Below are 117,198 nucleotides of genomic sequence, written 5' to 3'. Positions count from 1 at the left end.
ATGCAGGAATCTTGAGGTTAATTTTAATACCTTTAAAGACTTTTTCAAGACCTTCTCAGTATTTTTTAATACCTCACCGCCACTTCAAGCTGTAACCATTTACATCAGTGATATAGCTCGCTCTGGCGCTCTCAGAGACAATTTACCAACGCACCCACAATAGCCTAGTTTTTTATGTACCTGTTCATCTTTGTTTTTTAATAAAAATGAATAAATTCACACACTTTTACAATGTTTTTGGGACTCAAACTCTTGGACAGCTAATTCAGAAAAAATACTTTCAAAATTCAAGACTTTATAAAGTCGTGATGAGACTTTTTAATACTTCTTAAGGGTCTTAATTTTTTCAAAATTGATTTATCACCTTTTAATACTTTTCAAGACCCCGCGGATACCCTGTAAAAAATATTTTTTATTGCCATAAATCCACACTCAGTCCCCCATCACAGCCAAGTCATAGCAGACATTTATTTTCTTTTTGCAAATTCATAAAAAATAAAAACTTAAATATCACATTGTTCACCTGTAGAAAATTAAACTGATCGGACATGATTTGGAAAAGCGCGTGTCTTATTTGTTTGCACACACAAAGAAAAAGAGATTCATGTCTAGAAGTATGAGGTTGTTTCTGGGATATTTATTATTTATTAATTTATCTGTTTTTAAACTGCCCTAACACACCGTAATAATGAGATGATGAGTGTGTTTCTTGCTTGATTTATTTCCCTGAGAAATAATTTCCAAACTATTTTTTGGTCTTATTCTCTCATTTAGAGCCTTTTTCCAAACAGCAAATGTAAATATGTAACTGCTTTATACCTCTGCCTATTTTTTGCCCTGTCAACCCATTTTTGCTGCTTTTGACTCATTTCCGCCACTATTATGCCCCTTTTTTTTGCCACTTCAGAAACATTTCAGTTACTTTCACCAACTGTTTTTGCCTCTTTTGCTATTTTTCTGCCCATTTCAGCCACTGTGCATCTATTTTTGCCTCTTTTAACCCACTATTTCCTTTAAAGATTAATTTTTGCCATCATTTTTCCATTTTTTAACCACATTTCACTATTTTTATGCACATTTTTAGCTACTTGAGATAAATTTTAGTCACTTGTAACCCCTTTTCACACGTTTTGCCTGTTTTTCCACTTTCTGCCTATTTTTTGCCACTATAAATCATTTTTTGCAATCTGTAACCCATTTTCTACAGTTTTTGCTACTTTAAACCCATCTGTGCTACTATGGACACATGTTAATTCTAGCTACCTGTTACTCCTCTTCACCACATTTTGCCACTATTTTGTGCATTTTTTTGCCACATTTCATTATTTTCATGCCAATTTTGCCACTTTAAATGAATTCTAGCCACTTGTAACCCATTTTCACCACTTTTTTGCCTGTTTTTGCCTTTTTAAACTCATTTTTGCCACTTTTTTGCCTGTTAATCTCATTTTGCTTCTTTTGAGCCTTTTTAGCCATTATATGCCCATTTTTGCTCATTTTAACCTCATTTCACTATTTTCGTTTATCTATTTAGCTCATTTAAACCAAATTTGTATGTTTTATGCCTATTTTTAGCCACCTATAACCCATTTTCACCATTTTTTTTTTTTTGCTTGTTTTTGCCACTGTAAACACATTTTTGACATCTTAAATCCATGTTGGCCACTTATAACCTCTTTACAACACTTTTCAATCAATTTGTGCCACTTTCTGCCCATATCAGTTTCCTCTTTTAACCCATTCATGCCTCTTTGTCCCATTTTTGCCCATTTTAACCTAATTTCACTGTTTTCTTTTGCCCATTTTGCTAATTTCAACCACATTTCTCTATTTTTATGCCAGTTTTGCCGGTATAAACACATTTTTGCCATTATGAATCCATTTTGGCCACATATAACCTCTTTTGTCACATTTTTAAATCCTATTTCATGACGTTTTCTGCCCATTTTTGTCACTTTAAACGAATTCTAGCCACTTGTAACCCATTTTCACCACTTTTTTGCCTGTTTTTGCCTTTTTAAACTCATTTTTGCCACTCTCTGCCTATTTTTTGCCCATTAATCAAATTCTGCTTCTTTTGAGCCATTTTAGTCACTATATGCCCATTTTTACCTCATTTCACTATTTTCGTTTACCTTATTTAGCTCATTTAAACCACATTTTTCAATTTTATGCACATTTTTGGCCACTATAATTCCATTTTGCCATTTTAAATCCATTTTGGCCAATTATAATCTCTTTTGTCCCACTTTTGCCTGGTTTTAATCCTATTTCATGACCTTTATTGCCTGTTTTTGCTACTTCTAACCCCTTTGTGCCAGTTTTCACCCATTTTAATTCTGTTTTAAGAAAAGAGGTTACGGCTTTAAACTACGGCATAAATAGGCTTCTTTGAAGGATTTGCTTTGACACTAGTGGTTACTATTCATGTAACAATATTACAATCACATCTTAACTTTCCATTAAACCATAATTCTCCTGACCTCCATCGGCCCCCAGTTCAGCTGGGCCCCAGAGACCTCTGCCTTTCTCCCCCCTCATGGTCGGCCTTGGCGTTGATGGAAACATTGGACACCAAGCAGAAACAAGACTTTCCACTGAGGTTTGGGGTTAATTGTGAGTTTATTTGTCAAGTTGTGTGGCGGACCATCAGACTCCTGACATCAGTGCTTCATACATAAAGCCTGAACGAATGCATGAACTTGAAACCTTACTGACTCATTCAGATGTTAGTTTTATTGTTTTAAATCTTCTCTACAGACTTCTTAAACACCCCCTCTGTGTATGATTTAGATACTCAGATTTGTTTATCGGGCCAAATGTTAGCTGTCCCATATTTGATGTTGTTTTTGAGGAAAAAAAAATTTATAAATAGACTTAATTTTCCCTGGAAATTAAGTTAAACAAGGCCTTTAACAAAAACGTCTGCAAACATATTTCTTAAAAAACGTTTGAACAGGACAAACAGTGTCCCCAAACAGACTGATTTCATCTATGGTTTGAGTTATCAAAGGTCCTAACATTCAATCCAAATATTTCTAAGAAATTCTGGAACATTTCTGTGGAACGTCCTATAAACGTCCTGATCCTAAATGTCACCATTAAAATAAGTCCAATGTCCCTTGTGTTATATCGACTCTTTCACAAAGACGTATTGATGTAATTATCTTGTGACAGTGGACATTTCCAGCAGCACCAATCTGGTTTCTTTGAAGGCTTAAAATCAGATCAGATACATATTTAATCCTTTAAATACCATGAAAACATTAGTGAAAAACATTACTCTTTTTTAGAAGATGAGGCGGCTGAAGGAAAACAGGGGCGCTCAGATGGCATAGTGGGTAGGTCGTGCCCCATTTACACGCCCCTTTCCAGCATGTCCCACCCCCACTCTCTCATCCATGTTTCTCAGTCTATCCACTGTCCTGCTCTATAAGTAAAGGCATAAAAATCTCCCCCCAGAAAATATTAAAAAAAAACCAATTAGAATAAAGTAGAAGGTTGATGGAGACGGGCCAGGTGGAGATGACTCAGGTAAGCTATCAGATGTGCAACATAAAAAATGGTTTACAACATGCAAACCACAAATCATGAGTATTTATACCAAAAATTACAAGTGACCTTTCATGGTGTTTAAAATTCCTCACTAAAAGAAAACTTTTACAATAGTTATACTAAATCAGTGGTTTTCAAAGTGTGAGACGGGCCTCCTCTGGGGGGCGCCACAGAGCTCCAGGGGAGGCACGGAACCATAAACCAGAAAAAAGGTGATTGCTTTGCGAACCTCTGCTGTGCATGGAGCAAAATGGATAGACTTATAGTTACTATAGGGAGCAGTGTTACTCAACCAAAGAGTCATGTTTTTGAAAAATACCTTTGCAAGAGCCACAATCTAAGAAGTGAAAAGTGGCAAAAACAGCTTGAAATAGCAATAAAAATAAGTTAAAGGTGGCAAAATGGTCAAAAAGCAGCAACAAATGGATGAAAAGGAGCAAAAATGGGGAGGAAAAGTGTAGAAATGGTCAGAAAGTAGCAGAAATGGGTGAAAAGTGACAAAAAAAAGTGAGCAGAAAGTGACTTAAATGAGCAAAAAGCAGTCAAGAGTGGCAAAAATGGTCAAAAAAGAGGAAACAAGTGGTATGTGATGGCAAAGGGTAGTTTAAATGGGCAAAAAGTGGCAAAAAATGGTAAAAAGGGCAAAAAATGGGATAAAATGGCGAAAATTGGGAAACAAGTGGCAAAAAAAATTGGGGAAAAAGGCAAAAATTGGGAAAAAGGGAAACAAGTGGTATGTAATGGCAAAAGGTATGTTTAATGAGCAAGAGGTGGCAAAAAAATTGGAAAAAAGAAACGGGCAAAAAATGAGATAAAAGTGGCAAAAATGGGGAAAAAGTGGCAAAAAGAAGTAGCAAAAATGAACAAAAAAATTTGGGAAAAAGGGGATTTTTAATGATGAAAGGTAGCTTAAATGGGCAAAAAGGTGAAAAAGGGCAAACATTGGATAAAAGTGGAAAAAATGGGGGAAAAGAGGCAAAAAGAAGTTGTAAAATGGCCAAAATATGAAAATATGAAAAGGGGTATTTAATGGCATTACAACTGAATAAGAGAGAAAGGCAGATGTTTAAGGACATTTGCAAACCAAAATATCCAAAATATATTAATGTTAAAAATATTTAAAGATTAGACATAAATGTTTTAAGTGTTGTTGTTTCTTCACCATTTTCAATTTTGCCACTATTTTGTGCATTTCTTCTGCCACATTTCATTATTTTAAATAGCTCCAGTTAAATTTTGCCACCGGTTTAAATGAATCCAGGTCTAGCCCACTTGTAACCATCATTTCACCACTTCCTTTGCCTGTTTTTGCCTAGTTTAAACTCAATGTTGTATAGCCTAATAAGTCAAGTCAATTTTGCCTGTTAAAAAAATCATAAATTTTGCTTCTTTTGACTTTTAGCCATTATATGCCCATTTTTGACTTCATTTTAACTCATTTGTCACTTTTTCATTTATCTATTTAGCTCTTTTAATAACCAAATTTGTACTGTTTATGTATATTTAGTCACCTATAACCCATTTTAACGAATATCTATGTCCTTTTTTTTTGCTTGTTTTTGCCACTGTAAACACATTTTTACAGTTTTACAATCCATGTGGCCACTTATAACCTCTTTACAACATTTTCAATCAATTTGTGCCATTTTGCCCAAATCAGTTTCACGTCTTTAACCCATTCATGCCTCTTTGTCCCATTTTTGCCCATTTTAACTCTAATTTCACTGTTTTCTTTCTGCCCATTTCCGTCCGCTCCCATGGAGGTGGAGGAGCTGAGGCCCGTTTACCCATCAGATTTTTCATGCCATGTTTCCTGGACAACTACATTTTTGCCATTATGACCAGCAACTCCATTTTGGCCACATATAACCTCTTTTGTCACATTTTTAAATCCTATGAAGGCGTACTGCCCATGACATTCCTGGGACAGAAAATGGGTTAGTACTGTACCACAACATGACATTCCTGGGACAGAAAATGGGTAAGTACTGTACCACAACATGACATTCCTGGGACAGAAAATGGGTTAGTACTGTACCACAACATGACATTCCTGGGACAGAAAATGGGTTAGTACTGTACCACAACATGACATTCCTGGGACAGAAAATGGGTTAGTACTGTACCACAACATGACATTCCTGGGACAGAAAATGGGTAAGTACTGTACCACAACATGACATTCCTGGGACAGAAAATGGGTTAGTACTGTACCACAACATGACATTCCTGGGACAGAAAATGGGTTAGTACTGTACCACAACATGACATTCCTGGGACAGAAAATGGGTTAGTACTGTACCACAACATGACATTCCTGGGACAGAAAATGGGTTAGTACTGTACCACAACATGACATTCCTGGGACAGAAAATGGGTTAGTACTGTACCACAACATGACATTCCTGGGACAGAATAGGGGTTAGTACTGTACCACAACATGACATTCCTGGGACAGAAAATGGGTAAGTACTGTACCACAACATGACATTCCTGGGACAGAAAATGGGTTAGTACTGTACCACAACATGACATTCCTGGGACAGAAAATGGGTTAGTACTGTACCACAACATGACATTCCTGGGACAGAAAATGGGTTAGTACTGTACCACAACATGACATTCCTGGGACAGAAAATGGGTTAGTACTGTACCACAACATGACATTCCTGGGACAGAAAATTGGTTAGTACTGTACCACAACATGACATTCCTGGGACAGAAAATGGGTAAGTACTGTACCACAACATGACATTCCTGGGACAGAAAATGGGTAAGTACTGTAACACAACATGACATTCCTGGGACAGAAAATGGGTTAGTACTGTACCACAACATGACATTCCTGGGACAGAAAATGGGTTAGTACTGTACCACAACATGACATTCCTGGGACAGAAAATTGGTTAGTACTGTACCACAACATGACATTCCTGGGACAGAAAATGGGTAAGTACTGTACCACAACATGACATTCCTGGGACAGAAAATGGGTTAGTACTGTACCACAACATGACATTCCTGGGACAGAAAATGGGTTAGTACTGTACCACAACATGACATTCCTGGGACAGAAAATGGGTAAGTACTGTACCACAACATGACATTCCTGGGACAGAAAATGGGTTACTACTGTACCACAACATGACATTCCTGGGACAGAAAATGGGTTAGTACTGTACCACAACATGACATTCCTGGGACAGAAAATGGGTAAGTACTGTACCACAACATGACATTCCTGGGACAGAAAAGGGGTTAGTACTGTACCACAACATGACATTCCTGGGACAGAAAATGGGTTAGTACTGTACCACAACATGACATTCCTGGGACAGAAAATGGGTTAGTACTGTACCACAACATGACATTCCTGGGACAGAAAATGGGTAAGTACTGTACCACAACATGACATTCCTGGGACAGAAAATGGGTTAGTACTGTACCACAACATGACATTCCTGGGACAGAAAATGGGTAAGTACTGTACCACAACATGACATTCCTGGGACAGAAAAGGGGTTAGTACTGTACCACAACATGACATTCCTGGGACAGATAATTTAGTACTGTACCACAACATGACATTCCTGGGACAGAAAATGGGTTAGTACTGTACCACAACATGACATTCCTGGGACAGAAAATGGGTTAGTACTGTACCACAACATGACATTCCTGGGACAGAAAATGGGTTAGTACTGTACCACAACATGACATTCCTGGGACAGAAAATGGGTTAGTACTGTACCACAACATGACATTCCTGGGACAGAAAATGGGTTAGTACTGTACCACAACATGACATTCCTGGGACAGAAAATGGGTTACTACTGTACTACAACATGACATTCCCGGGACAGAAAAGGGGTTAGTACTGTACCACAACATGACATTCCCGGGACAGAAAATGGGTTACTACTGTACCACAACATGACATTCCTGGGACAGAAAAGGGGTTAGTACTGTACCACAACATGACATTCCTGGGACAGAAAAGGGGTTAGTACTGTACCACAACATGACATTCCAGGGACAGAAAATGGGTTAGTACTGTACAACAACATGACATTCCAGGGACAGATAATGGGTTAGTACTGTACCACAACATGACATTCCTGGGACAGAAAATGGGTTAGTACTGTACCACAACATGACATTCCTGAGACAGATAATGGGTTAGTACTGTACCACAACATGACATTCCTGAGACAGATAATGGGTTAGTACTGTACCACAACATGACATTCCTGGGACAGAAAATGGGTTAGTACTGTACCACAACATGACATTCCTGGGACAGAAAATGGGTAAGTACTGTACCACAACATGACATTCCTGGGACAGAAAATGGGTTAGTACTGTACCACAACATGACATTCCTGGGACAGAAAAGGGGTTAGTACTGTACCACAACATGACATTCCTGGGACAGAAAATGGGTTAGTACTGTACCACAACATGACATTCCTGGGACAGAAAATGGGTTAGTACTGTACCACAACATGACATTCCTGGGACAGAAAATGGGTAAGTACTGTACCACAACATGACATTCCTGGGACAGAAAATGGGTTAGTACTGTACCACAACATGACATTCCTGGGAGAGATAAGGGGTTAGTTCTTTTCCACAACATGACAGTCCTGGGACAGAAAATGGGTTAGTACTGTACCACAACATGACATTCCTGGGACAGAAAATGGGTTAGTACTGTACCACAACATGACATTCCTGGGACAGAAAATGGGTTAGTACTGTACCACAACATGACATTCCTGGGACAGAAAATGGGTAAGTACTGTACCACAACATGACATTCCTGGGACAGAAAATGGGTTAGTACTGTACCACAACATGACATTCCTGGGACAGAAAATGGGTTAGTACTGTACCACAACATGACATTCCTGGGACAGAAAATGGGTTAGTACTGTACCACAACATGACATTCCCGGGACAGAAAATGGGTTAGTACTGTACCACAACATGACATTCCTGGGACAGAAAAGGGGTTAGTACTGTACCACAACATGACATTCCTGGGACAGAAAATTGGTTAGTACTGTACCACAACATGACATTCCTGGGACAGAAAATGGGTAAGTACTGTACCACAACATGACATTCCTGGGACAGAAAATGGGTAAGTACTGTAACACAACATGACATTCCTGGGACAGAAAATGGGTTAGTACTGTACCACAACATGACATTCCTGGGACAGAAAATGGGTTAGTACTGTACTACAACATGACATTCCTGGGACAGAAAATTGGTTAGTACTGTACCACAACATGACATTCCTGGGACAGAAAATGGGTAAGTACTGTACCACAACATGACATTCCTGGGACAGAAAATGGGTTAGTACTGTACCACAACATGACATTCCTGGGACAGAAAATGGGTAAGTACTGTACCACAACATGACATTCCTGGGACAGAAAATGGGTTACTACTGTACCACAACATGACATTCCTGGGACAGAAAATGGGTTAGTACTGTACCACAACATGACATTCCTGGGACAGAAAATGGGTAAGTACTGTACCACAACATGACATTCCTGGGACAGAAAATGGGTTAGTACTGTACCACAACATGACATTCCTGGGACAGAAAAGGGGTTAGTACTGTACCACAACATGACATTCCTGGGACAGAAAATGGGTAAGTACTGTACCACAACATGACATTCCTGGGACAGAAAATGGGTTAGTACTGTACCACAACATGACATTCCTGGGACAGAAAATGGGTAAGTACTGTACCACAACATGACATTCCTGGGACAGAAAATGGGTTAGTACTGTACCACAACATGACATTCCTGGGACAGAAAATGGGTAAGTACTGTACCACAACATGACATTCCTGGGACAGAAAAGGGGTTAGTACTGTACCACAACATGACATTCCTGGGACAGAAAATGGGTTAGTACTGTACCACAACATGACATTCCTGGGACAGAAAATGGGTTAGTACTGTACCACAACATGACATTCCTGGGACAGAAAATGGGTTAGTACTGTACCACAACATGACATTCCTGGGACAGAAAATGGGTTAGTACTGTACCACAACATGACATTCCTGGGACAGAATATGGGTATCTTCAGTACCACAACATGACATTCCTGGGACAGAAAATGGGTTAGTACTGTACCACAACATGACATTCCTGGGACAGAAAATGGGTTAGTACTGTACCACAACATGACATTCCTGGGACAGAAAATGGGTTAGTACTGTACCACAACATGACATTCCTGGGACAGAAAAGGGGTTAGTACTGTACCACAACATGACATTCCTGGGACAGAAAAGGGGTTAGTACTGTACCACAACATGACATTCCTGGGACAGAAAATGGGTAAGTACTGTACCACAACATGACATTCCTGGGACAGAAAATGGGTTAGTACTGTACCACAACATGACATTCCTGGGACAGAAAATGGGTTAGTACTGTACCACAACATGACATTCCTGGGACAGAAAATGGGTAAGTACTGTACCACAACATGACATTCCTGGGACAGAAAATGGGTTAGTACTGTACCACAACATGACATTCCTGGGACAGAAAATGGGTTAGTACTGTACCACAACATGACATTCCTGGGACAGAAAATGGGTAAGTACTGTACCACAACATGACATTCCTGGGACAGAAAATGGGTTACTACTGTACCACAACATGACATTCCTGGGACAGAAAATGGGTTAGTACTGTACCACAACATGACATTCCTGGGACAGAAAATGGGTAAGTACTGTACCACAACATGACATTCCTGGGACAGAAAAGGGGTTAGTACTGTACCACAACATGACATTCCTGGGACAGAAAATGGGTTAGTACTGTACCACAACATGACATTCCTGGGACAGAAAATGGGTTAGTACTGTACCACAACATGACATTCCTGGGACAGAAAATGGGTAAGTACTGTACCACAACATGACATTCCTGGGACAGAAAATGGGTTAGTACTGTACCACAACATGACATTCCTGGGACAGAAAATGGGTAAGTACTGTACCACAACATGACATTCCTGGGACAGAAAAGGGGTTAGTACTGTACCACAACATGACATTCCTGGGACAGAAAATGGGTTAGTACTGTACCACAACATGACATTCCTGGGACAGAAAATGGGTTAGTACTGTACCACAACATGACATTCCTGGGACAGAAAATGGGTTAGTACTGTACCACAACATGACATTCCTGGGACAGAAAATGGGTTAGTACTGTACCACAACATGACATTCCTGGGACAGAAAATGGGTTAGTACTGTACCACAACATGACATTCCTGGGACAGAAAATGGGTTAGTACTGTACCACAACATGACATTCCTGGGACAGAAAATGGGTTACTACTGTACCACAACATGACATTCCCGGGACAGAAAAGGGGTTAGTACTGTACCACAACATGACATTCCCGGGACAGAAAAGGGGTTAGTACTGTACCACAACATGACATTCCCGGGACAGAAAATGGGTTACTACTGTACCACAACATGACATTCCTGGGACAGAAAAGGGGTTAGTACTGTACCACAACATGACATTCCTGGGACAGATAATGGGTAAGTACTGTTCCACAACATGACATTCCTGGGACAGAAAATGGGTTAGTACTGTACCACAACATGACATTCCTGGGACAGAAAATGGGTTAGTACTGTACCACAACATGACATTCCTGAGACAGATAATGGGTTAGTACTGTACCACAACATGACATTCCTGGGACAGAAAATGGGTTAGTACTGTACCACAACATGACATTCCTGGGACAGAAAATGGGTTAGTACTGTACCACAACATGACATTCCTGGGACAGAAAATGGGTTAGTACTGTACCACAACATGACATTCCTGGGACAGAAAATGGGTTAGTACTGTACCACAACATGACATTCCTGGGACAGAAAATGGGTTAGTACTGTACCACAACATGACATTCCTGGGACAGAAAATGGGTTAGTACTGTACCACAACATGACATTCCTGGGACAGAAAATGGGTAAGTACTGTACCACAACATGACATTCCTGGGACAGAAAATGGGTTAGTACTGTACCACAACATGACATTCCTGGGACAGAAAAGGGGTTAGTACTGTACCACAACATGACATTCCTGGGACAGAAAATGGGTTAGTACTGTACCACAACATGACATTCCTGGGACAGAAAATGGGTAAGTACTGTACCACAACATGACATTCCTGGGACAGAAAATGGGTTAGTACTGTACCACAACATGACATTCCTGGGACAGAAAATGGGTAAGTACTGTACCACAACATGACATTCCTGGGACAGAAAATGGGTTAGTACTGTACCACAACATGACATTCCTGGGACAGAAAATGGGTTAGTACTGTACCACAACATGACATTCCTGGGACAGAAAATGGGTTAGTACTGTACCACAACATGACATTCCCGGGACAGAAAATGGGTTAGTACTGTACCACAACATGACATTCCTGGGACAGAAAATGGGTTAGTACTGTACCACAACATGACATTCCTGGGACAGAAAATTGGTTAGTACTGTACCACAACATGACATTCCTGGGACAGAAAATGGGTAAGTACTGTACCACAACATGACATTCCTGGGACAGAAAATGGGTAAGTACTGTAACACAACATGACATTCCTGGGACAGAAAATGGGTTAGTACTGTACCACAACATGACATTCCTGGGACAGAAAAATGGGTTAGTACTGTACTACAACATGACATTCCTGGGACAGAAAATTGGTTAGTACTGTACCACAACATGACATTCCTGGGACAGAAAATGGGTAAGTACTGTACCACAACATGACATTCCTGGGACAGAAAATGGGTAAGTACTGTACCACAACATGACATTCCTGGGACAGAAAATGGGTTAGTACTGTACCACAACATGACATTCCTGGGACAGAAAATGGGTAAGTACTGTACCACAACATGACATTCCTGGGACAGAAAATGGGTTAGTACTGTACCACAACATGACATTCCTGGGACAGAAAATGGGTTAGTACTGTACCACAACATGACATTCCTGGGACAGAAAATGGGTAAGTACTGTACCACAACATGACATTCCTGGGACAGAAAATGGGTTAGTACTGTACCACAACATGACATTCCTGGGACAGAAAAGGGGTTAGTACTGTACCACAACATGACATTCCTGGGACAGAAAATGGGTAAGTACTGTACCACAACATGACATTCCTGGGACAGAAAATGGGTTAGTACTGTACCACAACATGACATTCCTGGGACAGAAAATGGGTAAGTACTGTACCACAACATGACATTCCTGGGACAGAAAAGGGGTTAGTACTGTACCACAACATGACATTCCTGGGACAGAAAATGGGTAAGTACTGTACCACAACATGACATTCCTGGGACAGAAAAGGGGTTAGTACTGTACCACAACATGACATTCCTGGGACAGAAAAGGGGTTAGTACTGTACCACAACATGACATTCCTGGGACAGAAAATGGGTTAGTACTGTACCACAACATGACATTCCTGGGACAGAAAATGGGTTAGTACTGTACCACAACATGACATTCCTGGGACAGAAAATGGGTTAGTACTGTACCACAACATGACATTCCTGGGACAGAAAATGGGTTACTACTGTACTACAACATGACATTCCCGGGACAGAAAATGGGTTAGTACTGTACCACAACATGACATTCCCGGGACAGAAAATGGGTTACTACTGTACCACAACATGACATTCCTGGGACAGAAAAGGGGTTAGTACTGTACCACAACATGACATTCCTGGGACAGAAAAGGGGTTAGTACTGTACCACAACATGACATTCCCGGGACAGAAAAGGGGTTAGTACTGTACCACAACATGACATTCCTGAGACAGATAATGGGTAAGTACTGTTCCACAACATGACATTCCTGGGACAGAAAATGGGTTAGTACTGTACCACAACATGACATTCCTGAGACAGATAATGGGTAAGTACTGTACCACAACATGACATTCCTGAGACAGATAATGGGTTAGTACTGTACCACAACATGACATTCCTGGGACAGAAAATGGGTTAGTACTGTACCACAACATGACATTCCTGGGACAGAAAATGGGTAAGTACTGTACCACAACATGACATTCCTGGGACAGAAAATGGGTTAGTACTGTACCACAACATGACATTCCTGGGACAGAAAAGGGGTTAGTACTGTACCACAACATGACATTCCTGGGACAGAAAATGGGTTAGTACTGTACCACAACATGACATTCCTGGGACAGAAAATGGGTTAGTACTGTACCACAACATGACATTCCTGGGACAGAAAATGGGTAAGTACTGTACCACAACATGACATTCCTGGGACAGAAAATGGGTTAGTACTGTACCACAACATGACATTCCTGGGACAGAAAATGGGTTAGTACTGTACCACAACATGACATTCCTGGGACAGAAAATGGGTTAGTACTGTACCACAACATGACATTCCTGGGACAGAAAATGGGTTAGTACTGTACCACAACATGACATTCCCGGGACAGAAAATGGGTTACTACTGTACCACAACATGACATTCCCGGGACAGAAAATGGGTTACTACTGTACCACAACATGACATTCCCGGGACAGAAAAGGGGTTAGTACTGTACCACAACATGACATTCCCGGGACAGAAAATGGGTTACTCCTGTACCACAACATGACATTCCCGGGACAGAAAAGGGGTTAGTACTGTACCACAACATGACATTCCTGGGACAGAAAAGGGGTTAGTACTGTACCACAACATGACATTCCCGGGACAGAAAAGGGATTAGTACTGTACCACAACATGACATTCCTGAGACAGATAATGGGTAAGTACTGTTCCACAACATGACATTCCTGGGACAGAAAATGGGTTAGTACTGTACCACAACATGACATTCCTGAGACAGATAATGGGTAAGTACTGTACCACAACATGACATTCCTGAGACAGATAATGGGTTAGTACTGTACCACAACATGACATTCCTGGGACAGAAAATGGGTTAGTACTGTACCACAACATGACATTCCTGGTAGTGCTGCAACTAATAATTTTTATTATGTCGACTAATCTATTGATACATTTTCCCATTAGTTTAATTAATCACGGTTATTTGGCATACTATTTTTGATCCCCATTTTACATAAATAGTATCCATTTAAAAGTAGCAGTTCACCTGCCTTGCAGGTTACAAATAACTAAAGGAGGGCTTTCTTTAAAGTGACTGGTATGTCCATAAAAATAAATAAAGCAAATAGCCCATCCAAAGTCCAAAAGTACAAATAAAGCTTAATGTCAACAAATCAAACTTCCAGCCCAAGTGACTGAACAATAGATTATAATTTCACGTCAACATGTTCTGGTGTGAGGCTGGCTCTCTTCTTTGAGTAGTGAACTGCAAGTACAGATGAGTTTTTACTGGCTGGTTTTTGATTTTACCAATATTAAAGCAACAATACGATGCGTTGACATTTGAGTTTCTGTGTTGACTAATTTTTATAGTCAACACAAACGATTATGGTGACTAATTGTTGCAGCCCTAATACCTGGGACAGAAAATGGGTAACTACTAAATGGGTAACTACTGTACCACCAACCTTTGCCACTTTTTATGCCCGTTTTCCCATTTTAACCACAATTTACTGTTTGTTTTGCCCATTTTTGTCAGTTTAACCAATTTCTGCCTATTTTTCTGCTTCAGTTAGGCCATTTTTACCAGTTTAACCTGCTTTTCCCAACTTTCAAATCCCATTTCACCAAATTTTTCACACATTTTGCCACTTCTAACCCATTTCTGATACCTTCAAACTGCAAATTCACCACCTTTTTATTGACATTTTTAACAAATTTAAATTCGGTTTTTAGAAAAAGGATTCACATTTTTAAAATGGCTATATACTATGGCAGAAATAACTAAAAAGAATGTTTATTGCGTTGATAATAGTGTTTATTATTCAGATTATATATTAAATATTGATATCACAGCTAAACTTTACAATGGACCAGGATTTTGCTGACTCCATGGGCCCCCAGAAAGATCTCCCTTTTATCCCCCCTTATGGACAGCTTTGCCTGCACATGACTATTCTTGATATGCATGGCTGTGTTCAACCACCTTCAGGTACAGTGGGGGATCCTGGTCTCTGGCACCTTTATTTTGGGGGGCTGAAAAGGTTAAGAACCACTGCTTTAGAGGACCCCCGAAAACAAAATCTGCCTTATGTGTCTCTTCCAGGGAGTCAACACTAACTCACAAAAACATGAAAAAAACATCAATATAAATGTGGAACATTTACATCGGTTTGATGAAAATAAACACTGCAGTACACTTGTGTGTCCAGAAATGTCAATTTTTTTCGATCATATCGTATGTTTTTGATTATATTTTTCAATAAGCAAATAAACCACTACGTTCCAGTTACAAATTAAGATAATATTAATAATAAACTTTATTTGTTTAACACCTTTAAAAACAGGTTTATAAAGTGCTTTAACAATAGAAAGAAGATTTTCCTTTATTAGTCCCACAAGGGGAAATTCCAAATTTATTGCAGCAAGAGTGGAGTAAACAAAGCATGCTAGAGAGTAAATAGAACCTTAAATTAGTACAATGAATAAATACAAAATAAGAAATATAAAAACTGTAACGCACTATTTAAAAAACCATACATGGTATTGAGAGGTGTTATGTCTGCTGCAGGATGTTACAGTGAAGGTTCAATCATCAATGAGGAACAAAGACAGTCATTACGAGTACCCAACACCAGATGGTGCTGTAGCACAGGAAGCTTTTACAAAAGTCAGCCATTTGATACCAAGCCACACTGATTTCTCTTTCATTTCCTCTTTCTGCAGGCGGTCAGTCCTTCTTCAGCCGCAAAGACTCCATCCGCACCATCTACACCTCTCTATACAATGAGCTGAGGAAGGTGGTGTCGATGGGGCGTCACAGCCAGCCGGGCTCCGCCTCCTACCTGGAGGACCTGCTGTCCCACCTGTCCGAGCAGCTCTGTCATTTCACGCAGGCTCGCATGGAGATGGCCGACCTGTATGAGAAGATGCACTCGCTGGGCAGCCAGAAGAGCATCAACTCGGAGGAGCTGGTCACCACGCTGGAGGCCGTCCTGCACAAGTACAGCACCAAGTACGTATATGTTTCACAGTGATGCATCTTTCCAAAGCAAAATATTGGTGTTATTTTACTTCACATGAGTGATGTTTCCTGCATCTTTTTATTTGCACCTTCAGGAAGAAAAATAATGAACTTTTAACATCATAATTTATGTAATTCCTGAAGTTCAGATCAAGGTATAAGGGCAATACTTTTCAGAGTGTTTCCATTGCACAGTCTTATTTACTGAGTCATTTCAGCCCTAAATTGATTCCTTGAAGTCTTTTTTAATCTTTCCACATTATTTTTGGGGATTCTGTTGCATCAACCTGCATCTGTGTCATGTTTTAACAACAGATGCTCATTATAAGGATGTTTTAAACTGCTGGATTTAAAGAAAACCATACAGAAAAAACTTTAAATGTACCCTTTTTCTGCACCAGAATACAAAAGGACTCAAAACGTCCCCTCCCCCTCTTCTACCTGCTTTGGCCTGGTTTCTAGAAAACAAAAATAAATTAGTGAGTAAAAAGCGTGATGCTTGTTAAATAGAGAATGACACATTAGGGCTGGAGGAAGAAAACTTTCTGCTTAAAATGGCAAATGCAGGATTCAGCCTCCTCCCCTGGGACATGTCAGCAGAATCAGTCCTGCAGCAGTAGCAGGAACATGGACGCATGGGTGAGCTGTTGACAGAGCTGCAGCAGGCTGTGGTGTGACACAGCACACATCACAGACTTAACTGTGCACTGAAGGGTGAAGGTGATGTTCTCATCCACAGACCTGGACAGAGAGATTGACCCAAAATAGAAGAAAATAAGAGTGTTTTTAGCTGAGGATACAGGAGGGGAAATCAGGCCTGCCTTCATTTTTCAGTATATTTGCTAACTCACCTCCTCTCTCGCTCCTCCAGGTTCCACCATCCGATCCTGGGCCGTGTGGAGGAGGGCTTCCAGACGGAGGTAGACGTGGTGACCCAGCTGCTGCGCTGCCAGGCTCAGATCTCAGAGTGGCATTTCCTTCCCGCCCTGCTCAGCCTACACGGTGCCAACTCCAAACTCACTGCCTGGGGTCAGCTGTTCCAGCGGCAGAAGGAAACCCGTAAGAATCTCTTTGGAGGTCAGTCCCAGAGGGCCGTGCAGCCTCCGCACCTCTACACATGGCTGCAGCGCTTCCAGGCGGCGCTTCTTGCCAAGTTTAGCTTCTACTTCCATGAAGCCTTGAGCCGGCAGACGGCGCCGGCTGATATGAGAGCTCTGACCGCCCGCACCACGCCCGACTACCACGGGAAGATCTGCTCCTTCATCCGCAAACATGACGCCAGCAATGTGTCGCTGGTGTTCGACAACCGCGGGCTGGAAAGCTTCCAGGGGCACGGCTACCACCACCCGCACTCCTACAGAGAGGCACCCAAGGGCGTGGAGCAGTTCCCCGCCGTGGTGTCGCTGCCTTTAGGCGAGCGCCCGCTCACCCACTGGCCGAATGTCATCATGATGATGGGAGACCGAGCTGCAGAGCTGAACACTCTGGACAAGGTGGTGCACTTCTACGACGATAAAGTCCAGAGCACGTACTACCTGACCAGACCTGAGCCGCACTTCACTCTGGTGGTGATCTTTGACGGCAGGAAGTCCGAGAAGGATCTGCCCATCGCCGCATTCCTGCAGGAGATCTCCAGCTCCCTAAGGAACTCTAAACCCTTTAGCACCCTCAAACCGGGCTCAAAGGGCTGAGGCACAAAAACCCGCTGCTCTGACGGTCAAAGATGATGATTCTTGGATTATTTCTTCTTGCAGTTCTATAATTCTACTGTGATTTCTTTCTGTGGACCAACCTTGTGTTGCTTTGAATCTTAATTTGCCAAAAATGTTCCAGACCAAAGATGCACACAGTTTAATTTCCTCTGAGCCTTCAGCCATCAGTCGACTGAAAGAATGCTGCTAACAAAATTTAAGCCTTGTGTTTATTTAAATTTCAAGATGATTTTAATTATTTTGCATCAGTTAAAGTTTTAACATTTGTTTCCTTTTTATTTTTAATCAGTAGCTTCTATTACTGTGATTTAAATAAAGCTTTGAGATGATAATATACTACACGTGTCTGTATTTCCTGCAGAATAAATGTCATTGCTGTGGAAAGATCAGCGCTTTAATGGATCCAAAGCAGGGATGTCAAACTCAAGGCCCAGGGGCTGAATCCGGCCCGTGGCACAGTATACCTGGTCCGCAAGGTCATATCATATTCTTATTTTAACTGGCCCTAAAGTATGAGGCCTGCAGATTTTCTTCAGTGTAAAAATGTAAACTTAACCTTGATGATATGAAATATCTTCAAGTCATAAAAATGTAAAATAATCTTAGAGTAAAAAATAACTAGATAAAAAGAAATGTGGGACATTCATTTGTGTTTTCATTTCAAATTTTCAATTCTGCATAGCACAAGTATGACATCTATCTATTATTTGGACTTTTATCTTATGTTTTTTCAACTCCTACATTTATTAATTTTACTTTTTATACCAAATTTGATCTTTTACATTCATTATTTTTACTTTTTATACCATATTTGACCTTCTACATTTATTATTTGGACTTTTACCTGATATTTAGGCTTTTTCATGTATTATTTTGATTTTATCATCTCAAATTTTGACTTTTTTCTAATATTTTGGCTATTTCTATTTATAATTGACTATAGCACGTATTATGACCTTTTCAATTTATAAATGTGACTTTTTAGCTCATATTTTGACCTTTTAGGTTCACAATTTTAAGTTTCAAGTCATATTTTGGCCTTAAAAACATGACTCTGGCTTTCTTTTTATATATTTGCCTTTTAAAAGCATTATCTTAAAATCTTATTTTGTTTTTTGACCTTTTGCACTAATAAGTTTGACTTTATATCTTGGATTTTGAGCCTTTTAACTCATCATTTTGACTTTTTAAATCTCAAAATCATTTATCATCAGTGCTATTTTCCCCCCATAATTTATTACTGGTGAAAATGAGGTTAACAGTTTAGTTAAATGTGGACCCTGTTAGGCCCTCAGGTTAGAGCTAAATTGAGAATCTGGCCTCTTCTGTGATTTTGACAACCCTGATCTAAAGTTTGGATTTGGACTTCTTATCTTCTTTAAATAGCACTTCCTGATGTGTAAGCAGGGTTGCTTCCCTCTTCCTTAAATCAAACAGACTTTTACCACCCAATCAAAGAAACATTTCTTTGTTTTCATTTTTGCAGTGTGTGGTGTCAGTGGTTTCTAATGTCAGCTTTGATTTCCATTATCCAAAGTTTGACATATATTTTTGTTTTTTGTGCAAGTTGCTTCTTTGTCGTTGCAACCATTCCACAATTTTCTATCTTCAAATTTCCGTAAAATTGAAATTCCTATATTCTAAATGTAAGGCAGCTACCTTTGCATTCTCAAACACCTGCGATCCTAACCAGGTCGCTCTGAAGAGCTCAGAGACTCAAAGCGTGGCACTGTGATGGATGCCACCTCTGCAATAAGACGGTTCTTACCGGATATTCCACAGTCAGCTCGAAGTGATATTATTAGGGAGTGGAAGAGTTTAGGAACAACAGACACGAAGCAGAAGACCAGGTAAAAATCACAGGCTTATTCCATAGCTTGTCCTGTCTGTGCCTCGTCTTTATTCTTTCAAGTTAAACTAAATCCAATCAGAGGGAGTTTCCAGTTGTTTTCTATGCTAAAGAGCTCAGTGGGTGGAGAGCAGCAGTAAATAAAGAGGGTGGTGCTTGGCAAACATTCCTGTAGGAGGGTTCTCTGACTGGTGGGTCAGTGGACCAATCAGTCTGCATAGAGTCGATTAAAGAGCCTTTATTTTCTCCGCACGGTTGTGTGGACCTTAAAATGCCTCTCAGCATTAAGCTTCCACCAGGAAGTCAAAGCAGCAGATGCTAAGAAAACAGCAGGACCTTTTAAAGTGGTGCCAAGGACCGAGGGTTACCCCGATGAAGGCTCGATGCCAAAACACGTCAAAGTGTGTTTTTAAGGTCTGCACAGCCATACTGTGAAAATAAAGAGGTTTTTATTGTTTAAAGGGAATGTGTGGGAGATTTTATGTTTTCACATTCACTCACTGACCCAGCTTGTGCTTAAACAAAGATGCCTGCCCTTTGTTACATACACATACACAAGGCACTGAATGGCGATGGGTTCATGTAGGCCTGCCAACAGATTTGACTGACAAACCCAGAGAGTGAGCCCTCCCCAGTTCTGGTTTAATGGTAGCATGTATGTGTGTAGGCCACTTCATACACTTTTACACTTGTACACTCCTTTTAATCCTATTTTCCCACCTTTTCTGCCAATTTTGCCATTTAAAATCCATTTTCGTCACTTTTAGCCCATTTTCACACTTTATAAAAACATTTTTGCCACTTTAAATGATTTTTTTCACTTTCTGTGCATTTTTTTGCCTATGTTCACATTTTTCATCACTTCACTTTTCTATGCTTATTCTTGCCACTTTCAAACTCATTTTTGCCACATTTAACTTGTCTTCACTATTTTTTTATGCCCATTTTTGCCACTCTTCCCTAATTTTTAGCCTTTTTTGACCCATTTTCACCCTTTCAATAATATCTGTGCCTTTTTCTGCCCATATTTTTCCCTGCAAGCACATTTTTTAACCTTGCAAAGCAGATAGATACGCCTGTTTCCTTGTTTCTCACTGGTGAATCCATCTTGCAAAGCTCCTGTCTGAACCGTTTGGGCCTGGTTAGAAAGGGACAGGACCAATCAGCAACGAGGGGCAGTACTTTCAGGTGCAGCAGACTTGTGATGTAAACAAGCAGCAGCAGGAGCTGGTGCAGTTATGGAGGAAGAGATTAGCGTGGTTGCTGCTAAAGCGCCAGTTTTATCAGAACTTGACGACATTTCTTCGTTAAAAGAAAAACAAAGAACAGCAGTGAGTTGTTTTCTTTTCAACAACAACAAAAGTCGAGTACTGACATGTCTGTAGTCACCATATTTCATGTTATTCCTCGTTAGCCGTGCACACGCAGCTCGATAGCGGCTACGTCACGCGTTTTGTTGCTCTGATTGGCCTGTAGAGATGTGACAGACAGAACGTTCATCCAATCACACTTAAGAGTTTTTTTTTTTAAATCCTCTGCCTTTTCTCAAACATTTCCTGTTGAAGCTTTCCCAGATGAATGTGTGAAACAAATCCATCTGGCATGTCAGGTTACATTTTTTGTCACCTTTAATCCTATTTCACCAGCTTTTTTTCATTTTGTCATAATCAACCCATGTGCACACTTTAAAACATTTTTTTGCCACTTTTAACTGCTTTTCACTATTTTCATGTCCATTTTTGCCCCTCAAAACCCAGTTTTTACTGCATTTTTTTTGCATCTATTAACACATTTTTTGGAAGTTTTAATCCCATTTCAACACCTATTTTGCCCATTTATGCAACTTTAAACCCATTTTTTACACCTTTTGCCCATTTTTCCCCTTTTAATCCTGTTTCACTGTTATGCCAGTTTTTTCCTACTTTAAATTCATTTTTCAATTTCCCCATTTTTGCCTGTTAACACTTTTTTGAGAGAGACCCTGATGCATCGAAGGACCTCCACTTCACACTGGAAGTCGGATGAGCGCCGTTGTAGGTACCAGATGAGTCCGGGCTGCCAGATCTATCTGGGGGCTGCGCCTGCCGTTGACATCGCACATTGTGATTGGCTGGAAACTCACACTCTCTGATAGTGAACCCGTTAGCATTCTACGACGCTACCGTTGAAAGCTAACTAAAGTGTCGTAATGTTATTCATACCTAGAAATTCTCTTTACCAACAAATTACCTGCTTTAAACCCTCTGTGTGTTTGGCCATGATGCCGAGGGTGTGAGAAACATAATTTTGAATGTTTGCAGCCCCACTACCCCCCATGGATGGACGGCCTTGGGTTGACGTGCTGACATGCAGTAAAAAGCTAGAGTTTATCAGCCCGAGTCCTGATGGAATTAAAGACATAAAGAACTTGGAGAAAGCAGATTTTTACAGAACACACCTGGAGGTTTATTGAGTGTTCAAACCAAACATTTAGCCACATTTCATTTAGAGAAAGGTTCCATCAGTTAATGACTTGATTTCTAATTTATTCCGATTTATTTATAATATAAATACAACACATTGATACAATCCATTTGGCTATACGAGCTCGTCTCCACGAGGCTCAGTTTTCAAATACGGCAACACTAACGGACAAAAACCATTTCCTTTATTATGAAACACATTCAAAGAAACCTCCCTTTTTGAGTTAAAATGCACCAACATGTTATGATGCTACATGCCAAGTACACGATCCTATACATCAAAGTGCAATGTCACAATGGGTTAATGCTAGAATTCATAATTCAGTAGATCTACTAAACACTTTATGATTATTTCATTCAGAGTGCTGCTGCTCTTTCGTTTCAGGACATGCGTGAGTGGATTCACAACTCCCCCCAAAAAAGACAAGGATTAAAAAAAAGGCACTTTCACATTCACGCACACGCCAGTCACACAGAAGTGCACCCGTCTCCGCACGCCAAACACTCAGGTCAGTTACCAGCCCGTCTGGAGGCCACATTCAGTGTGCTGTTCAAGTGTTTTACTATTTTTTTTTTAGGGCGTTTACACACAAAGCCCCACCCTGTTAGCTTATTGTGATTTAAGGTTAACTAGTGACTTCAGTGACTTCACAAGCAGGTAAACTATGAGCCCAACACAATCACACATAGAAAGTGGCATGCTGTTTGCACTCGAATCTCCCACTTGCATGTTAGAGCCGGGCGGTGCGGACCAAAAATCACGTTTTCAGCTGAATGGACACACTCTATATGAAAACCAGATATTAAATAAACAGAAGTCAAATTACCAGAATGATTGGTACGGAGACAGCAGTATTGCCCAGCCCTAACACACACACACACACACCCACACCCACACACACACACACACACACAAACACATAGTGGCATGCTTCTTGCACTCATTCGTCCCCCCAAAACTTCCACTTGCATGTTCTTGCACTCAAGCAGGCATGAATAATCTATCGTCTATCACTATTCTAGTACTTCTGCACTTACAAGAGAGCAGAACAAGGGCAGGCAAGGAGGACACACTCGCACAAGCACTCTAGGGCTGGGCAAGATGTGGAGATTTTAGGATATGTGGGTGCGTTTTCATCCGAGATACAGCGTCGGAGATCAGTGTGGAAAAAGATTGCTTACATGAAGAACCACTGACACCATGGCCCAACAGCATGCATGCATTTGATGTCACTTTGCATTAAAAAGTCAGAGTGTGGTGCTTTGCATGGACGTCAGATAGCCGGGTTCACATCTCCATGGCGTGGCGTGCATTTCACATCCTTCCAGGCGACATCCCATAGACAGGGCTGGTTCTTCATGAGGCTAAATAAAGAAATGCGCACCATTTTGCACTGCTAGCAAAGCAAACATCATGAGCTGACTTCCAGGTAAAGGCAGGACTTACTAGGAATCTACAGCAGACATCACAACTGAGAAAGACTAGTAAAGTTTGAAAATCATACCTCACCCTTAGTACCCATGGATCACACAATGCATTGTGATTCCAAAATTAAAGTTTAACCTCCTAGTTTTGATAGAACTACCACTTTTGGTCCCTTTAACTAAATCACGCCGGTAGCTACCGCCTCTTTCTCCTCAAGTGATGCTGATTGGTGAGGTCATGGACCAGCCTGATGACAGACGTTGAATCTGGACAATCCATAGACATTTCAAGGTAAAAGAATATTAATGCACTTTGCAAAACAAGCTGACAAACTCTGATTTGGGGAAAGTGAAGAAAATCAAGATTTTTGTCGTCGTTCCTTGTCCACGCCAACTTGAGCAACAAAAAGGAAATCAGAAGAGGGTAGAAACAGCCTTTGTTGTCGTTCTGCATCACTCTTTGGCTGTTAATACACTCCACCAGGAAACAGCGGATGTTTTTGCTGGTGTTGCATGCTGTTAGGACATGCTATAAGTGCAACATGCTAACTGACCACAAGATGATCTATTGACTGGCTATGTCCAAAAATATCCTTATTTAAAGCATGTATCACCATTCAGCTAAGAGAGACTGATGTATGATTTTTGGTCCATATTGCCCAGCCCTGTCAGACACTCACAGGAACAAAATCACACACCTACCATCGCAGAAAAAGTTCTGTCCAAGCCCTCTCCCCACCTCCCAACTCACCCTGTTTGAAGCTCTGTCTGGGCGCAGGATTATTCTCCAATAAAACACAAGAAAAGGCTGTTAAAAAAGTTTAGTGAGCCACTGAGTCGGCAGCTCGCTGAACATTCAATAAGATGGCTGAACAGTCGTTTAAATACTGGAAACATTCAGGTTTAAATAATGTGAGTTTGGTGTCACCGACGACCTCAGGAGGCGTTTTCGTGGTTTGAGGTGTACAAGTGAGCTTAGCAGCTGAAACAGAATAAAAAAATAAATTATAATCAGTCACACAGATATTGTTTGAGACGTTGTTTACGTGTCCTCTCTTCCACATCGAGTCTCTCGTCACAGATACAGCAGCCGATCGCGATAGTCTCTTAAAAAAACAGCTCGACAGGCTCTTCTTCTTCTTCTTCTTCTACCGTCATGACAGTACAGCCAACATTCACGTCACTTTAAACTACATTTTTACCGCAGCTTAACTACACTTCCCATTTTTCTTTCTTCATTTACAAGACAGGAAGCTCCGTCCACGCTCCTTCCTGTGTCTTTATCAGCAGTTCTTTAAGCTAACCTTTTGATAAATGCTTCGATACATGGAGAAATTAAACTCCTACACACCAAGAGAGTACACACCAACCTGACGACACATAAATATCATGGCATATCATATCATAGGTCATGTCATATATTATAGTTATTACTACAGTAAAACCAGTGCTGGGTGGCGTTTCGGTAACGTATGTTACTGCGTTACATACTGAGAGAAGTAACCCGTTAGAGTGCTTTTAACCAAACATAAAATCCCTTCTGTCACTCGGTGCATGTTGGCACGCAGCCAGACAAGGAACTAGGTAGAGGCCAGCGCCGTTTCCATGAACTGGACTCTTAAACTCATGTGTCCCTTCCTTCCAAAAGCTGATCATTATGGGGATACTTCCAGAACTGGGCACACGTCCGTTGGCTAGTAATTATGGGGCAAACCCACGTGGTTTCATTTGGTCTTTTGCAATAGCACCATGCTACAAAAGTAATTGTTGAGTAGCCCGACATGGTTGTTGGTCAAAGGTTCCTGGGTAGGCAAGCCATGGAGTGTCAATAATGCCTTCAAAACATGCTAGCAGTCTTGGAGAGGGGTTTGACAGAAGATCTCTAATCTCAGGCACTCTTCCAGGAGACAGTCTTGACTCTAACCCTCTTTTACGCCATGTTTCCTTGGATAAAACTTACCCTCACCCTTTCCTGGACCCTAAGGTTGGGGTTAGGATTAGGCAGTAAAGAAAGTTTCACTTCCAGTGACCTGGCGCCAGAGCCAGATGCAGGCAGCTTCGACAGGGTTGAAGGATCCCACAGTATCTGGAGGAAGGGTGGAGGTCCAGGGAGTGGGCTGATGGGGCTCAAAGGGCCTGGGTGTGCAAGGTGTACCAGGAGTCCCAGGGGTGCTGGAGGTCCCAGGTTCTAGCCCTGACACTCCACCGACACCAACTCCTCATTGGTCATTGTAAGGCAGGTAATCTCCACTGTCAGGCCTTCTTTCATCATTCGATGCATCATTGATTATGCCTCACGATGAAGGTGCTTGTCATTCCTGACATTCAAAGTTGAGCCTGATTCTGCAAGGGCTGCAATGAAGCAATTAGGTCCGAATCAGGCCAAATTTGTGTAGTGTGATCTGGCCTTCACCTTCTTCTTCAACTTCCTGTGCTGGTAGAGAGATTCATAAAGTTTCTAGATTGGATTAGATAATTTCCAGGTTGCTGATGGTGGGGAATCTTTCCATTAAAGCAAGTCTGTTTTGTTGGAATATCATGATCAGGAAAGAGCAGTAGAGATTCTAATGAAAAGTTAAAAATAGCTGATTGTTTGTCGTTGGTCTGGCAGATGTGCTGTCTTTGTTGGATCTTGAAATGGTTGGAATCAAACAATCAAAACCACTGACGGCTAAAGGGGTGACTTTAAGTTTTAAGTCACTTCTGTTAATCCATCGATGCATTTTCTTTACTTATTCAGCATGAGGTCGAAGTGGCAGCAGGTTAAGCAGGACCACCAAGGCATCCTTCTCCCTTGTGACATTTTCCAACTTCTTCTGAAATATCCCAGGGCGTTCCCAGACCAGATGGGATATTTAGTTACTCAAGTGAGTTCTGGGTCAACCCAGAGGTCTCCTCCCAGTTGGATTTGCGTGGAAAACCTCCAAAGTGAGGTTCTCGGATGGACTCAGATGGCTTCCTCTTTAACTTCTGTTAATTTTGAGCAGAATTATTGATGTGAAATCTTAGTAGATAAACGGTAAACAGAGGTAAATTTGGGACCGACTGTGCCCAGCTCTGGATGAGTAAAAGCTGTCGTCTCTGCCTTCTTGCTAGCTGCAAACAGACACAGTTGTATGTTAACAGTCTACCTGCCCAGATGTCAGGGAGAAACAGAAACAGTGCAGCTTCTTCAGGGAATTTCACTTTGTGGCATCAACAAGGAAAAGAAGTTATATTTTTCAGTAATGGATTACTTTTATGTAAATGTAATGACATAATGGAGAACTTGAACTGCAGCCCTGACTCGTGGGGCTACTTGTAACAAGAAAGTAATCTGAGTACTCAAACGGATTACTTTGTAACGCATAACCACCAACACTGATTAAAACCCTTCTTGTCCTTCCTACCCTCATATGTTTTGATTATAAACACTAAGCAGTACCCTGATCTCCTCTTCTGGCCCATTTTTGGCCCGGGTAGGCCTGATTCGGCCTTTTACATTGGCCTGTTTGGCTCACATGGTGCAGGATTTGTCCAGCGGTGGGGGAAGAGGCGGGGTGCTGCTTTTAGGTGGGACCACAGGTTTTGGACGCAGAGCTGGGGGCCTTAAGGGAGCGCCGATGCGGGCGGCTGCGACCGGCTTGAAGGATCCCAGGGCATCAGGGGAAGGGTTGGTCGGCCTCGGAGGTCCAGGTGGTGGTCCAGGGAGCGGGCTGATGGGGCTCAGAGGACTCAGCGGGCTCGGGGTGCCAGGCGTACCAGGAGTGCCGGGGGTCCCGGGAGTGCCGGGGGTTCCAGGTGTGCCTGGGGTGCTGGGAGTGCTGTGGGGGGAAGGAGACTCGGAGGAGCAGGTGGTGATGGGGCCGTTCTTCACCTGTTCCAGGGTGTCCAGCACCACGTCGGGAGCCGGCCGGCAGCCCTGACGCTCCAGCTGTCTGAGCTCCCCGAGCGCCACCGTCACCGTCTCCTCGATGTCCTGAGGGAGGAGTGAGGAAGAGGAGTGAGGAAGAGGAGCAGTGAGGGAAGCAGCCTCAGAGGACAGACTGAGTTAATACCGTCAAAATAAGAGCACTCTGTTCTCAGACAGAAGAGAGTATCATCTAACACATGGATGTCAAACTTAAGGCCCGGGGGCCGAATCCGGCCCATGGTACAGTTATATCTGGCCCACAAGGTCATATCAAATTCTTATTATAACTGGCCCTAAAATATGAGGTCTGCAGATTTCCTTCAGAATAAAACTGTAAACTTAACCTTGATGATATGAAATATCTTTAAGTCATAAAGATGTAAAATAATCTTAGAGTAACCATAACTAGATAAAAAGAAATGTGGGACATTCATTTGTGTTTTCATTTCAAATTTTCAATTTTGCATAGCACAAGTATGACTTCTATCTAATTTATTATTTGGACATTTACCTTATGTTTTCACCTTTTACATGTATTATTTTTACTTTTTATACCAAATTTGACCTTTTACATGCATTATTTTTACTTTTTATACCAAATTTGACCTTTTACATTCATTATTTTAACTTTTCATACCAAATTTGACCTTTAACATTTATTATTTGTACTTTTAATACCATATTTTGAACCTTTATATTTTTTATTTTTATTTTTTAATCTCACATTTTGTCTTTTTTAAATATTTTGCCTTTTTCTATTTATAATTGACTTTCTGACTCATATTTTGATCTTTTTAATTTATAATTTTGACTTTTTAGCTCATATTTTGACCTTTCAGGTACACAATTTTAAGTTTCAAGTCGTATTTTGGCCTTAAATACATGACTCCAACTTTCTGTTTATATATTTGCCTCTTAAAAGCATTATCTTAAAATCTAATTTTGTTTTTTGACCTTTTGCACTAATAAGTTTGACTTTATATCTCAGATTTTGAGCCTTTTAACTCATCATTTTGACTTTTTAAATCTCAAAAATCATTTATCATCAGTGCTAGTTTTTCCCCATAGTTTATTACTGGTGAAAATGAGGTTAACAGTTTGGTTTAATGTGGACCCTGTTAGGCCCTCAGGTTAGAGCTTAACTGAGTATCTGGCCCCTTCTGTGATTGAGTTTGACACCCCTGATCTAATAAATATCTAAATATGTTTCCACATGTATTTCTATTTACTGATTCGACTGTAGAGAGATGTGTGTGCGGTGCTAGAGTCTAAGGAAATGTACACAAAGTGACAATCACCTGTGTTGTGTTATATTTTATCAATCATATCATCTCATGATGTCTCATAAACTGTATCATGTTGTATTATTTTCTACTGCACTGTGTTATGTAATATTCTAATGCACCATCTTGTATCATTTTGGACTGCATCACATTGTATGGTATCATAGTATATCCTGTCATACCATACAGTAGTGTGCATGTTGATTCATCGTACATTATTATGTAATTTCATATTGTATCATATATTATTTTATATCATATTTATATATGATATATATTTTTATCGTTTTATGTGCTGTATGTTTTATGCTGTACTGTACTGTATCATTTCATGTTGTAGTGTATCATATTGTGCTGTCATGCCACCCTGGGCATATTTGGGGCTTCTTCCAGCAAGAGAGGCTCTGAGAGACCTGATAGACTTCCTTTGTTAACAGAACTAACAACATGCTGAGTTTATGCCTGAGAGAGAAGACAGTAGTTAGACCAGTTTCTCATCTAATAAACCAGGAGAACTTGGTGCCATAAACAAGATTCCCCTCTAGCTCAGCTGATCTGTTTGAGTCGTGATGCTGTTTTTAAATAATCGTACATAATCTGAGATCAGGTGTCTACCTGTGCCAGCGTATCAGGATCCAGCGCTCTGGATCGATGGGAGTCACTGAAGCCGTGCTGTCCGCTGCTTGAGCGCCGGATGGGCGTGTCATCAGGCCTCCTCAGCGAATCATGCCGGCTCACCGTCATGGTCACGGCTGCAGCAGAACGGCGCCGACGCTCCGGGCTGTCAAGAGGCGGGGTCATGCCTTGGCCTCGTCCCAGCAGCAGCTCTCTGGGACTGAAGTGGCCCGTCACCGGCGGGGAACTCCGCTCCATCACCCCTCCGTTACCGTGGCAGTGGCTGTCGTTGGAGCGGCCGAGGGGGCGGCGGAATAAACCGTCGGTTCTCTTCCTCCTGTGGCTGCCGGTGTGAAGTACAAACAGTTATCTCAGGTTACCAGACATGAATGGAGGAGTCTGTTTTTGCTTAATTTTCAAGAAAAGAAAGCAGAGGATAATTCTGACAGAAAAATCTGTTTTTGTAAAGGATACTGGGCCTTTTCTTGTCCATGCTCCAACTTTTTTGGAATGTTTTGCAGGCATTGCAATGAAAAGGTGTAAATATTAGAACAGTGTTTTGTCTTTGTGCTGTATTCCATTAAATATAGGATGAAAAGTATTTGCAAGTCACCGTATTCTGTGTAAAATGTGTGTAACAAGGGAGCAGGAGACAGCACTTTAAATCTAGTCAAACAATAGCATACATAAGTTAGACCTCAAACATGGTCGCTCTATTTTTGTCCCTCTCTCTACTTCTCCAGTCAACTCGTATTAAATAAAGAAACTTTCAGAGGGTTTTAAAAATGCAGTGGGGATCCACATACATGATGGCATGCCAGGTCTTTGCTGTGTAATGATGCAAAAAAGGCTGCAGCCAGCCGGGGAGGTTTGTGGCTCACTGAGAGCACAAAGGCTGGCATCAGCACGCGATGGAAGGAAGACGAGGCTTACTGCTCGCTAAGTAGGCTACGGTCTCTTTGGCTGTCACTGGGTAAAGAGGAATCCAGGTTTTACAAGGCAAGGCAAATATCTGGAGTCCTGACAAAAAGAACAAGCCCCAGTTCCAGAAAAGCTGGGATGTTATGCAAAATGTGAAAAAATAAAACAGAAAACAGTGATTCACAAATCTTGAATACAGCACAAAGACAAGAACGCCGTTTTTTAAAATATACACATATTCTGAATTTACTGCATGCAATTTATTCAAAAAAGCTGGGACAGGAGCATGTTTACCACTGTGTCGATCATCTTTTCTTCTAACAACACGATGGAAGAATCTGGGGTCTGAAGACATCATTGAAGTGGAATTCTTTCCATTCTTGTTAATGTGAGTCTTACATATCTTTGGGCTTTTATTCCTCATTTCAGAGATGTGGAAGTGGATAGAGACGGAGGCAGGGGTGAGAGAGTGGGTGAGATAATGTGGGATAGGAGCCGCAGGCTGGACTTGAACCCAGCCCACCTGCACATGACTGAAGCACTAGGCCTTCTGCACCCCATTTTTTAAATTTTTGTTGTAAAAAGATAGAAAAAAAAAAGGCAAAACGGTGAGGCCTATATAGCTTTTACATCCAAACTAATTGCTACATAGGCAGCAGCCATTGCTATCTGCTTCCAGTACAACTAAACCCCGCCCTCACACTCCTTAAATGACAGTTTTCAGACCTGGCACAAACATTATGGACTGGAGTTTGCAAGAAAAATCTGTCTGATTACAGACATGGAAACTGGCCAATTCATCGGCTCTGCAAGGTTTTCTGAAGTGTTTCTCAGCCCACCTTAAAAGATCCATCACAGGATGATGGCTGTTTTTAATGCAGCATTGTCTGTGGAGTTAAAGGTCAGGGGCTTTTAGTGATGTTCTGCAGCCTTTCCCCTTGCAGAAATTTCTTCAGATTCTCCAAATTTTTTGATAATATTTTGGACTATAGAAGGTCAAATCTATAAATTATTTGCACTTGCAGGTTGGGGAACTTTGATTATATACTGTTGGACTATTTGGCCATGCAATCTTTCACAAATTATAGAACCTCGCCCCATTGACTGAATGACTGGGGATTTCAGGAGCTCTCTATCACCTGTTAATTTATCTACTTACTTGTGGAATGTCCCAGCTGTTTTTGGAGCACTCCACACATCGGTCTTTTCTTGCCCCTGTCCCAACTTTTTTGGAATGTGGAATGTCAAATTCATAATGCATATAAATTTCATAAATCAAAACTTTACAACTTTGAACATCACCTTGTCTGTACTTTTTGTAGTTAAATAAAGGTGGTAACCCATTTGCTAATCACTGTTTTAAGTCACATTTTGCACGTTGTCCCAGCTTTTTTGGAATTGTGTTGTATGTCTCATATGGAATACCTTTTTATAGTTGTATTTCCATCTGATTCATTTGTTTATAGGTGTATTTTAAGAGACTGTGGTGTCTGCAGACAGATGAAGTGAGTCACATGAGAAGCAGCTGTGATGACAGCACCGTGATGTTCCCAGGTATTTTTAGAGGTGAGAGAATCAGACAGAAAATGGATTTTACAGCCTCTGCAGCTGAAACAAAGCCTCCCTCCTCCTGTGATAATGGAAATGCTCTTACATGACAGACCTGTTGTAGTTCTCCGGGGGTCTGATGTCGGTCGGGGAGCTCAGCTCGCTCCTGGACCGTTTGTCGTCGGTGCTGCTGCTTCCTCCGTCGCTGTCCGCCTTCGTGCTGAGGGTGTCTGACATGGCGTCGGCCCTGGAGACGGACAGAAGATACTCTCAATCAGAACAAATCAGTGAGAGAGCAGGAGAGCTGAAGCAACACAACATACCAATCATCAATTAAGTGATCAATAGCATGTGGTTAGTGAGAGACTCGGTCCATGAAGTCCGTTAATCAACAAGGTGTGCAGTCCAGTCAGCTGTAAATCCACTCTCATCCATCACTGAGAGCTTGTCAGTTATTGAAACGAGCCAATAAAGTTAACGAGGACTTAAGGAACGACTTTTAAAGATCTCTTTACAGGTAGCCTGGTGGTTATGTCCAGAGACTGTAAGGAGATAGGGTTTTAAATTTTAGAAATATGTATAACTCAATTTTCTTTAGTAGGTTGGCATCCCGTTATAACGAATGATGTACAAGAATTAATAGACTGTTTTTGTGAATTTTCTGCCGATACTTCAAAAACAGCTGATACAGACTGATATTTACAGCTGATATAGACTGATATTTACAGCTGATATAGACTGATATTTACAGCTGATATAGACTGATATTTACAGCTGATACAGACTGATATTTACAGCTGATATAGACTGATATTTACAGCTCATACAGACTGATATTTACAGCTGATATAGACTGATATTTACAGCTCATACAGACTGATATTTACAGCTGATATAGACTGATATTTACAGCTCATACAGACTGATATTTACAGCTGATATAGACTGATATTTACAGCTGATGTAGGCTGATATTTACAGCTGATATAGACTGATATTTACAGCTGATGTAGGCTGATATTTACAGCTGATATAGGCTGATATTTACAGCTGATGTAGGCTGATATTTACAGCTGATATAGACTGATATTTACAGCTGATGTAGGCTGATATTTACAGCTGATGTAGGCTGATATTTACAGCTGATGTAGGCTGATATTTACAGCTGATATAGACTGATATTTACAACTGATGTAGGCTGATATTTACAGCTGATGTAGGCTGATATTTACAGCTGATATATACTGATATTTACAGCTGATGTAGGCTGATATTTACAGCTGATGTAGGCTGATATTTACAGCTGATGTAGGCTGATATTTACAGCTGATATAGACTGATATTTACAGCTGATGTAGGCTGATATTTACAGCTGATGTAGGCTGATATTTACAGCTGATATAGACTGATATTTACAGCTGATATAGACTGATATTTACAGCTGATGTAGGCTGATATTTACAGCTGCTGTAGGCTGATATTTACAGCTGATATAGACTGATATTTACAGCTGATGTAGGCTGATATTTACAGCTGCTGTAGGCTGATATTTACAGCTGATATAGACTGATATTTACAGCTGATGTAGGCTGATATTTACAGCTGCTGTAGGCTGATATTTACAGCTGATATAGACTGATATTTACAGCTGATATAGACTGATATTTACAGCTGATATAGACTGATATTTACAGCTGATGTAGGCTGATATTTACAGCTGATATAGACTGATATTTACAGCTGATATAGACTGATATTTACAGCTGATATAGACTGATATTTACAGCTGATATAGACTGATATTTACAGCTGATATAGGCTGATATTTACAGGTTATGTGTATAATTATTGAGGTTCACAAGAAGCATTTAGCATAAAAAAACAAACATGATGTGATTTGTCTTCATGTGGTGTTCATTTTAGGGGGGGAAGATGAAAAGCGCCGTGCACTCGCCTGTCCTTCACCACGATGTACTGATGAGGAACCAGGCCGTGGTTACCGTTAAGCCGCCCCTCCCACCAGTCATGTGACGCCCGCTGGTAGAGCTGCAGGGACGCTCCCTTCTTGAACGAGAGCTCACGGCCCGACCGGCCCACATAGTCGAACCTCGCCACCGCCTCCACAGCCTCGCCCTCTGCCAGAGAGAGAGAGAGAGAGAAGATGGGAACAGAGGGGGAGTAGGGTGGAGATGGAGATAGAGATAAGAGCCAGACACGGAAATAGAGGTGAACATGAACCTGTCCATCAAACGTCTCTGTGGAGTTCTTCCTTTTAACAGCTCAGCCAATCAGAACGGAGCATTAGAAAATATTAATTCAGATATAAAGAGAAGCAAAGAGGAAGGGTGTGGAGGAAGGAGGAAGGGAGGGAGGGAATGTGAGATGTCTCCATGGCTGCTGTTGCCGTAGCAACCCCTCTCCACCAGGAGACGGAGGGATGGGAGTGTGGGGGCGAATGTGTGAAGGTCAGGGGTCAGGCGTACCCTCGTCGCTGGTCTGGGTCTCGGTGCCGCCGTCGGGCTCGGCCTCCTCCAGCGCCCCCGGCTCGCTGAACGGACTCTCGCTGCAGGGGGGAGAGGAAGAGGAGAAGCGTGAGGCTCCGAACGCTCACTGTCCATTCAACATGGGAACAAAGGGAGGAGGACGCTCGCACAGATGGAGACGAGGCTGCTATTCAGAGTCTGAGGACGTTTATGCAACAATGCATCTACAGCAGGAGTTTGGACAGAGATCGAAGATGGAGGAAATAACACAAACAGAGCACAGACGGTGAAGAAAGGGCGTTGGGATTTATACGGAGAGGCTTGGTGATAAAACTACTAGAAAACTTGATTCTAACATAACCTCTTTAAAAGTAATAAAAGTCTGCTGGTCTTATCTTCATGATGCACTGAGCATGAGCATAGGAGAGATTATTATACTGTATATTATACATGTCACAGGCAACTCAAACCCCAACTCGTGAGCTTAAATTTGACGAGATTTTAAGAAACTGGCCCCATTAAAAACAGGCTTCATGAGGGCTGCAGATGGCCTGGTGGATGCACCTCATGTACGTGGGTGGCCTGGGTTCAAGTCCGGCCTGTGGCCTCTTTCACGTCCAACTCTCTCGGCCCTGTTTCCAGCTCTATCCACTGTCCTTCTCTCTACAAATAAAGGCATAAAAAGGCCAAAAATAAACCTTCAAAAAGGCTTCATTAGATGAGATATTCCTTTTTGCTGTGCACTCTGCAGCCAACTATCATCAAACTATAAAAACACTGAAGAGACCTTCAAATTATGATTTTGCACCTCCTGATATTTATTTCCACCAAAGCTGTTCGTCACTACCCCAACACTTCAGATATCTGTTTCTCATCTCCATGGCGTGGCTAAATCTCACATCCATGTGAGGAACAGCCCATAGATGGTTTTCAGGAAGGTCAGAACCTTTCAAACTAAAACCTGGGGCTTCATTGGACAAATTTTCCGTCACATTCATTAACGGCCAATCAGAGCGACAAAACGTCTCATGTAGTAGATGAGCACGACCCCTGGGTAGAAAACTACATAATGTAAACTTGCTGCAGCCACTCAGGAGAAGAGAAAAAAACAACTTTTCCACTAAAAAATTCCTCCAGTGTGTTTCTCTTCTCCTCTTTTTTCCACTTCTGATCAAACTGCTGCTACAGCTGCATCCATGCTAATCTCTCCGATGACCGCCGTTGTTTCCAGGCTTGCAGTCACTTCAACTAAACCACACCTGTAGCCCCGCCTCTTTCTCCTAGAACAGTGGATTTCAAAGTGTGAGGTGGGCCTCCCCTGGGGGGCGCCACAGAGCTTCAGGGAGGCGTGGAACCATAAACCAGAGAAAGGGGATTTGCTTTGCAAACCTCTGCTGTGCATGGAGCTGAATAGATAGACTTATAGTTACTATAGGGACTATGCTATAGAGCAGTGTTACTCATCCAAAGAGCCACATTAAAAAAAAAAAAAAAAAAAAGAAACCTTTGCAAGAGCCACAATCTAAGAGGTGAAAGGCTGAAAAAACAGCTTGAATTAGCAATAAAAACAGGTTAAAAGTAGCAAAAGGGTCAAAAAGCAGGAAAAAATGGGTGAAAAGGGGTGAAATGGGGAGGAAGAGAAGCAGAAATGGGTGAGAAGTGACCAAAAAAGTTGGTGGAAAGTGACTTAATTGGGCAAAAAGCAGTCAAGAGTGGCAAAAATGGTCAAAAGAAAGAGGAAAGAAGTAATACGTAATGACAAAGGATAGTTTAAATGGACAAAAAGTGGCAAAAAGTGGTAAAGAAAAAGGAAAAAAAATTGGATAAAAGTGGCAAAAATAAATAAATAAATAAAAATTGTGAAAAAGGGCAAAAATTGGGAAAAAGGAAACAAGTGGTATTAAATGGCAATGGGTAGTTTAAATGGACAAAAAGTGGCAAAAAATGGTAAGAAAGGGCAAAAAATTGGATAAAAGTGGCTAAAAAATTGGGAAAAGGGGCAAAAAGACGTAGCAAAAGTGAGCAAAAAAGTGGGAAAAAAGTGAAATTTATGATGAAAGGTAGCTTAAATGGGCAAAAAGTTGAAAAAAGGAAAAAATGGGATAAAAGTGGAAAAAATGAGGAAAAAGAGGCAAAAAGAAGTTGTAAAATGGCCAAAAAAATATGAAAAAGGGGTATTTAATGGCATTATAACTGAATAAGAGGGAAAGGCAGATGTTTAAGGACATCTGCAAACCAAAATATCCAAAATATATTAATGTTAAAAATGTTTAAAGGTTAGACATAAATGTTTGAAATGTTGTTGTTTAATTTTTTTTTGAGTTTGAATCTTTTTTGTGGGTGGGGGTCAACTTAATGAATAATTCCTTCTTGGGGGGGCTCACTCTCCCACACTTTGAAAACCACTGTCCTAGAATGATTCTGATTGGTCTGGTTGATTTTGAACACAAGAATCAGGCTGAAGCTTTGCAAGACGGGTCTGCCTGATGATGATCTATTAGCTTTTCAAGGTTACAACTCTGGTTATAAAAGAAATTTCCAGCAACTGAAGAGGACGCCCAGCACCCTCACGGACCCAGAGTCTTACTAAAGTACATGGACATCATCTGCTGACTACTCATCTTTCACTGTCACTGTGATTGGCAGTGTTTTCATGTCTTTGTGCCTGACCCTAGTGCTTCAGTAAAGCCTTGAGACACTCAACCAGTCTGCTTCTCTCTCTTCCTTGTGTTCAACTCCTACCAACAAGGAGGTAGACAATTCATTTTTTTCCAAGAGTGAAGGGACTATCGATCCAATTCTCTGTTGCAACTCCAACTTAAAGTTTAGCCCACTATTTTTGATAAATATACTGCTATAGCTGCATCCATGCTAATCTCTCCACCAGCTGCCATTGTTTACAGGCTTGCAGTCGCTTCAACTTAACCCCAGCTTCCCCCTTTTTCTCCACAAATGATGCTGACGGTCTGATCAATATCCAACCAGGAGTAAGCGTGTCAGCTTACTGCGTTGCAAAATGGATCAGACCGATGAACTCTGCACCACTATTTCCTTTGCAAAACAAGCTAACAAGCTCTGCAGCGAGGAAAAGGAAATACAATGAAGGAAATATTCCCACAGAACACTCTCAGTGCTTTGTCACTCTCCCTTCTTTCTCATTTATTGTAGCTTGTCAGGATAAACTATTGATAAGCTGTTTTTTATTTTGTTCGCTCAAAAAATATCCTGATATAAATCATGAGGCTTTGCAAGATGGAATGGAATCTGGACAATCCATGGGATTTGCATGCAATGGCTTCATATCTGTGCATAAAGATTTAACAATATGACTCCTAAAAAGGTGCATTTTCTGGTGCAAAATGAGCCAAAATGACTTCATGTGCAAAGTTTGCATTAAATGATGTTTACCACTTATTAATGTTAAGATTCCTCTAAGTCAGAACTCAAAAATCAAGCACAATTTTAGCATAAATTGCAGCGATCCTGGTTGCATTTATCAAAGAGATGATTGCAACAATAACTGAAGCAAAGGCTCAGTTTATTGATGAGTAAAAGGATGAACTATAAAGTTAACTATGACTAAACTTATCCTGCAGATTGCATTTATCACACTGAGCAGCTTTATACAATGCACATCACAGCAGCTGCAGCCGCTGATCTTGTTCTGCATCTATTCTAATGATCAACAATCAGAGAACATGATAGCAGTTATACCTAAACCCTTCTGGATGTTTTTGTCTGAGTTGTGACTGAGGGAAAAGTGCTGCTTCTTATTTAAATTCTCCTCACGCTGCATTGTTGCCTCCTTTTCAACTCTCTGGGCAATTCTCTGTCTCCCTCTTTTGTCTCTGTCCTGCCTAACGTCCGTGTCTATTACAGATCATATCTGCTAATTTCCTGATGGCTAAAATGTCATCCGGAACCAAAAGTTAAATTACAGAGGAATATTTTATCCCTCATCTCCCTGAGTAATCCCGCTCCAGTGGCGGAATCTAAAGTCAAAATTAGAAGTGAAAATCCGGGTTCAGGAGGTGAATCTGGATGGAAGGTGACCCCGTAGAGCAGTAATAACATTAGGTTGTTGTAATCTGATGAATCTGATTATCTTCTAATGAAACATAGAAATCTCAGACTCGCACCAGTACTGGTCCCCGGTCATGCACTTCTCATAGACCGGCCCCGGAAGCTCCTTGGTGTCGGGGAAGATGTTGTCGTGGTTCAGGATGACCGTTTTGATGACCTCGTTCACGTGTGCCTGACAGGCCACCTGGTCCAGGGTCTCAGGTGTGGGCAGGAGGGTGGGGCCGAAGACGATGGCCAGGTTCCCAGCATCCATCATGTTCTCGTCGCTGTACTGGGAGAGGCTGTGGGGAGAGAAGATGATTAGCATGTTAGCATGATCAGCTTCTAGTAATGCTAGCCTGGTATGCAACACAGAGATGTCCTTATTATACTGCTTCTTTAGCTTGGTTTTAATGTTTTTTACTAACCGCTCAGTTCATGTCAAAGCCTCTCAACAGTGCAGGCTGCTTTATTAACATTATTTTTTTATTATTTATATTATGATTTACATTATTTATTTATTATTTATATTATGATTTACATTATTTATTTATTATTTATATTATGATTTACATTATTTATTTATTTTGGCTTACTAGGGTACTGTAAAATTAAATGGATGGCTCTTGTTTTGACATGGAGGCTTTTATTTTGAAAAGCTCACATTTCCCAATTGTCACATGATTTCCTTTTCCTCAAGTATTTAATTAAATGAAGAAAACAAAATAACAGAATTGAAAAAAACAAAAACAAAAATTGAAATCCTTTTTTAAAAATGCTATTTGTTTTCCCGTTTTGGCGACCAAAATGAAAAAAAATTGAAAAACAGCTTGATTTTTATTTTTGGTCAAAAACAAACAAACAAACAAAAAAACAGATAAAGAGAGTTTTGCTGCGTTCGATTGTACTCGGAACTTGGAAAGATTCGGGTCGGAAATTCTGACTCCTGAAGTAAATGCGTTTCATTGCAGAAGCTCAGAAAACGTGACCGGCCGCAGTAAGCTGATGTTTGTTTTGATGTTTTTTGAGGATCGAAAATTACTGTTGGGGAAATATCTTACCTACTCGAGGGAGAGAGAGAAAGAGAAACGTCATATGCTGTAAGTATGACTTGAACGCACCAGTGAGGGGAATCCTGTATGCATCATTGAACTTAGACGGGCATTAAAGCGAGCTGTGCAGAGGCCTGTACTGTAGTAACACTAATGCTAAATTAGACGACACATTAAAGTAAAAGCTGAGGAGAAAGTGACTCTCACGGTGTGCAACACCATTTTGCTACATCATTCCAACTGACTCGGGCTGCTTGGATCCTACCTGAATTCCTGAGTCTGAGCCCCGAGCTCAAGGGCCGTTCTATTGCACTTTTCCGATTCAGAGGTCGGATTTATCCGAGTTCCAAGTACAATCAAACGCAGCATTACTCCTTATTTTTGAGTCCAGTTTCAACCAGGATATGGATCGCCAGAAAATACACTGACCGGTTGGCACATTTCATGTAGCATGTTAGGCCGCCCATTTCAGATTTTCTTTACATCACAATGTTTTTTGCCCTCCTTATATCTACTTTGATATGGCCACTGCAACCAAACTCCTCTTTCAGCAGTTACCTTATGTAGCTTACCCTTCATGAATATGCTTTGAAACAGCACTCTAAACCCAGCTTGTCCTTTCAGCAGTGACCTTCTGAGGCTTACCCTCCTTATATCTGCTTTGATATGGCCTCTGAGAACTGCCTTTTCAGCAGTGACCTTCTGAGGCTCACCCTCCTTATATCTGCTTTGATATGGCCTCTGAGAACAGCCTTTTCAGCAGTGACCTTCTGAGGCTTACCCTCCTTATATCTGCTTTGATATGGCCTCTGAGAACAGCTTTTGCAGGAGTGACCTTCTGAGGCTTACCCTCCTTATATCTGCTTTGATACGGCCTCTGAGAACAGCCTTTTCAGCAGTGACCTTCTGAGGCTTACCCTCCTTATATCTGCTTTGATACGGCCTCTGAGAACAGCCTTTTCAGCAGTGACCCTCTGAGGCTTACCCTCCTTATATCTGCTTTGATACGGCCTCTGAGAACTGCCTTTTCAGCAGTGACCTTCTGTGGCTTACTCCTCATGTCAAGGGTGTGAACAATCGTCTTCTGGACAGTAGTCAAGTCAGCAGTTTATTTTACATTACCGTAATTTCTTCTTCATCATAGCAAGAACTTCAAAAAGATAATCATTTCATCTTTTGTCTTTATTCCCATCCAGTTCATTTATGTTCCATTATTTTGTGCATGTTTAACTTGCTTGTTTCTCGCCTTTATTCTGATTCCTAATTTTGACAGACGTCTGCAGAAACAAAAAGACAAAACTTAGACTCCGTCTCTGAGAAATCAACACTTTTAATCCTCTTTGTCTGCAGAAACAACAGCTTTTCTCTTCCCTGCTGCAGACAATTCAGCTGACTTCCTGCCAATTACAACCTCATAGCTCATTACGTAATGCTCTAATTTGCGTTTGGCAGTCGAATTATTGCTTCAAAACGAGTGTCTGCATAAATCACGGATATTAAAATGCTTCTTGGGACATTGCCACCGGCTTTCACAGGATCTGGAGGTTAAAAAATGATGGAAATAGAAAATAATTTTACTCTCCTTGACAGTGAGAGTCGTGTTTTAATAACACTGAGGCTGAATACACTTTATGAGGAGCTAATAAAGGCAGAGCTTCAGCGGGTACATCACACCTGCACATCACACTCCCCTCCCTCCCTCCCTCTTTCTCTCTTATGCTATATTTATTTGAGAGGCTGCAGAGTCAAAATGAGCTCTGGTTTATCTCTACATGCTCTAAGTGCACACTCCACTACGAGAGAGGTTTATCCTCGGCTTTAAAAGCGTGTGGGATGAGGGGAACAACTCGTGGAAAATGGAAAGAAATGGGTGATTATCATTAACAATGAGGGCTCAGTTTTGTCAGAGAGGATACTCACTGGTTAAGGAAGGCGAACAAGTAACGCATCACCACCAGCGTCGCCCGCGGGACTCCCAGCAGGATCTTACGGATGCACTGCGCTCTCTCGTACATGTTCTCGATTCCTGCAGCAGAAAAAAAACATCATAAAGCATGTGACATATTGCAAAGCGTGCAACAAAACCTTACAAAAACAGAAAAAGGCTTCTGTTTCTGCAGAGGAGGGGACGACTTAAAGACAAAGAGACACTTTAGAGGAACAAAGAAAGAGACACGGAAAAGGAAAACGAGTGTGTAGGCCGCAGGCAGACGGGATCAAGTCTTTACTACTTTAACTTCTTTAATGAAATTCCTGGCAGAAGCTCATGTGCAGATGGAAGCTGCACAAATGTTCAAGTGTCAAGTGTTTCTCAAAGTGATAAGATCAGTTTTAGTGACATTTCTGCTGCAAAAATCCTCAGAAACAAGAATCAAAGACCGTCAGACAACTACAGCGCTCATTATTCAATAATTAATAGGATGCCAAGTTTTGTGTAAGCAGCTAATACTCCATGTTTGAGCTGAACGACTTCAAGGAAAAGTTGACATTTTTGACATCCTTCTCATGCAAGTTCAGAAGTGTTTTGTTCTTTCAGTTTTTTCAGCATGGGCGGTGAAGACGCCAGCATCTCTGCAGAAAAACTGGAGCTGCAGATAATTTCAATAATGCTGATACCACAGGGTTTTTCATGCAAACAGATCAGAGTTTGTCCAACTGGTGACCACTTATTCCCAGTAAAAGATCCCCTCTTTGATCCAGCAGGTAGATTTACCAGACAGGAGCACTGAACTGATTGAAAACCACAGATCTCTATTCATGCTACACTGTTTGTTTTAAGGGCCAGCGATATTAGGCCGATGCATGTGTGCAACCCCAGAAAATACAAACAATGATGTGCAAATGCCAGAGATGGTCAGAAGTTAAGAACAGCTGTAAGGAGTTGGTCTGAATGGAGAAAAGTCTGTCCGTTAAAGCTCTAGGTGGACTTACATGCTGGATCTATCTGCTATGATCTCTACACTTGACTTAAAAAACCTTTTTACCACAGGTGAACTGATTTACCTGGAGAGGAGGTGATCCAGATCACTAATGACTTAGTCCTGCAGACCAGTGTTAACTTTGTCAACTAAAACTAGACTAAAACTAACAAAAAATAGATCTGTGATGACTAAAACTGACAAAAACTAAGTTTAATTTTTGTCAAGATGACTAACACTACACTAAGGGTGTATCCCATTTCCACCCCTTAACCCTTCCCCTTCATCTACCCCTTGCCCCTTGAAACAGAGTGGTAAGGGAAGGGTGAAAACCTTCCCTTTACAAACGAGACGCCACTTGATTGCAAGACTAGGGTCTAGAGGAGTCCAGGACTAAGCGAAGAGGCTAGCTGAGCCTCTTTAACAGCTTTTCTCCCTCCTTAATGCTTTTCATGAAAACGCTGATATACTATTAGGCAAATTTAATAGTTTAAACAGTTTCCTTTCCTCCTTTTTTTGGCATTTAAAAAGCCAAATTGTTTCCAACTAAAGGGCTGCATGGGGGTGCTTTGGCGCAGAGCTTAGCGCTGTTGCAAGAAGGCTGCCGCTTCCTGTCAGAGCATGCTCGTTAGGTTAACTCTAAATTGCCCGTAGGTGTGAGTGTGCCTGGTTTTCATCTCTGTAAGCCAGCTCTGTGATTGGCTGGCCACCATCCAGAGTGTACCCCGCCTCTTGCCCAATGACAGCTGGGATAGGCTCCAGCCCCGAACAGAGTAAGTGGTAGAAAATGGATGGATGGTAGCAAATGAGAGGAAAAGACTCGCTCTTATTACTGAGCTGAGCCAAATTTTCCAAATATATAAAAAGACGTACTTTAAATTGCATCACCAGGTGCATGATGGGAAATAATCCCAAAGGAATTGTATTCTAGTCTTACAGTTAGTGACCCACAGTCTTAAAACTTGGAGACTTGCTTTCAAATTGATGTGAGGGTCTCAGATGTCTTGGAAGAAAGGTCTGGAACTTCTGGGTAAGACAATGAGGTTTTGACTTTTGGTGTAGAACTAACAAATGAGGATTAAGTGCCATAGCCAAGGGAGATGTGGTTAAATTCCCTCCACACTCACGTCAAACAGACAGCAGTACTCACGGACGCAGGAGATGAGGTCGTTGAAGCGGTCCTTAGGAAACAGCGGGTTCTCCAGACCTCTGAAGTAGAGCTTCAACACTCCGGCCACAGAGTTGATATCATGGTTGCTCTCCTCATCAATCAGCGGGTCGTTACCTAAACCACAGACAGAGTCAACCACATCTGTCCACCAACCAATGATGAGACCTTCAGGTGAGCGGCTTACCTCTCTCAAAGGAGTTCTTGATGTCGTTGACCTCCACCTGAGATCCAGAAACCCGGAAAATCCCCTGATGCTGAAGACCTGATGGGAACAGAGGTTGGTGCTTGTTTTAGTTGGTCATGTCTGGTATTAGAGCTGGACGATACAGAACATCTGTGTTTTAGTCCCTGCTGACACCGTGAGGTTTAAACTCACCGTGGAGGTTGATGTAGCGGATGCAGCTCTCCACAAGCAAAGGTATGGCTTTGGTTGAATCCTGTTAATAAAGGTAGAAAGTTAGCTAAGATTGATAGACACTTTGCATGCATCTCCTTTGCTAATAACAAACTCCTCCAGTGTTAGATCTTTTCAGCATCTAAGTACAATTGCATTTGAATAGTGCAGGCTCTCTCTTATGTTGCATTATCCGGTTAGCATCCTGACAGACAAAACCCAGGGCAAAACGAGCATTTGACACCCCTCATAACTGCTACATTAGCTCGTCTCCAGTGCAGCAAATATCCGTGATGAAGATCATTTTTATTATCAGCTGCTTGCCCAGATATTCAAATGAGTATCTGAGAGAACTATGACAGTTTGAGGGTAAAAATAGGACTTCCAAAAGTTGAAATTACATCCTTTGATTTCCTCAAGCCCACAGAGAAACTAGCAGAAGCCTGATGGTTAAAGTGAAACTCTACCTGGTGCTTGCTGTGGGAGTTCTTCCGCCCACGACTGGAATAAGAGAAAGAAGAGAAGATTGTCTGAGACTCACAGAGCTCAATGTAAAGAGTGTAGGAAGGGATGTAACACTTATTATTAACGTGAAGAAATGATATGGAGTGAGATATGAGAGAATAATACCTGGTAGTCAGCAGGTCAGTTTTATATCCTGGAAGAAAGAAAGCACAGAGCAGAGGAGGATATTTAGAGGAAGGAGCATTTATCGTCTATAAGAAGAAATAAAAGTGGAGTATGAAGCGCTCACCCTCGGCTAAAGCTTTCTTCAGTATGTCGTGTTTGGCCTGCAGTTTGGAGATCAGATTACTCCCCTCCAGATACTCGCGGAATTTCTGAAGATGGGAAAACACAAAACCCCAAATATGTAATGTTTAATTATTACACAGTTCTGAAGGTTAATGTAGAGTTGATTTCTTATCTGCAGAAGTGCCTGAAGCATGCATTCAAATGGGGATTAAAATGGCTCCAAAAACCAGTATATCAGTTCAGATCTGTACAGGAAAACAAGCCTACTTCTAACTAGATTTTTTTGCCTTTGTATCTATCTGGCTGCCATCCATGCCTGCTGTGATTATCAGTCTTTTATGTCCGTTTAAGTTGGTTTTATCATCTCATTTCTTTAAAGGACTGCAAACCAGCCATGACTAGAAGTCCTGCATCCACTGCATTAGTTGCACTTTCAGAAAGAATCATCCATCTATCCATCTTCTTCCACTTACCAATCCAAGCATCCATCCATCCATCCATGCATCCATCTGTCTGTCCGTCCATCCATGCATCCATCTGTCCATCCAAAGATGCATTCATCCGTCCATCTGTCCACTCATTCATCCACTCATTCATCCATCCATCCATCCATGCATTTATCCATCCATCCGTCCATCCGTCCAATCATCTGTCCGTCTGTCCGTCCGTCCGTCCATTCATCCACTCATTCAACCATCCATCCATCCATTCATCCACTCATTCATCCATTCATCCATCCATTCATCCATCATGCATCCATCCTTTCATCTATCCATCCATCCTTTCATCCATCCATCCATCCATCCATCCTCTCCTGCTATCCAGTGCTGAGTCATTGTGACAGCAGGCAAAGCAATCCAACCAAGACATCCCTCTCCTCAGCAACATTTTCCAGCTTCTTCTGTGGGATTCCAAGGCGTTCCCTGGTGTGATGGGATATATAATCCCTTCTGTTCTAGGTCTACCCTGATGTCTCCTCCTAGTTCAGTGTGCTTGGAAGACCTCAACAGGGAGGTGACCAGGAGGCATCCTTATCACATAAGTGAACTACCTCAGCTGGCTCCTTTCAGGTTAAAGGTGCGTCCTTTCTCTAAGGCTGATTTCTTTTTGATTGCTTGTATATCTTAATCTTTTGATCACTACCTAAAGCTCTGACCATTGGTGAGGATTTAAAATAATATCGAAAATAAAAGAAAGCTTTGTCTTTTAGCTCAGCTACCTTTCACTATGATGGTCCGGTTCATCACCTGCAAATCCACCTGTCAGTCTCACGCTCTATTCTGCTTTCATTCATGAACGAGACGCTCTTTATTCCCTTTTACCCCTCAGTAACCAAGTTTATGATCTCAATCTCCAGTTTCAAGTCTTCTCAAATGAATCCTGATGCTAATTTAACACTTAATCATCCTATTTGTAGGGCCTAACAAGCTGCCACCCTACTATGTCTCATTCCAAGTTAGTTGTAGTAAAACACACTCGAAGGAGTTGGCTGTTCATTTTTGTAGAAAGTATATTTTATTTAAATCTTGGTTTTAGAGAGCCAAATTTAGCATCCATATTAATATTACAACAGCTGTGAATTATGGATGCACCTGTGGTAACTATGCTACCGGTGGAGTTAGCGAATTATTCAGAGCTTTTTAACTCGGGCTTCCACGGCTCGCTGGTGGAGCAATTTGTCTCATTTTTGAAGATCAGCAGAACGATCTCTGTCTACATGCTTATTTGTTCTTGAGTAAGATGTAAAACTCACTAAGAGATTTAGTGGTTTGAAGTCAGGATAAAGATGCAATCAGCTCACTAAATGTTCCAGATCACGATACTATTAAGTCCTAATTTTCATGATTTCCTCGGTCATGTAAAGGTGAGAGTGCCTGCTCCAACCTAGGGTTTGAAGTGACTTCAGCTGGTGGTTTAACTTTAAGTTTCTTTCTTTGCAGAATTAATCTACTGTGATTCTGGCAGAAGCATCAGGTTTCAGAGCCTAAAGAGAAAATATCAAATAAATACATTTCCTCCTGTTGTCTCACATTGAAGTAGAAGAGCTCTGTCTCCTGCTGGTTGGACCGTCTCTTGGCCAGACTCGGTTTGTTCAAGTAGCCATCCGACACGCTGGACTTGACCGACTCGGAGGATGGGCTGTGGGTGAAGCTCTGGGAGACGTCGTAGTCGTCCAGCACCGTCATGTCCTGCAGAGTGGTCAGAGTCGCACCCCAGGTCTTCTTCACCTGCAGGGGGCAGCAAACATGCGCGTGGGACAAAATATCCATCAAATACTGTAGAAATGACACAGAGAGACTCCAGCAGGGGTGTCAAACTCAATCACAGCAGGGGCCGGACTCTGGATTCAGGACTAACCTGAGGGCCTAACATCTTTTCAAACAAACACTGTCAATCGCATTTCACAAGAAATAAAATATTAAAACAAAAAACTCTGCAATGATGATAAATTATTTTGAGGTTAAAAAAGTGAAATAGATAAGTTTAAAGGCTCACAATCTGAGAAGAGTAAATTCATTAGTTCAAAAAGGTCAAAACATGGAATTGAAAAATAATGTTTTTTAAAGGCAAATATATTAGAAAGAAAGTCAAAATGATGAGTTTAAAAGGTCAAAATATGAAAGAAAATCTGTATTATTGTAATTTGACATTTTTATTTGGCCCCTGGGCCTTGACTTTGACACCCTGGTTTAAAGCATTTTCTTTAAAATTATGAGTAAAAACAAACCGCATAAGAAGGAATTTTTCCTCCTTAAAACAAAAATAGACTCCAGTTTTGTGCTTTACTAATCATGTGTGAATAAAGCCAGAATGTATGGAAGACAAAAGCTGCAAAAACAGGAAAGTAAATGATTAAAAAACAAATATCCTAACATAAAAACCTGCATTATTTCTGTGAAGAGTTGCATTCATTTTTAGCAATCAAACTTTACAAAACAGGACATTTACTACACTATAAAACAGTGCTTTAATTAATTTACCCATTTATTAATTTATCTGTATAATCATCACTTAATTATTACCTATGACTGGTTCTCAACCTTGGGGTCGGGACCCCCTTGGGGGTTGCAAGACACTGAGAAGGGGTCACCAGAAGCCTTAAAAAAATATATATATAGTTTTAAAATTACACAGTTGCCATTTTACACCAATTTTACCAAATGTAAACCCTTTTTCATTACTTTTTAACACCAAGTTTGCCAATTTATTTTTTGCCCCATTTTTGTCCATTTTCAACCCTTTCCATCACTTTTTTCTGCCTTTTTTTTTGGCCACTTCTAAATCATCCTAACCACAGTTGACCCATTTTTGCCGATCTAAATCCATTTTTCATCCCATTCCACCTAATTTCCACCAATTTTTTGCAATTTAATTTCTCTTTGATCCCCTTTAACCACTTTTTCTGCCAATTTTTGCCACTTTAACACATTTTTGGTTATTTCTTGCCACATTTATCTAATTTTACACACTTTTAACCCCTTTATGTTCTTTAAAACTCCAATTTCACCACCTTTTCACATTTTTTTGCCATTATCAACCAATTTCAACAATTTTTAACCCATTTTAATTGTTTTTAACAAAAGTTATTTACATTTTAAGAAGGCTAAATGAATAAATAGAGACATTTGTTTCTTTAATAAGAGTGGTTATTATTCAGGTCAAATATGAAATATGGTTTTAACAGCTTAACTTCACAATGGACACCAGATGCTGACCTCCATGGGCTCCCAGTTTGGCCGGCTCCCATTAACCTTCCCCTTTATCCCTCCTTATAGACAGCCTTGTCTGCACATGACTAATCTTGAATGTTCCTGGCTGTTCAACCACCTTCAGGTCCAGTGGGGGTCCCTGATCTCTGGCTCCTTTATTTTGGGGGTTGCAGGCTGAAAAGGCTGAGAACCTCTGACCTATGATACTGGATTTTTCCTAATTTGTTTGAGTGAATAATGGAAAAATAAATAGATTTATGGGTGTAATAACACAGTTGAAATCATTCTGAATTAAACTTGGTCATTTCAAAATAATTGCATTTATGATTCACAAATAAAAACTACATAAAAATACTTAATAAATGCAGTTTCTTCAGTCTGTCACGTTTTGTTCCATTTCAGACATAAACTGTAATTTCATGCATTTTAATGACTGAACACTTTTGGAAAAATGGGTCAAGATTCTGGGCTCCGTATTAAATGTCTTCATTATTCTCTATAAAGTCACGTTTTTATTTATTGATTGACTTTTTTGGCATCTTTCAGCCTCCGTACGTGTGCACAGTTGACTGGGCACCCTCACACATTCTAGTCCTGCTCCTTTATGGATCAGCGGTTCTGATTCATGAATTTTAAACTGTTTAACGCCTCGGTTTAAATCTTCACATGGATGACGGAGTGTGTGTTGAAGCGCAGCTGCTGTGTGTTTGTGTACCCTTCATATGCAAAGTGTGTTTGTATTTACAGCCGGGATAATAGGTGTGAAAGTGTTTTTTATTTGTAGGTGATAATCAGGGCGTGCTCGTGCCTACGTGACTGTGTATTTGCGGGATGCTGAGACATGCAGATGCAGCTCATTAATCCGCACTCGTTCAGCATTTTTATGCCCTTCAGGGTGAGTCAACAGCTGCCCTCTGTGCTCGCAGCGCTCCAGTCTGCCCCGCGACAACAACAACACCACCGCGACGCCTCAGACGGCTGCACCGGGGTGCTGCAGGATGTTTATTTTTAGAGGCTACATCTGCTACATTATCCTCCCATCAGAGCGGGATAAATTAGCATAACTTTCTACAAAGTTTAGACGCATCATTTAGGCTGCAATCAGGGGGATTTTGGGCTTCTGCAGCCGAGATTTCCTTCTGGTTTTGGAGTAAAATATCTCATCATGTGCAGCTGCTGGCAGAATCGGACAGACTGAGAGCAGCGTTGGTGCAGACACTGAAGGTCTACGAGGGATAAATACTGTAGTGTGGGCCTGCTTCCAGACCAGAATTGACGCCCACGTCTCCAATATTTCAGCTCCTCAGATAGGTCTGAGTAACAGGAACCGCTCCTTATTCATAGCTTCCAGTCATGTGACTGGTAAGGAGAGCTAGAGGGTAAAGGAGTTAAGGGAAGTGGCTGCTACTGTTGACTACTACGTGGAGCTGCAGCACAGGCTTCTTAATCCTCCATCTCTCTAAAATGATGCATGTTTGCAGGGCATCAAACTGCAGAGACATGAAGATACACAGCACATGTTAGGGTACATGTGACAGTTTTGCAGTGTTAAGCTTGATCTTGTGCAGAATCTCTACCCTAACCCTTCCACCAGGATAAGTCTACCAATGTTCAGACATTTTTATGTATTTAGGATGTGTTTGGGTCATTAATGCTGCCGTCTGGGACGTGAAGGGCTGGAGTTTCTTCCACTTAAAGGCCTGGTGAGCTCGTCACTTGATCGTTAGCTAACAATAGTGAAAGGGTCACTGTCAGCTGTCACTTTCGGTCAGTGTTGTTGGGCGGTAATGCTCGTTTAAAGGCAGTCATCCCAGACCTGGATCCGACTATATTTGACCCCAGACGGAGCTTTTCCACCGTGCCGATCCAAACAAGGCGGTGCTTCTATTTTTCCATCACCAGTTTGGCTGACCGGACTACGCAGCACTGGGATAGTCCTGCTCTGGACCTAAGCTACATCGCAGCAGTCCGTCATCATCCAGGGACGCTGCAAAGACGTTTTAAAGAAGGAATCGCTGCACCAAACTCTGAAATATCTGCTGGATTATCAAAAGAAGAAAAGGAAACTTTGAAGTAGAAACTATGACCAACTTCTGAACAAAGCAATGCTCACTGAAGCACAGCTATTGGCTTAAAAATCGACGTGCCATCAGTTACACTCAAATAGGTAGGTCAGTTGCAGAGGAAAAGCAAATATCCAATCATTTTGGGCCGCCGTGCCGAGCCAAACCAAGTAGAGCCAGGCTTATAAATGTCCGAGAAAAGCCCCCAAGAGTCCGGCCCCTTTCAGTCAGTGTTAAACCAAGCACGCCGTCCTCAAGCACCCTGCAAAATGCAGAACACGTGAGCTATGCTCGAGGGCGGAGTGCCTGTCAGTTAATAGAGCAGTTAAGGCAAATCTAAACGTCTGCCATCTCTTCAAAAACAGTCATTTCTTCTCAACATTAGCCCTCTTCATTGTCTGAGCTGCACGGTAGATGTGAAAGTAGGAAGAGGGTAATGTTTTGCCTCTTAACTCCTTGAGTGCCAGCCCTTTTATAAAATGAAAAGTGCCTTGTGCCAGCGTTTTTTGCCATTTTGAGTCATCTTTCAAGACCCACAGAATATTTTGTACTATGATTCTGAAAACACCAAATAGCTCAAATAAAAGAAGAAACTCTCTATTCCATCATGGAAAACCCCGTTTGTTTGTAGCTTGTTCCATTCTTCATTTATCTGAAGTTGAATAGAGGCTAGTTTCACCAAAAAGAACACTTTTTTCTAGAAAGCTGAGAAAAATGCATTTTTGTGAAAGAGAGTCTGTCAAGCAGAACAGTGATTTGAATGTTATAATTTTGCCTTCAATGACATAAAAGACATCTGAAAATTGTATTACAAATGTTAATTTATTGTAAAATAAATAACAATGCTTCCAGTCACTGTCATTCACACTCTGGAAGTGGACGGCCTCCACGGGACCCCCCTATACGCCCACGTCCTCTCCTGCTTGTCGCTGTATGCATCCATCTGGTGAGAGGCTGCCTTATTTCTCTGATGCACGGGGGGGGGGAACCTTGTGGCATTCTTTAGCCTCTCTGCTGGCCAAGGCAGATCAATAAAAGCACCGATCCCTGGATTCGCTGTTGTTAAGTTCAGTGTCCGTTTCAGTGAGTAAGCGATTTCTCAGGCAAAAGTTTAAAGTTTCTTCCAGCATCTAAGTTAGAACTTCTAGCTTAGATTACCTCCGTAACTATCGCTCTGCTCTTTGACCCCTGGGTCTCCACCTCTGATGTTCAATCTACCGTCACTTCCGACTGTAGTGTTCTGACTATGTATCCCAGAAGCCCCAAAATTACTCACAGGGAGCGTGAGAGCGCCCCCTTGTGCCAGCCGCCAAAAAAAACAAAACAAAACACTGATGTATATATACGTCAATGGCACTCAGTGAGTTAAACAATAAAAACATCTATAATAGTCTTCAGGACGGACTAAGAGTATAGACAAATATCAACCAGAGAGGCTGCCATGGCTGCTTCTTCTTCTTTCTTCTTTTTGGTGGATTTTGGAACAAACTTTGAGTCTACTGCCTCCTACTGTATGAGACTGTGAGTTACTAAAGTGAACCTAGCAGGGGAGAGAAGAGGGGGAGCAAACTTCCTCAGGCACTGTGTAAAACAGTGGTTTTCAAAGTGTGGAAGAGTGAGCCTCCCCTAAGAAGAAATTATTCATTTGGTGGACCCCCACCCACAAAAAGGATTCAAACTGAAAAAAAAATTTAACAACATTTCAAACATTTATGTCTAATCTTTAAACATTTTTAAAATTAATATATTTTGGATATTTTGGTTTGTAAATACCCTCAAACATCTGCCTTTCCCTCTTATTCAGTTATAATGCCATTAAATACCCCTTTTTCATATTTTCTGGGTCATTTTACAACTTTTGTGCCTCTTTTATCCCATTTTTTCCACTTTTATCCCATGTTTGCCCTTTTTCACCTTTTTGCCCATTTAAGCTACCTTCAACATTAAATGTCCCTTTTTTCCAAATTTTTTTTTGCTCATTTTTGCGACGTCTTTTTGCCACTTTTTCCAAGTTTTACCACTTTAATCCCATTTTTTGCCCCCCTTTTTTAACCATTTTTTGCCACCTTTTGTCCATTCAAACTACCCTTTGCGTTAAATACCACTTGTTTCCTCTTTTTTGACCATTTTTGCCACTCTTGACTGCTTTTTGCCCATTTAAGTCACTTTAACTCACTTTTTTGTCACTTCTCACCCATTTCTGCTACTTTCTGACCATTTCCCCCCATTTTTTCTCCCCATTTTTGCCCCTTTTCACCCATTTGTTGCTGCTTTTTGACCATTTTGCCCCCTTTAACCTATTCTATTTTTATTGCTATTTCAAGCTGTTTTTGCCTCTTTTCACCTCTTAGATTGTGGCTCTTGCAAAGGTATTTTTCAAAAATGTGGCTCTTTGGTTGAGTAACACTGCTCTGTAGCATAGTCCCTATAGTAACTATAAGTCTATACATTTTGCTCCATGCACAGCAGAGGTTCACAAAGAAAAATCCCCTTTTTTCTGGTTTATGGGTCTGTGCCTACCCTGAAGCTCTGTGGCGCCCCCCAGGGGAGGCCTGCCTCACACTTTGAAAATCACTGATGTAAAACAATCCCACCTGGGTTTTGATTGCATTGTTGTCATCCTATGTATTTATCAGTGTAAATGTATTTGTGTACATCGTTTGCTGTCTTACCTCTTCATTCTCTATCTTCAGCGATGCCAGGCGGGTCTGGAGCTGCGTGAGGCGGAGGGTGAGCTCAGCCTGGACCTGCGGCTGAGACGCAATCTGGTTCACCTGACAGGAGACGGACCAGCACAGCAATTAGTAAATCCCCTTACAGGAAGAAACACTCGTTTGGACCTGATAGTGAAAATTATTGTGTTGACATTGAATTTTAGACTTTGATACAATTATCTTAAGAATGAAACATAAGCCCTAGGCTTCCAATGCTTGGTGATTTACTATTTTTATTTACTAAAAATTGTAAGGCAAACTCTTGAGCACTGTTGAAACTGCACAAAACTTCTGCAGTGTCTAAAAAACATTGGTTTTCATTCATGAAATGATGCAAATGTTTTGAAGCAATTTGCGCGGTGCAGGACTTTGCAAGCAATTTTTATAGGATCATCCCACCACTGTACACCTGTCTCATGAAATAGCTGTGGACTTTTGAAGCTATCTCAACAATCTGAACAAAAACGTGAAGAACAGGGTTCAGTTGAAGTTCTTGGGTGTAAAGATAATGTAGCTTATGTTAAAAACAACTACTGACCTCGTCTCCCATGTGTGCCTGGAATCCGAAGCGTTGCGGGGGGCAGAAGGCAGTGGGGTAGAGGCCCAGCAGACGCTGTCTGTCTCGGGCAGGGTCCAGATTCTCCACGGCCCCCTCCAGCACCTCCAGGCCGGCCCTCCTGGAGGCTTCAAGGCTCAGTTCGGCTGATAGGTAGGTCCTCAGAGCCCGGCTCAGACTGGAGTGGTACCCTAGGTCACAGCACTGAGGCACAGATGGAGGAAACGCGTTTCTTTATCCTTAATTCTGAGGAGAGATGGGAACGTTCGGAAAAACAGCTACGATGAGGAGAAGCGTACTCACGTCTATGATGTCGGGCAGGTCATGGATGTAGTATTTGAACACGGAGGCGTTGGTGGCCTCCAGGGTCAACAGATACTCGTTCCTGGCTTTAAGAGTCTTCAGTTTGTTCTCAGAGTACTTTGCCTTCCTCTGATGGAGGAGGACAGCGAGGTTAAACAGAGAACGATTGTTAAGATTTACATTTAAGTAGATACTTCATCAATATAAAATGTACGGAGCATTCAGACAGTATTCAGATTTTTTTCCAGAGAGGAAAACGTGTACCTTCTCCCTCATCTTCTCCATCTTGCGTGCGGCGTTGCGTCTCTGGTGGCGCTCTTCTATCCTCAGTCCGAACACCGGCTCCACGCCTCCGCCCGTCCCAGACACGCCCTTCACGCGTCCCTCCTGACGTTCCGCCTCCCTCAGTTTGGTTTCCGCGCTGATCGTCTCCACATGGTACATGTGATACGTCTTCATCACCTAGGCAACAGCATCCCATAATAGCACAGCCTCCTAACCAGCTGGAGCACACAAACTAGAAAACAGCGTTTGACTGCAGCCGGCACAGAGCGCTTTTATTCGCCTTCAAGGTTATCTGGTCCGCTCTAATCTGATTTAAAGGAAGCTTTTAAGGCTTCAGACAAACTTTGACATTTGACAGAAGAAATATCAGGATATGTTCTCCTTAAAGGCTTAAAAACATCAGCAGAGAAACACTCTTGATTTCAGGAGCATGGTTAGGAGGAGCAGAAGCACGTTATGGCTCCAGATCCTCCGATAAAAACAAGCATTTCATTTAAAGTATACACTCTGAGTCTATGGGTGAAAAGTGGCAAAAAAATGAGTTACATGTGGAAAAATGGTCCAATAGTGACATAAACTTGGAGAAAAATGAGTGAAAAGTGAATAAAATTGGCAAAAATCAGAAAAATGGGCAAAAGCATCAAAAAAGAGAGGCAAAATGGGAAATCAGTGGCATTTAATTGCAAAAGGCAGCTAAAATGAGCCAAAAATGGCAAAAAAGGTGAAAAAAGGGGCAAAAAATTTGCAAAAAGCAGGATAAGAGTGTCAAAAATGGGTGAGAAGTGGCAAGAAAATGAGTTACATGTAAGAAAAATGGTCTAATAGTGGCATTAAGTTGCAAAAAGCAGCTTAAATGGGTGAAAAGTTGCAAAAAGGGGCAATGAATTGCAAAAAGCAGGATTAAAGTGTCAAAAAAGGGTGAAAAGTGGCAAAAAATGAGTTACATGTGGCAAAAATGGTCGAATAGTGGCATGAACTTGGAGAAAAATGAGTGAAAAGTGACTAAAATGGGCAAAAGTCAGAAAAAAGATGGGAAAAATGGGCAAAAGCATCAAAAAAGAGTGGCAAAATGGGAAATTAGTGGCTTTTAATTGCAAAAGGCAGCAAAAATAGGCAAAAAATTGCAAAAAAAGTGAAAAAAAAAAGCAAAAATCAGGATAAAAGTGTCAAAAAGAAGTGACAAAAAAGGGCTTAAATCCACAAACACTGGGAGAAAAGTGGCAAAAAAGGGCAGGAAATGGCAAAAATGGGTGAAAGTGGCAAAAAAATGAGTTACGGGTGGCAAAAATGGTGAAAAATGAGTGTAAAGTGACCGAATGGGGCAAGAATCAGAAAAAAAGGTGGGAGTAACGGGCAAAAAGCATCAAAGAGTGGCAAAATTGGATATTAGTGGTAATTGCAAAAGGCAGCTTAAATGAGTGAAAAGTGACAAAAAAGGCAAAAAATGGGTCAAAAGTTGCAAAAAGCAGGATAAAAGAGTCAAATAGAAGTGGCAAAATGGGCTTAAAGCAATAAAATTGAATTAAAGTAGCAAAAATTTGCCAATAAGGGCAATGGACATATGCAGTCAAAAAATGGAGGTTGATAATCAAGAGTGACAGTTAAAGCCTACTGTTTAATTGTGGGAAACAAACTGATTAAAGTTACTTGCAATTGATAATTTCTGAAGTTAAATTTTCTTTTCAAGGTTTTCAAGGTGAATAATGTTTCAAATGAAGACATAAAAGAGCCACAAATCATCATAAAAGAGCACACGTTGAGTATCACTGGTTTAAAGCCTTTTACTTCTGCTTATAAAAACCAACACTGCTGCATAGATGTGTACTGTTTGCTGGACTTACGGTGTAAAGCTCATTCAGAAGCTTCATGAGGTCCTCCTGAAGCTGGAAGAGGATTTCTTTACTCTGAAAGATCAGAAAGGAGGAAATGAGGAAACGTGCAAACTGGGAGTACAACAAGTAAGCAATGCATTTGTGCAATTATGGAGAGGTTGGTGCAATTTTTCAAAATAAGAGCATGACTGTTGTGGTTGCCTTGTGCTTAGGTTTTTGTTGCTGTGGTTCTCAAAGAGGTGCTTTTTTATTTTGCATGCATTAAAGTTTGAAATGTTGGTATCGTGGTAACGCTAGTCTGCAGCCTTAATCCTGGTTTAAACCTCTGCATTAAATCTAAACCACAGCTGCACTGTTTGCTGCCATGAGCATGCATGCTTCTGAGCTGGTGTGTCTGCATCACTCTGCAAAACTCCGTCACTGTGCTGGTGAGCAAAGCAAGTTATACCAAAGTTATGCCGCTAGTCCTGTTGTGTTATTTGCTCATTTGTGCACAGATACCTAGGCTGGATGTATTATAATGAAGTCAAAGCTGATAAATATTGATCAACATTTGATGATACTGCTGAAGAAAAGACGTAAGACATCAGAGGAGATGGCCAATAGGGTTCAATGACACGGCCTACACTTCCTATTACAGTATACAGTACAGTACAGATAAGTTTCATTTCTCTCCTGCTGAAGTGTGTCAAGCTGCTACTGACAGCAAAACATTTCCTGATATGAACCTTTACAATAAAAGCACTGAAGAAAAACAAATACAGACTGAACTGTGAAGAACTTGTCACAATTAACGTGTTTATCATTGATTTAGCTCAGCTTTAGCAGCAGTGCTCTCTACTGTGTTTGCAGCTGCTTCTCTGAGTTTGTTAAAAGCCACAGCCTGCTTCTTTGAATCACATGTGACTGAAAAACAAGTGAGTCATGGGTAAAAACACACCTTAACACAGTAGTCTAAGCCAGAGGTTTCAAAGTGTGGAAGAGTGAGCCCCCCCAAGAAGAAATTATTCATTTGGTGGACCCCCACCCACAGAAAGGATTCAAATTGAAAAAAAAAAATTAAACAACATTTCAAACATTTATGTCTAATCTTTAAACATTTTTAACATGAATATATTTTGGATATTTTGGTTTGCAAATGTCCTTAAACATCTGCCTTTCCCTCTTACTCACTTACAATGCCATTAAATACCCCTTTTCATTTTTTTTGGCCATTTTACAACTTCTTTTTGCCTCTTTTATCCAATTTTTGCCCCTTTTTCACCTTTTTGCCCATTCAAGCTACCTTTCATCATTAAATATCCCTTTTTTCCAATTTCTTTGCTCATTTTTGCTACGTCTTTTTGCCACTTTTTCCCAATTTTTGCCACTTTTATCTCATTTTTGCCCCCCCCCATCCCCTCGGTAAGAGCCCTGAAACATTTTATGCACAGCAGCCACTGATCATGGAGCTAAAACGAGAAAAAGCGCTTTGTCAGTGCCTGTTGGCAAAAGATTCAAACAGATAGAGTCTGATCCACTATTCTCCATCACTACCTCATTAGATCCCCAGAACAAGGACTGTTATTTTGCTGAGGATGTTAAATAAAGTGCATGAGTGCAGACTGATGCATAACTGATTGGCATTTGTCACCAGTGCTGGGGACTCTGCTGCTTCTCACATCCTGGATAAGAAGACAATCTGACTGAGCCACAATGATGCAGAGATGCTAATCTATGTAGAGAAAAACATACATCTAAACAAGAAGTAGACCTGGAGGTAGGGTTGGGGAATATATATCACAGTACAGACATTGTTGTTTATATTGAGATTTATTGGGACAAAAGGAAGTTTTAATTTATTCCAGGCTGAAGAGACTAAGCTGCAGCTATAAAATCCAGTCTGACGACTTTTTTTTGGCCACCACTTGTAAGAAGAGGCCGTGGGCGGGGAATCTTCTGCATGTCAGATATTTTTGGATGTCCCTGAGTAGATTTAACCAGTTGTATCTCCTCTGGCAGCCATTTATCTCACAGCAGAGAACACAGACATTACTCAGAGACGTGCAGCCGTCCGATGCTACCTAGCAGACCAATCACAGGGTTTGCATTCTGCATTGTTTTGATGCACCTGTACATTTAAAGCTACGTGCAAAGTCGTCTGCAAAGGTTCAGGGTTATGCAAAGCTATTGCAGATGCTAATGCATGGATCTGATGCTAAATGAAATGAAAGTGCAAACAGAAGAGAAAATGTAAGGGTTTAACAACTAAACAACAAACCTGGAGTTATTTTTACGTATTTAATCTTCATGGATTCATCATAATGTGGGACATTTCTTTACATTATTATGAGAAACTGCAGTATGTGAGCTCTTGTTTGGTGTTGTAAATAAACAATGGTGATCGATCAAACAGAGCACATAAATAAATGGCTCTGACCACACACACAAACAAATGAAATCATAAATGAAACACAGCCTCCTGCCGCTCGGGCTCATGCATTAAACAGACCCTCCAGTTTGGAGCAGGAGTTATGAGGCCGCGCGGCGCTGCATTAATATTACATTAAGCTAAATGACTGAGGAATCCCACGATGGATGGATGCTGCTCCCATGGCGCCCGCTGAGAAAAGATCAGCTGAGCCTGTCACCATGACCACGGGGCTGTCGGCGTTGTCATGGCCACTGAGCCATTGGCCTCTTCCTGTTTCTGAGAGGACTCTGGGACCCGATGGAGGTCGTGCTGTTTATAGCCGGCGGCCGCCGCTGCACTTTAGTTAGCATGAATAAAAGACGAGCCGGAGGACGGATTAATAATGGAGACCGGAGCTAAAGTTAGAGGCGCTGTGGAGCCGGCACGTGAGTGTGTTTGATTTCTTAAACTCCGAGGCAGCCCGGCGAACCTCAGGGGAACTCTGACTTTACTTTTCATTAGAATCAACTCTGCTGCTTAAAGACGCCGCATGAAGAAATAAACGAGGCGAGACGTGAGCACGCCAGGAACGCTGTGAGCACAGGAAAGTACTTTAGTCATGAGCTTAAGAGCATCACAGAGGCATTTGATTCTACTTCTGCTCAGATTACAGAGAAACAGCAAAAGCCTCTTTATTTATCTACAACTAGAGTCCAAAAATGTTGGGACGGCATGAAAAAATGTGACTAAAATAGAATATGATGATCTGCAAATTACTTTCAACCGATATTCTACTGAATACAGCTACAATTTAAGATATTTTGAAATTATTGTTTTAACAGGAAACAGGTCTGGACTACATGCAGGCCAGTGTAGACTCTGCCCTCTTTTTCCGTGAAGCCATGCTGTTGTAACTCCTGCAGAATGTGTGTTACTCAACCAAAGAGCCAAAGTTTTGAAAAATACCTTTGCAAGAGCCACGATCTAAGAGGTGAAAAATGGCAAAAACAGCTTGAAGTAGCAATAGAAATAGGTTAAAGGTAGCAAAATGGTCAAAAAGCAGCAATAAATGGGTGAAAAGGGGCGAAAATGGGGAGAAAAAGGGTAAAAATGGTCAGAAAGTAGCAGAAATGGGTGAGAGGTGACAAAAAAGTGAGTGGAAAGTGACTTAAATGGGCAAAAAGCAGTCAAGAGTGGGAAAAAAAAAATCTGACTTTTTCTGCATAACTTCAGTTCCATTTTTTTGAACCTTTAATTGATTCCTGCATGCTGCTTCTAAATACAGTCTCTACTGGAAATGAAGTCCTGATATTGCATCATGATATGTCTCACAGCTTCACCATTTTCCTCCTCCTTCCCTCCTCTGATCAGGGATGAATCTGTTTCACATGATGATTAATGAAATTACACGTTAAGTCCTGATGACTCGTGTTTTATCAGCACACATTAAACATGTGAAGGGAAGCTGCAGATTTATTGGATTTTCTGCAGACGGCTTTTGTCCCTGACCGGTGACTGCAGAAGATTTTAGAGGCAACACTGAGGGAGACACGAGGACTTGGCGGGGACGTTTTTATAGATTTACAGTAAAAGTTTGGATTTTATGGGCCATAAAGCATCACCTTAAATACAGTTCACGACAGAGGTCGTATGAATCGCTGCGTCAGCGCCTTTTTTAGCCTGAGAGTAAGAGCAGTGACGCCAGACAGGACGGGCAAAAAGTAGATCCAGCATGATGGTCGTAAAGATGGCTGCATTTTAATTCGTCGTTAATCAAGAAGAATCATTGGTCCTTTTACTCTTAGTTCTTTTACTTAAATCCACGCCAGAGAGAAGGATTAGAATAACTCAGAGTTTTCAAAGTGTAGAAGAGTGAGAGAAGAAATGATTCATTCGGTGGACCCCCACCCACAAAAAGGACTCAAACTGAACAAAATTTCAAACATTTATGTCTAATCTTTAAACATTTTTAACATGAATATATTTTGGATATTTTGATTTGCACATGTCCTTAAACATCTGCCTTTCCCTCTTATTCAGTTATAACCATTAAATACCCCTTTCCTTTTTTTTTTTTTTTGGCCATTTTACAACTTCTTTTTGCCTCTTTTTCCCCATTTTTGCACTTTTTCCCCTTTTTGCCCATTCAAGCTACCTTTCATCATCAAATATCCCCTTTTTTTCAATTTCTTTGCTCATTTTTGCTACGTCTTTTTGCCACTTTTATCAATTTTTTGCCCTATTGTTTTTTTACAATTTTTTGCCACTTTTTGTCCATTTAAGCTGCCCATTGCCATTTAATACTTGTTTCCTTTTTTCCCAATTTATGCCCTTTTTCCCATTTTTTTTGCAGCTTTATCCCATTTTTTTGCCTTTTTTTAAACTTTTTTTTTTGCCATTTTCCCCCCATTTTTGCCACTTTTATCCCATTTTATGCCCTTTTTATTTTTATCTTTAGTATTATTTTTTTATTTTTTTCCCATTTTTTTGCCCCCCCCCCCTTTTTTTTTTTTTACCATTTTCGCTCCTTTTCACCCATTTTTTGTTGCTTTTTGACCATTTTGTCATCTTTAACCTATTTTTATTGCTATTTCAAGCTGTTTTTGCCACTTTTCCCCTCTTAGATTGTGGCTCTTGCAAAGGGATTTTCAAAACTTTGGCTCTTTGGTTGAGTAACACTGCTCTATAGCATAGCCCCTATAGTAACTATAAGTCTATACATTTTGCTCCATGCACAGCAGAGGGTCACAAAGAAAAATCATCTTTTTTCTGGTTTATGGTTCTGCGCCTCCCCTGAAGCTCTGTGGCGCCCCCCCAGGGGAGGCCTGCCTCACACTTTGAAAACTGACTAACTGGTTTTATCTAAGTTTGTCTCTTTTGACAATGATCAGAAAACTCAACATACAAATTAAAAGATTCAACTGTAAAAAGGCTGAATAATCTCCCAAATCTTCTGTTCCTTGAGTTTTTTTTTTTATCAGGTTTTGTTCAAACAGGAGGAGAAGTCTGTTAGTCTGTTAGGGACTTTACTGACTGCAGATGGAGTCTCATTTGTCCTTGTAGTGGAGCAGAAGCATGCTGGGTAATATTTCTGAGGCTAAATAAACTTAAATGCTGTTTGTTTGTTGGTGTTATTTTGAGCTCACCCTCTTTAGCAGGCGTGCCGAGTCTTCGCTGATGTGCGTGAGGCGGGTGATGACGTTGTTCAGGTAGAGGTCACTGAGCGTGGCGTGGTCCTTGCTCTCCCTCCTCACCTGGACAAACGGCGGATTTTATAAAGGGTTAGCATGCATGGATGCTGAGATGTTTAACATCGAAAACTGTGGAGGATTCTAAAGAGCGTACCTGGTTCAGCAGCAGGTACCAGCAGTTAACCGGAGAGAGCAGATTCTGATCTTTTCTGGAGGAAGGAGAAACACAAAGATCAAGATCAAACTCTGCCTCCAGCATCCTCACCTCAAACAGAAATCCCTCTGTGTCAAACTCAAGTTTGATTTCAAAGCCACTTTTTGCGTGATGAACTTTTACCATGAATATGACATGAAGGGAACCTTTTTATGCCCTGAGCTCAACGTGCACAGAAATAAAAGATTTAGGAGCACTTTCAAAGGGTTTTTCTGTCATCACTGATGTTTTTTCCCTGAAGGTTGCATATATTCAGACCTACATCGACGCCCTCACAGGTAATTGATGTTTTACATTTTAACATACATGCACACTCTGTTTGCAGAACGGGATGTTTGTTTTTTCCTCTAAACATTTCTGCAGCCGCTCAAGTAGAAACCTCTGTCGCGAAAAATAAAGACCATGTAGGAGAATAAAACATGTGCAGGTCCTGGAGCTTTCACTTAAACCTGTTTTAAATATTTCCATTCAATATGGGCAGAAATTACCAGCTAATATAGGCAAATATTTATAGCCAGCATAGGCCTATATTTAGAGCTGATATGCACTGATATTTACAGCTGATATAGGCTGATATTTACAGAAGATTCCACTTTAACAAATTTTTAATTTTTCCAGCCAATATAGTCAGAAATTACCAGCTGACATAGGCCAATATTTACAGCTAGTATAGGCCTAACATAGGCTTATATTTTCAGCTGATGAAGGCTGACATTTACAGTGAGTATAGGCCAATATTTACAGCCGACACATGCTAATATGTACAGCTGATATAGGCCAATATATACAGCTGATATAGGCCGATATTAACAGCAAATATAGGCCACTATTTACAGGCAATATAGACCAATATTTAAAGCTGATGTAGGTTGATATTAACAGCAGACATAGGCTGATATTTAAAGCTGATCAGAATACGTGCTACTGACATCAAGTCAGGGTGTTAAAGTGGAAAGAACATGCAAGAAAAATTCTGCCGTTCTTGCTGAATCAGGATTTTGGGTAACCTTGCAAAGCAGATGGATACGCCCGTTTCCTTGTTTTTCACTGGCGAATCCATCTTGCAAAGCTCCCATCTGAACCGTTTGGGCCCAGTTAGAAAGTGGCAGGACCAATCAGTGACGAGGGGCAGTACTTTCAGGCACAGCAGAGTCGTGACATTAACAAGCAGCAGAAAGAGCTGGTGCAGTTATGGAGGAAGAGATTAGCGTGGATGCTGCTAAAGCGCCAGTTTTATCAGAACTTGACAACATTTCTTCGTTAAAAGAAGAACAAAGAACAGCAGTGAGTTGTTTTCTTTTCAAAAACGACAAAAGTCGAGTACTGACATGTCTGTAGTCAGCATGTTTGGCGTTATTCCCCGTAGCTGTGCACGTGCAGCTCTATAGCAGCTACGCCACGTGTTTTGTTGCTCTTATTGGCCCGTGGCCCGTGGATGAGCGTTCTGTGACAGACAGAACGCTCATCCAATCACACTCCGAGTTTTTTTCAAATCCTCTGCCTTTTCTCAAATGTTTCCTATTGAAGCTTTCCCAGATGGATGTGTGAAACAAATCCATCTGGCATGTCAGGTCAGATTTTGGGGCTTCCTGGATGCTAATGCTACACTATAAGATTATTCGTCATTCCTGAAGTTCATATTGTAGCCTGGTGTTTGGTGGTGTGCTGCAATGAAAATCAGGCTAAATTTATGTTCTCTGATCCAGACTTTAGGTCAGTTGGAGACTAGGTTCAAATATGCCGACCATCATGGAGTCGCCTCTGTTACGGCAGAGCGGCTGCTGACATTTGTTCAACCCTTTCTGCAGTCAGAGCAGAGGCTGAACAAAAGTCTAGAATCCAACATCAAACCATGCTATGAATCAGTAAGCAACAATGCAAACCATTCAGCTGGTTAAATGAATAAATGCACATATAATGCAGCAACTGTAACCAAAAAATCATGTGAGGAATAAACGACATAGAGGGCGCTGTCACTGCAGAGAATGATCAAAACTTCCTCCTTTTACGCCCAGACTTTGACCACATAAATGAATCCAGTGTCGTACTTGTATTGCTGATGGTCTTTCGTGCTGCGTGTTTTGGCCATGAACCTCTCGGCGAGCTTCTCCAGGTTTCTGGAATATTCCGTCTCGATCTCGGCCTTCTTCCTGAAGAAGTCCTGCAGGTCCTGAAGCAGCTGGACCCGCATCTCCGTCTGCTGCTCCAGACATCGCTGCTGCTCCACCAACTGTGCCCGCACATCTACAGAGAAACACAGATATGGCTGCTGGTCAGATACTTTAGTAATTTTATTATTATAGAAAACAGAAATGAAATTATCAACTTTTATATTCATATTTAACTCTGCAAACACAGCACACAAACAGAAAGTTCTTTTAAAAATATCTCTTATTTTTTTCTTGCACCAAAGCACACTTTGCATTGTTACATAAGCACACCAAAACAAAAAATTACCAGTCTGAAGAGTGTCAAAACAGCCTCTTAGAAAATGAAAGCAAAACAGCAGCAAATAGAAGACTTTGGGAATATTTCACCTGCAGAAACGTGATGAACGAGTCCTGAGTAAGGCAATGTTTCAGTAAAACAATGGATTCAGTCCTCTCTTACACATCTCTACTGCAGTATTTATTTGAAGAGTTCAGTTATTTTCAATTTCAATCATTATGGGATGATAATAAAGGACAAACTAGCAGTATAAGGATAAGAATGCAACGTTCACATAATGTAGGTACAGGTTTTCAAGCTTTCCTCAGATCAAGCCAAAATCTCAAGGCACACCATTTTCATATCCATGCAGAACAGCCTTACTATCACTCATACAGCCTCTTTGGATGTTGTATCGTTGGAATAATACCATATGGTTGCACAAATACCCAAAGCACACCAAGATTTGCCTCTAGGCACACCAGAGTGTCTGCCACGGCATTTGGGAACCACCGGTCCAGCCCTGCTCCCCTCCAGAGGCCGATAAATGAAACCAACATAAACCTCCTCAAAAATGTAACTATGCATCAACGTGACACAGACTGCAAGCTCTGTGATTGGTCCACAGGTTGGCCCAGGTGACTGCCAGTCTCTGAGAATGTCTGCAGGCATACTGAGAGATAAATGGCTGCAGATGCTGACACAACTAGTCAAATCTATTCTGACTCATGCAGCCTGTCTAGGGTTGCATCCATTTTAACCAGTAGTTCTCAGCTGGCCTAGCCATAGGACCTGCCACCACCTCCACAACATCCAATAACATTAATCTCATGAAAATGTTGCAGATTGGACCCTTGCTGGGACAAACCACATGACTGGACAAAACTTTCATGTGCATGTAAATATTTTATTTCACTCTGTTTACTTCTTGTCCAGCAAAACAGAGAAATGTCTGTCTAGGGGGCTGCACAGCTGCTCAGGGGTTCACAGCAAGAGGGTTCCAGGTCTGAGTCCAGCTCAGAGCGTTTCTATGCAGAGTTTGCATGTTCCCCCTGTTCATGTGTGGGTTCTCTGGTACTCCGGCTTCCTCCCACAGACCAAAATCATGCTCGTTAGGTTAAGTGATGTCTCTAAATTGGCTGTAGGTAGAACTCTACATGTCAGCCCTGTAAATGACTGGACTAGTCCAGGATGTACCCTACCTCTTACCCAACAACAGCTGGGATAGGCTCCAGCCCTCCATGACCCTGAACAGGACAAGCAGTGTCGAGCATGGATGGATGTCGGCCTAGGGCTTCTGTACATCCAAGAAACTAGGCCACAGTTTTAATTCTCAGCACCAACTGGGACCAAGCAGTTGGAACCACTGGTTTGGATAATCTAAAGGTAGAAAAAATATGTTAAGGCCTAATGCAGTGATACTCAACGTGTGGCTCTGGAGCCACACGTTGAGTATTTAGGCTACTTTTTGTCATTAAATACCACTTTTTTCCTACTTTTTCCCCATTTTCTGCCACTTTTTGCACATTCAAGCTACTTTTTGTCATTAAATACCACTTTTTTCCTACTTTTTCCCCATGTTCTGCCACTTTTCGCCCATTCAAGCTACTTTTTGTCATTTAATACAATTTTTTTCCTTACCTTTTCCCCATTTTCTGCCACTTTTGCACATTTAAGCTACTTTTTGTCATTAAATACCACTTTTTTCCACTTTTTCCCCATTTTCTGCCACTTTTTGCACATTTAAGCTACTTTTTGTCATTAAATACCACTTTTTTCCACTTTTTCCCCATTTTTTGCCACTTTTCGCCCATTTAAGTTACCTTTGCATTAAATACCACTTGTTTTTCTTTTCCCTCCATTTTTTGCCTCTTATTTTTTTCCATTTTTTCAGCATTTTTTGCCCATTTAAACATCCTTCTGCTGTTAAATACCACTTGTTTCCCATTTTTTTGCCCATTCTTGCAGCTCTTGACCGCTTTTTGCCTATTTTAGTCACTTTCACTCATGTTTTTGCCACTTTTGGACCATTTTTTGCCACCTGGAACTCATTATTTTGTAACTTCTCACCTATTTTTGCTACTTTTCGACTCTTTTTCCGCTTTTTGACCATTTTTGCCATCTTTAACTTATTTTCATTGGTACTTGAAGCCTATTTTGTCACTTTTCACCGCTTAGACTTTGGCTCTTGCAAAAGCATTTTTCAACAGCTTGGCTCTTAGGTTGAGTAACACTGGCATGATGTTTTGGACTTTTCTTGGGTTAAGGTTGTTTTGTTTTGGATAAAATGAACAGAGGGATGCAAAATCTGGCAGATGAAGCCTGTACCACCAAAATGCCCCTACCCTTAAATATCTTTAGAGTCAAACGATCAACATGAACACTCATATAAACTTTTGATCATTTCTCATCACAGATCTTCTGCATACAGAAGCTGCTTTTAAACCATATGTTGCAGATGTTAGAAGAAATGTGTTTCAAAGCAGAAAACCAGCGTCTGAAAACATCAGCCATGTTTCCTTTCCTGGCTAAATGCTGCTAAAAAATGGTGCTGTCCTCTGCCTCAGCTGATTCACTGGTCGTACTTTCCATCTCTAATGGTGTCTCCGCTTTGTCCTTCCTTGCAATAACTGCAATATAGTCAACGGATACATATTCATCAGCTTCAGCTCCAACATAATGGGCTCATTTTTATTTGCAATGAACTCCCGAGCAAAAACAAGCAGAAAATGTGAGATTAGGGCCAGGAACTGGCATAAAAATTGCACTGCTGAGTAGCCTTGTGTTGAGGTGTTGCACACCACCACACTAAATTTAAAGTATCAAGCACACCAAAAACATAAGCGATGTTTTCAGTGCTTGTAATTTTAGATCCTCTCCTTTGCATCTTTCTCATGACGGAGATTGTAGTGTCAAACACATGGAGAGGTACAGACAAATATAACGACCTTAGCGATGATCCGTATCAGCAGCACACGGACCTTTTAGTATTTTCTGACCTTGGTTTTAATTTTCCCTCACTGAGATGATGGAGAGCAGGTGGGCGGAGAGGAACAAACAGGTGGGAGGTTCATTTGAATCAGGAAGCACAAAGTGAGCCGGAGGGCCGATGGGAACAAAGGAGCAAACGTCTGAGACAATTAAAAATGTTTCTGATTACGGAGGTGGAGGAAAAGCTCCAAAACAAGCTGATTGAAATTCATGGAGGTATTCATGAGGGTCCGTGCCAAATGTTCATGTCAGAAATACAGAACTTAGAGATTATTTTAGGAGCCGGGCTGTTGATTCTTTATGAAAACATGTTAAAAACGAGACAGACTATGCTACTATGAGACTGTTGGTTTAGGAAAGAGGGGAAGCTACATCTCAGCTACATCTGTTTTATAATGAAGGTGATTTGGAGAGGAATGAATACACATGACCTAAATTTCACAAACACAATAGCAGTTTTTCAGTACCAAAACATGCATGAGTTTGCGTGGGATTTTTGACCATTAAAGCCAGGACGTTTCCAATAATGGGTGCCATGATATCAGAGCCCACATGCTTTAACCCTTTACCTACTGACCCAGCGCCGACGCTGTGTTTTATATGTCTGGAGTATTATTACCGTAACTCTGTCAAAGTTTGTCCAATCAGAAAATTTCCAACTGCGATGGAAAGCTGAGAATTGTGGGCATGCGGACATATATAGTTCATTACGGTACTAACAACCATATGACATGGGCATTCATAGCAAAACACCAGAAGTATCGCGAGACCGCGACACGGATTCTCAACACTGTAACTCCTCGAAAGTTTGCTCAATCTAAAAACTTCCAACGCTGACAGAGAGCTGAGAATGTGTGCTTTCCGGCAACATATGATGTGTGGTATATATATTATGGGAATGTCGAACAGCACTGCAAAACGGCAGCTTTGAATGACTGCTGATTGTTGTAAACATGTATAGGTTCACATTTCAAATGTCCAATCAAAACTTCATGAGCAATAACAACATTTCTTCTCATAAAATCCATGAAAAACAAATCTGTTTTTGTGTTTTTCTTCTTTTAAACTGCTGACAATTCCATATAATGTGCAATAATCAATAACCAGATGTTAAAAAGTCAAGTTCAAGTACTCCTGGGAAAAGGGACCAAAGCTCTCAGACTTAGGGCATTTCCTGACTATTTTACAGCCATAATAAAAAAATATGGCCAAATCGCAATTTTTAGACTCAGTAGGTAAAGGGTTCAAATACAAAAGGACCTTGTAAATCAGTGGTGGGCAAAATTAGTGCAAATAAAAAAATGAAAAATGCATTCTCAACATTCTCAGTAACATATTGTTATTGCACATGACAGACACGCACAAATGCCACTATCTAACACTATTATTGAAAACTAAACACCACTCTCGCTCGCCCTCCTTTTACTCTCTTCCTTCACTCTCCTTTCTCACTCGTCTTCTGCCAAAGCTGCCGTTTTCGCGGTGCTGTTCGACATTACCATAATATATATACCACACATTATATATTGCCAGAAAGCACAGATTCTCAGCTCTCTGTCAGCGTTGGAATCTTTTAGACTGAACAAACTTTCGAGGAGTTATAGCGTTGAGAATCAGTGTAGCGGTCTCACAATACTTCTGGTGTTTTTCTGTGGTGTTTTGCTTTGAATGCCCACGTCATGTGGTTGTGAGTACTGTAATGAACCACATATGTGTGCATGCCCACAGTTCTCAGCTTTCCAACACCGCTGGAATATTCCTGATTAGACAAACTCTGACAGAGTTACGGTAATAATACTCCAGACATATAAAACACAGTGCCGGCGCTGGGTCAGTAGGTAAAGGGTGAAATTGTGATGTCCAGACTGCCTGGAAACAAAGCCAGGTCTTGGTGAAGGTCCCCACAACAGACAGAGGGGGCAGGAAGTATATCTTAGGGGTGTTCCCTTCTGTATAAAATGCTTAAGCCTCCCAGTGTTCGGGCTCTTCTCTCCCTCTCTTTCTCTCTGTCAGTCTGAATACTGACCGCTCAGGTGTGTATTGATTTGACCTCTTTGCAGAGAAATCAAAGCTTGTCGGCCGGCAGAAGTCTAATATTTAATTTCTCATCAGCAACAGAAAAAAATTCCATAACACTCCCATTAAAGACTGACTGCTTGGAGAGTCATGCTGGTGTATCTGTGATGGCATCACCAGCACCACCTTTGACCTAAACGTACATGCATGAGACATACAGATCCTAAACTTTAATCTAGTAAAACTAGCCACAAAAATGGAAAAAATTCCCAGTTTTGGTTTAATCCTACATCACAGATTTTGCAGCATTACGTCACTGGTATCCCACATCCTAGGTTGTGATAAGTGTGGATGCATACATCACCATCAAGGCTGAAAACTTTAAATAATTTAACACTACCTGGAGCGTGCTGTGGCTGTGAAAATTAAAAATAACAATAAAGAGAATATGTAAATCCTGGCTGAGATGAAGTATGGTTGTGTGTATTTTCGGAGCTGCACAGATACAGGTTGGCTGATTGATTATGAAAATTTAAGTTTTGCTTCAGAAAAGGAAACTTTATTATGGCAGATTTGATCTGCAAAGGCTGGGAGGAACAGCAGAATGTCTGTTTAACACTGAGCTGGGAAAAGGAACATGCAACTTTGGATTTTCTTGAACAAATTCATCTTTTTGGGTGGCTGCATTGATATTTCTGGTGTCATATTTTTATGCATTACAAGAAAATAAAGCACATCTGGTGATAATACCTGGTCTGCTTACTCACATTGGATGTTCTAGTGTTCATTCAGAGGCAGGCTAATCTATGGGGTATTTCTGAGTCAAGTCTGAGAAGGCTCTGGCTCAATCCAGTGGATCATTTGGACAAATAATCATTTGCAAGGAGTCTTGAATCAGGATTCGCTCCCATGATCACTGAGGGAGTAAATCAGGCCTAAAGTCAGGCTTCAGATCATTTCATGTGTAGCCAGTCTAATATAGGATCTTTAATTAGAAGTTAGATCATATATTGATAAATCGCTTTATTTAAACAGTTCAATATTCCATCAATTCACTCATCAATTAAATCAGTTAATTGCTCTGCACCACTCCTCTCTCACCTTCGCTCCCTCACTCTTTAATCCGTATAATTACTGATGAAGACTGTCCATTTTTCTCAGAGGAGTCACCTTGGCCGACACGCTCTGACCGCATTAAGAAACCCACACACATAGACACACATTACCTGCACACGCACACACCAAACGCACACAAACACGCGCTATCAGCCGGCGTGGTAATGCCTGGCTGCACGCTCCGCTGGTCGTGTGTTTCAGAGCTCGATCTATCTGCAGAGAGAGAGAGAGAGAAAGAGAAAGAGAGAGAGAGAGAGAGAGAGAGAGAGGGAGAGAGAGGGAGAGAGAGAGGAGCGGGTACAGAATACACAATGATCGCCCCGCCTCTCTCTCTCAGACAGACACATGAATCCCCGGGGGCCTCTATCCACTCCACTACCTGTTGTCTTGGCAACCACACACTGTGAGTGAACCATGTGATGAGGAAGGTGAAGACGAGGCTCCGATCTGCCGCATCGACACACACAAACACAAACACGCCTCATGGATCAGGACAGAGTCGCTGCCACGGCCCCGGGCCCCCGCAGGTCCATGAACATCTCTATCGTGGTGTGTTGGTGCACGCTTGTGTGTATCGATCTGCTGCTAATCAATTTAAAATGGCCGCCATCTCATTGAAAGCTGCAACACTTTCACATAAATGAATCTCTGCTTTGCTGCAACACATTTAACCACAGACGAGAAAAATGCTTGACTCTGATTGGCTGCTGCGCCAAATGGGACATCCCAGATATGGTTTGCGGCGTCCCCATGGTAACAGTTTAATCACTCTTCTAAATTGGTGTTGAGCCTCTGCTGGGATCCTTGTTACCATAACAACCCTGAGTCAATGACTGGGTATGGTTCAGACGATGTTTCCGTTACGTCTGCTGATAAACAAACAGAAGTTAGCTCAGCAGAGGAGTTAGGGCGATTTATCCTCCATTAATTAATTAACCATCTAATACAGCAACAGGTTAACTTTAGACTAAGTCATAAAAGAGTCTGGAGCTAGCAAACAACAGCACTGTGGCTCACTGGCTGCAGCTTTAGACCATTTCTGTGTTTGGACTCTGGCTGAATCTTCTGATTTTTTTCAGTGAAGATTGCAACGTGCACTTTGCACCCAGCTATGATCAGCTGATGACAAGCTGATCCCAAGCATCGCCTCCCAGCTCACACAGCCAACCACAGCTCTTTCCCTCAACACAGCAGAGTATTTAAATATGACAAACATCACCCTAATCTCTGCTTACATTAATGCTGATGCACCATGCTGCTGCTGCAATAAAGCTTCCCCTCCTCCACCCCAGCCTCCTCCTTTATAGCATAAAGCTTCACCTCCTCCACCCCAGCCTCCTCCTTTATAGACTAAAGCTTCACCTCCTCCACCCCAGCCTCCTCCTTTATAGGTTAAGGCTTCCCCTCCTCCACCCCAGCCTCCTCCTTTATAGCATAAAGCTTCACCTCCTCCACCCCAGCCTCCTCCTTTATAGACTAAAGCTTCACCTCCTCCACCCCAGCCTCCTCCTTTATAGCATAAAGCTTCACCTCCTCCACCCCAGCCTCCTCCTTTATAGACTAAAGCTTCACCTCCTCCTTTATAGCATAAAGCTTCTCCTCCTCCATCCCAGCCTCCTCCTTTATAGCATAAAGGCCTGAGGCTCAGGCCTACAGAGAAGGATGGAGTTATTTCACACATAAGTAGAGCTCAGGCTTATGTTATTTAAGTGAAAGTCTGGCCATGAATTATTTTGTTATCTGCAGTTTAAATGTTTTTTAAATCATGTTTGCTTAAAGAGGAAGCAAACAGATGATTTTTTTCAGAATACAGATAGAAAACATGTTAACCAGACTCTAGCAGGGTTTTAAAAACGTTAAACAGCTGTTTATTGAGCTGATAATGTCCGTTTACATTGACTTAATAAATACTATGGTCCTCTTTCTTAAAGCTTGAAGCATTTCCCTCTAAAATGTTGATAGATATGGAGCAAATATCCTCTAAGGTGAGGCGTTTTTAGAATTAATCAAACACATTAAAGAGGCTCACTGCAGCAGACTGCCTTTTAGCTTTTCTTGCAAATCCCACTCATATTTTCTTCAGGGATTTCTGACACAACATCAAAGAGACTAAATGCTTCCTAAATGATGAGAGACTATTTACATAAACGTCCATCAGAGACGGAGCTGCTGCTGAGAGAGATTTAACAACCATTACATACTAATTTTGGACAAACACTCGTGCCCCCGTCGTGATGAGTTGGTAATCCTCTGAAGTTTTCCTTCAGAGCCAGAAGCAGGTCAGAGTTAGTCAGCACAGCTCTGGAATGACTAAAGAAATCCCAACAGCTGGAGGAAAAGTTCACCTATTAGAGGGCCAAACTAAGACGCTGAACATGGTTTCATCTTTTTACGGGCTCATTAATATCTCAGCATGGTGGCGTGTGAGCACCGAGGAGTCTGAGAGGCTGAAACCTCCATGGTTGGAAAATGAAGCCAGTGTAGAAGTGCAGAGAGCTGCTGTTAGACTGCCCACAAAAGGCCGTGTGCAGAAGCAGCGACACATTTCTAGAATTCAAGGTGAAACGTCTCCATGGATCTAAACACAGACCCTTCAGCTGGCACTTTAAAGTTCAATGAATGAGGATAAAAAAAGACTTCATCTGATGAAGGTTTGTTAGTTTTGCCTAACACTCCACTGATTTATTTATGAATATTCTCAGCATTTACAGCTGACATGGGCGGGTGTATGGGACCACTTAGGCTGCTATTTGGTTCCAATATAGGCTGGTATTTACAGCAAGCACAAGCTTATATTCAAAGCCAACATAGGCTGATATGTGAACTAATATAGGCCCATATTTCCTGACAAATAGGCCAATATTAACAGCCAATGTAGGCCTATATTTGCATCAAATACAGGCCATTATTTTACACAAATACAAGTCAATGTTTACAGCCAATATCTACAGTCCATACAGGCCAAAACTCATAATTTAGGTCAATATTTGTAGCCAACATGGACCAATATTAACAGCAAATACAGGCATAAATTTACAGACAATATAGTCATATTTTTTACAGTCAAATAAGGCTGATACTAACAGCCAATATAAGACAATCTTTGCAGCTAATATAGGCTGATATGTTTAGCTAATATAACCTGGTATTTCCTGCCAGTGTAGGCCAATATTAATAGCCAATGTAGGCCTTTAATTGCAGAAAATGTAGACAGTTCTTTCACTCCAATACAGGCCATTATTCAAAGCATATGAGTCAATATCTACAATCCACATAGGCCAAAACTTGGAGTCAATGTAGGCTAATATTTGCAGCCAATGGACTGATTTATACAGCATATATGTGCATGAATTTATAGCCAATATAGACCTATATTTGCAGCCAACTTAGGCTGGTATTTACATCTGATATAGGTCAATATTTACAGAAAATAAGGACCAATATTTGCAGCAAATATAGGCTGATATTTAAATTTGATATGGGCCAATATTTACAGCAAATAAGGACCAATATTTGTTGCCAATATAGACTGATATTTTCAGCCAGTATAAGCCAACATTTACAGCTGATATAGGCCAAAAAGTCTGGCCAGCACATATTTGTGATATTTGCTGATATGCAGAGCCAATAAGGGGCATTATTTACAGATGATACGTTGGCTGTTAACATTGGCAGGAATTTAGCCTATACTGATAATTAATTAAAAGCTTTGCTGACACCAGTATTGATCTGATAACATCCTAGATCCCTACCAGCTACAGCTGATGCTCTGCTCCATATTTGGCCTCAAAAAATGCCTTTCAAATTTCGTTATTCTCAGTCAGCGGTGTCCAAACATTTTTCACTGGGGGCCACATGCAGAGAAACATCAGGATGATGGGGCCACTTTTACTTTTAGAGTATTAAAGTTAGTAAAACCAATCCAGTGGGGGTTAAGACATGCTTAATGATAAAGAAAAGAAGCCTTTATCACAGCTTTGATTCAGGGCTCCAAAGACAAGCACATGTTCACTCAGACCAAAAAAAGGACAGGCCAGATTCTGGAGGTGAAAGGTCAAAGGTTGAGCTCATTAGGCATCATGGTTAGCCTTTGAACACCTCGGACCTCCACTGTACCATCACTGGCAATTAGAAACTTAATAAAGGCATGGAACCAGGAGCACGTTTAACGCCACTTTGGTCACTCAAGTCTTTGGATTCGCCTTTCCCTTTCTGCCAGTTAAAACCCAAACTTCCATCTTCATGTTGGAGAAAACTTCCAGATTTCCTCCCTAAAGATGCTCTGACAGTGGAGACAGTTGTAAGCTGCAGCAGCAGAGAGGAAGAGGATGATGATTCAGGCACATCCACTGAGGAGGCGAGATTGTATCAATGAAACTCCGCGTCTTGGATCACCGCCGATTGAACGTGAAAGGAGGACATCCGCCGCACTTTTACCTTTTGAAGTGTGAGACGCTCCTACTTAGAAAACCTCCACGCGTGTCCTCCTAACACCCCCCGACGGCGAGACTCAGACGCTTTGATCAGAGGAGCCGCAGCCGTCTCCCAACAATGTGGAAACACTGGCAGACAATACGGCGAGAGTGAGGATTTTGTCTGGGCTGATTCTATCTGAGAGCTCGGAGGAGATCGCTCAGCCGGCGGGGCGGCCGAGGAACATCAAAGGTCAAAAAACATCCAATCTGGAGGAGAGGAGCTCATGCACAGTCAGGAATTACAAGACTAAATGTTCATTTTTCATGTTTGAGTGATACTTTACTGAATTTACACAAAAACCTCAGCATTTTTGTTTCTTTACACATGAAATCTTTGACTTTTTGGGTCTAAAGTGCCCTCTAATGATTTGCATTGGTGATGTGAGGCTTGCCTTCAGCTGAAAACCCATCCATGAAGCTCCTGCAGCAGTTTTAGTGTTTACATCAATGCCAGAGGATGTTCAGAACTCTTCAGCCTCAGCCATGCGCCTCAGCAGTCTTTGACCTCGCTATGTGTGGTCTTCTGCTTCCCAGCTGAGTTGCTGTTGTTCCTAAACTCTTCCACTTTCTAATAATATCACTGACAGTTGACTGTGGATTATGGGATAAGTAAGTTCTCTCCAAAATCCACACAAATTCCCTAAAATTTCAAAGAAATCATCAAACATTTCTGTGAATATTTGTTAAAGATTCTTAGAATATCATGCCCAAAATTTAAATATTCCCCAAATGCTTCATTGAAACTTTATCAGAAAGCCTACACATTCCAATAAATTTTTCCCCAAACAGTTCCATGTAAATCCCTGAAAATATTCTAACTAGTTCCCCAAAAATCAAAGCAAATCTCCCCAAAAATATTACAGAATCACAGGCATCCAACAAATTCACAAATTTCCATGAAATTTCCAAAAGACATCCTAGTTCCAAATTTCCAAACAAATTCCCACCACTTAACAGATACATTTCCCAGGATTCTGTGAAAAAATTCTCCAACAGCAAATTTCTCCAAAAAATCTGAATTAAATTCCCAAAAATTACAAATGCATTTTCCACATTTGAATGTAAATGTCCGAAGATTTTCCAAACAAATTCCACAAAATAGCTGAATAAATTTCAAAACAAATTTCCCTCACAGCTTTCAGTGAAACATCCCAAAGTCAAAACACAAAACCCCAAATTCCATGAAATTAACAAGAATCACAAACATCCAACAATTTCAGGAATCTCTTGAAAATTCCAAAGGGCACCCTTGCTCCAAATTTCCAAGCAAATTCCCAACAGTTAACAAAATTTTCCCAGGTTTCTGGGAGAAAACCCTCCAATTTCAAATAAAATTCCCCTCAAGAATCCAAATCAAATTTCCCAAAATTCATGAAAATAACAAAAATCCAGCAAATTCAAGAATTTCCATGAAAATTCCAGAGGACATCCTTGCCCCAAATTTCTAAGCAAATTCCCAACAATTAACAGATACATGTCCCAGGATCCTGAGGAAAATCTCCAACTTCACAGCAAATTTCTACCAAAAAAATCCAAATAAAGTTCCCAACAATCACACACACATTTCCCACATTTGAATGAAAATTTCCAAATAAATTTCAAAACAAATTTCTTCTACAACTTGCAGTGAAACTCTCCAACACCAAAAGATACAAACATTCCCACAAAATGTCCATGAAAATAAGAAGAATCACAAACATCGAAAACATTCAAGAATTACCATGAAAACTCTGGAAAATCACAAAGGACATCCTTGATCCAAATTTCCAAGCAAATATCCAGCAATTAAAAGATACATTTCCCAGGATTCTGTGAAAAAAATTCCAACTTCACAGCAAATTCCTCCTACAAAATCCAAATTAAATTTCCAAAAATTACAAGTGCATTTTCCACATTTGAATGTAAATGTCCTAAGATTTTCTAAACAAATTCCACAAAATAGCTGAATAAATTTCAAAACAAATTTTTTCTCAAAACTTTCAGTGAAACTCTCCAACACCAAAAGATACAAACACAAAATGTCCGTGAAAATAACAAGAATCACAAACATCGAAAAAATCCAAGAATTACCATGAAAACTCTGGAAAATCCCAAAGGACATTCTTGCTCCAAATTTCCAAGCAAATTCCCAACAATTAACAGATAAATTGGTGGCTGATGCCTACAAAATTTCCATGAAAATACTTGAAAATTTCCAAACAGACTCCTCCAAATATTCACAAAGATTCCTCACAAATTCACAGCAAACTGTCCCAACATTTCCAGCAAACTGCTTAAACTACGAAGGACATTCTGGGCATTTTATCTCAGTTGTATTGAAGGTCCTATAGGGGTTAAATTAATGCTAATGTGCTTTGAAGCTGACTGAAGGAGGAAGCACAACAAACACAGCCAATCACAAAGTTAGACGGAGTTAGAGACAAAAACACGCCACTACTCCCTACTTCCCAACAGTTCCCTTTTTATTCCTATTTTCCACTTTCAATCTTTCACTAATTTGAAACATCTTAGGCTTCATGTACCGTACTGTTTTAACTTTAATGTCAGAATAAAATCCAGTTTGATGATTTTAGAGACCTCTCCTCTTATTTATAATCTCTCTCCCGTCTCCATTCTTCCCTCTGTAACCGACTGGTTGGTGTAAACACCCCTGCAGGATTTTTCCAGCATAAGTGAAGGCTGACTGATTGATTAATTGGTTGATTGATTGGCTGTGGTGCATATTCAGCTAATGAGGTTATCAACTATGACTACCCATCCCATCCTATCATCCCGATGCTTTAATCGATGCAGTTATTGATTCATGATCATTTTTCTGTGGTATAAAATCTCCACACAGCAGTTTAATTATTGATTTGAAGGTGAAATCAGAGAGTGTACAGAACTTTGATTTTCTTTCTGCAAAAACAAGAAACCTGCTCGCCTTTCTGACTCTGATGTTCAATATTTCAGGATCTGTTCCCTCAGTAATGGAGGAGCGGCTCTGCTGAAGATGTGACCCAGTGACCTCCTCGGGTTTAAGCCTACAGTGCTGTAAATATTACATACTTGAATGCCACGCACGGAGCAGTTCTGTCAGATCCACCTGAGATAAACCTGGCCACCCTTTGACTGCAGGTTTGAGGCTCAGACAGGATTTTAACCTTGAATGCTCACCTGGCAGAAAAACATGTCTGCATCAATAAAAGGGATTGATAAGATTTGAGGCTTAGGATTGTGATCAATAAGGCTGTGTGATGGCGGTCCTGTTGGATTATTCAAATCTAACCTGTCCAGTAAGCTTTAAACATATCCTACCATTTAATCTGGGATTATTATAGGCTACGTTTCTTCTTGATTTTATAACCTCTTTAATAAAATAAATGACTACTCCTTTAATATTAGAGTTTATCATACCATGACTTCAGTTATTTTGCTTGTCAGTGTAGATTAACAGCTCCACTCCCCGTGCTGTTTTATGAGCTTACTTTTCCCCCGCACACCCAAACTTTCTGCTTTTGTCAATACAACTGTTAAAATACTGTCCAAGATCCTCTTAGCAACAGTCTGACCACTCACTCTTTATAAAATCAGTGCAACCCATCCGGGTACTTTGCCCAAACGATGCTGGCCCCGCCCCTTTCTGGGTGTAAACATCCCACAAAAGTGGATGGCAGTAAAGACTGGGTCATTAGGGATTTAAAGGCTTAGAATATGAAAACCCTAAAATCTAATGGCCAATGAGAAAAACATCCAATGTGAACATTTATGCATCGTAATGATATGAAATAAACAAAATTATAGCTGTACATGACGGTGCGTTTAGGTTCCCTCTGACAAACGAGACAACAAGTCCAATCCTGTGACTGAAGAGGTCATAAACTAACATTACATAGCTTCTGCTGGATCTTAACACTTAAGTGTGATTGATAAGTTAGTTAAGAAAGCTGTTAACAGGCAGACAGACTACAGCAGAGCCATCGCTAGATTAAAGTCATTAAGAACTCGGCACCGGTCCAACATTTGCCCGCTTTACTCCTCTCTAGTTTCAGACAAAAGACTCAGAACTCTTCTTCCACACGCTGTCATCATTTTAGAACAACAAAGCATGCCTTTAATTCTGGCTTTTAATCGTTTAAGGCACATAACACAACAAAATGGCTTTTAATGGCGTTGTTACCGTTGTTTTCTAATCTACCGCCAATCAATCTGAAGGTTGGTTTATCCCCAAATAGGGGCGGAGTCGCACCGAAAAGCGGGAGGTGGTGTTAGACGCTATCTTGAATCATAACAGCTGTCAGCTGTGCAGAGGACAGGAGAGAAGTCCTGGTAAAGTCCCGGTACACTGAGGGGAAAAATTTAGAAGTGGAGGTACTGCGGATCGGTGCTCTGGTTTTTAAGTAAGGTTTTTTTCTTTTCTTAAGATTTATTTATAAGCATTTTCATAGCTTTATTTCCAGAGGACAGTGGATCGAGTCAGAACAGATGGGGGCCAGTGACATGCAGTAAAGGAGCTGTATGTGAGGTGCTGTCAAACTGCCAAGTCATTAGCATCCCTGCAAAAAACCTGCAATAAATAAGGAATAATTACTAAAAAGTAAACCAGCGTTTTGGTTTCATGGATGAATTTCACACAATCAGGGTGAAAGGCTGTTAAAAATGCACTTCCTTATTCATGCTGCAATCTGTCCCAGAATCTTTAAGTACTATACATAATGAAACAGAAAAAGACAGGCCACTTTGATTCAGAGCCCCCTGGTGGTGGAACTTACAAACTGCAAATTTCCGCACACTGTCCAACTTGCTAGCAAAAGGGGCTTTCTGCAGGAAAACATTGCAAACACCCCTTTTTCTAGCAAGTTGGACAGTGTGGGAGTTTTCTTTGAGCTGTTTGCTGGATGCCATCCTAAGGATTACATGTGCAAAGCAAATGCTCATATTTCCTGTCATTTTTAGTATAGAATGTTTAAATTTTGCTTAAATAAAACGCTTGTGTAAAAACACATCTGCTTTAGTTCCTTGGCAGCTCAGATATGAGCAGAAAACAGGAAAAAACTACAAGAAAAAGTTGAAGCTCATTAATCAGCAAATTCAAAGGTCAGAGCAGAGGCAGAAGACTTCATTGTTGGATCAGTGAGCGACTCTTTAACTCCAAAGTTGCCAAAATTAACCCAGAGCTGATCTCACTGCTCATTGGCTGGATGTTTCAGGGACGTTCTTATAGAAAAAGCATCTTTGTTCATCTTTGTGCTCTGAAAATTCAACCAGGAGGGTTAGACTCCATTCAGAGCTGACGTGGAAATATAAACAGGGCTTATGGAAGCACAGAACCCTGAAATGACTCCTCAAAGATCAAGGACGGGTTTACTGAGCCGATCGGTCTAACCTTGCAGGTATCGATGCGTGGAGGTTTGCTTCATGCTACAGAGCGAGTGTTAGGAACAATATAAGGGTCCTTGAGGTCTGAGGCGAGTGTTGACTCTTACTGCTTTATTGTGGCTGCTGCTTTTGGAAAATCAGTGGAGATGCAGAAAAATATTTCCAACCTACAGCCCTATCCAGCAGGCACAGGGTTTTTGGACTCTCCTATCTATCTCAGATACTGATTCTCTACTTGTGTTTGCTTTTCTCTGGACTTCAGTAGCCGTTTAAAAACTTCACGCTGGGTTCCTCCATCTTGTAACGGACACTTTTCATTCATTAAGGCTATAAATTAATGCTTAAATTAATTGATAGTGAAACAGTCGTTAGTTGCCTCGTATGTTCCCTTATGACTTCCTTCCATCTTCCTTCTTAAACTGGTCCAGTCTTCACTTCCAGTTGGTGACTAATTGATTAATTATCCTCCTTAACGATCCATCATGTGGATCTCATCCGTCCAAACCTCATCTGGGATCTGGTTAAGAATGAGAGAAAGGGAAAAGCTGCAGCTGAAGGTGATTTCTAACATCCAATATCACTGATTATTTTCAATGTCAATTTACGAAAATTCAGAAAAATAGTCGTCAGAAGTCCTCCTTTTATTAAGCCAACAATATAAAATTCAGTCAAGGGAAAGCCGTCCATTCAAGAATAACTCGATGAGTCCTTAAGTTATCGTAGCATAAGACACCTGTGTCTGGAAGGTCCAGTCACCGGTTCATCAGTATTCCTGGCTACCATTACACCATAAAGACAAAAGAACACCCCAAGCAAATCAAAGAAAAGGTTATTGAAACTAGGGCTGAAATGATTCCTCAAATTATTCAGGTGATTCGAATCAAAAAATTCCTTGAGGCAAACTATCTGCCTCGAGGCTTCGCTTAAATCAGTCATGTATCCATATACGCCCCTGCTTTAGCCTGGACATCGCGCCGTGTGTTGCACGGCAAGCTGTGTTTCACACGGACAGCTATTTGTGTGGCACAATGTACTTGTTTTCGCTGCTACTATAACGCAACATGCGTGATATGAGACGTGAAAATCACGAAGGAAGAGAAGTTGATGCAGTGATGCTTACAGGCACGCGTCCTCTGTTTTTACGCAGCCATTGCCTGCGGATGGCAGATATGGCACTACCAGCAGCGGTGAACCTACGCAGATGTCTGAGTTGATCTTGCCTGCATGACTCGCTGGAGTGAGACAGCGCTTAGTTTGTGTCTGCATACTTAAGGGAATTTCATAAACTTCTGGTTTATTGGTCGACGGTTGCACAGAACACCATCAGGCGTCCCTCTCTCTCTCTTTTTCTTCCGCGAGCGCAAGTCATAAATATAATTATAAATTATTTAAAATTCAGCGCACTGACGTCTTGATTGCAGCGTATTTTTCAAAAAGTGTCAGATTCCCAAATAATTTTATAACTTATACTGATAATAAATTGACACCAGTTAAACAGAAACACGCAATTGCCACAGACATTGACTGAGACTAAATAGGTCAAAGTTCATCATCATATAGTCAGGATTCAACAGGTCACAGAAGCAGCTTTATCCCTTAAAATGTGTTCTCCATGTCAGTGGATGGTCTTAAAAGGTCATATTATTATGGTGGATGAATTCACAAACAAAAATGTGCAAAAATTAAAAGTGAACATGCTTTGAAAAATTGTCCATATTCCTGTAATCTAAAGGTTCACCTCTCAGAAATCATCAGACTGCTCTGTGAATGGTGGCGCTTTATTGTTGCTATAATGTGAAATATTACACGCATGTATAAAGTAGAGGATGTTAAAATGATTGTGTCCCTTTACTTTAATGGCAAACTGGAAAATAAAAATAAACTACAATAGAAGAAATAAAGTGTTGGCACCCAAAATTTCCAGGGAGAGGGTCCTTAAAACCCCAAACATGGCATAATCTAATGTCATTATTTAACTTCCTTTCCTTGTAATGTTAAGAAAGATAAAGTGTCATCAGAACTTCATTGCACTTTGTAAAATATATTTTCTTTAAAGGATAATACTAATTTTTAATATAGAAGTAGTTCGTTTAAGGGACCCAGCTTCTTTTCTCATTTGTCTAGTACTGCTGCTCTTGAAAAGGCAAAAGTGACTGATTGAAAAATGCAATATTTCATATTAGAGTACTCAATTAATCGTCAGAAGAATCAATAGAGTACTCGACTACAAAAAGAATCTATTACTGCAGCCCTAATTGAAACGTATAAATCAGGGGATGAATACAAAAAATTCCAACATCCCCAAAGTTCAGTTAAATCCGTCATGAAGAAATGAAGGGATATGTCACATGTGTAAATCTGCCTAGATCAGACCGTCCTCACAACCTGAGTGAGCGTGCAAGAAAGAGACTAGTGAGAGAGACCACCAAGACACCTATGACTACTCTGAAGGAGCTCCAAGCTTCAGCAGCTGAGATGGGAGAGACTCTGCAGACAACAACTGTTGGCCGGGTTCTTCACCAGTCAGAGCTAGAGCCTGACTGATATGGGATTTTTAGGGCCGATGCTGATGCCAATATTGGGGGCTAAAAATCTGATATTTGAAATAAGAACATTGATATACACAGGATATATACTGTACATGAACACAAATGTGGACATGTGAATTCACAGTTGCATTTATCTTTGTTTATTTCACAAAGATGCAACTTAGACGACGTTAAAATGCTGTGTAATAGTCTTATACTGCGGCTGTGGACCATATTAGACTGGAAAATGATAAATGGAGAGCCATATTTACATCGTTGTGGCAAATATTCACATAGAATATGTTTACAGTGTGTTTCTTGATAACCCTGAGGAAGGCCACAAGCTTAAATGTGCCTGTTTGATAAAGTTGTTCTCTAAAGATCTACTATTAGTGAAACGTTCTGTCTCCACACTGGTAGAATATGTCACAGGAAAGATAAACACAGTATGAATGCTTTTCTGGTTTGTGCTTTTCAAAGTAAAAGCCTGGTTTAGCATTTCAATAGAGAAACTCTGTTCACTTGTACAGAATGCTTTTATTCTGAATAGTTCCCAACAAACTTCCTTTGTACACTGAATCAAGTCGCTTTCAGGGGGGTTTATTGAGGTAAAACTTATAAAGAAGGACAGGGCTTTGAGAGCAGGGAGATGCGGCTGACATGTACGGCACATGCAAGCTGCAAAGCACACTCCCAGTCTGAAACGGGCCTGTGAGTGCTTAGAGACAGGAAGGGGCCCACGGCAGCACCCGCTGCTCACTGAGAAGAGCAACAACAAGTCTCTAAAACTCTCCAGTAACACCAGAAAAAGTAGCTAGATTTGTCGCCAGTCGCTTTTTTTGAAAAAGAGTCGCTAAAGGGGTCTGAAAACTCACTAAGTATTGTGACAAGTCGCTAAGTTGGCAATACTGAGTGGGGGAGAGTTGCTGCTGCACTGATGGCTGCACTTGCTTTTGTCTGAGGGGGAGGGGCCAGGCACTCGGGCTGAGTTCGGCAGGGACACACACAGCTGATTGATTAATCTGTGATAGGCTATAATCGGCCCGATTACTCGGCCTGCCGATCAGTTGGTCGGGCTCTAGTCAGAGCTTTATGGGAGAGTGGCAAAGAGAAAGACACTATAGAAGAAAACTCAGATTCAATCTGGACTAGAGTTCACCTAAAGGCATGTGGGAGACTCTGTGGTCAAACACTGACATCAGCACAAACACACCACCCCCACTGTGGAGCACAGTTGTGGCAGCATCATGCTGTGGGGATGCTTTTTAGCAGCTGGCCCTGGAAGGCTTGTAAAGGTAGAGGGGAAAAGGAAGATTTATTTTCCAGCAAGACATTGAGCCAACGCATACAGAGAGAGCTACAAAGCATCTCAAGCATCTCATTTCTTTCTTCACGATTGATTTTGGGTAAAGCATCCAAAGAGGTGAATCCTTTTTAAAACAATGTAAATTGCTCATAACCACCTAAGAGAGCTAGCGCTGCTAATGCTAGCAGCACTGCATCAGCATGGCTGCACAGAAGAAACAGCTAGCAGTGGTTTTGTTGATTTATGCCACATGCTTGTGGAGAGAAATCAAACTATTGACAGGATAATGCATCACTGAAATGCATGTAAATGTGTCAAACCATCCTGGTTATTCCCAGTTGTTGGATTAATGCAGGCATGTAAACGCACTCAGGCTGGACTTCAACCTACAAGACTTTCCAATCTTGCTGCAGACACCACTGCCCACACTGTGGCTCCTGGTTGAAGCAATCTGCTGGAAAAACGCCAAACTTTTTAGTCATTCAGACCCAAACCTGTAAAAAAAAAAAGGGGGGGGGGTGGAGCTTGATTTAATAAGGCAGTGATATCATTTTATTCCTCCCCTGCTCTAATCCATTAATCATTGCAGCCTGAGAGTCCTTTTTATCCATGTATGTGCATATATATGCGAGTAATCTCACAGGAACAGGAAGCTATGCAGTCCTCCTGAGGTATCCGTAACCATGACAACCAGGTCCAAGGACATTGGGGCAGAGGATGGATCATCAGGACCAGCGAGGGCTTTTTGATTTTGGCCCTCCAGAACATTTTCTACAGAGTGAAGAGTCACTTCATTATCAGGCTGCTTCATCTCCCCTGTGCTCATTCATCGCTGCCCTGCTGCTTGTCTGGCAGGTATGCAGATGTGAGGTCACTAATCACCTGCATGCACACGCTGCAAAAACAAGAGCTGCAGCCGAACAGGCAGGCAGGCGGGCACGGAGCCGCAGCGTGCAGCAGGAAACACTTCATCTCTTTCTCTGCTCTCTCCCTCCTGCAGAGCTCCTTTCTCTCCTCTCGCTCTCATTACCACACTCCTCCACGCTTTTTAAGGAGGTGGCGCTCCAAATGTCACAAGCACCAAAATATGAATCGTCAGCACTGTGCACAAGTGCACACCTCACCTTAGGAGAGAAGACCCCACCCCCTCGTGAGAGCGTGTATACATTACACACCACCTCCAGCGTCAGCCAATCAGGAGCCGGAGCAGGGAGGCAGAATTGGAAGGCACATAGTTACAACGCGGATCCATACGCCGGGAGCTTGGCAGGAGGTGCAGAGAGGGCCGGACAGCGGGGAAGGAGGGGGCTTTATCCGAGCCGAGCGGTCATTTCAATGCAGGGCATCCCCGAGTGTGGTTTGGCAGGACGCCAGAGCAAGGGCCACAAACACAAACAGGGATGTGTAAACAAAATACACACCTCACATGGGGGCTGTAATGCTCTCCATTAAATTTAATCACTCCAACTCTTACATCGATTCATTGTGCTCAAGGAGGAAGAAAGGAGGGGGATATTTGTGAATGAAGCTGACAAGAATTTGGGACAAAAATGAAATCTAATCTCTGAAAATCTTCATCATGTGTGACAGAGAAACACAAGAAAGGAAAGGAAAGAGCCCAAGAAGGCAGGCAGGAAAATGAGCAATTTCTGAATGAATGCAGGTAGATGTTCAGACAAAAAACTGGGCTTAAGATGATAAAACGTGGAGTAAGAGGCACGCAAGCAGAGCTTTTCAAACTGAAACGATGGTGATGATGGAGCCTGTGTGGGCGTATGTGACAAGAAAATGTGGAAGTGTGAGGAGCCATGTGGGGAGAGGAGATGCATGCATGTTGAACAGGGAAAAGGGTTGTTGAAGGATGCACAGTGTTGTTTTTCTACTGATGTGTACATGCTTGCTCTAGTTTCAGCCATTACAGATTCACGTGCTCATTTTTGATTTTATTTTGAAGAACACCAAGTCTTCTCTGTACAAGAATTTGTTGTCATTCTTACAACCAAGCACCATGTGTCTTTTTTAAAGCTACAAACACACTTTCAATAGACTTTTCAAAATAAAACTAATTTCTTGTCATTACACAGCAGGTTTAATTGATCAACTCAGGGTGGTTTCACATTCCAAGGCCTGTGTGCATGTGCACTTTCCCAAAATCAAAGGTCATTGGGTCAGTCTGAATGCAAACATGCTTACATATATGTAAATAATTCCTGCAGTTATTTACAGCTGATCAACTGCAAATGTCAACCTATATTGTCTTTAAATAGCCTTGATGAGCTGTAAATATCTGCATTTTAAGGCTTTCATATCAGCTCAAATCACCTGTCAAGATCACTCTACATCAGCTGTATATATCAGTCTATATCAGCTGTAAATATCAGTCTATATCAGCTGTAAATATCAGCCTATATCAGCTGTAAATATCAGTCTACATCAGCTGTAAATATCAGTCTACATCAGCTGTAAATATCAGCCTATATCAGCTGTAAATATCAGCCTATATCAGCTGTAAATATCAGCCTATATCAGCTGTAAATATCAGCCTATATCAGCTGTAAATATCAGCCTATATCAGCTGTAAATATCAGCCTATATCAGCTGTAAATATCAGCCTATATCAGCTGTAAATATCAGCCTATATCAGCTGTAAATATCAGTATATATCAGCTGTAAATATCAGCAAATATCAGCCTATATCAGCTGTAAATATCAGCCTATATCAGCTGTAAATATCAGTATATATCAGCTGTAAATATCAGCAAATATCAGCCTATATCAGCTGTAAATATCAGTATATATCAGCTGTAAATATCAGTATATATCAGCTGTAAATATCAGCCTATATCAGCTGTAAATATCGGTCTATATCAGCTGTAAATACCAGCCTATATCAGCTGTAAATATCAGTCTATATCAGCTGTAAATATCAGCCTATATCAGCTGTAAATATCGGTCTATATCAGCTGTAAATACCAGCCTATATCAGCTGTAAATATCAGTATATATCAGCTGTAAATATCAGCCTATATCAGCTGTAAATATCAGTATATATCAGCTGTAAATATCGGTCTATATCAGCTGTAAATATCAGCCTATATCAGCTGTAAATATCAGTCTATATCAGCTGTAAATATCAGCCTATATCAGCTGTAAATATCAGTATATATCAGCTGTAAATATCAGCCTATATCAGCTGTAAATATCAGTATATATCAGCTGTAAATATCGGTCTATATCAGCTGTAAATATCAGCCTATATCAGCTGTAAATATCAGTCTATATCAGCTGTAAATATCAGCCTATATCAGATGTAATTATCAGCCTATATCAGCTGTAAATATCGGTCTATATCAGCTGTAAATATCAGCCTATATCAGCTGTAAATATCAGCCTATATCAGCTGTAAATATCAGCCTATATCAGCTGTAAATATCGGTCTATATCAGCTGTAAATATCAGCCTATATCAGCTGTAAATATCAGCCTATATCAGCTGTAAATATCGGTCTATATCAGCTGTAAATATCAGCCTATATCAGCTGTAAATATCAGTATATATCAGCTGTAAATATCGGTCTATATCAGCTGTAAATATCAGCCTATATCAGCTGTAAATATCAGTCTATATCAGCTGTAAATATCAGCCTATATCAGATGTAATTATCAGCCTATATCAGCTGTAAATATCGGTCTATATCAGCTGTAAATATCGGTCTATATCAGCTGTAAATATCAGCCTATATCAGCTGTAAATATCGGTCTATATCAGCTGTAAATATCAGCCTATATCAGATGTAATTATCAGCCTATATCAGCTGTAAATATCGGTCTATATCAGCTGTAAATATCGGTCTATATCAGCTGTAAATATCAGCCTATATCAGCTGTAAATATCAGCCTATATCAGCTGTAAATATCGGTCTATATCAGCTGTAAATATCAGCCTATATCAGCTGTAAATATCAGTATATATCAGCTGTAAATATCGGTCTATATCAGCTGTAAATATCAGCCTATATCAGCTGTAAATATCAGCCTATATCAGCTGTAAATATCAGCCTATATCAGCTGTAAATATCAGCCTATATCAGCTGTAAATATCGGTCTATATCAGCTGTAAATATCAGCCTATATCAGCTGTAAATATCGGTCTATATCAGCTGTAAATATCAGCCTATATCAGCTGTAAATATCAGCCTATATCAGCTGTAAATATCAGTCTATATCAGCTGTAAATATCAGTCTATATCAGCTGTAAATATCAGCCTATATCAGCTGTAAATATCACTCTACATCAGCTGTAAATATCAGTCTACATCAGCTGTAAATATCAGCCTATATCAGCTGTAAATATCAGCCTATATCAGCTGTAAATATCAGTCTATATCAGCTGTAAATATCAGTCTATATCAGCTGTAAATATCAGTCTATATCAGCTGTAAATATCAGCCTTAACAAGCAGAGTTTCTCCACAGAAATGTCAAACCAGAATTTTATTATGAAACCAGGCATTTCAATCACCCTACGTTTCTCTTCCTTGTGACAGATTCTACCAACATCGACATAAATATCTACTAAAACAAGTATTCTAAAGATTTCTGTGTTTTATTTTACATTCTAGTTCGGCTGAGACATGCATGTGGCTTGCAGTTAAAATAGGCGAGCCTTCTTTTCTCATGATTCTTCACACCAGACGAGCGCTCACGCTGGAAGTATGAAAGCCCTGACAGCGGCCCTTTCATCGAGGAGGCTCAATGAAAGGGTCGCTGTGCATGCAGTCTTAAAATGTCTGTAATTTCAGCAGTCACCTCCAGAACATGGTTGAGCAACTTTTTTTTTTCAATAACACATCTGATTTGAACTGCGCCCTCTGAGAATGGCCACCTTGTGGTGGAGGGGTTTGCTTGTCGCTGTAAACTCAGGAGTTATGCTGTCGGACCAGACTAAGAGCAGATCAGCAACCCCTCATGAAGCAGCACTTAGGGATTGGAGTCACCCCGCCCGGAAGAGGGATACCAGGGTGCCTGGAGCCAGATCTGGGAGGAGCTTCTCTCCATGGGGCTGGGTTAGACCCAGACCAAGGAAGTTACATGAAGGTGCCTCCCAGTGGGCCCAACAGCTGCAGGGTGGATGCACTGTAAGCTGGGCTGGCTTGCTGAGCCTGATGCACCACAACCTGGCCCGGATAGGTGGAAGAAAATGGATTTGATATGTATCTTTTCTAAGCAAAAAACCCTTTTCCATTCTAACAACACAAAATACAGATAAATCTAGGGCTGAATGATTCTGAAAAAGCTAATTTGCAAATTTGATATGAATTGTTGCATTTAAAGCAGTAGTTCTCAAAGTGTGGAAGAGTGAGCCTCCCCTGAGAAGAAATTATTCATTCGGTGGACCCCCACCCACAAAAAGGATTCAAAGTGAAAAAAAATTAAACAACAACATTTCAAACATTTATGCCTGATCTTTAAACATTTTCAACATTAATATATTTTTGATATTTTGGTTTACAAATGTCCTTAAACATCTGCCCTTCCCTCTTATTCAGTTATAATGCCATTAAATACCCCTTTTTCATATTTTTTGGGCCATTTTACAACTTCTTTATGCTTCTTTTTCCCCATTTTTTCCAGTTTTATCCCATTTTTGCCCTTTTTCACCTTTTTGCCCATTTAAGCTACCTTTCATCATTAAAAATCCCTCTTTCCAATTTTTTTGCTCATTTTTCGATGTCTTTTTTGCCACTCTTATCCCATTTTTTGTCCTCTTTTTTTCACAATTTTTTGCCACTTTTCGTTCATTTAAGCTGCCCATTGCCATTTAATACCACTTGTTTCCTTTTTTCCCAATTTTTGGCCTTTTTCACAGTTTTTTTTTTGCCACTTTTCCCCATTTTTTGCCCCCCCCTCCTTTTTTTTTTTTTTTTTTTACCATTTATGGCCCATTTAAACTACCTTTTGCCATCACATACCACTTGTTTCCTCTTTTTTTGACCATTTTTGCCACTCTTGACTGCTTTTTGCCCATTTAAGTCTCTTTCCACTCACTTTTTTTGTCACTTCTCACCCATTTTTGCTACTTTCTGACCATTTTTATACTTTTCACCCATTTATTACTGCTTTTTAACCATTTTGCCACTTTTAACCTATTTTTATTGCTACTTCAAGCTGTTTTTGCCACTTTTCACCTCTTAGATTGTGGCTCTTGCAAAGGTTTTTTTCAAAAGTGTGGCTCTTTGGTTGAGTAACACTGCTCTATAGCATGGTCCCTATAGTAACTATAAGTCTATCCATTTTGCTCCATGCACAGCAGGGGCTCGCAAAGAAAAATCACCTTTTTTCTGGTTTATGGTTCCACGCCTCCCCTGAAGCTCTGTGGCGCCCCCCAGAGGAGGCCTGCCTCACTCTTTGAAAACCACTGATTTAAAGGAACAATGGTTTTACATCGTTTACATTTTAAAATAAAAAGTGTGATTTTCCTTGAAGGATTCAAACAAAACTGAAATTTGAACGTTTGCATGATGGCTCCCTGCTGCAAAAACTAAATTAAACTGGTGCTTTGACAAATCCTAGGCTACAGAAATATTGCTCATTGCCCGACCCTTTCTTCGAGCACATCAACCTGCACCGAGCAGATCGACCGAAGCAGGAAGTCATACAGAAAAACGCACAGAGCATCCGGCCAATTTCAAAATAAAACACCATGTGCAGACTGCTGATTCTTTATCAGTAACATTACATAAAAACAGGATGCATTTTGCTTTTTGGATGTTGTTCTCTTTATCCTGCATGAACTTGTGATCCAGCTGCTCCGTGCTCCAGCAGGCGAGGGCCCCCGCTGTCAGATGGAGCAACCGTGATGCAGACATGGAGCCTGTGGGAAACTGCAGGTTTTTGCACACATGTTATGCTCGGCTGCAGAAATGTTCACATCAGCTGATGCCTACAATAACTTTTTGTGATATATCTGCCAGCTGTGATACTGTGCTGCTGATTTTGTGCATCCTGATGGCTCCTGTGACCTGATTGTGGCGTTTTCTAAACAGTCATTTATGATTAATACTGTCTGGATCAGTGTCGCAGGGATAAAGGTCGAACATTCTGATCATGTAAGGCGCTCAGGGATCATCCTGCATCATCCAGGGAGGGAAAATGAGGCAGCATGTTGTAGCTTTACTAAAAAGGTCATTTTGCTGGTCGTCACCGCCCCAGCATAGCAGGGATGGTGGTAACCATGGCGCCAGGAGGAGGAGGAGGAGGAAAGAGGGCTGTCCCATGGTCATGGCAACCACTATTTCAGGGGTGTCATCACCTCAAACATGCCTCCAGTTCAGCTCCAGGTAAGCTGTGGACAGTCACTGCTGCAGTCACAGCCTCAGAGGAATACCAATAGAGAGCCTGCCAGACCAAGACCGGGGCACAACCGCCCAGAGGTTTGAGAGGAAAATCCAACAAATGAAGGCTCACCTGACAAACACATCCACACACCTTCCTCCTCTTCCTCCTCACTCACACATATAAACCCTTCCTCCCCCTCCCTCCTCCTCCTCCTCCCCCCTCAGGCGCCATGCAGCACTCAGGATGAACCCAGAAATCCTGACGTTTCACGGCGTGTCAGCGCTCACACACACCTTTACACAGCCCTGCATGGGCACGAGCGCCGCTGGCAGACAGGTGTGTGTGACTGAAGTGTGTCCGTGATGTGTGCGCGTGCCAAGGTGAGAGAAAAGTGGGTGTGACAGAGACGCTGCTGAAGGTGCACTAATTATGCCTGGTGGAGCTCTTACCTTTGACTTGGCTCTCGTACTCTGCCAGGATTTCTTTGTCCTTCTTGCTTTTGTTTGAGTTTGACATGTCGTCACTGACGGGTTGAGTGGTCGGCAGGTGTAGAAGAAGAAAAAGAAGCAGAAGAAGAGGAAAAATCCCGGTTTATTTCCCTCCGCCCGCGGCTTCACCCGCAAACATGCTCGTTAGATCCATCCAGTGCCGCAACAACACAGCCAGTAGTGGGAACGCACCTCCACGCTGCATGAGGAGCAGGAGGAGCGGGAGGCAGGGAGGGGCGGTCCGCGGACGAGCCGGAACAAAGAGACGACTCTGTTTATATCAGGGGTTTTCAAAGTGTGGAGGAGTGAGGCCCCCCAAGAAGACATGATTCATTCAGTGGACCCCCACCCACAAAAAGGATTCAAATAAAAAAAAATTAAACAACATTTCAAACATTCATGTCTAATCTTCAAACATTTTTAACATTAATAAATTTTTGATATTTTGGTTTGCAAATGCCATTTTACAATTTCTTGTTGCCACTTTTATCCCAGTTTTTCCACTTTAACCTTTTGCCCATTTAAGCTACCTTTCATCATTAAATATCCCTTTTTTTCATTTTTTTGCTCATTTTTGCTATTTCTTTTTGCCACTTTTATCTTATTTTTGCCCTTTTTTAACCATTTTTGCCACTTTTATCCCATTTTTGCCCCCCTTTTTAATTTTATTTTCTTTTATTTTTACAATTTTTTTTGCCACTTTTCATCCGTTTTAGCTGCCCATTGCATTTAATACCACTTGTTTCCTTTTTTCCCAATTTATGCCCTTTTTCACAATTTTTTTTGCCACTTTTATCACATTTTTTTGCCCTTTTTTTTAACCATTTTTTGCCTCTTTTTGCCCATATAATCTACCCTTTGCCTTTATGTACCACTTGTCTCTCTTTTTTTGACCATTTTTGTTTGTAACATTGTTCGTTTTTCGTATTTTGATCAGAAAGAAAAAAAGTTTACTGTTTTTGGTTGAATACAAAAAAAGGATAAAGGGCGCCAGTTTTTGTTTTTTGGTTTTGACAGAAAAATGAATTGTACTTTAGTCCCCCGACCCTCAACATACAGTTTAACACACAAACAAAAGACAAATGACGTAAAAATAAAAGTCCTAAAAATTGTTAAAATTGCTGGCAGGATAAATTAGGAAATGTCTCGTGTTTGATTAAATCAAAAAATATTACAAAAATGTAAAAAAAAATTCTCCACAAAATGCTTTTAAATGAACATTTTATCTCGTGGTTTTTACATTTCAGATTTTTTTTAAATATATAAGGAAACAATTTTGCATCATTTTATTAGATAAAAAAGTTGACAAAATGTTCTCCAATGTTTTTCTTTTATATATACTTCATTCATGTTTTAATGTTGCAAAACAAAAAAACAAAAAACAAACAAACAAACAAACAGCAACAACAAAAAAACATTCCTCCACAAAATGTTTGATCAAAGTTCATTTTTTTTCCCAGGGTTTTTTCCTTGAAACATTTCATTAATATTTCAATGTTCCAAAAAATGTTTTCACCTTCCATATTTAAATATAAAAATAAAATAAAACGTTTTCAAACCAAAAGCTGGCGATAAATCCAGACTGTGATCATCACGGTACCAGGTAAAGAGTTTTTACTCCGCTGAGTAAAATGATCCGATCACTAAAATGATCTGAAACTCCCATCACTAGCAGGAGGAGGGGAAGGTGAGCACGCGCGTGAACACTCGGGGAGAAATAACCCACTCGTGACCGCTGTGAGGACCTTCAGCAGACATGGTGTGGTCTAAAAACGGGGAGTCGTTTTTCAAATATCTGCTAAAAAAGGCGCTAGTGTCCCTCAGGTGAGGCTCGCGCAGACATGCAATTAAAGCCCGCGTGCATGCACATGTATGCACGAGTCTGCAGGGAGGAGTGGGCACACACCCACTGGACCACACACACGGGGAGAGGGAGAGAGAGAGAGAGAGAGAGAGAGAGAGAGACGGTGTTTGATGTTTGCTTCACCCCGCAATCACCTTTCACACCGACAGACAACGCGCACGAGCGCACGTGCACGAGCTCATAAACACACAGGCGAGGAGAGTGTGTGAGGGTCATATCAAGAAGGAGGAAATGAAATGCCGGTGAGGAAATGGGTGTGTCAGAGCTGGAGGCGGGACTAGAGAGATGATTGACAGCTGGGGGGACCAGTGAGGGAGAGGTGCATTCTGGGAATTAATGAATGTAGAAGAGGAGGAGATGCAGTCAATGAAACAATGATTGGAGAGGGACAGGAACCTAAAACACACCTGAGCAAGGTGAGAATCAAAAAGTTACATCACTCTACCTCTGATTGGTTATAAATTTATTATCTTTAACTTACAGCAGCCTCCATTCAGACCCCAGTCATGGCTCATATGTGGCCTTTTACAGCTGATTTTACTGGATTTATTCAACAGTGACAGGTGCCTCTAAAGCAATGGTTCTCAACCTTGGGGTCGGGACCCCCTTGGGGGTCGCAAGACACTAAGACAGGGTCTCCTGATTCCCTACAAAAAAACTAAAAAGCTTTCTTTTTAAATCACTGTTGCCACTTTACACCAGTTTTGCCAGATTGTAACCAGATTTCATCATTTTTCTCTCAATCTTTAACACATTTTTTGCCATTTAACACTTATTTTTTCCATTTTAAACCCTTTCCACTACTTTTTTCTGCCTGTTTTTGCCACTTCTAAACCAATTCCTTCCACATAAGTCAAACGTTGCCACTATTAACCCCATTTTACCACTTTTTATGCCTAATTTTTCCCATTTTAACCACATTTCATTATCTGATATGCCCATTTTTGCCAGTTTGACCAATTTCTGCCAGTATCAGCAAATTTTTTTCTTTCTCAGTCAGCACTATTTTGCCAGTTTATATCGATTTTTCTTCCCATTTAGCCAGATTTCCACCAATTTCTACCAATCTAAAGCCTTTTCAGCAACTTTTAATTCCTTTTTACCACTATTGATGCCCATTTTTTTCCATTCTTATATGATTTTTGTCACTTCTAATCCATTTCTACTACTTTTAAGATCCAATTTCACCACCTTTTCCACCATTTTTTGCCTTTATTAACCCATTCGTTCAATTTTTAACCTGTTTTAATTCTTTTTTTTTTTAACAAAACAGATTTACATTTTTAAGAAGGCTACTACACAAATGATTTAAATAAAGAGATTTGTTTCGTTGACAAGAGTGGTTATTTTTTCAGGTTAAATGTAAAATATGGATATCACAGCTTAACTTTACAATAGACCATAATTTTGTTGACCTCCATGAGCCCCCAGTTTGGCTGGGCCCCAGAAAGATCTCCCATTTATCCCCCCTAATGGACAGCCTTGTCTGCACACGACTATTCTAAAATGTTCATGACTGTGTTCAACCACCTTCAGGTACAGTGGGGGGTCCCCGGTCTCTGGCCCCTTTATTTTGGGGGTCACGGGCTGAAAAGGTTGAAAACCACTGCTCTAAAGAACTAAGACTCTTGGAAAAGTTCATTCTGCTCTGATCTTGTCCTTACACGCTAAAATACCACACTATTTTAGTTTAATTTTGATGATTACAGCATGCAAATCATAATATAAGAATGTAATAAAATACTGATGATAAAAGAATTTATCTTGCAGAAATGTTCACCTTCTAAAAGGTTTGTTCATTTATGTGTTGAATTCTTGTTGTGGAATGCTTCTTCATGACTTCCTGCGTCATTGCTGCGTGGCGAGGAGGCGATCAGCCGCTGAGAAGGCAGCCGTCAGCTCGTCTGTGTCGTTGGCTCTGCTGTGTCAATGAACAGTTTTACCTTCAGGCAAAGGCGGCCATTTACCCTGGGTATGGTGCACCAAGCAGGGCTGTCCATAAGGGGGGATAAAAGGGAGAGGATCCTGGGGCCCAGCCTAACTAGGGGCCCATGGAGGTAAGCAAAACCATCTTTTATCTTTGATAACTGTATATTTTTTACTGTAATATTATCAAAATCAAAAGTTTTTTTCTGCTGTAGTATATAGCCTTCTTCAAAATGTAAACCCCTTTCTTTCAAACAGAATTAAAATGGTTCAATGTTGCAAAAATGGATATAAAGTGGTAAAAAGAGGCATAAAATGTGGTGAAAAGGGTATAATAGTGGCAAAAATTAGTCAACATGGGCAACAATAGTAGCAAAATGGGTTTGAAGTGAAAGAGAAATATGATTTAAAAGTGGCAAACAGCAAAAAATGGATTTAAAATGGCCAAAATGGGTATTAAAAGTAATGACATGCAATTAAAATGGGGAAAATGAGTATAATATGGTTAAGAGTAGCAAAAAAACAGGCATCAAAGTTTGTGAATTTGGTTTAGAAAGTGACAAAATTGGCAGAAAAGTTGGAAAAAGTGTAGAAAAAATTGAAAATTGGGTTAAATGTGGCAAAAATGTGTTAACAGAAGTACAAAAAATTTTAAAGGTGAAAATAACAAGACAGAGAAAGTGCTAACAGGAATTTAAAGTGGAAAAAATGGGAATAAAAAGAAGTGAAATATAGTTGAATTGGCAAACACTGATTTAGAGTGGCAAAAATGTGAGGAAAATGTGGTGAAATACGATTAAAATGGGGCGAAATTGCTGACAAATGGTTTGAAAGTGGGGAAAAAAATAGGCAGGAAAAGGATAAAGGATGGATTTAAAAGGGCAGTGTGCAGATATGTGGTGAAAATGAGTTTCTTGTGACAAAAATAGGTTTAAAGGATATGAAATTAAAAGTGGGTTAACAGAGGAAACAAACGGTCTAAAGTGTCACAAACAGGCAGAGAGAGTGGTGAAAAAGTGGTGAAACAAAAATTCAAGGTTACAAAAATCAGTCACAAGTGGAAAAAAGGCAGAAAAAGTGTGCAAAACTAAAGAAAAGTTGTACAGACAGGCACCAGTGCTACTGATCCAACCCCAGTAAAGTCATACTATCAAAAAAACCCAGCTGGAGAGGGCCATTCTCTGGTTTATCAGGGGCCATTCTCTGGTTTATCAGGGGCCATTCTCTGGTTTATCAGGGGCCATTCTCTGGTTTATCAGGGGCCATTCTCTGGTTTATCAGGGGCCATTCTCTGGTTTATCAGGGGCCATTCTCTGGGTTTATCAGGGTCCATTCTCTGGGTTTATCAGGGGCCATTCTCTGGGTTTATCAGGGGCCATTCTCTGGGTTTATCAGGGGCCATTCTCTGGGTTTATCAGGGGCCATTCTCTGGGTTTATCAGGGGCCATTCTCTGGGTTTATCAGGGTCCATTCTCTGGGTTTATCAGGGTCCATTCTCTGGGTTTATCAGGGGCCATTCTCTGGTTTATCAGGGTCCGTTCTCTGGGTTTATCAGGGTCCATTCTCTGGTTTATCAGGGTCCGTTCTCTGGGTTTATCAGGGCCCAGTCTCTGGGTTTCTTTTTTTAAAATCTCATTTTTCAGAAGCACCTGTAAATCAGAGCAGAGTCTGTGTTGGGCTACCATTCATGGATATTTGTCTCCACCTTGTGGTCAAAGGTGTAAACTTCATTTCATATTTTTTGGTCATAAATGGGCTTATTTTTGTTTCTGTTAATCCTTCTATTGTTTGATATTAATGACAGCAAAGCCACAAATTACCCTTCTAAATTTGATAAATCAGGTTAGTAAATACTTCCAAACTTTTCTGTTTTCTGTCCCAGGACTGTAAATCTTTTCATACATGCAGAGTAAATCTCTGGATATTTTTTCTTTAATTTGTTCAGTCCTGTCAGTGAATGACCCTCTAATGAACAGCAGACACCTACAGAAGCATTTGTGTCAATGTATGTAGGATGTGTTTACAGACATGCTCTCTCTCTCTCTCTCTCTCCCTGGGTCGCCCCTTGACTTCCTCTTTTCCCATTCATGGAGGAGTCTGACGGTGAGGTCGGCTGCAGGAATGCAGAGTAATCTCACGGCCTTCAGGTGGAGACGAAGTGTGCAGGATGGACGTGTGAGAGTTTAAGTGATGGTGTTAGGAGTGACGCCAGCTGTAGGCTGTTTTTAGGCTGATCGCCTTATAGTTAAAGAATCACATTTCAATTCAGGGATGTCTGTTATATAAGATCTTTAATGTTTTTAGAAGAAAGTAGACTTATCTGTACATTTAATCTGGAGCTGCTGCTTTCTTATGTTAGCTTATGTAAGGGATCACTCATAAGTAGATTTTTATCCACATGACGAGCCTGTTTGCCTCTTTGGCATCAATGCAAAGCAAGATTTTAAACATTTGAACCCGCTTCTACTAAAAAAACTTAAATGGAGCCATCATGGTTTGCTGCCTTTTCTTTAAAATGCATCACTGTAGCTGACAGTGTTGTGCTTGTCTACCATCTGTTCTAGATCACACTGATTAAAAACTACAGGCCCATTTTGGATCAAATTTGGTGGAAGGATGAAAACAGATCTGTCCCTGGTGGACGTTCAAATGTAAATTCACCCGAACTTCATAAAATGTCATGGTTGACGTTGATTTCACGGCACTTATAGACTCGCTGATCACTTCATTAGGTATACTTGATCAACTGCACGTTAGCAGAAATATCTAATCAGCCAGTCACACGTCAGCAACCAGTGAATCTGGGCATGCAGACATGGTCTGGATCAGTGGTTTTCAAAGTGTGAGGCAGGCCTCCTCTGGGGGGCGCCACAGAGCTTCAGGGGAGGCGCGGAGCCATAAACCAGAAAAAAGGTGATTTTTCTTTGCCAACCTCTGCTGTGCATGGAGCAAAATGGATAGACTTATAGTTACTATAGGGACTATGCTATAAAGCAGTGTTACTCAACCACAGAGCCACATTTTTGAAATATACCTTTGCAAGAGTCACAATCTAAGAGGTGAAAAGTGGCAAAAACAGCTTGAAGTAGCAATAAAAATAGGTTAAAGGTGGCAAAATGGTAGAAAAGCCGCAAAAAGCAGTCAAGAGTGGCAAAAATGGGCAAAAAAAGAGGAAACAAGTGGTATGTAATGGCAAAGGGTAGTTTAAATGGATAAAAAGTTGCAAAAAATGGTTAAAAAAGGGCAACAAATGGGATTAAAGGGGAAAAATTGGGAAAAAAGGAAACAAGTGGCAATATTCATGTAATGGCAATATTCATGTTAAAAATGTTTAAAGATTAGACATAAATGTTTGAAATGTTTTTTTTTTATTTTCTTTTCAGTTTGAATCCTTTTTGTGGGTGGGGGTCCACTGAATGAATAATTCCTTTTTAAGGGGGCTCACTCCTCCACACTTTGAACACCACTGGTCTGGACAATGTGAAGAGGGGTGCAGATGTCTCCTCCTTTTCCCTTCTCTCTTATCATGAGTATCTACCATCCTCCTTTCTAATAAAGGCTTAAGAAGCCCCAAAAATAAAACCTTAAAAAACATATAAATAAAGGATGTGCTGTAGTTAAAACTGAGCATAATTTTCATGTTAATGTTAGCATGGGCACATCCAGGGCGTATGCCGCAGATCTTTTCTAAAATTTCCTAAATCTTTCAGGTTATTAATGAAACAAAACTCCGTACCATCCACTGCCTGTCCCTCCCCTGGATGAATGCCAGCAAATCAATGGTCAGGTCAGCAACGGGAGCATATGGCGGTTTGGGATGCTGCGGCGCCATTCTTGCTCCTGTACTGCTCTGGCCTCCTGATGGCCCGCCCCAGGTACCATCCTACAATGCCATGGGTGTAGCACGGGGGGGGTACAGTTACCCAGGCCCACAGTAGGCAGGGGCCCTAAAGAGGCCTGAAGTTTTACTTTTTTTTTTACCTAGTAATTAACTCACTGAGTGCCAGCCCTTTATAAAATGGAAAGTGGCTTGTGCCAGCGTTTTTGGCCATTTTGAGTCTTTCAAGACCCACAGAATATTTTGTACTATGACTCTGAAAACACAGAATAGCTCAAATGAAAGAAGAAACTCTCTATTTCATCGTGGAAAAAAACGTTTGTAGCTTTTTCCATTCTTGATTTATCTGAAGTTGAATAGAGGCTAGGTTCACCAAAAAGACCCCTTTTTTTCTAGAAAGCTGAGAAAAATGCATTTTTTGTGAAAGAGAGTCTGTCAAGCAGAACAGTGATTTGAATGTTATAATTTTGCCTTCAGTGACATAAAAGACATCTGAAATTGTATTACAAATGTTATTTTATCGTAAAATAAATAAAATAAATAAAAAATACAGCACAATACAACTGGACGGCCGCCACGTGACCCCCTATACGCCCACGTCCTCTTCTGCTTGCGTGTCCCCTGGCACTGCCTGTAAATTATAGAAGTAATACAATATGTTATATATATATTATATATAATCTATAATAAAGACTTTTTTTGTTCTGACCTCTTTTTCTGCCAACAGACGGTGTTGTAGAACTGCGTGGGGCTTGCTCTTCTCTCAGGTCTGCTTCTGAAATCACAGGATCATGAGTGATGGTTTCATTAATAAATCTGGCTGAATAATCAGTGGGTTCCTAACGTTAACTTACCTCCATCGCTCTGGGACGGAGAACAAGATCCACTCCTCTCACTTGGCAGCCATTCCTCAGAGTCTGGGTCGGAAAAGTCCGTCTCTGAAGAGTCATCGCTGTATGCATCCAGCTGGCGAGCGGCTGCCTTATTTCTCCGACATACGTGGGAGACCTCGCGGCATTCTTTAGCCTCTTGGCCGGCCGAGGCAGATGAATGGCCGCGCTGATCCCTGGATTCGCTGTCGCTCAGTTTGTTGTCGGTTTCAGTGAGTAAGAGATTTCTCAGGCAAAAGTTTAAAGTTTCTTCCAGCGTCTATTTTAGAACTTTTAGCTTAGATTACCTCCGTAACGATTGCTCTGCTCTTTGACCCCAGGGTCTCCACTGTGACTTTGATCTACTGTCTCTTCCGTGTTCAGACTACGTATCCCAGAAGCCCCAAAATTACTCACAGGGAGCGTGAGAGCGGCCCCTTGTGCCAGCCGCCAAAAAAACACTTTGACGCATATATACGTCAATGGCACTCAATGAGTTAAGGCAACCAATCAGAGACCAAATGAACAGACGTGTCACTCAGGTAAAAGATTTATGGAGACAGATCGCTGCAACGTAGGAGAAAAAAAGCATAGTTGCTGACTGCTGTAGTATCAAACATGCAGCTTAAATGTTAAAGAGTTAACCTCAGTCATATAAAACCTGCTCTCACTGGTGCAGCAGTTTCCCATGCAAGAATGTGAGGAGTGATAGTATTGCATTATTGTGGAGAAACTCACCCTTATTCTGCAGAAGGCTTTTACTCAGAATTTACCTGGCTCAGTTCTGCAATGAATCAAGTCACCTGGAGGGAGATTTAGTGAGGAAAAACTTAGGATAAAGACACACATCCAGTCGGACACTGCAAGAATGAGGAAAAAAGTCATTAAAGAGACTTTGCATGTTTAAGATTCCTACAGGATTCAGAGGTTTTGTTGATGTTCTCCAACCTCTCTAAAGTTAGAACATCAGACAAACTGGTCTGAATGTAGAGGCAGCATAAGTGGATGTAACTCCAGAAGCGATGGTTGTCATTAGTGCTGCAGTAATGTACATGTCAGAGGATAATGGAGGCATGTAAACAGATCGTTATGTTAATGGATGGACATGTTGTGTAGGTTTAAGCCCATTGAAAGTGAACAATGGTGGAGATGATTGTCTCAGATGGAGGAGATTGATTAAGGCAGAGCAGAAGATGGGGACAGAAAACAGAAGAACATGAGGAGCTCATTGAGACTCCAGTTAATTATTATAACGAGTGTTGTGTAACAGACTCATTTAGCTGAACTAATAAGCTGACTAATGCATCACTTCATGGACTACATACATGACTTTTGATGGAGATTGAGTGTAACAAAGGAAAATATTCAGCTTTTTCTAGTCCAGTTTCTCTGGATCAAGCCTCGACCTTTGCAGATTTGCTCGTTGCTGCTGCAGGTAAGGTGAGTGTCTAATCCTCGGCTGTTCAGTCTCCATCTCCTCGTTCTCGTGCGGTAAAGAAAGCGAGTTTATAAACTCTCCCCGAGGCTGCTGCTGTCCGTCTGCGGCCTCGGATCCGTTGTAATAAAACTGGGATCAAACGCGGATCATGTCAGATCAGGTAATCTGAGAGCGTGAGTGGAGGGGTTATGGGAATCTGTGCTGATCCATCCCCAAAATCCTGCAATTCCTCACAAAGCAGAAGTTAAACTCTTAATCGCTATCAGAGGCTTTGGGCTGACGCCAACAGAAGGGCGGGCATTGTGAGCGTATCAGTGTCTGAGGGTACTTAGCCTCGTCTTAGCTGCTAAATCATCGCTCTGTTCACGGAGATAATGGTCCCAGAGATCACACAGAACGTTCAAAGTCAGAGACAGAGAGAGAGAGGAGTGAAATCTATATGGCACGCTATAAAACGTAGAAACACTTAGATTTACAGTTCCTTCAATATCCTGATTAGATCGCCATCAGTGCTCAGGACTTAATGCAGCTGAAGTCATCAGGAAGGTCCTTTTAGGAAAGGATTTTTAGTTTTGTACCTGCAAGGACAAGGGCGCATTCACACACTGCAATCTGGACTGGACACTTGCACAAAAGTACTCAGCTGCCTGACTGTCCATCGTATTCAAATCCATGAACTTTAATATGGACTTCCCTCTGTGATGGTCTTCTGCTTCCCGTTGTTCCTAAACTCTTCCACATTCAGCTAATATCCCTGGCATCATCTCTTCAGATAGAGACATTTAGAATCACAAATGTTTGAGACAGCATGGCTAGGTGATGATGTCACACTCCTGTGGGTCTGACGGAAACACCTGAATACAGTAACTAACAGGTGTGGACAAATACTTTTGTCCATATCGTGTAGCTCACAGCATTAACTCATTGAGTGCCAGCCCTTTTATAAAATGGAAAGTGGCTTGTGCCAGCGTCTTTCAAACTCTATAAACTCCAAAACTTTGAATAGAAACACACCAAAAAATGCTGCTGGGATTGAAGTTACTCATGTCCGCCATCTCCTGGTGTAAAGTGGTAATAGCGCAGACCTCCACCATTAGTCCTATCTCCCAATAGTAAAGAATACTTCAAAAAATTCCTGAATCCAGACGGTGATCTGGATCACTCCCAGAATCTATCAATTCTTCCTTATACCATTTCTGACATTTCCTGAAAATTTTTTTAATGGAATCTTAGGGAATGTGTTTTTACATTTTGGGGGATTTAATAAGACATTTTAAGAATAGTTTGCTTTAAAATTTTCAGGTATTCCAAGGATATTTGAATAATTTTGACTGGGAAATTTTGGGGGATTTCCTTTTAAAATTTCAAGAATTTCCATGGGAATTTTGGGGAATTTGTTTGGATGTTTAGGGAATGTATTTGTCAATGTTGCGGAATTTGATAATAAATTTTAGGGAGTGTTTGTATTGAAATTTTGGGGAGTTTAATAAGAAATTTTAGGGAGAGTTTGCTTTTAAATTTTCAGGTATTCCATGGATATTTGAGTAATTTTGACTGGGAAAATTTGGGGGGTTTCCTTTTAAAATTTCAAGAATTTCCATGGGAATTTTGGGGGATTTGTTTGGATGTTTAGGGAATGTATTTGTCAATGTATGGGAATTTGATAATACATTTTAGGGAGTGTTTGCATTGAAATTTTGGGGAGTTTGCTTGAAATTTTTCAGGTATTGACGTGGAATTTTGGGGACATTTTAATAGACTGTTTCAATGAAACATTCAGGAAATATTTATGGAAATTTTGTGGTAGCCTACTTTAAAGAGAAACGTTTGAATATAAACTATTAAGAAAATTGAAATACTAAGAATTTTTAGGTAATCTTTTTTTTTCTACATTTAGGTGGTTATTGGAAAGTTCTGACTACTTAGAAAATTTTAAGAAATTAAGAACTTTTAGATGAAATTTTGTTGTTGCTCGACTTTAACAAGTCCTTTTGGTGCATCATCAAAACAACAGGTGTTGCTGAGGGCCAGGTAAGGACTAACGCTGACTTTTTTTATTTCAACGCCACTTTAGTACAGTTGAAGATGAACGCTGTATTTGGGGTGGATTCATAAGTGTGAGTGTGTGTGGTCTGTAAAAAAAATAAACCAATAAACATAAATCAGAAACGGTTTCTATTGCTATCTCTTACAATACACTCTATATGCTAGCATATAATAGGAGAACCTAAATAACACCCCTAACAACAAAACATAAACTGAGAATATCAACATAACTAAGATAAATAAGGGTGTGTTTGTTAGTTATGTTAAACAAACATACAAGTGATATAAATGCACTTTGTTGCTCTTCTTTTAGCTTGCGTGCTAATCGCGGGTGCTAATCGCTAGCATGCTAACCGCTAGCGTGCTAATCGCGGGTGCTAATCGATGCTAAGCGCTAACCAGTCTATGGCGCTAACATGCTAGTTCTTTATTTTCATGAAGCATAATCAATACAGGAACTAACTTAAAGCACTCATGACTTACTTCATTCTCAGGGAGGCACACTTCACCTCTTCAATGAGCTGAAATCATGGCTCAAGGAAGAACAATCATGTGATCGCTGATTTAACCCTCTGAATGCATCCCTCTTAGAGACAATGAAATGTCGTTTTTAATGTGCTGTTTTTAGTGACGGACTGTTGTTGAGTGTGTATATTGTTTTAAATGCTAGCATTTTTGTTATTTGTGTTGTATGTATTTTACATCTTCCTGCCCAGGGACCACAGGTGAAATTAGCTTTATGGCTAACTCTGGCTTGACAGTTTTGTTTTGCATGGCCCCTGTCAAATAAACTAGTAAATAAATAAATAAATAACACAGCAACAAGACCAACAACTCTGAACTTCTCACAGCTGCGTCTGCTCTGAGTGAGACAGGGAATAACTGCTGTAGGGACGTGTTTAAATGTGAAAGCAGCTCCTGTGAGGATGTTTTTATTCTGAGCTTTTTAAAATGATCCCCATAGCAAACCAAACTTTAACACTCTTTGTTTATACTTGCTGAACTTTTAATATTTCTGACCTGAAAAGAAACTTTCTGCCTTTTTGGCAGCCTGTGTTCAAACTAGAGATGACTATCTGGTATCTGCAGCTTTAAATTCAATGTACGGACTCTACAATCATGTTTCCCATCTACCTCTGGGCCACAGAAGAAAAAGTTTATTTACACAAATAATAAACAATGTGAAAGTTTGAGAGGAAAATCTGCCGACTAACCACGACAAGAGGACCCCTGTCAGTAAATGTTCCTATTTCTACTTTGTATATTAGTGTATCTGTGCAGAGAAAATGGGTTTTTATTATTCATCATGTTCACTGAACAAACAAGCTGCAGCTTAAAGAGATTACTGCAGCTCTGCCCAAACAAACACGGCCGAGTAGATTGGCCCTGAGGCAGGAGCGTGGTGAAACAGACAAACACAGACGGTACACAGGTTCAAGGCCGGCTCGTACTAACATTTCTGCATGTGGGTGGTATACTGTCTTATTTATCTGCAGCCAATTTGCTGCCGACCCGTTATCTAAATGCTCAGTTAGGGTCATTAATCATCGGCGCTAACGCTCAAAGATACACGGCAGATAGCTTTGTGATTCATTCAGGCTTCGCTGACTGTAAAACTAGAGATACAGCATGGTGGTTTACGCTTCTATGAGGGATACAGACAGTGAGTCAGTGGGTCAGGAAGGGCTTTGACCTTTGACCTCCATAATAGATGCAATTAAGCCTTGAATCAGAGCGGACATCCATGCAAAGGTTCAAGCAGAAAAAGCATGCACAGCAAGCAAAAGCATAAGAGTGCATATGTGCGGACTACCTGTAAACATGGAGCCTGGAGTCCATGTTTGATAATTAGCTGATAAAGCCGAAGACATCCTGACTCGGCTGAGAGAGAGCTCTATTCTTCTCACTCCAACAAAACGCTGTGATTAAATCAGAGCAAGGAAGGCTTTAAATCTCCGCCTGCTTTAGCTTTGCTTGCATTGCACTCTCAAACACTGAGAGAGCAGAAACAGCACTTTCAAAGCTTTTACTGTGTACGGTGGCCTTGGAGAGCAAAGCTAATCGACACGACAGAAAAATAATTTATTAAGTGCTTCTAAGTTCATACAGAAGGTAAGGAATGTTCTCTACAGCCCGAAGCAAAGAAATGCAGAAAGAAGGAAACTTTTCACTGCTGTGAGGAAGGAAGAGCCTTTTTACAGGCAGGTATTTCAGGTATAGAAACCAGGAGACTGGGAGATTCATCTTAAAAATGGCACTGCTGCTTGGAGGTTATTCATGGCTTTTGCACATTCACGGAGCAGCCCTGGTGGACCGGAGAGGCTTTGTACTGCTGCAGAGAAGATGACAGTCTCAGGTTGAAGAAAATTTCTCAGTGTTACTCAACCAAAGGGCTACATTGTTGAAAAACACCTTTTCAAGAGCCACAACCTAAGTGGTAAAACTAGGTGAAAGTGGCAAAATAAATAAGTTAAAGCCAAAAATGGATGAAGAGGGGTTAAAAAGGTAGAAAATGGCAAAAACTGGGTGAAAAGTGACAGAGATGGGTGAGACATGACAAAAAAAATGACTTAGAGGTTGCAATAGTAGTAAAAAGTGCAAAAAAACGTGGCAAAAAATGAGTGAAAAGTGAATAAAATTGGCAAAAAGCAGCAAAAAACGCAGGGGAAAGGAGTTATAATTAATAAAAATTGGCAAAAAGGTGGGGGAAATGAGTAAAAAAATTACTAAAATTGGCAAAAAAAATGCAAAAAGGTTGTGGGAATTGGTGAAAAATAAACTGGCAAAAAGCAGCAAAATGTGGGGGGAAATTAGTTTAAAAAATAACTAAAATTGGCAAAAAGGTGGGGGAAAATGAGTGAAAAATAACTAAAATTGGCAAAAAGCAGCAGAAAGGTGGCGGGGACATGGGAAAACGTGACATAAAATGGCAAGAAGCACCTTAAATGGCAAAAAGCAGCAAAAAGGGAAAAAAAAAATGCAATTTGCAAAAAGCAGGATAAAAGAGGCCAAAAGCCTGCTGTATAAATGTGGGGAACAAATTTCAATGGATAATTCTGAGGTAAAAGTTTCCCTTTGTTATGTGTTTCCAGGGAAATAATATTTAATAAAATAAAAGAGCCACACGTTGAGTATCACTGCTCTAAGAGTTTCTGAGATGTCACACTCACTAGCAAAAACACATGAGGGTTAATGACCTTGACCTTTAACCTCTAAATGTGTTCAATTCAAAGTGGACAATCCTGCAAAATTTGGAGGAAATTCCTCCGTAACATTCCTAAGATTCTGCATTCATAAGAATGACTTAGATGGCCGTAGGACCCAAAAACATGATGCCTGGCTCCCTCGATCCCTGTTGAGGCATTACAAGTATCTTACATGCCAATCATGAGACGTGGTAAAAACCACTTAACTGTCTTAATGACAAGAACGAAAGCACAAACAAACCCAACTCCTGAGTTGAACTTGCTCTGTAGAACAGGTCTATACTGATGTTAAAGTTCTTCGTCACCTGCAGGGCTCCAGCTGGACTCCTGAGGAATGAGGAGATGCTCAGACGCCCTGCAGTCGGACGACATGATAGATGGAAACATCAACCCGAACATCTAAGAGGCAACTTCTGTTTTTAGAGCATCGTTACTATGCTGCTGTTTTTGACTTCTTTAAGTCACTTCAGCTGTTTGTCATTCATTCAGGATGAAATATACGAGCGGGGTTAGATGGATCACCGAGGAGGCCGGCCGGGCAGGGGCCAAAAGGGTCTGTGTTTGAAGAGACAGTGAGACATGGTCTACTTCAGACCCCGAGGGCACTCAGAAGTAGAGAGCTAATCAGTTACCACTGATCCTGGTGGGGCAGAGCATCTTTGGGCCTCAGGTTTTAACAGATATCAAATCGTAAAGACAACAGTGGTCAGCTGAGTTCATATTCAAATAGAAAAATCACCACAGGAAAAAACAGGGTGATTTTTCATGGTCAGATGAGCAAAGTTTGAAAATAGAGTTAGGATGTTGTCATCAACAAGTCATGAGGGCAAAAAAGGATTTCCATTTTAAATGAAACCCTGCACATCTAGACATAGAAATTAGTAGATCAACAATGGGAAAGAATCCAAAAAGACTGCAGCAGGATGGTGGGATAGTACGTTTTACATGATCCAAACCTCTTGGAACAAGAATAAACGCTTTCCACATATTCACATGACTGTCTCCCCTCAACTTTATCTGCACAGCAGCTAGATTGAGAGCTTTATCACACTCATATCTCAGCTGAGGAAAAGTCAGCGTGTCAGATTCATCGGCGGCTGCATGATCCCCTCAGTAAGAGCCCTTTTTACACACAGAAGCCACTGGTTATGAGAGGAGCCTCGTCGCAAACGACTGTTTGTCTGAGTAGTCTGCATGTGTGTGGTGTCAACACGATTATTTTGCTGCTCCAAACCACATCGTAGCCTCCAAAATCCCAAATCATAAATATCAAACACATTTGATATTAACGATTCTAGGTCGTAGTTCCGCTGATGGAGTACCCACAACAACCAATGAGAGCGAGCAGACAGGGTAGGGTCACAGCCAGATTGTACGTACTTTCACCGCTCACAACCATGAACACAAGTTTAACTTAATTTCAGCCATGATTTCATCCTGAGTCTTTCCCTTGTTTTATGATTTTTGCTTCACCTGTAACGCACGCCAGGACAGCCTGTTGTGGAGAGACAGCAAGATGGTATCGACAGACATCTGTGTTTTTTTTCTGAAGTCATGTGATCACACGAGGTCATAGGCAGGTCGGCAGGTGTGTAGTCTCCAGTGATCTGACAGTCTGGCTGACCCCGAATTTCTGTATAAAGCGTGCGTGCCGCGGAACACTGGCGAATCGAACTGCAGGAGGACTTCGCTCCCTCTCTAGTCTATCAGAGCATTTCCATAGCCGGCGCTCCAGACCGGCAGTGGCGTGTGCCTGGAGCAGCACTCCGCTTCCGCTCTGCTTCGTTTCAGATACGCTGTAGGTCTATGTCAGCGCCGGCTGCTGCCAAACCTCATAAATTCACTGTCGTTCAGAAAGCACCAACCATGGAAGTCACAAGAGTAGAACATCTGGTTCTTTCAAAATAAAACACAATGCACGGACTCCCTATCGTAAATCATCTCTACATCAACATTACGTCTCATCCTGCAGCGAGAGCAAAGGGTCACTGAGAAGCCAGTGGGTCACAGAGCTACAACGGCGCCATTGACAGGGAAAAGTTCACTTTTGGGGATATTTAGCCAAAGAATTTTGCATAAAACTGCAGATCCTTTAAGCAAAAATGAACCTTTTAACTTCCTAATGTACTCACTCAATGGTGGAAGCAATAATATCATGGACGTATACCGGAAAGGATGATAAATTAACCCCAAAAGGTCAAATAGTCTGCTGTTGACATGCTATTCCTGTGTGAACTCACAGTTCTCCCGTGATCTCTTCCTGCTGATCAGGGCTTGTGCTCTAGACTCGCTTCCAGTGGGCGAGGTCGCTCACCTTTTGGTCAGAGCAAACCCACGGCGCTTCAGTGCGCGGGGCGCATGCTGTATATGGAAATTCGGGGTGAGTTGTCTAGTGTGTGCGTTCAGAGGATTGAAGATGAAAAATCTTTGGAAATTGTCCTGAAGTTTGTGGTCTCTCACGGTTTTAAAATTATTTCAAATTAAAAAAATCGTCTAGTGTGTGGCCGGCCTGAAAAGAAGTTCCCGACCAGAAATTTCTGGACAACAGTGCTTCAGCAGCACAAGGAACACTCAGCACACAGTCGACGACTGCTGCACAGTAATTTCCTCTTAAGTAATGAGGGTCCGGCACAGCTCGTTTAATAGCTGGAGCATCAGAAGTTCTCCTAACCTGACACACCAGATGGATTTGTTTCATTCAAACAGCATCTTCTCGCTGCTTGCTTGAGTCACGACTGCCCCTCGATGCTGACTGGTCCTGTCACTTTCTAACCAGGCCCAACAATTCAGATGGGAGCTTTGCGAGATAGATTCGCTAGTGGGAAACACAGAAACGGGCAAATCTATCTGCTTTGCAAGGTTAGAGTTCTCCCCCCATGCAGACTTTAAAGTTTGGGGGTGCTGCCCTGGAAACAAGGGACTCACAGCCAGCGAATTAACAAAATAGTCAAAACGAAGCACACAAGTACAGCATGTCAGCTGGCATCATAAACACATTCGCATACGCCCGTTTGTGACTAAAACTGCATTTTTCTGTATTTTCTGGGAATTTAAACCAATCACCTGTTTCTTAGATGTACTTTCCACAAATCCTTTCACAGCAAAATAGAATCAAAATCAGTGATGGACGACATGAAAGTCCCAGAAATTTGTGCAAAAAATCTCTTACTCACCTCAAGAGACTAATTTCACTTTTAAAGGCTACAAAAATTTTGGAAGAACAAGAAATATACATATTCTCATAAACTTAGACTTTTCCATGTGGTCTAGCCCCGCCCCTCTTCCTTTAGACTCTCATATCTGTTGGTCAACAGTCAAAAACATGCAACACGTGTCTTTAAGGGGTTTTACTGTTCCCCTCCATCAACACCAGCCTGTCTGGGTGCCTCACTTCTAGGTGCGCTGGTGAAAATCTGACTGATTACCATCTCCACTGTCTAATGTAGGAGATTCCCACCAGACTCTTCTATTTCCTGAGGGTTTCACCAACCTTACGGTGTTTTCTCAACGGAGAGAAAACATGTCAGAGGGAAAGACCGAGCAGCTGGTACAAATTTTCAGAGGCCTGATAAAGGAGCTGAAGTCAACTTCAAAGTATCCTGAAGTCCACCGTGATTCGCCGTGAACTCGGAGCTTAATGAGATTAACGAGGCTTCGTCGGAGGCAGGGGAGACTGACAGAATCAGAGATATGAGGGATGGAGTTTTACTGGCATGTCTCAACCACCTAATTTGCTTTATCAGGGAGCATTAACACGTCAACTACCAGCCTGTGTTTGTATCATCCAGAGAGAGTGAGGGGTTAAAACAGGATATGATGTGATGCAGTGCAGCAGGATGAAACACAATGCAGCATGGAAAGATAGCATGCTATCTATGATATGATGGTACAAGGTGCATGCAATAAGACATTACATGATGAGGTTCCAATTGCAGTAGGATACAACATGGTGATGCAGTGCAGCATGGACTCCAGCTTGTGTGGCATTTTTATAACCGTCTGACTTCTCAAAGCAGTCGCACTAATCCAATCACTCCACAGCTCCACTCTGACGGCGACGGCAGCCTTCGTCATCATCTAGTCTGAGCTAATCCCGTGCAAACACATTTATGCACATTCACACGCCACTGCTGCAGCAGGGTGAGCAGTTTGGGGTTGAATGTCTAGTCCAGGGTCACATCAACGTGATTGCAGGAGCTGAGGATCTTACCTTTCTTATTCACTCAATAGTAAATCATCGTGTGCTTTAAAGGCATGTTTAGAACAGTATGAGGAAAAAGAGAGCTATGGCATTTTAGGGCCACTCTTAAAAAAGAGGCATCTGGGTATGCAAATCAAGTGCATTCTCTCTAAGGTCTAACGTAGAGGCAGTAGAGGGGCTAAAGCTGCACGATGGACCGGGATAGTTTGATTGAATTTTATTTTAGGCTTTCGTTCCCAGCCGTTCAAATGCTCTTATTAAGAGGGGACTTCCTGATTTGCGCTGGATGAAGTCCCAGTATTGCTTTCAGTGCACATGCACGTTACAGTGATGATAACTTTAGGAGCTCTTTGAGCAACTGTAAAACCTCAACTCAACAAGGGAACTGTTACTTTTAACTCTTTGGGCGCCAGAGTTTTTTCAAGAAAACATTCAATTTTGGTATCAAGATTTCAAAAGGCTGTAGCTTGAGAGTGGTTAGAGATAAAGGCATACTGTAAATGAGAAAAATCTTCAGTATGACCCAAAGTTTGGAATGGAAGTAAATTCCCTCATCTAATTTGCATATTCTGACATCACCAGGCAGCCTCCACTGCCATTGGCTGTGCGTCTTCACCCACGGCTTCTAACATGTCTGCCCCTACCTCCGTGGTGTTTTTCATGTCCTACTTCCGCCACTATCTGCGGTGTTTTGACCCGTAATACCCCCACCACGTCCCCTCCTCAGCATACACCGATTACTCCCTCCCCGGCCACAGTGAGGCAAAGCATCGGCTTCGATACGTGCAGCTTATGGACTGTCAGGGCGCACGGACTCCGTGTCGCTGCTCATAACCGGACGACTGAACGTCATGTGAGACGGTAACCTGACACATCCATCTGGGAAAGCTTCAGTAGGAAACGTTTGAGAAAAGCCAGAGGATTTGAAAAAAACTTGGAGTGTGATTGGATGAATGTTTCGTCTGTCACATCTCTACGGGCCAATCAGAGCAACAAAACATGTGATGTAGCTGCTATCGAGCTGCGCGTGCACAGCTACTGAGGAATAATGCGAAACATGGCGACTATAGACATGTCAGTACTCAACTTTTGTCGTTTTTGAAAAGAAATAACTCACTGCTGTTCTTTGTTCTTCTTTTAACAGAGAAATGTCGTCAAGTTGTGATAAAACTGGCGCTTTAGCAGCATCCACGCTAATCTCTTCCTCCATAACTGCACCAGCTCTTGCTGCTGCTTGCTAACGTCACGACTCTGCTGCGCCTGAAAGTACTGCCCCTCATTGCTGATTGGTCCTGTCCCTTTCTAACCGGGCCCAAATGGTTCAGATGGGAGCTTTACAAGATGGATTCACCAGTGAAAAACAGGGAAACGGGCGTATCCATCTGCTTTGCAAGGTTAATGGATTTCTCTGTCATTGTTCTCTTGACGATACTGTAAGACCTCAACTCATCAAGGGAACTGTGACTTTTTAAATCAATGTCAGTGCAAAAGATCTACATATTGTTGTTACATATAAATCATAATATTTAAATAAAACAGTTGATTGCATCGAAGCAACCATACCATATGAAGCAGTTAGCCTTACATGATTACTGGAGTTGACAATCAATAAGGAAATACTTTGATTTTAGCCCAGAATCTTCACATTATCATAAACTTCAGGACATTGAAGAGAACCTGCTGTAAACTGGGGCTCTCTAATCTAACCTCTGTTTACAGTTGGGTGTCATGAATTAACAACTTTATAGGGTTAAGTTTGTTCTTATTACGATTTATTTTTGGGCTTTTTAGTGCCTTTATTTGACAGAGGAGGACAGTGGATAGTCGGAAAGAGAGTGGGGAAACACATGCGGCAAAGGGCCACAGGCTGGATTTGAACCCAGGCCATCCATCTGCTTTGCAAGGTTAACGTATCGTGTAGTGACAGCAACACTGCCCCCATGGTTTCCGGTGGTACTGCTACGTTTGGCCCGTATATGTAAGCTTTATGGAAACGTGCAGAAATACGGATGAAATGAACGCGGAGCACGGACAGAAGGCTCCGTCCGTATCCAGATTTAACGCTGACCGCTGGGCCATCTGTGCACCCTCAGGTTAACATTTAGAAGTTAACAAGTTTCTGACTTTTTCACAGAAGTTTATGGCTTGATAAACTAAAAAAATCCTAGAGAATGAATGAATCTGCTTTAAAGAGAATTTTAGTGCAGCTCTAATGTGCTTTTGTAGAAAAGCGGTTAAAGAGGCACCGCTAGCCTCTTAGCTGGTTGCTAATTCACTTCCATTCATTGCACACAGCATGCAGCAGAGATGATGAATGGATTGTCTGAAGACGCCTCAGTCTTTGAACTCGTCTCCCAAACCTCCATCATCCTGGCTCTGGTAGATTTTCCCAGCCTGCTCTGGCTGCTGTCCAGTCACTGACATGTTTACATCGCGTGTTTGTGCTCATGATGTGTTTTTGTTGTGTTCACCAGTAAAACCAGCAGCACAGTGGCATGGGATGTTTACATCTGGAAAACCACGGGGATGAGCGGGGTCAGAGGACATGTGCTCACATCCTGTTCTTCATCAGCCTCCTACCCCTCCAGTGTAAAGTATCACGCTCTCATTAAATCCAAACCATCCTTCTAGGAACAGAAAAAGACGAGCTCCCACTTGGGAGAACATGTGTAAGAGGCTGAGAGTGGTTTGGAGACGGAGGGTAGCTCCTGATTTATCACCCGGCCCAGCGCTGCAGAGATTTATCAAAGAGTGAGCGTCCCAGAGGGCACATGAGGAAGAGCGGCTCCTCTCCTTCAGTCCTGAGAACCATCACTGGGACTGACACACTTTCTGACTCGTCTTACAGACTCAGGCTGTGGTCGGATTTTAGAAACATGCAGCTGGTTATTTAACTTTATTCTAGGCTAACATTACAGGAAATATAAACCAGCACGACATTCAGAGTAAGTGAAACCTTTACTGCCCTTAGAGGGATCTGTTTCACTCCAACTGCATAAAAACATGACATATAAAAACAGAATCAGTGAAATACATGACTATACATTATTCACCACTGCATGAACACGTGGAGGGAAAGCTAAGCAGAGAGTCAGGTTCATACTGGATAATCAGAGCTCATTAAGCAGCTGACACCGATGCGATCCTGGGCCAGAAAGGGTTTATTATCCCTCTAGAGGGTCCTGTGTCTGTCCAGAGGTCTCCTTCCAGTTGGACGTGCCTGGAAGACCTCCGAAGGGAGGCGAACAGGAGGTATAATGATCGGCTGAGCCGAGCTCACTCTAAATATTTAAATACACAATCTCTAGGACCTGCTCTAAATATGGGGGGGTGCTTCTGAAAACTGAGGTTTTCCAGTGGATTTTGGCCTTTCAGAAAAATGCAAACAGCTTTTTACGACTTACTGAAAACTCCCTCCAGGATGAAGACTTGTAGAAGCTCTGTTCACAGCGTTTTGGGCTTGTAACGTCACTCTGTGCACCAGCTTCTACTCTGTTTTCTGTCATGTTATCTCTTTTATTTACACAGTGACTTTAAATGTCGCCAAACTTGTGCTGGTGTAAAGGTACGTTGGCCAAGAAGTGTCACACAGATGCATATTCAAAACTCTGCATGAACAGCAAAGATGGTGGCAGTTAGTTAGCTGCAACACAATTAAGTGCAACATGAATGCATATTAAACTAAACATATTAAACTAATGTAAAATTCACTATTAGAATCATAAATATCACTGTGTGGTCTATTCACATTAGAACGGTGTTGAATGCCAAAGCTGTCTGTCCAGGAAAAAGTCTATATCACTATTTCTCGTGAAGTCATTTGTTTGTGTGCAAAGCATTTGATATCTGTGCTGCACCTGTCTGTACTGCAGCCTTTATCTATTTTTATTCGCAGCAGCCGAGCTGGAGAGAGAGAGAGAGAGAGCATCTTTTCAGTTTAGCCTCTTCTATGGCTGTGGATGCACACTGTAAATCTGAACATTTGAAGTTTGGTACAAAATATGAATCGTGTGAACTTAAAAATCCCAAATAGTGATTTCAGCTCTAGTATTTTAAGTTGATAGAAGTGTTAATTTCATCGATTAAAACTACTCCTCAACAGCCTTTTATTCCATGGGGTAGACTCAACTAAGACTATTAAAAAACACATCTTTGATGACATAAAGTTAGTTTAGTTTACTTTAAGATGACTAAACTAGACTAAAATGTAATGTAGATGCAGCTGCATCCAGGGCCGTTTCTAGCTTTGTGGGGGCCCTATGCACAATGCTGTTTGGGGGCCCCTAGTTTGCTAAACTACGATGGAGAGATTCCTAATCCAGTAGATGATCCACAAACATGCTTATAATGCATACGTGCATGATATGCATTATAACCTCTCATATTAAAATTAAACATCTTAAGTTGAGCCAATCAAGCAAAATACCTAGGAAAAAAAAATTCTCTATATGTCAGTAAATAAAACACACATCGAGTGTTTTTAAAAATTCTTTATTTTACAAGCAAGAACACAACTGATGTCACTCACTAACTAGCATTCATCCAACTCTCCCGAGGACAAATAACAAACTATTTTTGTGACTGAAATGAAAGAATGAAAAAACAGCCTTTTTTTTTTTTCATTTTCTGTCAAAAACTAAAAACCAGAATAATTTGAGTATCTTTTTGAGTCTGGTTTCAAACAGGATGTGCCTCTGCCAGACATACACTAACACAGTCATCCCCATCCTGAACCTCAATCACTACAAGACAATGGAGTTCAAAGATTTTGACTTAATTATGGCTCAAAAACACTGGCAACAGCTTATCATTGCAGCTTATCTTATTCTGATATTCTACTTTTGTTTTCAAGCAAGGGATAAAGACAGGTTATCTTAATTCTCCTCAGATGATGCTGAACATTCAGCTTTGGGGCCCCCTATTGGCTTGTGGGGCCCTATGCATTTGCATAGTCTGCGTATAGCAAGAAACAGTCCTGGCTGCATCTATTCTGCCTCTCAGCTGTAGAAAGCAGGGACCCCAGGTTTGGCAGAGTGCAGAGAACACAGTACCATGATTTGGTACCAGATTTAGGCAAGAAAATGCTTGGACTAAAACTAGACTAAAATGTTTTGAGTTTTCATCTACTAAAACTAAAAAGGGTATAAATGACAAAAATGTGACCAAAACTTAAAG

General features: G+C 41.1%; 2 protein-coding genes across 5 annotated transcripts; one reads left to right on the top strand and one right to left on the bottom strand.

Annotated features, from left to right (window-relative positions):
- The first annotated feature begins 9,685 nt into the window (after nt 1-9,685).
- On the top strand, nt 9,686-18,840 carry kics2 (KICSTOR subunit 2). 3 transcript variants are annotated; one of them, XM_041781215.1, is made up of 3 exons: nt 9,686-9,713; nt 16,497-16,785; nt 17,666-18,840. In XM_041781215.1, the coding sequence occupies exons 1-3, from the start codon at nt 9,689-9,691 to the stop codon at nt 18,483-18,485; spliced, it is 1,134 nt and encodes a 377-aa protein (XP_041637149.1). In that variant the 5' UTR covers nt 9,686-9,688; the 3' UTR covers nt 18,486-18,840. The 3 variants fall into 3 exon arrangements, with proteins under 3 accessions (XP_041637149.1, XP_041637150.1, XP_041637148.1); XM_041781216.1 differs by lacking the exon at nt 9,686-9,713 and adding an exon at nt 13,743-13,762; XM_041781214.1 differs by lacking the exon at nt 9,686-9,713 and adding an exon at nt 13,822-13,850.
- Nucleotides 18,841-24,549: 5,709 nt separating this feature from the next.
- On the bottom strand, nt 24,550-92,869 carry LOC121505594 (SLIT-ROBO Rho GTPase-activating protein 1-like). Of its 2 annotated transcripts, none has more exons than XM_041781044.1 (23): nt 92,597-92,869; nt 64,643-64,838; nt 62,535-62,589; nt 62,336-62,443; nt 56,807-56,869; nt 54,945-55,142; nt 54,681-54,809; nt 54,360-54,581; nt 53,780-53,881; nt 47,365-47,562; nt 45,336-45,420; nt 45,212-45,239; nt 45,049-45,082; nt 44,564-44,624; nt 44,372-44,449; nt 44,167-44,301; nt 42,019-42,124; nt 39,124-39,348; nt 34,985-35,064; nt 34,456-34,636; nt 32,608-32,748; nt 30,033-30,375; nt 24,550-28,200 (listed from the first exon to the last, which is right to left on the bottom strand). In XM_041781044.1, the coding sequence occupies exons 1-23, from the start codon at nt 92,661-92,663 to the stop codon at nt 27,739-27,741; spliced, it is 3,297 nt and encodes a 1,098-aa protein (XP_041636978.1). In that variant the 5' UTR covers nt 92,664-92,869; the 3' UTR covers nt 24,550-27,738. The 2 variants fall into 2 exon arrangements, with proteins under 2 accessions (XP_041636978.1, XP_041636981.1); XM_041781047.1 differs by having other exon boundaries at nt 32,617-32,748.
- Nucleotides 92,870-117,198: the final 24,329 nt, after the last annotated feature.

Source organism: Cheilinus undulatus, linkage group 23 (genome assembly GCF_018320785.1).
Source record: "Cheilinus undulatus linkage group 23, ASM1832078v1, whole genome shotgun sequence".
Classification (NCBI taxonomy): Eukaryota; Metazoa; Chordata; class Actinopteri; order Labriformes; family Labridae; genus Cheilinus; species Cheilinus undulatus.
This window is presented reverse-complemented; position numbering and strand designations above follow the sequence as displayed.

Coding starts and splice junctions, on each gene's coding strand:
- LOC121505594 (XM_041781044.1), bottom strand. CDS start 92,663: ATGTCAAACTCAAACAAAAGCAAGAAGGACAAAGAAATCCTGGCAGAG. Junction 53,882..54,359: donor AGGCACACATGGGAGACGAG/GTCAGTAGTTGT, acceptor GTCTCCTGTCAG/GTGAACCAGATTGCGTCTCA. Junction 42,125..44,166: donor CGACCTCATCTCCTGCGTCC/GTGAGTACTGCT, acceptor TTTCTGCTGCAG/GAATCGAGAACATGTACGAG.
- kics2 (XM_041781215.1), top strand. CDS start 9,689: ATGACATTCCTGGGACAGAAAATGG. Junction 9,714..16,496: donor ATTCCTGGGACAGAAAATGG/GTTAGTACTGTA, acceptor CTCTTTCTGCAG/GCGGTCAGTCCTTCTTCAGC. Junction 16,786..17,665: donor CTGCACAAGTACAGCACCAA/GTACGTATATGT, acceptor TCGCTCCTCCAG/GTTCCACCATCCGATCCTGG.